General features: G+C 43.1%; 7 protein-coding genes and 1 long non-coding RNA gene across 14 annotated transcripts; all 8 read left to right on the top strand.

Annotated features, from left to right (window-relative positions):
- The first annotated feature begins 34,974 nt into the window (after window positions 1–34,974).
- frmpd3 (FERM and PDZ domain containing 3) lies at window positions 34,975–50,286 on the top strand. The gene is made up of 15 exons (XM_071525310.1): window positions 34,975–35,081; window positions 35,216–35,370; window positions 35,526–35,628; window positions 35,978–36,023; window positions 36,909–37,013; window positions 39,628–39,735; window positions 41,127–41,258; window positions 41,672–41,791; window positions 42,221–42,357; window positions 42,920–43,046; window positions 43,483–43,572; window positions 43,851–44,030; window positions 44,338–44,473; window positions 45,231–46,121; window positions 47,480–50,286. The coding sequence occupies exons 1-15, from the start codon at window positions 35,041–35,043 to the stop codon at window positions 50,284–50,286; spliced, it is 5,178 nt and encodes a 1,725-aa protein (XP_071381411.1). The 5' UTR covers window positions 34,975–35,040.
- Window positions 50,287–54,980: 4,694 nt separating this feature from the next.
- prps1b (phosphoribosyl pyrophosphate synthetase 1B) lies at window positions 54,981–59,522 on the top strand. 3 transcript variants are annotated; one of them, XM_071524834.1, is made up of 7 exons: window positions 54,981–55,271; window positions 55,710–55,899; window positions 56,625–56,741; window positions 57,090–57,214; window positions 57,449–57,622; window positions 57,854–58,013; window positions 58,157–59,522. In XM_071524834.1, exons 1-7 carry the CDS (start codon window positions 55,150–55,152, stop codon window positions 58,247–58,249), a joined length of 981 nt encoding a protein of 326 aa, XP_071380935.1. In that variant the 5' UTR covers window positions 54,981–55,149; the 3' UTR covers window positions 58,250–59,522. The 3 variants fall into 3 exon arrangements, with proteins under 3 accessions (XP_071380935.1, XP_071380927.1, XP_071380940.1); XM_071524826.1 differs by having other exon boundaries at window positions 56,643–56,741; XM_071524839.1 differs by having other exon boundaries at window positions 55,710–55,893; window positions 56,643–56,741.
- Window positions 59,523–60,460: 938 nt separating this feature from the next.
- Window positions 60,461–61,624, top strand: LOC139648788 (solute carrier family 25 member 53-like). Its single transcript, XM_071525029.1, has 2 exons — window positions 60,461–60,546; window positions 60,733–61,624. The coding sequence occupies exon 2, from the start codon at window positions 60,734–60,736 to the stop codon at window positions 61,622–61,624; it is 891 nt and encodes a 296-aa protein (XP_071381130.1). The 5' UTR covers window positions 60,461–60,546; window position 60,733.
- A 1,903-nt stretch (window positions 61,625–63,527) lies between these two features.
- tmsb1 (thymosin beta 1) lies at window positions 63,528–63,630 on the top strand. The gene has a single exon (XM_071525531.1). The coding sequence runs from the start codon at window positions 63,536–63,538 to the stop codon at window positions 63,614–63,616; it is 81 nt and encodes a 26-aa protein (XP_071381632.1). The 5' UTR covers window positions 63,528–63,535; the 3' UTR covers window positions 63,617–63,630.
- A 4,154-nt stretch (window positions 63,631–67,784) lies between these two features.
- On the top strand, window positions 67,785–72,611 carry LOC139649201 (uncharacterized). The gene is made up of 3 exons (XR_011695594.1): window positions 67,785–67,935; window positions 71,068–71,206; window positions 72,138–72,611. It is a non-coding gene; the product is annotated as an uncharacterized lncRNA (long non-coding RNA).
- Window positions 72,612–81,716: 9,105 nt separating this feature from the next.
- Window positions 81,717–95,207, top strand: LOC139649169 (SLAIN motif-containing protein-like). 3 transcript variants are annotated; one of them, XM_071525502.1, is made up of 9 exons: window positions 81,717–81,823; window positions 85,381–86,051; window positions 89,102–89,238; window positions 90,517–90,639; window positions 91,463–91,603; window positions 91,891–92,220; window positions 92,970–93,113; window positions 93,650–93,947; window positions 94,178–95,207. In XM_071525502.1, the coding sequence occupies exons 1-9, from the start codon at window positions 81,812–81,814 to the stop codon at window positions 94,230–94,232; spliced, it is 1,911 nt and encodes a 636-aa protein (XP_071381603.1). In that variant the 5' UTR covers window positions 81,717–81,811; the 3' UTR covers window positions 94,233–95,207. The 3 variants fall into 3 exon arrangements, with proteins under 3 accessions (XP_071381603.1, XP_071381613.1, XP_071381621.1); XM_071525512.1 differs by having other exon boundaries at window positions 91,891–92,214; XM_071525520.1 differs by lacking the exon at window positions 81,717–81,823 and adding an exon at window positions 84,597–84,822.
- A 480-nt stretch (window positions 95,208–95,687) lies between these two features.
- Window positions 95,688–102,700, top strand: znf711 (zinc finger protein 711). 3 transcript variants are annotated; one of them, XM_071524895.1, is made up of 9 exons: window positions 95,688–95,827; window positions 97,112–97,194; window positions 97,324–97,421; window positions 97,604–98,461; window positions 98,602–98,748; window positions 98,910–99,092; window positions 99,219–99,356; window positions 99,489–99,623; window positions 99,884–102,700. In XM_071524895.1, exons 3-9 carry the CDS (start codon window positions 97,343–97,345, stop codon window positions 101,062–101,064), a joined length of 2,721 nt encoding a protein of 906 aa, XP_071380996.1. In that variant the 5' UTR covers window positions 95,688–95,827; window positions 97,112–97,194; window positions 97,324–97,342; the 3' UTR covers window positions 101,065–102,700. The 3 variants fall into 3 exon arrangements, with proteins under 3 accessions (XP_071380996.1, XP_071381012.1, XP_071381004.1); XM_071524903.1 differs by having other exon boundaries at window positions 95,719–95,827; window positions 97,115–97,194; XM_071524911.1 differs by lacking the exon at window positions 99,219–99,356.
- Window positions 102,701–106,081: 3,381 nt separating this feature from the next.
- Window positions 106,082–109,765, top strand: kctd12b (potassium channel tetramerisation domain containing 12b). Its single transcript, XM_071524924.1, has one exon. The coding sequence runs from the start codon at window positions 106,736–106,738 to the stop codon at window positions 107,585–107,587; it is 852 nt and encodes a 283-aa protein (XP_071381025.1). The 5' UTR covers window positions 106,082–106,735; the 3' UTR covers window positions 107,588–109,765.
- The last annotated feature ends 23,233 nt before the right edge of the window (window positions 109,766–132,998 follow it).

Below are 132,998 nucleotides of genomic sequence, written 5' to 3' on the forward strand. Positions count from 1 at the left end.
TCCGTCTGACGACGATTAGACTCTGGGGGCGACGGCCAATATTTCTGGGTTTCCGGTGTAGCCAGTGTAACCGAAATGTTGTCTGGACCTAAAAAACTTGTGAAACAATCCGGTCGTAGACGTCGTGATGAGTAATTTTCAACCTGAGATGAGTTGAGTGTAGGTTTCTTTAGCAGCGGGGTAACCTGGGCTTGCTTAAAAGCAGTGGGGAACACACCCGTTGTAAGTGAGGAGTTGATGATGTGCATGACTGCAGGGATAAGTGTGGGTGGAAGAAGACCATTTACAGCGGAATGTGAGGGTGTTCCGGTAAGGAAACCGTGAATTGAATAAAGAAGTGGTCTGACAGATGTAAGGGGGTGACAGTCAGATTTGCCGTGGAGCAGTTTCGAGTCACAATCAGATCGAGTGTATTGCCCGCTTTGCGTGTGGGAGCGGTGGAGACCTGTGAAAGGATGTCAGTCGCTTGAGGTTTGTCAAGATGGATATTCATGTCCCCCTTGACAATCAGTGGGGTGCCATCTTCAGGAATGGCTGAGAGTAGCATGTCCAGTTCAACTACAAAGTGCCCCAGTAGCCCTGGTGGGCGATATATGACAACCACAAATAGTTTGACAGGAGCGGTAACCATGATTGCATGGTATTCAAAGGATGAGTTATTGCTTAGAGGAGAAAGCTTAGTGAATTTCCAGTCTTTGGAAATGAGGGCACCCGTGCCACCTTCACGCCCAATGGAACGAGGTGTGTGGGAGAAAGTAGAGTCAGCTGAAAGCGCAGCTGGTGTGGCTGTGTTTTCTGGACGGATCCAGGTTTCGGTCAGGGCTAGTACCTGAATGTCAGATAGGTTTGCAAGTGCTTGGATAAATTCTGTTTTATTTACAGCAGACTGACAATTCCATAAGCCAAAGGAAAAAGTGGAGGAAGTAGCTGAGGCTTTTCTGAGAGAGTAGTGGTTCTCAGGATTGCACTGTCTTTTATGACTGATGCATTTTTTTTCGGTTTGCCCTATGGATAACAGGGATATATTGGTAGCACATGGTGAGTGAGAAGGCAGGCCAAGAGAGTAAATAAGAGTAGCTTATCTGTGTCCTTGCTCAGTGGACTCGCACAGGTAGACCCGAAGGTCTTTACCCAATTAGGTCTTACGTGTTTAAATACCAGGAAATGCCACAGCTGTGCCCAGTCACAGCTCGTTACCAGGGCTGAACCCGCCCCTTTCAGATTTCCACAACAAAGCAACAGATAGAGGGTGTGACCCGCGTCAGCTGACCCACCTATCGAAACTCAGAGAGTGAAACCAGGAAATGCTCAGCCACAACAAAGCTTGACAACAGCCTAAGTCCAGCCTAAGATTCAAAACACTTAGTGACCGACTGCTATCTCCTATGTCCTAGATCCGAGCTTGTTATTTATGTCTTACAGCTGAAATCAATATGACAAATTCAGGATGTCATGGTATTGGCAATCTCTAATCAACCACACTGTATTTGGCCCCATGTAAAGAGCAATTATTTGTACTGTTGCATTAAAATATTAAATAAAAAAACTCATATCTCTGCAGAGATCTGCAGATCTCTGCTGTGATCGGAACCAAAAGATCACGCATTGAGCAAACATACAGTGTGTTCTATATGTTTTATTCATTGGGCAAAAATCTGTTCTATTTCATTACTTATCTACTATGTTACAGTATGTTTCATACTCCCTAGACTGTTTCCACTGGAAGGCTCCTTCATATCATGCAGCTCTACTGTATGTATCCACTGATGAAGTCCACTCTCTCCAGTCTTTTAATTTGCATGGCCTCTTACGCTGCAGGTAAACCTATCGACCCCTCGGCCCCACAGTGAGAGGAAACTGGCTGCAGAGCCTAACCCAGGTGACAGACTATTTTACATAGCCAGTATTCCTTTTCTTCAAAGCAAAGCAGGGCACAGCGGAGGACATGGTGAGAAAAGGCCAACCTGCTGCTTTCGATTAAAAGCTTAACCGTGTTAGGGCGAGCAGGAAGATCTGACTGCGGGGCGATCAAAGACAGAACACACAAATCAATGCATAAATGTGTGAGCGGACACACATGCACACTGGCAGGCACAGATACACATGTACGTACTGTAACTTGTGTGCAGAGACACATACGAACTCACAGTCCTGTATGAAATGGAAACCGATTAAGCTTGAAAAATAGCTGGACCATTGAGATGCCACGAAGGCAGGACAAGTTTAGTGTGGTTATCCGAATCCATACGGCTTTCACTCTATTCCCTGTTCACATGTACTCAACAGCTCCATCAGCCACAGCCGTGTGTTATCTACCAAATGGAATGCAGGCCAAATCACCTCCTCTTATAATCACAGAGCCTTCGAAGGCATTTGGATGCATATTCACAATACGGGACCCTGGGCAATTACAGGCCTTATCTTCCAGCCTGACAAACAGCCCGGTTCATTATGGGCTTTTAGCTGACACCTTACCTCAGCCTTCCCCATTGAATCATCACTGCTAATGCAGAAAATGAAATGGCTAAGAGGTTTGTTAAATATATGTATATGAATTGTTTAACTGTAATTTTCCTACTTAATAGTCCTTTTAAAGCTTCCATTAGTGAGTGGATGCAGTGAATGACAATTGAAGAAAGGATACTGGGGGAGGCGGGGGAGGGGGAAGAGGTAATGCACTAACTTCTGGAGGAAGGCAGAATTCAGAATAATGATTTAAAATTCTTTCATGCAAGTGACAAATGTAAAGTAAAGTGGCTTCTCTTTCCATCCTAATTGTGTGTAACTGTAAAATAAATCAATACAAAATAAAATGCAGGTTACAGTTTTGGACATTTTAGTCTGTTGTGTCAGGAAATATTGTTGTGCATATAACTGCACTATGGCAAATTCCCCAGGGGCTAGGTTTCAGAAGAAAGAAGTTTTGATCATAAAGGTCCCCTGGAGCATGACTCAGTAAGGAAAACACACACATAGAAGATATGCCAAGTAGATGAATATCTTTGCTAGATGTTTTTGTCACTGAACTGGAACATATTAAATGTATTTACTACTATTATTAAGTGTATTTGGTTAATTTTTAGCTAGAGTTGGTTAAGTTTAGTCGAATTAGTGAATAAGCTACTTATTTTTATCCTGAACTGTTCATAGCTGACCTGTGGAAGTCTTTTTATGTTGGTCACTGTTGTAGTCCTTTTGGAGAACATATCTCCCAGGGAACTATCTAACCCAAAAAGATGGACTCAGTGCTAAGATGTTGTTACAACATGGACACTGTCCATGGTTCTGAAATCTCTCAAGGTCCCAAGCTGCTGAAATGATAAATCTGGAACTGCTGAAGTAACAGCTCCAGTTTCTGAGTGTGGATGTGACATGATGGGTTTCTTTCCTATGTACTTCTAATGACACACAAGGACTGAACATTCTAGTCTGACTATTTTTGGCCTCGCCTCTGATAGGTGATCTCCCGTCAATCCGCCTCAGTCTCAAACTATTCAGCACACAGGGATTTTATTTTTTTTCCCCTGAAGCTTTTTTTAAATTACAAACTGAGGCTCATGACCATTGATGGCAAGGAAGTGGGCTAATGAGCTCTAATTACCGATGATGGCAAATTGTACCTGCTATGAGACATCTCATGATATTACCATAGTAACCCGACAGGTGCCAGCCAAGTGGGTGTAGTATTTTGATACATGGACGTTGTGTACAATATGCTATCTTTACCTTTAATTAAAGATGTCATACATCATTTTCAGAGATATGCTCCTGATGTTCATGCCGTAGTTGACCTAGTTTGAGGGGAGACTTCAGTATAAAGGTTAAAACGGGCAGCAGTATTTGGGTAGATAAGCATCAGGTGTGCATAATACAATCAAACCTTTAAGGAGCACCGAGTTGACAGAGTGCAGGCTGTGTTTGCGCCGGCCACAGAAATAACCTCAGTGGAGAGGCATGAAGGGGGAGGAGGCAAAGGCATAGAATGGTGCAGACACTGTTTGTATAGGACAAATAAGTAGCCTCACACTGTGTGTTCTGGGAGAAGGGGGAACTGGGTGTGTACGGGTATTAGAAGAGAATAGTTTGAAGGAGAGGGGATGGAGATGGATGATGGGCCAGGCGCTGTTTACTGAATGTGCTACTCAGATGATGGATGGAGAGCAGAAGGAGAAGGGGATCAAAGTAAAGGGAGATGAGTGAGTGGACTGAAGAGAGTAACAAACATGTTTTCCTTCCCCATAATGGCAAATCTGTTCACTCGATGGGAAGGAATGGGGTGAGAGAGGGATAGAGATGAATGGACAGAAATGAAGGGAGAGAGGTAGTCTTCCAAACACTCCAAAAGTGTGTTGTTAATTAATTCATGGCCCCGGGTGGTAAGGATTGATTTGTCTATTCTGCTGCAGGGTTGCATACTAAGGCTCTCAGGGCCCATTTAGCCTGACTGTCTGACTCCTTCAGCATTCAACAAAAGCACTATAGTGCAGAGAAATTCAGCGACCAGTTGGCTGAACCTGAAACAAATTACAACCCAGATGGAACACAACTCAGACCTTCTCAGACAAAACCATCACACTAACAATGAGATCTGTCAGGTTTTATGGAGAAAAGGCCCAAATAATAAAGCTGAAACATCTGTGGCTTTGGAGATTGTGTGAAGTATTCACAAATACGCACAAAGAGTTCATTCAAGTCTACATTCGGTTGGGGTAGCTCATACCAAATGCCATTTCTCAGACAATATTCATTTTTACAAGCCATATTCTTCAAATATGGTACAGCAGCCATTTCCCTCCACTCTTTCCATTCTATTTGTTCAAGCTCTGTGTTTTCTGAGTGCTCTTTTGACATGTTCTTCATATGAAAAAGCCCTAGTGTCTCAGGACAAACAGATCAGTGTAGGTGTTATCCCTATCAAATACGCGGTTAGTGAGTCTAACGCGGAGCTATGGCGGAAGAAGCAGGTCCCGGTTATGAGCAAGCTAATGAAACGTTTATCCCCACTACTACAGGGACCACTGGGCCTCCTTGGTTCTAATTAACATCCTCCTGCTTTTATGTCACGTCTGATTCCCATCCTGGATTCTGCATCCAGCATGTGAAAATCCTCCTGGGCCGGTTGTAAGAAGCAGCGGGAGACTGTTATGTATGCGTTCTCTGGGATCCTACGTATCTCCATCTCCCTCTGCCTCCTCCAATCAAAGCGGCAGGCAGGATGTCTTTGAAACATATCATTTGTGCAATTATGGAATGAATGCGGATGTTCTTGACCCCATTAAAATTGGAACGCTGTGCTTGTTCACAAGAGCAGAGTATTTCAAAGTCTGTCTGTGTTCTGAAAAGTAGGATGAAATTTTAAATCAGAGCATCTCAGTGATTGGAGTCTCATTATTTAGACAAATATTACTAAATTGTTGTGCTTCACATCACAAGACCCGTACTTAAAGTCAAGTTGATTTGCATAGCCCTTAATCATAGTTGCAATGTCAAAGGGCTTCACAACGCCCACATTATGAAACAACAAACGAAAACAACAAATGAAATCCACCACCCCAACCTTAGACCCTCACTGAGAACAAGAGAAAGCTCCCACGAAAACCTCATTAGGGACAAAAAAATGGAAGAAACCTTGGGAAGGGCGTCACAGAGAGGGACTTCCCTTCCAGGACAGCAGTGGGTGAAACATTTGGGTGAAACGGATCTGGTGCCGAACATCTACAGCACCAGAGGCAAGGAGGGAGGAGGAGTCATGACCACAAAGATGCCAATACTGCCCAGCCACAGCCGCAGCCTGAAATGAAAAGAGATAGCAGACGCACCCAAACACACAGCAGATTAACTCATTTGCTTACTCCCACTCACACAAACACACACGCAGCATCATGAATGAACAGGAGCACACAGACTGGGAAAACAGGACACACAAACTAAATTCTGTGTACTTGAACTAGTGGAAAAAAAAAAGTCAAACCTTATTCTAGGAAGCGACAAAAGTCACTTCCAGTAATTGTGTAAAGCTTATGTTGGCCAAATGATAGTGAAAATAAATAGGTTTTAAGCCTGGGTTTAAAGACATCAATAGAGTTGGTGCCTCTTTAATCACAGCAGGGAGACTGTTCCAAAGTGGAGTGGTATTTTGGGGGGAAAAAAGGGGAGGTTTGACATCAGTCTATACTTCTGAAGGATTTCTGGATCAAGGTTTCATTTTTTGAGTAGCAGCTTTATCATGGCTGTTTTAAAAGCAGAGGGCATAATGCCAATAGAAAGTGACACATTTATAATATTAAGCGTTGGGGGTCTTCGTTAAGAAATGTTGTAGGGAGAAGGTCAAGCAGGCAGGTTGTGGGTTTTGAGGTAAGTACTAATTTGGAAAGAGTGTTCAGAGAAACTAATTTGAGAGAGTATGCAAACAGCCTGAGGAACATCAAGTGAGCTATCCAAGGGGGGGACAGCACCCTGATTGGAAAGGATTTTGGTGATCTCATCTCTAATTACAGAAATCTTACAAGTGAAAAAATCCATAAAGTCATTGGCGGAGAACAGAGATCTGGTAGGGGAATGTTTTGTGTGAGTTTCACTACCGTGTCAAATAAAAACTTGTTGGTTTTATTGGCACTGATTAGCCAAGAGAAATATACAGTTTTGGCTGCTGAGAGCATATATTTCCAGTAGGCTATCATTCCATGCAACACAGAAAACCTAAAGTCTACTTGAATACCATTGACAGTCTAGTTTTCTGCAGGCCTGTGTAGTTTAAATGCATGATTGTCGTCAGTAAAGCACAGTGCTTATTTGTTAGAACTGTGTTTTCCTATAATTAGCGGTGCGACCGAATCAAATGTGCTATTGGTTAGTGGTTTTAATTAATTGGTAAAATTATCAAGGGTGCCAATATGAACAGAGGCAACACAAACGTCAAACTGTGAACAGTTGAGTTCTGTAGAGATGAGCTTAAACATTTGAATTTCAGATATTTCTTTTTCCATCCACAAACTGTTTCTATCTCACCAGTAGTCACTCTATGGTGTCGTTATACGACTGCAACAACTTAAATCATGTTCAGCCGCACTTGACTGAAACGAACAGTGACGTGACTGATGCGGCAGTGTACACTGATGTCATATTTGGTCTTGTCACCATTACCCAGCCTTTTTCATTTAAAATCTGCAGTATCAGAAAGCAGATCACCATAACTGTCATATCCTCGCTGCCTCATAACATAAACCATCATATTTAACACTAACACACCTTTCATCTACTCTGAAGTAGAACATCATGCAGATTTAGTTAACAGACTGCCAAAAACATTATTTGTCATGTTCATATAGCGACTGCATCAACATTTCATGCAGCGTTACTGCAGGGAGATGAATTTGAAACCTAATCTTGGATAACAGCACGGATAATGTCAGTGGCAGAAAACACCCATGCCCATCTCACTCACGCAAACACCACCATTTCTTTTCCATATAAATACATATCGCTGTTGTCAGGTGAAAACTCTGTATCTCTGACTTTTCAGGAACTTAGGAAAAAAAGCCTTGTTCTCAGCTTGACCAGCATGTATTTTAGAATTTATCCAGTGGGTTTTGAAAAGGTCTCATAAGCCCGAAGGTTGCTGAATTTTTGCAACACATAGAGGAGCACGTAGTCCTTCAGTTGAAGTAAAAACAACAATTTAAATCACCTTAAGTGGAGTTACACAGTTTTTATCCAACTGCAATGATAGAATTCTTTAGCAGATTTCCTTTTTGACTGCCAAGACTAAGGCTGGGTTGGTGGGCTATTCAGTGACTGCTGTGTGTGACCTACGTAACTCCCTTTGTGCTTTTGTGTCTCTCAACAGATACCCACCACACCACTGACCAGACGCTTTTGTGTGTGTGAGTGTGTGTGTGGGTGATCCCTGCTCTACAGAGAACCTCCTGTACGACAGTCAGCGCTGAGAGACCGTAAGTACTCATTCTGCCGTCCATTTTGTCCCTCGGTTTCTCTAGACCAAAGCTGTACGCGGCTATTTGAAGATCCTCTGTGTCCTTGAATTTGTGCTCAGTAATATCACACTGTCAGATCTCTTAAACGGTACGAAGCCAAACCCACTGCCAGATAAACCGACCGTCAGAAGGAATATGAACAAGCAAATAGTAAACATGTTGTCCCCCACCAATGATGTAGTTCCACCCTTGGGTCAGTCAGTGATTGCTGAGTGTACTTGAAATATGAGTGAAATTGTATAAGCATTTTCGTATGGGACAATGAAAGGACAGATTGACCATATATTTCTGTTGCCTACTCTCCTCAAAATTAGGCTTACAAGTTATATCTTGAAATGTAGTAACTGTAATTGTCCTGTTTTTACTCAATACAGTACAAACTACAATACGCAATAAATACAATCTGTACATTATACAATGTACACTACAATACAATTTATAATACAATATACAATGTAACATACAAGACCAGGAGAGTGAGTGTTGAATAATAATAATGAATAATATAAACACTAAATGATAAGTGATATGGTATTGCACAGTAGGTAAGTAGTAATATGGTCAACACTGACGGCACAGTGGTAGTGCAGTGATGAGTGCAATAACAGTGCAACAGTCCAACAACTGTACAATAACTACAGTGTCTTGTGGTTAGAGGTTTGCCCAAAAACCCAGTCTCAACCCAGTCTGACATCTCCAAGTGTGTAGCGTGTGTAGATTATTATGTTACCTATGATAACTTTAACTGTATTGCTTTACCACTGAGTCCCCATTCATTGTCCCCCACATTGTATGATAACTTTAACTGTACTAGTGCAGTGCCCATTCAAAACATGCCTGTTCGGAACGGGCCGATCGCTTGGCTGCTTGCAGCTTTCTTGAGAACCGCTCATCCAAACAACTTCACACTCGACACTGCGCTTCCAGTCGCCTGCTTTGAGCCCCGCTGCTGCACAGAGCGCTGTTCGCTTGTTTATTCAAAGTTTGTTAATATTGAACGTGTCGCGTGTCCAATCCAACACTGTACGTCCTTGGGTCCCCAGCAATACACCCGCCAAGTAGAAGTAGAACGGACGAACGGTTCTCGAAATATGCAAAGGACACACATACAGAGATCCTTGCTTTATAGTATGATGACCGTCTTTACCACTGAGTCCCCATTCATTGTCAATGCCGCCCCCTAGTGACACAAAGTCAATGCTACAGTGTGACTAACTAACGAACGAACGAACAAACTAACTAACAGAGGGAGACCGATCCATAGTCCCCCCTTTGGTGGGGGACAATTATGTCAGCAAAGATGCTGTGCTCCTATTGTTTTAGTTTAGTTTGAGGAAAGCATATGATACCTAATTTTAAAAGGATTAAATGTTAAATCCTTTACCACCATGAGTTATACAGTCAAATTTTGCTTAAATGCACAGTCTTTTTCATGCCTGACTGATTGTTCTGCTTTAATGAGGCATTTAAAATGAGTCATACACAATTATACATGGTGCCTTATCCTCTAACCTTCCACTCTCTCCATTCTCGCTCACCCTCTCTGTCTTTTTCTGTCCCTTTTATCGCCTAGAAATGTAAGTTATATTCTGTTAGGGTTATGAACCCTGTCTTGGTAGGATGCCGCTGTCAGTGAAGGTCCAGTGATCACAGGCAGTGATGTGTGTATGTGTGTCCTCTGCAGCTTTTGCTCACATCTGCAATTCTACATTGATTCCCTGCCAGGGAGCAGAAAGCTGATAGAATAGAGAGGCAGAGCGGTGGGCTCTCTGGAAGCCAGGTACATCAGCCTCTGCCTATTGCCTTAACAGTGCTGTGGGGATGTATGAGGGAGTTTAATAACACTGCATAAATGACTGCAGTCTATACTGTAATCAACGTTGCTGCATTCATATAGGCATTAAATTGTTCTATTATCCTCTTTCCCATCCCCTCTAATTGAAATTCCAATGCATACTCTTGCTACTTTTTATCCCTGTTTTTCAATTTCAGAATTTAATCATCTTAAATTCAGATACAAGTTAAAGTGAGTTGCAAGCAAGTATTCTTCACCTTATTAACACAGCATACTATAGCAAACAGCATCCATAGTATGCTGTGAAAAGGAAAGACAGGTTGCCAAATATTGGTCAAACAACTGGAAGCTGTTTAACAATTTGCATATGAGACTGGCACAAACATGTTGTTTATCCCTACAGCGCTAGAGGATTATAATAAACTCGTGGCAAAACCTCATGTCTCAGAGAGGTGGCCACTTACGCTTGTTAAGACCTCCTCTTTGCTGAATCATTGCCATATATTTAATTACCTTGCTTTTCAATGAAGCAGTACAGATCAATATCAGTGAAAATTGAAATAAAAATGCTATGGAATATGAACTGACTTATGGGGAACCTGGCTAGAACCTGGGTGAGTTTAGGCGTGAAAACTTCATTTAAATCATTTCATTTTAGTTCCCACGTAGACTTGAATTTTCAAGCAGACTCAATTTATCAGTTATGGCTTACCATGCAGCTGCTTGAGCGTGTTTACTGTAATTCCACCAACTGCCTGTGATCGTCACATGAAAGTTCTGTTTCATCTGGATGGCAGGCAAACACGGATAGACATTTTTCTCAGGGCACACAGCAGTATATTATTGCATCCCACAAAGACGGCGCCACTCCTAAACAACTTGGTGTCTCTGCTGGAGGAGAGGAGCCAGCCTCCTTCACCACTTCACAGAGATTTGAGCAAACGGCGCTGAGTGGAGAAGGCCACAAAGGACCTGATGTGCCAGGGATAGACAACATAGATGCAGGAAAATCTCTGTGATCTGGCAGGGGGAATATAAACAGCCACTCTTTAGCATATGGAAGGTGTTCACATCACAGGCAGGGAGAGGGGAGCTTGTTTTCTACCTGTGTGTGTGTGCTGCTGTGTGTGGTATAGGTGCATAATGATGGTTTTGCCGGAAAATTCCCCTGTGATCTGATGCCTGGCCTCTAATGACTTCAGATCTGCCTGTGAATGTGTAGCGGTGGAACAGAATAGTAGAGGCGTAGATTAGACTGTGATTACGTCCATGGCTAAGTCCCCTGTGGATTGAGGCATACAACCTGAGGTATAGATAAGCCACTGGTTCATCATCAGAGGATGCTGTATTACCTTCGCTGAGACTTAATAATATGCAAATGGAGCTAAGATAGAATTATTGGACTTTTACCTTGTGTTTGCTCCGTCTCGTTTCCTCCTGAATGACTAATCGCTCAGAGACAGATACTGATTCTGGGCTAAATGTAGGATCTTATTGTAAAAATCCTTCTCAGATTTAGCAACAAGAGAAGCTAATACTTACCAGTATGCCGTAGAGCATTTGCACACTCAGAGGCAGAGACATGCTCAAGCTGTGTCAGATCTCCTCCCAAGGTTTTCAATCAGAGATAGATGTAATATAGTTTAACAGCTATTTAACATCGTGTCTTGGCCTAACACAGCACCTCTCTCCTGTGAAAGCGTTTCTTTTCTTCTCCTGTTACTGATATGCAAGCTGATTCACTGGTTGTATTGATCAAATTGATTAAATAATTGGCCAACGTTGGGCTTTGGGCACAGGAGAGAGCTGTTCACCTGAGGAGCGGAGCTATGTGTATGCCCCAGAACCACGATGCAATTCCCCTGTTGCAGCGGCTCCAGACACCCTGTTCAAAGTTGTCAGAGCCAACATCAGTCAGACAAACCCATCAAAGGCCAGCCTCGACTTTACAGTCTGGAGCATTTAACCGATCAAAACCGGCAGACTGATCCTCGGCCTCTGGTAGATTCCTCTTATCTAGACACCATGACCCTTGTCTCGCTTCATCCCCACCTTCTGTGTGCATCTGCTGTACTCTACATTTACTCTTGCTCTTTTTCACCTTCTCCATCTCTACTTCTCCCTCTCTTAGCTTCCTGTATACAGTTTTATTCTCCATCCATCCCCTTGTAGTTCACTGCTCTGTGATGCTGAGCTTACGGCAGCCATCAAACACAATGGATTTTCTCTTCCCTGGCCCCTTGAGCTCAGAGGCTCGGAGGGACCCTTTGGGTCTCTTTCTTCTCCTGTTCAATCTCCGCTTAAAGAGCGTGAGAGATGGCATGCCAGCTCCAGCGCTCAGTGGATGCTCACTCTGGGGTACTAACACAGCTGAGCTTGTGCCAACATATTGCTAAAGAACTGCGCTAAATATTTAGGCAGAGAGATCACTGTTGCTAATCACTGCTGGCAAAACCATGAAATTGCAATCAGACGATCACAGGTAGGCCATCATTTAGGGAGAGCTGTTTGAATCTTGGCCAGGTCTTACTCTGAAATAAGTTCACAGATCTCAGCGGGATCTCCAGCGTTAGATGAGGCAGGATGAGTTTGTGTGAGTGTGTGAGTGTGTGTGTGTGTGTGTTTGCATGCACGTGTGTATACAGGTGTCGCAGCCGTGCATGCTGCGCACTCGTGTATCGTTACATGCATGTGTGTCTTGAAGGCGCACTTACAAGTGTTCATCAGTGTGTGATCATCTCCAGACTCATCAACACGCTGCTCGTCTCCTGTCACAACACTGTCTAGCAATGAGCGGGTCTGTCACGCTGTGACACAGCACTCCGATTAATCACAGAGAAGGACCACTAATGAAGCCATTATCTATTCTGAGGGTTTCATCTTGACATTCACTTTTCCCACTAAAGAAATGACTGATACAGAAATACATGTAAATGGCTTAAGGGAATAGAGTAATGGATTAGCAACAACAGAGTTTGAGGAATGAAAGACTGTGCGAGGTGGTTGAATGGTAAGATTTAGATACTGGTTGGGGGTGACAGTAATATAAAGTGTTACCCCGTCTCTGCAATTGTTCAATGCACTTTTCTTCCTTTTTGTTTACTGGCAGACATTTGACAACACCTGCCAGTATTCCTTCCTACTTGTTAATTTTCAAAGTTTTCTCTCCTCTCTCATATCACGGAAGGTTTTTTTTGTCCCTTTTTGATTTTTTTTCTTTAGTCCTCTGAAATCAGCACAGTATGACAGCCAGCAGATGCATCCGCACAAACATATACACACTCACACTGATATACATGCACACAGAGACAGAGAGAGACAGAGAGAGAGAGAGAGAAGTGAAGTACTGAGACTAACAATAAAGGAATCCCAGATAGAGAGTTTGAAGCAGAATACAAAGAAGCTAAAGATTAGACACAAACACATGTGCACACACAAACACAAAAACACACAGATGCCTTTCTTCTTCTTCTTGTGAATCAATCATTTTGTGATGTGAGTGATGCCATGTGAAAGGGATGTGAGAGGAGCAATAATAGACACAAACACACTTTACATCACACAACTTCTAAAATAATAATAACAAATATAGACGCAAGCGGCCATGAAAGGGGTTCAAGCCTTTTCGGAACGGTACTGACATGTAAACTGAAATTGATTACATTTATTTATTTGCATAACACATGCATGAATTGCTACATTGTTGGCAAGTAGAACTTGGCCACCTGGGGATTCAAATCCTGGACCTTTGTATCACCAGACAAGGTGACTTACTGCCTGCACCACTGGGGAAGACATGGTTTTCACACACTTTCTCACAAGTTGAGGCAATGACATCACATGTGCAAAACTGGGGTATTAACAAGGAAGCCACAACTACCCAGGTGTAGGTAGTTTCCTGACACCCTCTCCAACCCCGCCCACTGGCTCCTGAGCCAGGAAGCCAAACCAACCTCACAAGCAGAAGGTAGAGAGAGGGATGTCACAAAACTAAAAAAATTCACAACAATTTAACTGTTGGGGATCAAATTCTGAAAAAAAATCACACATCATTCTGCTGGTTCCGGGTGTATTGTCAAATATTTTGGTTAAGTTTGATCAAACATTTGGCAAAATAGAAAATGTTGTGCATACATTACAAATTACAGCAAGATATTGAATTGAAGATATTGACCGATCTGAACACCCATTGAAACACTTGATATCTACCATCTAGAGAATGTCTGACAATTTTGGTAGCATATGAATGTAATAAGCCACGCCCACTTTAATCAATCATTACCAAATTTTATGCATCGACTGAGTCATGACCCTAGATCATGCAAACCGAATTTCGTACGAATCCATGTAGCCAATTACGAGATATAAACTTTTCACATTTGTGGCGCCCCCTACTGTTCAAGATATCATCATTGATAATATCTGAACATGTTCACAAAGTTTTGTGATGATTGGACAATCGGTCATGAAGTTACAACAATTTAGCTGACAGGCCACGCTCTCTCTCAAATTTAAAAATTAATATCTTCAAAACAACAGTAGATATCAACAACCTTTTAACGACTTTTAATGAGATAGGTCTGTAGATGATACATACAAATTTTGGTGGTGATCGGTCAAACGGTGTAGGAGGAGATGTTAAAAATGTGTTTTTCAAAACTTTCAAAATATCTCAAAAACTTTCCAGGTGAACCTTGAGGGTCCAATGGCAAAGTTGTAGAGTATGGTCACCTGTATAATGTGGACCAAGTTTCGTGAAAATCAGACGTACGGTGTGGAAGTTATGGCCTTTAATGTAAAACCTTTAATTATAGCGCCACCTTCAGGCCGATTGGGTTCATTTTTCTGGACCTAGTAATAGTTACCAATATCTGTCATTGGGCCAAATTTGATGTCTCTGCGATGTACCAACTCACAGGAATTTGCGCCAACGTGGCAGGAAAATAATAATAACAAACCGGCACAAAAACAAGAGGGTTTCAGCCCCTTCGGGGCTTGAACCCTTAATATAAAACTGTCTCATCCTAATGCTACTTATTCCTATTGAAGGCTTAGCAGGCTTAGACTGTGATATATGGTCGGTTTGACTACTGATGACAAAATGTCGCTTTTGACAAAAGCGTCTGCTAAATGATGTAACGTAATGTAATGTTATACTGTATTTGTGTGCATGTGCATGTATGCATACATGTGCACATCAGTGTGTGCGTGCGTGCATCTGTATTGAGAGCAATAGAATAACTAAAATCCGCTTTATTTAAACCCAAATCACAATAACAAATGGTATTGGCATTATATAAAACCAAATCACTATAACAAATGGCATTGATATTTCAATGTACAACAATGTATTCGCTTATGTACTTTGAACTGATTCATACAAGCCTCAGGGAGTTGCAGTTAGACTCAGAATTATCTTGTACGTGCAGGTTTTGAAAAAGATAAAAGATGTGAGGAAGAAAAAAGGAGAGAGAGAGCGAGAGAGAGAGAGAGAGAAGCCTACAGCCTTTACACAAAGACCAGAGAGAGGAAGAGGAATGTGTAGAGCAGGATCTAGATGTGGTCTCGGGGGTCCACAGTTCATCCTCTCACTCATAACCTCTCTTCACTCCTCGGCCCTCAGGCTCACACATCCTGCATTCTAGAGACGATTCCCTGCTCTTTGCTCAACAAGTTGCTATGGTGATCACTGACCTGAGGAATATGTAAATCAACTCTACTTTATACGAGGTATTTTTATACACAGGTATTTTAAGAATACAAGGCTGACGATTATCTATTATTATTTCACGATGCACAGGACGACATGAAGATGGTAAAGGCAGAGCTTTTCAAAATGAGAATGGAGACTCTTATAGTGCTGTGAAACAGCAGGTTTATTAAAATAATGTGTAACTGTCTCTGGCTGAAGAGGTCATTTGGCCTCACACTATTGTAATTGATGCCATGACAAGTAATAACTGCAGTAAAAGGTTAGTTAAACTTTCACCTTCATGTTCAAAGGCCATGGCTCTTCTGGGCCTGCTTTCTGTCAGAATAAAATATGCTGCCAAAATATTAAGACAGCATCAAGCCATGATTTGGAAGTAACCAAATACAAGTGAATTTCATAGATTGTGTGTGTGTGTGTGTGTGTGTGTGTGTGTGTGTGTGTGTGTAGAAGTGCAATGGTGAGGGAACCATTGATAAAAGAGCTATAAAACATGCTAATTACATAAAAGGGACTTAATGTATCTGCACACAGTCAACATACAGTATAAACACACACAAAACACATATGCAAATTACATTTTGTGCTTGCATACATTTCTCTCTCTCTCTCTCTCTCTCTCTCAATTTCAATTCATTTATGTTCTCTCATTTTCTTTTTCTATTTCTCTCTTCTAACCCTTTCTCTGGCACACACACACACACACACACATGCATGTGCACATGTGTGTGATGTGCAGGCTTTCTGGAGCATGAAATAAGCTTTCTTGGGGAACAGTGAAGAAGGGGGTGGCTGATGTCTCCTGCTATTTCTTAATTAAGTACACGCAGCTCTCATCTTCAAATCGTAAATGTCACCTCGGAGCTCCTGGCCACCGCTCCGTTCCTCCCTCATGGTTATGGCTCTTAAATAAAATGCTGAGGCACAGGCTGAGTAATGCAGTACTTGGCCATAGTCTTAATAAGATACTGTGACTGAGAGGCTTTGTAACCACAGTGGCAGGGTCATTCATTATTCTGTAATCCTAAAGAGAAACCTATGAATAAAATCCATTTGTACATAATGTTGTTGGGGAAAAATGCCTATTCGGTTGTATCGACTGTCAAAACGCATTGGTTGGGACATGTTTGGTTTTATCCTTGGTTTTTCACAAGAGTTTCTCTTCCAAACGGGCAAATACATTCTCTCTTCTCCTCCTTCTCCCCTCCCTTTACTGCCTCTCCCTCTATATCAGACCAGGCATGTGTGATGTGGTTGTGTGTACTGCACTATTGTGTATGGTGTGTGTGTGTGTGCATGTGTGTGTGTGTGTGTGTGTGTGATGATGATGATGTGCTCTGGACTGTGATGAGCCTAGAGGAGGCAGCTCTATGATAAGAAACGTATCTGTGCCCAGCACCTGCCTGCCTGCCGCCAGACTGACTGACTACACAAGCCGATTGCATGTGGAGTTCCTCTCATTGTCACAGCAAAAATCCCAACATTATAATGAGGAAATAAAGTGGAGTGTGCAGACTTTAAGTCTTGATTTTGCCACTGAATGCATTTTCTCCCTGCATGCCGTGGCCTTCCTTCAGTGACAAAAATTAACCACATCAACCACATTTCCGTTGAAATTGAATTTTCATTATTTCTTGCTCTGCCTCCAACATGTGATAAAGCCAAACTTCCCATTGCATTGAATCTGATTTGAATCCGCAGGAAGGATGAGAGTAGGAAAGTTGAGGCTTTGAAGGTGATGCAGTTTCCACACAGCAGCCCACACAAACAAACAACTTTGTGTGAACCCTGTGAGCCTGAGAGGCTACAGCACCAGCACTGCACTCTACAGTACATTTGTCATTGGCTTACGAGAACCTGCAGTAAATTTGCTGCCAGCCTCTGTCAGTATAGTTATGGGCCTTTCAGCTTGTTTTACCTGTGCCGTACTGGTCCTGCCAACTCTGGTCATGTGTTGGAAACTCTGCAGTTCTCGAGTCTTTTCCTTAGCACCCGGCCTTATTACCTTGAATGGTTCACAATCACGAACTCTGTCTTGCACATTCCACTCTTTGTATTCTGCCTGGTGTATTCTCTGCAGCCCGGTGGAGCAGCTGAAAGAGGGCTATCTGCTAAATGTCACTTAGGGCACAGTCTCACAAAAAGCGGCTGTTAATTATCTTTACAGCACACTTTCAGACATTTGTCCGCCTTAGGTTGACAGGAAAAGACTGGAGCCTGCAGCCATCCGCGGCTCCGGACATTTTTAACAACGCTACCACTGACGCCAACCATGGTGTCTAATTTTATTTGGCCCTAACCTGACTTTAAAAGCTCAATCCATGCCTAACCCCTTCTGTTTTTTCCCCCAAAAACCCAAACCTCTACATCCATCTCATTTACCTCCCCCAGAACCCGTCCTCAACCCTGACATACCTCCTCTGTAATTCCTTCCTTTCTTCTCCGACCACTCCCCCTCATCCAAATACATGTAAACAAACACGGCATTGCGCTAACCTCTCAGCACCCCTGTCACAACACCACCATTTTGCAATCAACTGTGCTTCTTTAAACTTCACACACATGGCTGAGCACAGCCTATCACGCTGTGTTGAAGAGGAGAGGAGACGAGCTGTGACTATTAGCTGAGACAAGGCCAAGGCTCCAAGGAGAAAGGCAATGAGCACCTCGAAGCCGCACAACTCCTTACACACAATCGCACAACTTCAGCAAATTCACCTCGAACCCAGAGATGTGAAATCTCTGAGTCACTAAATTAACCACAGCAGCATCTTCCACCATTTTATGTCAGCCTGAGCGCATAATTATGAAAAGGCAGATAATTCCTAGTGTCTGTAATCACAGAGGTAGAATAGGAAAAGATAATATTCTTGAGTCAAAAAACATCTGAAATTACTAATTACCATCACAAAGTGACAAGCTTACACAAAAAAGAGCTATAATGTGCATTATCTATGACTGAGATAGACTCTCACCAGCATGATACAAAGTTTCCTCAGTCTAGGTGCAGTGTGCTGCTAACGCAACACAGACAGTTTCACTGATTAATCCTTTGAAATGGTCCTGCAAAGTGTTCGATATGACATACCGCCCAGAGCATTACCTGCCGTCTAGTTGATTATCTCACATTCACATCGATTATCATGGGGTTCTTCCCCCCATACGCAGTTATCACTATGTGGCTGCTGATACAGAGCTACATTATTGATCTCAGCCCATTAACACAGGGATAAAGCTGCACAGTTGCATCCTGATTCATCACAACTCATGAGGGAGCCGTCAGCGACCTGCACGTGCGACTGGAATAAACATCCCCCGCCTGATACACTTTGAACAGGGCGCCTTTCATAAAAAAGACTTCCACTGAGAATTTATTAGAGCATAGATGACTCTCAGGTATTGTTTGATATATTCATACGCAGAGCATCAAAAAGACTGGTTAAATCTTTTGAGGGTTTTTCAGACATTTTTCCCTGTTGTTGTCGATACATTTGATTATGAAGCATGACCGGATAAGCATATTTATCCAAAACAACCAACAACGAAAAAAAAAACCTCCTGCTTGATAGAAGATGCTGTCCTGTTGAAATTACCATCTTGACACTATGTCTTCACTAATAATTGTGCTGGTGATGTTTGTCGGTAAAATGGCCGCAGAGGGGCAGTGTGACGTCAAGTGAGACCAAAGATTAGCACTAAGAGGAATTCAATGGGCATCCTTATTTACTCTTTGTTCAAATGTCACAAAAATGTTTGTCAAATATTGAACACCCTGACTAATGCTACCAAGCGAATTACACACGATAATGACAACCGAAACAAGAATTGCATTGTAGTGAGTGGTTCTGCTTCAACGCGATACTCCAGCTCTTTTCAGATACGTACAACACAGCAGGCTACATATTCCTCTCTCCTCTCCTTTGCCCAGGGTGCATTAAATGGATTAAAGCACTAAGAGCAGCCAAGCGTACATTCATTTCCTCCACACTGAGGATGAGAGCACCAGACAGCAGACAGCATATTATAGAGTGTCAGAAAGTCCCTGGACCATCTCTCCAAATCAAAGGCAGAATATTAAAATCTGTAGAGTAGATACAACCTTCTTCATTAAGCAGAAAGGAGCCCACGGTGTTAAAGGAGCCCTGAAAACGTTAACGGTAAAAAGAATGTGATGTTGCTACACAAAAAGTTTTGGTTCCATGGAACGAATAAACGTTGAGCATAATGTGAACTACAGGGTTTATGTTATGTACCAAGGGTTAGAGTTTTTCTACACTGTTTATCAGATCAGATTTGCAATACGGGAAAAGTCTGTTACTGATATACCGATTTACTAAAAATGACACTTTTCATAACCTCTTCTCTGAAACAAACATTTGCTTGTTTTTTTGCTTTAAAAAAACGAAAACAAAAAAAAGCAAACAAAAGCTTTATGTCTGCACCTCGCTTGGTGTGCGATCTTCCTGTTGAAGTTTGTTTTTTAGTTGCCATAGCTTCTTGGTTGAGCTTTGACTGCAGGCACAAAACTTGAAGAGGATGCAAAGCACATGGAAAGCTGCATAAAACCAGTGGGTAGTGCATATAAAACAGCTTGGTAACACATTTTTTACGGCTATGCCACAAAAGCAGGTGTTTCGATTACAAATAGAGAATATGTTTATTCAGAAAGTTTTGTTTTTGGACATACTTCTACATCTGTCACAGATGATATAACTATTACATGAATACCTAATAAAAGCTGACATAAGCATTGAATATGTGCTATGCAGCTCTTATGAGGCTCTTCCTCAAGCATTTTGAATGTGTTATGAGCTGGAGCTACCACAAAAATTACGTGAAATCAACCCAGAATCCCAAGTATTAACAAGTATTTACAAGTATTATGCAATAAAGTGCATCTCACTTATTTATGGAATTTAGTAATGTCCCATGTTGTAATCCCATTATTGTACAATTTCACTTAATATATTTTGTTCAGTGTATAAATAGAAATAAGTAGATTCAACAAGGTAAATCAGTCAATATCAATAGCCATGATTAAATTAAAAAAATGACAGTGACTTAAAAGAAAGGACTTAATGTTTCTAGTAGATTTGATACATTACTGTTGTTACAGTGACTGTAGAAGATGATGGGTAATATTTTTTGCATTGCATTTACATGCATACAGGATGGATGGATGGATGGATGGATGGATGGATGGATGGATAGATAGATAGATAGATAGATAGATAGATAGATAGATAGATAGATAGATAGATAGATAGATAGATAGATAGATAGATAGATAGATAGATAGATAGATAGAATATAATAATAATAATAATCATATACTGTACATGATCATTGAATCATGATCATTGACATCACTGAAACTGATTGTGGCAACAAGTAGGAAAACAATGTATGTAAAAGAGAACAAATCAGTGTAATCTCTGGTGCAGCCTTGCACAGCAGTGGACCTGGGCCCAGGCAGAGGTAGGGGAAGAGCGGGGCTTGGCTGGGCCCAAGCAGGCAGGCAGCAGGAGCATGGCGGCTCAGCAGGCCAGATAATTACACACCCTGACGGAGCGGCCACTTGGTATTCTCTGCACACCCACTAAAACACACCGCCAGATAAGGCAGTGGTGACAGAGAGAGCGAGAGAGGAGGGGAGGGAGAGAGCAGGGAAAGGCCATCCATCTCCCTCACTGCTGCTACAGCAGCACGGCTCCACAAGCACCCAGGCCAGCCAGGCTTAGACAGCAGGGAGGCTGAAATCAACTCCTCGCCGTCGCCTGAACCGTCGGTGCGGAAGGTTCCGGCAGACAAAACCAACAGTATGCAACAGGGCTCAATCTTACATTTTCATAGGTAACGTATCCTCTTTAGAATGTGGAGTCATCCCATCCCATCCTGTCAGGAGAATTAAAGTATAAAACACTACCCAGGACCTCTACTGGAAACAACAGTGCTGACAGAAAGGGAAGATGCACTTCAATGAGTAATGCAATCTATAGGGGAGCAGGCCAGAGAGGTCAGCCTGAGATGTGCTTAATGAGGTGGTGTGCTAGTGTGTCCACACCAGGTAATTAATATATGAAAGACATGTGCGGGACTGCTGTACTTATTGTGGTTACAGGTCAAGTCTGTTTATATTCTCTCTTCAGCCTCTCCTGTTGTTATATGGAGTGGCTGATGTACAAAGGAGGAAAAACAGGGCTGCGAACATATTTTCATCGCAGGTGCAGTGAAGCGTTTACACACAAATTAGTATAAAAAACAGTTAGTGGTAATGTGTCTGAATCAGAAAATTTGTTTACACCATGTGAAATGCATAAATGAATATTAATATCGACCACATACCTAGAAAAGGGGAGGGGTGTTGGTGCGAATTGGGGCTGTGGGAAGTCAGCTGCGTGTTGTAGGGTGCGAGAGAAGAAGACCACCTTATTGGTAGTCAGAAAACAACAGGACTGTGGGTGGCATCTCATGGGTGGCAGCGGCGGGAGGAGGAGGGGAGGGGGGGTCCATGCTGCATATCGTACAGAATGAGTGTCACTCTGTTTCGTTCCGCTGTCAGGCGAGCGCTGAGAGCAGCGTGCTTCACTGAAGGGTGACAGCAAAGAGACAGGGCCGCTCTGCTGCTGTCACAGCCACTCTGTCCCTCAGTCTTCAGCAGTGGGCAACTGGCTGGAGTAAAAGGCTATAAAGGCTACTATACCTGAGAGGCTAATCATGTCACATTCGCTTTGTATGTGAAAGCCATGGTCAAGGCCAACTGTTAGCTAACGGCCTCATTTACAGCCCGTTCGCACACAAAAAACTCAGTGGAGCCTTGCGAAATTGATTTTAAAAGGTCAGGTGTATTAGCCTTTGGCGGTAGCTTAGCCAGATTGAAACTCCACCACATTGTCGACACTTACAACTTCTATCATATCTATTTATATGCCTTGAAAGGTTAGGTTAGGTAAATAGCAAGAGATAGATTAGGATGAGGGTTGAGGCAAGTGCGCAGTCTGTACAGTGTGTAGTTTGAGGCCTGTTGGAGCACAGGCTGGTGGCTATAGGCTGATGCTACACAGGTCTGAGTCGCCCCTTTCAGCTCCAGATTGATGAATCAAATGTAGTCAAGTGGAACCTCCTCAGCCTGAACCCAGATTCAAAATAACCAACCAGGGACACTGCATCTCCTACAGCAGCTATCTACACAGGTGCATTGGACTATGACGGGTGACGCATTTCTATTTCTTTATTTTGCCACACTGCTATTTCAATTTTTATTTTTTATTTTACTCATCCCTTATTTTCAAGCTCTATATTTCATTTCACATACCTCTGTTTTGTGTTCCCCTGTGCTGTGGCTCTATTTAGTCTCCTGAATGCTCTTTCTCTGAGTTTCTCTGAGCCACACATACACAACTGAATATGCGAGCACATACATACACATACACACACACACACACACACACACACACACACCTGTTGCCGTGTTGGTGTGATAAACATAAGTTCATTACTCAACAGTGGAGATCGGAGGGTAATACATGTCGGCATAGGATTTAATTCGCTTTTTTATTCATTCGACATGATTTGTCAGAGTGTTTTCATTAGCTGCTGAGCTTAGGAGTCTCTTATCAAAACACTAATAAGCAACATCTGACTCCACACATCCCCGTGGGTAATTGGGTAATGGCTCTCCACGTCTATCTCTCATATTTATGCAATTTACCTTCACCAAAGCACAGTTACACCAAAAAGCATGCCGTTTCATGGCTGGGTAAAATGGACCCTGATGAAAGGGAAAGAAGATTGCCTCCTTGGTGCCCACCAATCCCCACTACGATGGTGACGCAGCTTTATGCTGGATTGCTTCCAACTCCTCCAGTTTAGCGGCCCATCCTAGCCGATGGAATTCAGATCCAGTTCATATTGGCTAGGGATTAAGGCATTACATAATGTAACACAGATATGCAAAACATTCTGGATTTTTTATGTCAAATTGGCCAAGTGAATAAACTCAACATTCTGTCGAGCAGAGGAAAGGGCCTGAACTGGAGTAATAAAGTGCAATGGCTCTAGTTCACAGCATCAGTTCATTTCCATAGTGGGTTAAGTTTAAATGCTCCATTCAGGAGCTGGAGAGGTGATTCACAGTATTGTGTGTTTATGAGCGCAATGCAGAAGAATAATTACAAAAGGGAACACTAAGTCAAAAGAATACCAAGTCTGTTCTGGCTCTCAGCAGACAGCATAGTCATGTTTGTCTTAATATTTATGACTTCTACAAGGGCATTGCAGTCTCTGGACAGCATTAAAGTCTGCCCCTTGCCCTCCATAAATATTTTCTTTATGGCAGGGAAGTGAGGGAAAGTAGTAACAGGCTATTACATGGATGAGCTGCCTTTCTTAACCTCATCCGCTTTTTATCAGCGAGGATCCTGCTCAGTGACCTGCGGAGACCGGCGGAGCTGAACATCTGTTTGGCTAACCTCATCCACCCATCTCTCCTCCGTGACAGACAGGCTCTTAACCACCGTGCTTATCCATCACCGCCCACTGTCCCTCGTCTCCATATCTGCCTGTCTGTCTGTCTGTCTGTTCGCCAGGGAGAAGGCCGGGCTATTGATCCCAACTCAATGAAGCGGGCTCAAGGTCTGCACAATAGAGCCACGTTTTAACTGAGTTGAAGGAGAAGCCCACTGTCAGACACAGTTTTGTCACAGTGAGACAAGGTCTGTGCTGAACGGCGAGGGCCAGACTGACAATGTTAATAGTGCGGTTTTGTAGAACTTAATTACGTTATGAATCTAAAACCCAAGGCACCAGAAAGAGGCAACGCATAGGGCATGGTGCTAGACTCAGGCAAGACACTTTTATTTTCTGTGTACAAACAAATAAACACACACACATACACACATACACACACACACACACACACACACACTCTAAAGGTCATACACCAAAGTGTGGCAATGTTAGTTTATGAAACAGGAAACTGGGCACTGCAACAGCATGGTTCAGTAATAAAGTAGCAGGCTATCCGGCACAGCAGACACTCTTGAAGTTGATACAAAGTTTAAATCTGACCCAACACACTGAATATATTTAAAGGTGAACAATGCTTCCATCATAAAAACCTACGGGACATATGCTCATGTTATGCATTCACAAGTGCAGAACAAATCTAAAGCTATTGGGTGAATTTTTTCAAGAGTGGAAGGATGCTTGGTTGGATGAAGTCTTTCTGCACTTGTTGCTATTGTATCATACCAGGCAGCAAAACTAAAGCAGATATGTATAATTACATATCAAAGAAATACTCTGTTGTATCAGGCATACGAGTGACAAGGGAGTGACATACAGGACGGGCAGCGGTGCTCTAACCCGTGGCCCTTTCAGAATGGACCTCTTGACTGGCACCGGCTTATTGCTGCTTTTAAGCTGTGAGGCTGTGGGAATAAACCGCTCCACAGACCATGCTCTCTGGAAGGTGGGATATTAATTTCCATGTTGTGGTGAAGGTCATGCAGGAAGATGATCACATTAATAATGTAGGGATGAGTCAGAGGAGTCGTCTAAGCCCAAGACCAGCAGGTCAGCCAAGTCAAGTCAAGTGGAACCAAGGAACCATTGAAACATGCTGGCCCAGCAGATGTTGCTTTTCGTTCCATTTTTTTATTTATGCATCAAGATTGGTCTCAAGGATATGGGTTTTTTCCCCCAAGGAATCCCCTGTTATAAGGGCAGGGTGCTGAGTTTTGAATGCAATGCCTGGATGGTCTGTTCATATTTCTGTTTGGCTCATTTCCTGCCTGCAGATTTGACTGAACCGTATACACTAATTGTACATAATGGACTAAAGACATACTGTTAAAGCTGAGATTCACAGCATGCCAACAAGCCATTTACCCTTGTGATTAACAATGAAAACAAATGGTGTGGGAGTGAAGGAATGGGCAAGCTGTAGCTTTTGATACAACAGACAAAGCCCTAATAAAGCACACGCTCTTTTAAGGACATGTAGATTAACTGTGTGGGACACAACGTGTCAGAGAAAGAGATGTGACACACAGATATATGTGTTTATACAGTTCAGATAACCTTGCAGGACACAGCATGATAAAGGCTGTCCACTGTCATTCATCTTCATTTGTCTTGGTCGAGGTGCTAATGAAAAAAAATGTGTGAGAGAGAGAGACTGAGAGAGAATGCAGAGGGACTTCATTCCAGGTTAGAACAATCGGACGTCAACGAATTAACAAAGCTACATTTTCTCCTGAAAACCATTTCCACACTGATGGTTTGTTTTCGGGTGTTTGCATTTGTTGCTGGATTCAATTTGGAAAGGCAAGGAAAATTGTGTGCTGCATCCTTCTCAAGGTTGTGAACTCCATTGTGAAGAAGAGGTTACATCCACTCCAAATCCAATTCAGTTATTCTTGTCTTTCTTAACCTTTTACCATTTCCAATACCAAGACAACAGCAGCTTTTAGAAAAACACAGTAAACAAAACACTGCAGCAATGTTTCAATTTGAGCAAAGCACATAGCAGATTGCAGATTGCAGTCTTTTGGCCCTCAGTTTCCTCTCATTCAAACTTTTCTAAGGTGTTCATCATCTTTTGCTTGCTTGGTGTCAGAGGGCTCTTGATTGGGTTTTGTGCCCAGATGGGTCTGTAGTGTGTTGTGGTGATTTCAACACTTGGAGACCAATGATAGAGGGGAGCTCAGATAAACCCAACTAAGCAAGTTGTGCTGATGCAGCAGAGCCTCAATGCCAAGTTATATCAAACTCTGCCCTCTAGTCCTATACTCAGCCAGCATTCATATGCTCAGTGAAAACACTCAGAGATCCACAGTTGTGCAACCATGCACACACAAGCACACACTGTAAGCACACACATACACACACATTATTGTGCAATGCACTTGCAACAGGTACACATCTCTGTACATCACATAATAGCCTGGCTGTCTTGACTCTCTCCACTGAGCCATAAGCTAATTAACCATGGCAACATTTTATGTTTGCGGGCCCAAAATTGGACAGTGCAAATCAAGAAAGTAGCTAATTGGTTGGCAGGACAAGAAAAGGAAAGAGCTAAACAACTCAGTCACCTCTCTGTAAACATTCAGTGGAAATTTTCCACACAAATTACAGCCCAGAGAGCTATGCTCTCTCTCTTTGCTGCATCAATCACCACTCTGGAGCTGTCACTTTCACCCACAGGCGCAATCCATTTTCAAATAGGCAGTCAGCTCTGGCTGGTAGGAGAGAGAGAGAGAGTGGGGGGGGAGATAGAGAGAGAGAGAGAGATAGAGAAGGGGGGGGGGGGGGAGAAAAAAGCAGAGTCTAGGTGGGCAACAAGTTCAGAAAGTGAAAGTGAGAAACCACTTAGCAGCACTTCCTAAATGGATGCCATCTGGCCCTAGTAGGGAGGCCATTCGTGAAGAGAGAGCAATGCAGGCAGCCATGCTGGCAGGCAGGCCAGCAGGTGAACGCAGTCAGACAGAGACAGCCAGACAGATAGAGGGCTGGGTCCTGCAGCTGCACGGAGCTTTATTTCTGTATCCTTATTCCTTATGACAGACTATTCTCTGGACTCTGCCCGCACCCAGTGTGTCAAGTGTGGCTGACAGAGATGGAGTTGGAGCTCGATTGTTTGTCATCTGACATCAGGGATAAGAGGGGGTAGGCAGCAAAATCTACCTGCAAGAGTGAGAAAGTTTGGGGAAAACAGATGAGATTGACAGAGAGACAGTGAGTAAAGCCAAGTAAATAAAAACTGTATTTGCGTGTGTGTACTGTACTGTGTGTGTTTATATGTGTGTGTCTGCCCACACACAGATATGCATGGCGTGTGTGTAGTGCATGTGGGTGTCTGTGGACATATTTGACTGGCAGATTGAATGAGCAAAGCAGGGAGGAAGGAAGGGAGAGAAGGGTTACACAAAAGAAAAGATGGAAAAGCAACAGCGTGAACTAATTCTATTTTTAGTCAAAAGGTCTGGCTGAGGTTTAAATTGATTCGACCCTGTAGATAAAATACACAAAGAAAAGTTTATCAGCCTTTACTTTCCCAGCAGAATGAATGGTTGTGCTGTCCTGCAGGATTTCTACAGACCCGGACCAGGCAGCCTGGCAATGGCAGAAAAGGATTAGTCTCAGTGCCGATGGCTGCATTTGATTGGCTCTCTCAGTGGAAAGTCCTTTCTATCACCGCAACTCACAAATCTCTGATCCTTTCAACACAGCAGTGTAAATATTTAGTAGAGAGTTTATCACTAGTACCAACAATTGAAACTAGACTGAAGACAGGAGGTGGCTGCAATGCTCCCAAAATGGCTTTGATGTTTGGTGCTTCCTAGAGGCCAGACATGTGACAGGCAGGGTATCTGTTTGTCCAGGAAGGCTCATTTCACAGTACACTGGGGAGATTATTGTGTCGCCTCTTTCATAATCCTAACAGGATTTTTGCAGATTCAAGGATTTGCTAAATTTGATGCGAAATGCTGGCAGCTATGCTCTAGGCTGACAGAGGATTTCTCTCTATTTGAATAGGAGCTATCAGTATGCAACATGATTTTCAATAAATATGTACAGTATGTAAAATCAGCCATAGCAGTAATTGAAATAAAGATATAAATAAAGATATGTCTGTCTTTATATTGCATATATCACATTTTACTTCCAGTGGCTATTTGTTAGTGTTTGTGGTCATTAGTTAGTCTATCAGCCATAAGTTGTGTCTCACCATTAGGGACAGTAACGCATTGGTACATTGAAAATGAGTTTAAATTCCTAAAGGGCCTTTTCTCTCCCAGGGCCACTTCAGAGTTTACTGGGCCATTCAAACTGCGATCAGCTTGGTCATCTTCTCACCTGCAGTTTTTTTGAATTGGTCTGAATCAGAAGCAACATATGTGCAATTAGTGTTTCTCATAGATAATTCCATTTTTGCCTGAATACTGTGATATATAGATTAAAATATTCATCTAAATATTAACACTGCAGAGATTGAAGTTTTAAGAAGCTTTTAAAACCCCATCTCTATCGTAAGCACTTTACTTTGTAATGTTCTATTTGTCTTTTGTGCCTTTTGCTTTGTTTGTTTTTCTGTATTTTATTTTTATCGGTTTTCTTTTACATTATTATTATATATATTTTTATTATATATATTTGGTTTTGAAAGGCACTAACCAATAGTGATTATACCCAGCTCATGAAAGCTTTTACATTTGCTTTTCTAAACATGGTTCCACGGTGTCAGGTAGGTCTTTCCTGGGATAAATCCTCTGTGTTTTATGTTTCTGGCAGCAACAACAGTGGTTTGTTGTTATATTGTGGAATATCACTTTAATTGCTTTGTCTTTAGATAAATCAAAGTTGGCTGACTTCCACTTTTCACTCTTCCAACAACATCAACCATGTTTTGATAAAAGGAACATCTGCTTTTCATTCTCAAATGCCTTTTGGACAACAGAAGCCTCCTGCTGGGAGAGGTTATGCTCACCTCAGGAATACTCTGTGTGCACATAATCTTCTAGAGAACAAATTCAGTCCCTATCAGTTGGATACTCACTGAAAATAACAGACATCTTTTCATGTCCGACAGGAGGAATATTATAGAGGAATATTATAACTACTAGTAGCAAGATATGCATGCACAGTGTAAGATTACAATGTCAGCTTGTGAGGGATTTATGCAATCGCGCTCCTATTTTCACTACATCCACTGATCCTGGCTCCCACCATTGATACTGTCCTCTAGTGCTATTCTGTGTTGTCAGTTATCTGGAGGTGGGAGGTTACTGTGTATATTTCAATCCAAATTATTTATCCCGAAACCCTTGATCCTGCTCAGGCACCCAAGACACTACTGCTCTGATTGGTTATAGTTCCAACAATGTTACCTTGGTAAATTCTGGCAATAGAAGTATAGACAGCAATCATTAGCACAAACAAGCATCTTGATTTTTGTTTATTGATGTTTTACATAAATAGTCACGAACACAATTCACGTTTGGCATCGGTCACATTTATGAAGTCTGCATTGAATCCACCTATCGGTTGTGTTGTTGTGGGCGGGTCTCGAACATTTTTGAAGCAGTCTGTACAAATTTCATTGGCTGATGATGGTTAACTTTCAAAAGTTCAACTCATTTCAACTTTTTTGACGGACTGAGTTGTGATATATTCATACACTGTGCACTGCTGATCCATATCATCCATCAACGCATAGGTCTTTGAAGTGCATGGGATAGCATGTTCAGTATGCTCAATGATGTGGTCTAGATTTACTACATGTGACCATAGAGGCGACCAGATATTAAGTTATTTGTTTGTTTCTCCAAGTGTAAGAGTTTCTCCAAGTGTAAGAGAGTGAGTCAGTCTGAAATTGAAACCTCTGTAAATTAAATTGGCTCTCCTTAAAAGACATGTATCAAAGTTCCTATGGCCATCACCTCGCCTATAAAGATTACCGCCATGTGAAAACCGATATTAGATGGAATTCATAAAATGGCATTCCTGAAGCCCAGCATTCTTAAGGTCATGAATTATTTTGTCATCTAGCCAGAAGACATAAGCCAGACCTGTTCATCACTAAATGCGCCAGTCATAAATAATCACTGAAATGGTACTCACCCACTGTCTGGCTTCTCACAGCAATCATCCAATAACACGCGGCTACAGGTGACTCCCCTCACTTTTCCATTAGTGGTGCTCCTCCCAGAGTTGATTCAGGAGTCGCTGGAATTTACTCCTCGATTCCTATAGATGAAACCATAGGAAGCTACATTTGACAATAACAAATTAATAAATTATTATAATTTTAACATTTTATTAATTACATACAAGGCTTTACATGGTCTGGCGCCTGATTACATCAGTGAACTGTTAACTCCCTGCAGTCTCCAGAGGCCTCTCAGGTCCACCAGTCTTGGTCTTTTGGCTGTCCCAGAGTCTAGGCTAAAATCAAGAGGGGATTGATCTTTTGCTGTGATGGCCCCTAGGCTCTGGAATAGCCTTCCACATAGTATCAGGTCTGCTGATTCAGTCCCTGTTTTTAAATCTCGCCTCAAAACCCATTTTTATAAAATTGCTTTCCCTAATGATTGATAGTGTTGCTCTTAACATGTTAGTGCTGTGTCCAGTTTTCTTTTATCATTGTGTTTTGCATTTTATGTCTGTTTTTACCTTTGTGTTTCTGTAGTTTATTCCCTGAATTTTTTTTTACTGTAGTTTTATTATTATGTTTCTGCCTTTATCCTTGTTCTTGCATTTTATATTTCTGTTTTTATATTCGTATTTTATATCTTTCTCTTCTGGAAAGCACTTTGTGCTCTATGCTTGAGAAGTGCTATACAAATAAACTTATTATCATTATTATTATTATAATTGTATTAATTAATTCATGCAAAATTAGAAATCCAAATAATGTTGCAAGAGCAATAATAATTTTGCATCAATTTACCCTAAATTAATTGATCTTTTCAAGCTCCATCTCCTGCTTACCATTCTAACCCATGATCAGCTCAGTGTGCCCCTTGACCAATTAGCTATTTAATGTATATAGACAAAAAAAAAATTGTTGGTCAAAAAAGCCAAGAGTTGACTCTGTTGAGTTGCGACTTCCAGACTCATTGTTGAGAGCCAACCTCGACTCAAGCTTGTTGGAGTTGAGGAATTGACTCTTGGGCTCAAACCTCCCCCACTTTTTCCCATAGAACTCAAAATTCTTTAGCGTAGCTCATTATGGGTTACTTGATTTTGCTAACATTTTTATGGGAAATAAAATCTCCTTTACGTTTTCCTTTACTACAAACACTAGCTTGCAGTTATCTCATCCCCAGTTCAGTCTTAGCTTGCAGACAAGTTAACTGCACCAGCGTGGTGCGTGGTAGCATTAGCTAGCAAATTCTGCTTACATTTACCTCTGAGAATCCATTTGTAGTTCAATATTCCCCATTAAGAGGCAGAATCGAATTAATAAATGCCTAATTCACAAAGCAAGGCACTTAGGCATTTTTCTACGTTTTCATTGGCAAACTCATCATTAAGCTGATACGCTTTCTGATGCGTTTGTGTGTTAAGAAACTGTGAAAGCAAAAACATCCATTAAAGGCTAACCATGTTCTTCACTTCAATTCAAGCCTATTTAAGGAGTTTAAATCTAATTCAAAGGCATAAACCGAGATTGATATCATTATGATTGGCTTCTATAATAGAGGAATTATATAATTGTGAGTAGATTATCTCTTCTGTGGTTGACAGAGTCAGACAGACGCACAATGAATTTTAAAGTTCTTTAGCGTCAGCATCATCCTCTATGAGGCAAGGATCACACAAATAATTTCAACAAAGATTAGAGTCAACCTCTACTGAATAACAACTAATGTCTAATTCACCTTGTGCCAAGTTGTTAAAGGAAAAAAAAAATTCCAGCTGAGCAAATGGGCCGGCTGGCAGCGGGGGTTATATATGTGTGCTGCTTGCCGCACAAAACATAGGATGAGGTGGAGATAATATTAGAAAAAAGGCAACTTGTTTAGCATCTCCACAAGGTTCTCAGTGGTATGTCTAATTTTCCTGAACAGTACTGCTCCTTTCAGCTCCCACCATTTATATCCACAATAGCAGAGATGACCTTCATCTTTGCTCTCAGACTGAACTAATTTCCTGCATATTTGCTGCATATGAGCCCATCCAGTTCCCACAATTAACTATAGGCTTAATAGGCCATTGCTCTCTCCTCAGTAATGCAATTAAAGAAGAGTTCAGTTCCACAAAAACGTTCAGAACTATTTGTTTAATTTGGAGCATTGATGTAATTATGTAACAAAGACCATTCGATCACCAGTTTCTTAACACCCCTACTTCATATACCTCTGGCTTCCAAAATCGGTTCTTTAGACCTGATAATACTGGAAGACCTATTCTACACTGCTGCCTTGTGACATGCAACGTCCCTCCAAACTAATGATAAATCAGTTAGAATGCAAGTCTGGGAGGGTGATACCTAAAGGTCAGAGCTGGTGAAATTCTCCCCAGGAACAGACCCTGAGGCCTGGGGAGGCGGAGCAGAGCGGGGCTTATGGGGGGCAGAGCAGATATCTGTTGCCCTGGCCTCTGGGTGCCTGAGGACATGCTGGCGTCTGGCCACCGTGGCTGCGGGGGGGACCTGAGGACCGCCAGCCAGCCCATTCTCTTTTCTCCCGTAGCGGCTGCATCACCATTCTCATCCACCCACCATCCCTCCGTCCACCCCAGCCCCAGCACGCTAGCCAGAGCCGTAGCCATAGCAACGGCCAGACCTGCTGATGCCCTTGGGGACCGTTTCTTGACAGAATTCCTCGGTGTCCTCTCTCAGTAAAGGTCGGCCCCACTGCTGAATGGCTGTTTATCTTTGCAGGAGCGGAAGCTTCTGTGTCCCCCGGCTACCTTTATCGCTCTCGCTCCTGTTCTATTCTCCCTCGCCACTTATTTGTAAATGCTATATCATCTCTAAAATGAGTGTCAAATTTAAAGCTGTAAATTCTGATGTTCTGCGATTCGGAGACGGCGTTGTGTCCGTGAAGCCACAGGACAAAAACCAGACGCTGTTACTCAACATATTCAGACAGATGAAAACCTGTGACTATGTGACTATTCAGGTAGTCAATTTCAGTTAAATTGGTCATATAATGATAATTTTGGTTGGTCTGTTGCTGGATTTCAGCTGTATTTGACCACACAAAAGACTGAGGAGACTGTAGACTGAGACACTGCTGGCCTTTTAGACAACACTGCAGGCTCTGTGAGTGATGGTGAGGGGGTAAGTGCAGGCGCTCCTCAGCAGGGATATTTATATTGTCTCCTTGCTGAGGTCACAAATCTTGGCTTCTCTGCGCTGGACGAGAGGTGCTGAGGAGTCATTGACATTCATAATGGCACGCAGCAATCACACACACCTGATGAACGGCCGGTCATTGGCGCTCCTTGATGATGCAACAGAACGGGTGTCCTACCAGCAGCTGGAGAGGGAGAGAGATGGTGGCAAAAGGAAGATATTAGACGGATAGGAAAAGGAGTATGAAGGGAGAGAGAAATGTACTGTCAGAATCCACTGGGAGAATGAAAGGAGAGAATAATCATTCTCAATCAAAAAACATGTAATCCTTTTTAGAGGGAGAACCAGCTGCAGCAGCTTCATTTGTCACCGCCGTGCACCTTTGATACAGACAGATGATCCTTTGCAAGTCAGCTGAATACTGAATACTGAAATTTTTATTTAAATGCAATCTTTTTAAATGATTAGTATAATTGAAATTCAAAGCACATGTTACGTAATGGATTTTTAGTCATGGAGTGAGCTCAAAATGAAGCCTATCTACAATACATCAACCCTCATCTGATACCATGACACAAGGTAGTGATCAGTAATGCACCACTGGAATTGTAAATGTGCCATGCTCCTCCGTAAGCCACTCTTATCAGAAAGAACAAGTGACAAGAATATGAATCTGAACTATTGACTAGTGTGACTCACCCTGATGTTATTGACAGTTGGTTCTCTGCCTGGTGCACTCAGCAAGGTCTTTGTTCTCACAGAATATCCCTGCATAATGTGTTTGAACAGTATTGCCATTCTGCTTATCTGTCTCTCTCAGTTTGAGTCTATCTGCGCCATTAACATCACAATCAATGTCTCATCTTTAGTCAGCAATCATCATCAGAGTCCTAGATCACAGATAGCTTAAATCTCTCTCTCTCTCTCTCTCTCTCTCACACACATACACACACACACACACACACACACACATACACTCCCTTCTTCCCTTCACTTTGCCACACACACACAAACACATAAAGCCATGTGCCACACACACATGCACACACACACACACACACACACACACACACACACACAGTCTCTCAGTCATTTTGCTTTCACTACCTCCCACTCAGGCATCTGTAAAAAAACATGTGTGGTTCTGCAGTAGCTTTGTCTATACTGGCAGGATTCAGAAGCTTGTGTTCATGTGTGCATTGTTTTACAGGCCCTTCATAATTAGGGTATTTGTAGAGGCTGGCTTTCAGATGTTAGATGCGTTCAACAAATATATTTCAATGAGCTCAGAATGCCTACATTTGCGAATCTCATCTACATTTTTCAATATAACGCTGAAGTTTAGAAGGAAATGCACTGGAAGACGATGTCTGGGATTGCAATCCACAAAGTTACATTTTTCAACCTCACATTTATCATTTTATTTTTCTGTGTAGCAGCATTCCGAGATGTGCTTAGAGAAGCTGTACTATCAAAAACAGAAAATGAATGGACCTCCAAAACCACTGCCTTGAGTATTTTCACTCAAGAAATACAGTGGGGTATCTAATTTCTATGATCAATATTGCTTCAGCTTATCTTCTAACACAATCTTTTATGTCCTGACCTCCCTCTGTTGCCCCCCTCCCCCCTTCCTCTCCTCCCTTCCATCTTGCAGGTGAATGATTGCGAAACAGAGAGCAGCCTCTGCAGTGAGACCCTGCCCCATGCTCCTCCCTCCTCTCAGGGGATGGCCAAGGTCCAGGATGGACACACAAACGCATGTGACAGGTACGCAGCTCCCGACACAAATGTAATTAACACGTTCCCTTTTCTGCACGTGCAAACAGTACGTTCCTCACTCTCCGGTTAAAAAATTGCACATTGTGTCTGCTTGTGTGTGCGTGTGTGTGTGTGTCCTGCAGCTCTGCGATGTTAGAGGAGAGCCAGGATGGTATGGACAGTGGTACCCTAACTCCTGGCTCAGCTCGACAGGTCACCATCCAGCGCCACCCGAGTCAAGGCTTCGGCTTCATCGCAGGCAGCCAGAGGCCTGTCATTGTACGCTCCGTCTCCGCTGGTTAGTGTGTGCATGTGTGTATGAGAGAGAGAGAGAGAGACAGACAGAGAGAGAGAGAATTCAGGGAGATGTGATTGCTCTATACACAAGTAATTGCTTTCCTGTGATGGCTCAAACTAAACTTTCGTCTACATGTTCAATTTCCCGCGCCGCAGACGGCCCCTCCTTTGGCAAGCTTCTCCCTGGAGACCAGATCTTGGCCATTAACGAGGAGCCGGTGAGCGACGCACCCCGGGAGAGAGTCATAGACCTTGTAAGGTAACATCCTTTACTGTCCCAGGAGGGAGGGTAGGGGGGAGGTGGGGTGGGGCGGGCTGGGGAGGCAGGGGATTGGGGCATGGGGACCAGGGGACCAGGGGAGGGAAAGCAGCACAGGAAATGTGGATGTAAAGAGGACAGAGGTAACGAGGGTGGTTCAAAATGGAACAAACTGTTTCTTATTGCCGGTGATTTGTTACATCAACACACAACTGTGGATGAGTCAGTCCTGTAGCAGCTGAAGGACGGTGAGGAAATGGCAAAGATATAAACTGGAGAACCTCTCCAAATACCATGAATGTCCATGGTGTTATCTAACAGCACTCCACTCTCTGCTGTCTCTCCATAGACGCTGCAAAGACTCTATAGTTCTCACTGTGCTGCAGCCTCATCAGGTAGTACAATGGGCATCTCTCTCTCTCTCTCTCTCTCTCTCTCTCTCTCTCTCTCTCTCTCTCTCTCTCTCTCTCTCTCTCTCTCTCTCTCTCTCTCTCTCTCTCTCTCTCTCTCCATCAGTATTAACGCTTCACCTTCCACTCTCTGTCTCATACAGAAATACAGCATATACAATATTCTGTTCTAACACTGTAAACACTCATGCAGTGTTCTAGTGCAGGCTTGCATTAGTATGCATGGACATGCACACATATTAGAGTAATTTCTCTTTCTGGTAAACCCTTTCTGAAAAGCTCCATGTCGGTACACAAACACCTATGATATCTTATTACCTCATTACAGATTGTTGTGCATCCATCCATAGAGTGAAATGTACCATTTATTTAACCGTCTAAGCAAACTGGAAAAAAATATATGAAAGCATAAATGGAGTGAAAACTGTTTTTACTTGTTTAAGTTGATCATTTGAAGCCTGGAGCTTCCCAGCAATCAACTCTCATAAATATCACATTCTTATGAGCTATGCAGCAATGCAGCAGGAATTAGCCTATGTGTCCACTGGGAAGCTCTTTTTACAACATTGCCCTCCTTTTCTTATTATTTTCAATGGAAAGGTCTATTCTGTGTTTTTGACAGCTTTAAGTAGCTAGAATCCTTTTACTGTTCAGAGCACCGAGCAGTAACATTAAAAAATATTTAAACTTTTATCTGGTGAGTGCCATGCTTCAAACAGGGTTGCAATCGCTGCATTGCAGGAGCATTAGCCATAACCAGCCCTCCAACATGCATCTTTTTAGCACTGGTAGGCACAGAAGCTTTTCTCCCACTTTCTTCTCTTTTTTTCAAGCTGATTCAACAGTTCCTCTCTCTCCTCTCATCCTCAGTCACCTAAGTCTGCCTTCATAAGTGCAGCCAAAAAGGCCCGCCTGCGAACTAACCCGCCTAAAGTGCGCTTTTCAGAGCAAGTGTCCATCAGCGACCCAGACTCAGTAAGTGCAGCATGTCACGTCTCTTTGTGACACATGTGCATGCAAATACATGCTCTCCTCTCATCCTCTTCCTTCTTCTCCCATTGCATATTTATTTTGTTTGATTAGCGATTGCAAAAGCCTCAAGTATCCTCTCTCCAACACCTTATTTCATTCTAGATGCCTGTAGTGAGTGTACCAGCCTTTGGTCCAACAGTTTGGCTTCAATGCAATAAATTGCTCCCTGGACTGATTTGAATTTTCACAGCAACCTGCAACTCTAAACCCAATCAAAGACATTCACACATTTTGAAAACAGCTACATTACCACTTAGGAACATTGAAATGTTTGTGTTTTTGGCTGCTAGGCTCCAATACTGCCTGGTTACACATGGCAGAGCTTGCACTTTCCCCAGGTGGTTGAGCTCATTGGCAAGCCACTGAGCCTACCATACTAACTGACATCTGTGCAATTTATGAATAACACATATGTGGCTTGAGCCACATTGTTTCACATTGTGCAATTAAGACCTGCTGTGTAGCAGACGTATGAGGTAGGATTGTCAGGAGTTGAATTTATAGCAGAAAAAGGACACTAAATATTAAATGGAATCCACGTATGTTGACATTTGAATTTTTATGTTGAGCAAGGATCCATGAGTGAGGAGGTTATGCTAGGGAATACAATGATGATGAACAAGGAACTACCAGTGAAACAGATCAAAGTTGGGAAAATTGGGTCTTTCATCATTCCATTTTCTATTTCCCATCACTTTCATACAGTGTAGCACTTTAATGGAATGAGGTAGAGAACAGAATTGCTCATCACATGGACCACCAAGTCTAAGCCAATGGGGAGCGGCAGGCAGGCAGCTGGCCTTCCATTACTGCTGATTTTACCATACACTCTGGTGGCAGTCAACACAGAACCAGAAATCAATATCAAACATGTTGATGCCACAGATTTCCCTTTGAAGCGGATCAGACCTAGAGTTAAAAGGAGAGATGTTCCTGTAAACCAACATAGACCAGCAGCACAATAAATAGCTAGAGTAATCGGCCGAGTGGATCTCCTCTCTCACTCAACACCTCCTCCTGTCTGTTTCTGTCTTGTAATCATTGATCAGAGCTTGGGTTAAAAAACACGTAGCATTGGAGGGGCAGAGATGGGATTGGGGGCGGGGGCGGGGGGTGCTACAATCGGTATGGATCAGATACCCTAGCCACCAGACACGAACCCATAGCAAGACGTTTAATCATGCCTATCCGTCTCCTGTGATCAGAAGCTGCAGGTTGGGATTGATTGGTTGAAGACCAATGCTTATCAGTGCAGACCACCTAGCCTGCACCCTGACGTTTATCGACATGGAGGGTGAAAGAGATGAGGCCATAAGGTTTAGCCGCTATTCGCCTCTCATAACACTCCATTTCTCTATATGTCACAAATCGGCTCCACCTCACCTTTCGGCTCACACACTCACAAGGCCAAAGGCATTGGGTGGTAATGGGAAATAGATAGACCTGTTAGTGATGTCTCTAAACTGGTGTGGCCTCCCTATAATGCTGCAGCATGGTGAAAGATCTGTTCGCTCATAACTCAGCCTTTACTCCCCTCCAATTTGCACAGAAGAGCAAAACAGCTCGTTGAGCCTGCTGAATGCTTAAGTCCCCCAAAAACAGACTGCCAGGCATCTGGTGTGGACACAACTCTCCATATCAACTGAATACATTTGCTGAGATATATTGTTGCAATAAATCCCCATCCCTTTACTGTCATGAGTGATGTCTGTTTCCTGTTTTTTACAAATCCAATCAGATAAAAAACATTTGAAATACAAGGAAAAGATAAGGATTGATTCTGTTTTGGCACAGCATTATGAAGGATTTCAGTTGGGCTGCAGGGCTATTACTCCTACATCTGCGCCGCATGTCACATCAAAACCCTCAGGTCTGCACACATTCATGAAGATACCCTCTTTTTCTCAGTTCACAACTGTTTTTCAGACATCAGTTCTTTGAAACTACATAATGAGTACTGAGTCATTTTCTTAAAAAGCCCTCAGCTAGATGGGGAAAGGGAGAAAGAAAGAGAGAGACAGGGAGGGAGAGTGCCCGTCACATCACATCCCACCGAGAATGAACTGAACTGCATATCAAAAGTTTTCTTCTAACGAGTGCTTTGAGTAAAAGCAGTAACCTTGAGTCAGGCCTCTCCTCTTGTGCCTCCATTCACACAACTCTAATACTGTGAACACATTCAATTCCACCATCCAATTTTCTTTGCATGGCATGCATACTGAATGGATGGACTGGAGAAATTGAATAAGCCCTTCTTTGATCCTGATACAATGCATGGGGAAGGCATCCTAAGGCAGAGTTTGCTCCTTTTCGGACTGTCCCAAGTTCAATTAAAGTATTGCTCCATGGGTCATACAAGGCATCTTAGTTTCTTAACTGTCCTCCAAAAGGATTTTTCTTGCCCCTTCCATTGCTCCTCATTCAGTGACAAAGCACAATCCCGTCATTGCAACTGATTGCATTTACTGTATTGTACAAATAATTCCTGATGATCTTTACTAGACCTAAACTGTCTGAGTTGTTTTCTCACACTTTTCTCTCCCTCAAACTCTTTCAGACAATGCTCAAGGACGACTCCTTGCTACTCATACCAAATGTGTTGAAGGTGTTCTTGGAGAATGGACAGATTAAGTCATTTACGTTTGATAGCCGTACCACTGTTAGGGTATGTACTCACTACAATTGTGTATATGTGAAAGGCTATTGTAGTTAGAGCACCAGGTATGTATGTGTCCACACCCACAAGTTTGTGAGTAGCCTATTGCTAATAATATCATCCAATAATTGTTTTGAGAGAATAGAAAAAACAACCCTAAATTTATTAAACTTCATGCCATCACTTTCTGGAATTTAAAATTGGAATAATATGATTAATGGCATAAAGCAACTAAGGAATGAAGAAGAATGAAGCCAGAGAGAAGCCATTTCTGTGTCTATGTCAGCCTGTAAGACAGCTCGGACATCTCCTAGCAGACTCATTCAAAGCACTCTATTAGATTTCACAAATCTCTCCTCTGCTCATTGGGGGAGAGAGTTAGGGAGAAAAGGAGAAACAGAGCGGCACTTTAAAGGGGAGAGAGAGGAAGCTCTCCTCTGTCAGCCTAATTAAATGGAATTTCAGCATAATAACAAGCACAAATCAATAAAACAATGCCATAGATTAAATCAATGGTACAATAGCATGCCCAGATGTGTGCCCATTAGACTGTCTGTCAACCGAAGAGATTTTCCTGCAGTGTTTTAGGCCAAAATCTATAACAGTCTGTGGCTCCTTCAATTGATTATTTGGTTTCCCCAGTTTTGGTCAATACTGTTAAAACAGGGTATCCTTGTTTTTCACAGACAGCTGTTGCTAGGGTTTCATCAATCAGTATCTACTATACTTGAGTGACAATATTGTTTATAGAGAGCAAAACATCAGGTTACTGTACATATTTGAAGATTATGCTCTTAATGAGCTGCCATACTGAGACGTACACACAGTTAGGGTAACATATCACTACAATAGAATCCCTGCCTCTAATATATTTGGGGTTCAAAGAAATTACAAAACCTTATCCTCAGGCATAGCCTGAGGTAAGATATGGCAAACCAAGAATTTTCACACACACAGTGTTCTCTGTGCATTTAAAGAGGATATGAGAAAAGCTCTGCATCATTCAGAAATATTGATCTGCAAAGTGCAAATGTCAAAGTTCTCCATAGTCTTTACACTGTGTCTCCTGGACACACAGACTCATTTTATTTTCTTCCATAGAATGCATTCACTGTGCAGAATACAGAAGGCCTATGGGAGCCCTCCATGGCACAAAATGACAGTGTTGTGGATAGTCACTCAAAGTGAAGTGCCTCAATAGAAAACCCATTAGTATACACAGGGAGGTTTTCCAATATCCAAACCTCTCTATACAAACATAGGATGTATTCAGCATGGCGCTCCATACTTAAATCTCCATACTTAAATCAAAACTAAATTTTTTGCTGCATTAAAGCTATTTCTTGCCACAGAAATATTATTCAATCTTTAATCCATATCTCCCTTCTCTCTCCTTCCAGGATGTGATCTCCTCCCTGCAGGACCGCCTCTCACTACGCTACATTGAGCACTTTGCCCTGGTGCTGGAGGCAGGTGGTCTGGACCAGAATCAGAGGTTGCATCTGCTGCAGGAGAACCAGCCTCTGGCACATGTAAGAAACCTGTGGTTAAAGCACACATCTTCCAACACTGTCTGCGAAAAGGGCATATAAAATGAGTAGAAAAAGTGTCTAAAAATTACTATTTTTACTGATGGATATGTTTAAGGGATTAGCAGTTGACACACTGTCCTCCTATTCTGCTCTGGTATTCCATCCTATTGCCAGCCACTGGAGTGCATTTTGAATACATGCAATGTAGTCATCATGCATTTATAAAGGCAGGCCTTGACAGTCTTCTGGGACTCCACATAACTCACTGTGGCTTTGGAGAGTGACAGAGGGTGCTACAGATTCATCCAGAATACAGTCTACCCTGTTCATCTATGGAAAATGACACTGTGATATGTGTGACTAATGCCAAAGATGTAGTTAGTTATGTAGCTGATACTGTCATGTTCCCTCAGGTGGTGCACAGAACCTATTTCCAAGGGATGAAGTGTCTGTTCCGCATCTGCTTCTTCCCCAAGGACCCTGCAGACCTGCTGAGGAGGGACCCCGCTGCATTCGAGTACCTCTATATACAAGTAAAGCACTGGATTAAAGGGGGATTTGAAATGATGTAATTCAATCTCATGATACCGTTGTAGAGCTCTCTGTTCAGGGAGCAGAGGGTGCCAACTGGGAGCCAATCAGAGAGATTAGAAGCTGTCATGGGTAGTTTCAGTTTACTATTTCCATTACATCATGATTGCCCTTGCCTTCTTATCTGATTTTAGAGGTGAGTTAGGAAGATGCATACACCAGAGCCAAGTTTAGACTCAATGGCCCTAAGACTATTGTAGGCTCTCCAAAAAGCGCCTCCACATTAAGCACAGCCATCCCACACTCAGATCAATTTGGAGGCAGTCCCTGGTAATTAGGCTAATGATTTTACGTTGCCTTGCAATCTTCATCAATGTTGTTTCCCATCAGCTGGGCACAGAATGAAATAACATCCCATCATGTCCCCACAGAGCCGCAATGACGTCATCAAGGAGCGCTTTGGCATGGACTGGAAATCTGACATCACATTACGATTGGCTGCACTCCACATCTATATCACTGTGTCCTCGGCCAGGCCCAATCAGAAGATTTCTCTCAAGCATGTGGAGTAAGTCGACAAACTAAATGGGCCTTCAAATGAACTTATGAGAAATTACAGACACAAAGTGATGTATTACATTTTTACTTCATTAGCAATTTCTCACCTCTCATATCAGTGAGTCCCATAACCAAGTTTGTTCATTAAATACTATCTAAATGATTAATAATTAATCCCAATAGTATTAAAAACTGAAATTACTCAAGGATCATTTTCCCTAGGTCATTACGAGACAAAGAAATCCATTGCTTTGTGAAATTACATCTCTCCCTCAATTTGCTCATTTAGTTCTTCAAAACCTCAACCTAGTAACTAATTAGCTGTTGCCGTCACATCCACAGAGGCAGAACAGATCCATTGTGGTTGTAATAGTCTTAGGGTGGCCTTGTCAAGCCAGTAGGGGAGAGGATGTAAGCGAGGCTTGCTGAGTCTTGCTGCAGGGACACTCCCGTGGGATGGGAAGACTCCCTTGTCCTGTCAGTTCTGACATCTTCCATGGACTTTGATTAAACCATTCCAGTCTTTTTGTGACTTATTCTTCTGCCATCTTTCCTTTTGCTCTCCATCACAGAAAAGAGTGGGGCCTGGAGCCTTTCCTTCCCCTCACTCTGCTTCCAACAGTCAAGGAGAAGAATGTGTGTAAGACACTGTCTCAGTTGCTGAAGACTTATCAGCATCCACCACCATCAGGCAACAAGGTGCCGACTGTAACTACATCTTGACACTAATTGTTTGTTGTAACCGTTTTCCAGTTTGATATATTTATTCCATTGTGGGTGGTTTTATTGCTCTCAGCTGTAAGCCTATATTGTAACATATTTATTAGCATTGTAGAACTGTACAAACCCTATGCTGAATTCCCATATACTTGAGTTAAATTAATATTTAAAATGCTAATACACTGCTGCTACTTCGGAGGAGATTTCAGTTCATTGTATTCTACAATTATGTGTGCATGATAACCAATCCTTTATCTTAGAGTGAGCCCTGAATCTCTATAGATGTGACTGTTGCATAAGACTATATTAGGGACATCAGTGGCTCAACAGTGCCCCCAGGAGGACATACAGAGTATTGAAGTAGAGGATCCCTTTTTCAAGGATGAGTGTTTCTCCTTTATCATTCTGTTGACAGGTCCCTCCTCTCCAAGGGAAGCTGCAGTACATGCGTGTACTCAATGACCTCCCACCTTTTGGTGGATTGCTGTTCCACACTGTTGGACTGGTAATTACTTTTTGCATCTAGAGTAACTCATATACCTATACTTCCTTTCTTATCCCTATGCATTCTCCTCATACAATCTTGGATTAGTGTAGCCGTAGCAGGACAAAAAAGATGGCCTCTATTTATATGTATTGATTTTGCATTTATACATAATTTACTTTTTTAAACAGAGTGGATTTCTAAAACACAAACAAAGGCATTGATTATGGGCTCAATAAATGCATCCTGTTTGGTGTTTGTGAATATCTAGTTGGAAACCTTGTGTTTTTCTCATACAGGATGAGAAACAATCAGCCACAACTCTGCTGGTGGGTCCACGACACGGTATTAGTCATGTGATTGATCTGAAAAACAACCTCACCACAGTTCTGGCCGAGTTCAGCCGGGTCGCCAAGATCCAACTCTACCGGGAGAACCAGGGAGTGGCTCGGGTGGAGGTGAACATCCATGAGGCCAAGGTATCACAACAAAGTCTAGAAAAATACATAATACCATAACATTTAGTAATGACAAGACACATCGTCTTGCAGCAATTAAGTTTTATTAATGACAAACATGCATTTTGCATGCCCTTACAAACTCTCTAGTTTAGAGAGATGTGAGTTACATTACAATTATAAGAATTATTAATTGATTCTGTGCACCATCATCCAACAATATAACATATTTCATTTCAACAGGTATGTCATTACAATAAGAGCAGGCAATGCTTATTGCCTGTCCCCTAAATAGTCTCCTAATTCCCCTCCCTGCCACCCCCCGCAGCCCCTGGTCCTGCTGATGGAGTGGCCTGATGCCAGTAACTTTGCCTGCCTCATCTCTGGCTACTACAAACTGTTTGTAGATCCTAAACGGACCATCTACTTCCGGACACCTGGTCAGTCTCAACTGACCAAGGCGGGTATGTTAGAAGTCACCTTCTTGACTTCTACTGGTTAGTTTTGCACACATGCTCTGATTACAAAATACACACCAGCTGATAAAAAAAATACAGAAAGATAAGTGATAGGCCCTTGTTTACTTTGAATTTCAAGATGAAACATTCTTAGCACATATTTAGTGGCATAAAAGTCTAAGTATCTTTCTTCCAGTGTCTAATTAGTATTATGTTAGACACTGCATGTCAGACAGTATTTGGCAACCTTCATTATATGTTCAGTCTATGTGGACATTGACCTGCTTCTCCATCTGTGTCTGGACTGAAACCATTACCAGCAGTAACCAGATATCATGGAACTATCATCCCATAGCGCCCTCTGCTGTCTCTCCTCTCATCTCCATCCTGACTCATGGGAATGGGACTATCCACTTCCTTTTCCCAAGACAGGGTAACATTATGGAATTCTACAATGCATTTGTCTTTTTGGCTGTAATCACAAACATGTAGTGTTCAAGCATGCACAGATCTTCTTACATCTTCTGTCTCCACCTATAGTCCACCTAAAAGAAGTGACTATCATACTATTCCATCACATTCCACCAGAATCTAACCCTTCAACCTCAAACAAACTTCAACCTTCAACATCCATCTCTGAAATAACAAACAATCCCCCATGTGACCACCAGCCGTCGCCTCTGCTTTCCCATCTGGATCTACTCTATCCCCAGTAGTTCTTAACTCCTCAAACTCTCCACTGCTCTGACAATTCTATCCTCAGATTACAGAGGCTCCCACCATGCCCATCCACGTTCCGGGGCTGCAGGCTCGTCAAGTGGAGGGCGGCGAGGAGACGAGAGGGAAGGCTCACACAGGGAGCCAGGGTCCTCGAGAGCCCTTGTTCCCGCAGAGCCTCAGCACCTAGGCCTGTGTCATGTTCACCTTCGAGAACAGCAGCAACTTCAAGAGCTCCAAATACAGGCCGAAACTGAGCTTGACATCAATGAGAACTTAATTTCCCAGGAGCCCCCTGGGCGGCCCCGCACCAAGTCTGACCCCACTCTGCAGAGTACAGAGGAAATAGCTGGAGTTTCAGAGACCCCAACAGTGGAGAATGCAAGTTTTCGGAGTCGCGCCCAAACACTGGGTCAGTCCCAGAAAACCTCACGATACTTCTGTGACTCGTGCAAAGCCAGGCTTAGGGCAGAGGGTCTATCAGCGGCAATTAGCGGTACTGGCAGTTCGGGGAAACACTGCTCCAGTGCTTGCGCCTCCCGCGATGTAGGGGCCGTCGACCTCATGGCCCTACCTCCCCCAGGGAATGAAGAGGAGGATGAGGAGGAGGCAGATAATGGAGGAGGGAAGCTGCAACCACCACCACCTGCTATTGCTGCCCCACCACCTGGGTTCAGGGACAACAGCTCAGATGAGGATGACTCTAAGAGAGGGAGGAAAGCTCGAATCAGTGCCAGTCCAGGAGCCGCCTCTGGAAAGGTGGCCCAGGCCAAGGAAGATGTGCCTGTGACACTGATTGATAGCGTGGCCACAAGAACAGTGCGGGATCATGCCCAGGAGCTTGATGATGCTCTGGTGTCCACCTTACAGGCACTAGAGGCTTTGGCAGCTTCTGAAGACTACCCCCATCACCCTCAACAGCCAGCACAGACTGCAGGTCAACAGTCTGAGTCACGCCAAGGCCCTCATCTTACTCACAGACTTAACAGTAGTACTAATCCAATAAAATGTTATTTAAATTTTCTATCACTGAGCATTATACATTGCTTGTTTTTACTATAATAATACAGTACAACAGCTTTTTATTATTACTCAGTTGAAACTGTCTACTTGTATAATAGCAAGTAAATCCTCAGTAATTAATATTGTAACTGTATGGCAACAACACCTGCATAGTGAATGCAAAAAACATTGCACTAGATCTGAGTTGGGCTTCTGTATGAATGCTCACCCTGTATAATGGCACAAGGGATTGGTACATCACATCCTGTGTATTGGTAAATGAAAAAAACTCACTAAGTCCCCTCTTGAGACATTAAAAAACCTCTTGAGACATTAAAAAACGTAGAAAACTTTAGGACAATTCAATCGCCATATTACATAGGGAGAGTAAGGAATTTGCTAATCTTTGCATATCCCCCAAGCACACACATACATGTAACTCTCACATGCATGTGTGTCATCAGAGGGTTCATTCAGAACACAGGATCAGGCAGGAACGGTGCTCTTGTAGCAAGTAGCGGTTCAGTGTTTTGTTCAAGGTTGACACATTTGAGAGCACTGGGGACACAACCCTGTTGCCTCCAGAAGGCAACTGGCAGTTGTAGGTCAATTAAACAAAAAGGTGATCTTTGCACTACTGTATGCGCCAGGTGCGTCAGAGGAGCAGGACAAAGTAAAATCAGTAGACTCCCGCACACTGTCTTCACAACAAAGGTCGCTTTAGCTGACGAAGCGACCTTCATCAGGTATCTCTAGATACCTGATGAAGGTCGCTTGACCCAAACGTTGTGTCATTTATTAAATTCTTGTCAAGTGAAGACAATGTGCGGGAGTCTACTGATTTTAAATTGTAGGTCAATGACATATTTTCAACAGGGCATACAACCATTCAATTTAGTTTCACAGTTGTTGTAATAGTAAGAATAAATGATAGAATTTTGAGAGAAATGAATTCCCCATTGATGTACACTAGCATTGTAAGCAAAGGCTGAGCAGAAGTTGGTGGCAATTTGTAAGAAAGAAAATCTCTGGTTTGAAAATGTTTTTACTTTTTTTATAGGCTGTGAAAAATCCTGAACTTTCCCTTTACTGGGTTATCATTACAGCAATGTAGCCTATTAGAGTTACAACTGCAATTGTTTTGTGGGAGGAGAAGGAGGAGAAGGTGTTTATTCAAACTAACTGCAAATGTTAGACTAAAAGAACACAAGTATAACTTAATTATTTCTTTATTATTAATATTTATTGATTCTTGATAACCCTGACAATGTGCTGTGCTCCCTTCCTCCTCAGGGCTGATTGTGTTAGCTGCCATTACACCTGAGTCATCATTGGACTCGGGCCATGAGACCAACTCCTCTGAGTTGACAGACGTCTCTGAGATGGTGACAGCCATGAAGCAGCACCAGAACCAGGCCTACCTGCTGGCTCACCACATCAACAAGGAGCGTATCCTCTGCCGCCGTGACTTCCCCCTGGCTATCCCTGGCTGCACTGCACAGACCATAGGTACCGGGGCCTTCTCCGTGGGTCAGATTCGCGCTGGCTGTCCACCCAAGCAAGTAATCCTCAGCAAGACTGTTCCCTTTAAAGTTAACCCCAGTCAAGAGACTGCAACACTCAGTGTTGTGGGGGAGCAGGGGGGCAATCAAGACACTACTCAGACTGAACAGAAGACAGATCTAAAAGGAAAACCAGAGCCCACCAAAGCAAACACCCCTGACCCCCCCTCTAAGTCACCAGAAGAACTTAAAGTGTCACAGACAGCCCAAGGCAGCAAAGATCAGAAGTCATCAAATTCCTCTGGGGATAAACTGAGCCAAAATCTTTCTGAGGGTGTAAAGGGGAAAACAACTGCACCTCCTAATACAGACCCTACCAACAAAGCCTTACCTATCCTCTTGCCTGTGGACAGAACTGCCTCTGCCAAGATTTCCCCCACTAACATGTGCCAAGATGCCGAGACTGCCTCTAGCGAGACCATGAAGCCTTCAAGCTCTAAAGAACTTCTGCCAATCGATGACCTTTTCTGTACATGCCCAGTGCGGGAGCCTGGGCCTCAGTTAAGATTAAAAGATCCACAGGTTCAGAAGGTAGTGGTGTTTCAATCCTCCTCCCCCACAGACGATGAGCGTCTTCGGGCCAAAGGCCTCCAGTTGGCTAACAGCAAAGATAACGCAGTGAGAGGGGGAGGAGCAGAACCCACTTTGGCTAAACCCAGCCATCAAATCCAAACCAAGTACTCCCCTCGTATGCCTGTGAAAATAGAGAGAAAAGAAGCAGCTGAGGGTAAGACTGAGGGTTCTCAGGGCAAAGCACACCCTGAGCCACAGAAATGCCCCTCAAAATCATTACCTATTTTGGAAGATCCCACACACCCCAGCACCTCTGTAGATAAGGTCTCCACTCTCCCAACCAGCGAATCAAAGAAGCAGGGCAGTGGTAAAGGGAAGTCTCAGCGTGCTCCATTTCTGAGTTTTAGAAACCTCCTTTCAGCTACGTTCCCAGCCAGAATGCGAAGAGAGACAGATGAGCGACGGGCTCAGTTGCAGAAGGTCCGCCAGTATGAGCTGGAGTTCTTGGAGGAGCTGCTGAAGCCCAAGTCATCCCAGGGAGAGTATCTGCCCCAGGGATCCTCACCAGTGCCCTCAGGCACTCCTTGTGCCTGCCAGCTCCGCACTAGCCCTGTCCTGAAGGCCCCAGGTATCTCCAGGGAGCAGCGACGTAGCTGTGACTGTAAGAGAATGTGCAGAGGTATGCGTCTACCTGACACACCAGTTGGCTCAACTACAGAAACACAGCACAGAGGCAGAGAGAGGAATATTTCAAAGACCCCCCCAGCAATTTCCAAAGCCCCTCATACCCAAGGTGGTACAAGAAGACCTCAGACACTAGAGATCAAGACTACACGAATACGCTCTACAAGCCTTGAGTCCAGAGAGCCAAGAGGAGAGCATGGCTCCTGCTTGCCCACCTGCACTTCCCAAACAGACTGCATGGGAGCTCCACAGTATAAGAAGCTCCAGAGGCGATACAGCATTGGAGAGGTGGATAACAGCACTAGCACACCTGTATATGCTGAGGTGAAGCCCAAAGCCAAGAGTCTAGAGAAGGAGATGGAGAGAGTGAGAGCCACAGGACTGAGGCTCCCCACCCCTGTGGAGCCAGTCCACACGCAGTCTCACCAGGCAGAGGGGAAGGGGAAAAAGGGAGTGTTCTTCATTCAGGGAGAGGAGCTACTACGTGAAAGTAGAGAGGGGACTGGGGAGGTGCTGCTGACCCTGCCCAGCGAAGACAGTGATGACAGGGAGAAATGCTGTTCATTCTGTTTCTGCTACAGGAAGTGCGAGGCAGTGGATGAAAGCAGTGAGAAGGATGAGCTCTCATACTCCATACCCCTTCAGGTCCTCCCAGGCATGCAGTTGGACTCACGTACCCTGCCTGTAGTAAGCAAAACTCTCCAGGTTCTCAATGCAGAGGACTGCAGTGGGGAGGAAGAGGAGGAGGAGGAGGAGGAGGAGGAGCCACAGACACAGGAGATTGACCTAAGAGCCTGTGGTACACTGGAGGGGAGCCTGGCACGAGTACAGGCTCTACAGGGGAAGACTTTCAGCCTGCCTGATGGCTTCCTAAATGCCCAGCTGGATGCTAATGAGTTGCTAGCTATCCTGCGTCAGTGTGCTAACAGCCCACAAGCTGAGGGTGAGGCTCGTCTTCAGCCCTCACGGATTGCAGAGTATAAACAGGAGCTGGCAGTGCGCTTCAAAGAATTCCGGGCGTCATGTCGGCGAGTGGCAAGCGTTGAAAAGAGCCCAACTCGTATGCTTGCCGTTGTCACAGCCAGTTTTCAAGTATTGTGTGATCTAACTCAGACCTTCATTAAACTGGTCAGAGGTGTGCGTTCAGAAACCCAAAGGCTGCAGCTGCTGAGAAAAGTTGAGGAAGTAGCTATCAACTACACTTTGCTTCTGCGTGCAGCTGAGGAGTCAATGGGACACTCAAGCAGCCTGCCGACGAAGACGGTGAGCCCTCAAGTTCCCACCAACACCAATAACATGAGCTCCCTCACCCGACCCATCAAAACTCTTCCTGCCCAGTAAAGATAAACCTACCAGGGATGTAATCAAAACAGTCGAGAATGTGGGTGGCTGCTCTCTCCAAAATTCATTATTTATTTATTGTTTACATTTTTTACAAGACGTGCAATGATTCATCCTCAGTAAAAATTGCAATGCAGCTGTTCCATCCCATGTTTACAGGCCCTGTTGTAGCCTAGTGGATCTACAAACTAATGCACAAAGGATTAAGAACCCCTACAACAGACTGGGTGATACAGGGCTAACCACCTCGCATCAATATTCACACTTCAAAAGTCATTATGATATAATATTTTCTATGTAATGTATATTTAAGTTGTGTCTTCTTAGCAAATAATATACAATTTTGTGGAGAAAACAGATGAGAATAATATTTCAAATATATTGATTTAAGAGAAATATAAAAATCATAATAAATCGTCAGAAATAAATGTGTGCTCTGGGCAAAAATACTGCAGAGAGCTCGTCAAGTAGCGACTTCTGTGAATTATAGGTAGTCCAAAGCGTTGGTTGGTTAGATGGTGATGTGTTTGTTTGTTGAATTTTCTAACTATTGTAACACGAAATGGAGATCTCTGTTGGCTGTGTTGACAATGTCTGACGTACTGAAATAAGACTCAGAATATCATTGACAGTGTTGAGAAGTGAAAACCTCTGAAAGACTAGTGTGATATATTAAACTATATTGACTGACAGAAGCCCATTCTCTCACTAATAGATAACAGTGCAGGTATGGAACACACCTGCTCAGGGCCGACAATGTAGCAGACCCAAGTCACAGTCGAGTCAGCTGTACAGTATTGAGCACAGTTTATTAACGTCGCTCAGCTGTCACATAAAGGAGGGATACCAACACTGTACTTAACACGCACAGAGTATTTTACACTATCAATGATCCACACTTCACTTGCATCTCACTTGTTGTGAATCATTACAATTTTAAATAGCGATCCACTTGCAAGTGAGTAAGCTTATCTCTAGAATTTTGCACAACCTCCAAATTTAGCTCTGAAGTTGAAATGTATCTTTTAATGTTCGATTCAGTGTTTTCTATTCACTCTGCTGCTGAAAAACTCACTTGATTCAACACCACCGGTTTTACACAGTTCATCCTCTCAAAGCTGAAGCTTACCTGTTTCATAGGATCCTTTGTTATTATTCAGGTTTTCAGATACAGTATATACAATTTTGCTTTCTATGTGCTGTTATACATTGTGCAATCCAGCAAATATATAAGAAACACACAAAGTAGTTTTCTATGTATTTTAATAAAACTAACACTTCTGTTTCCTGTCTGAAATCTTCTTTGTGTCTCATCCTCTTGTCATACCGAGAAACAAATCATAGAGGCTTTACAGTTATGCTGGCCTAACACAAACATATACTAGACACACTGTTAAAAGAAGGTGTCCTGAAACCCAATTAGTAGTGCCACAAAACTAAAGGAATGTCATATTGCTGGTGCTTGCAAACCTCTCAGAGCATCCTGAAATGTCCTTTGGGGTATATTAGTGTTACACTGAGAACTTTAATATAAAAAGGTTATAAAATATGATGCATTATTTATGAAACACCAAACTGAGTTCTTTAAAGCCTGACATATGTCAGCGATTCAAACCAAAACTGGAGAGACTTTTGCTTCTCCATGCGGTTACTCTCTATTAATAATGACAGTAAATGTATATGCCCTAGATATGGTATTGGTCTGTTGGGTGGCAAGAAGGGAATTACTAAATTAGCAATGCTATGGAAATAATCAAAATTGAACTTACAAATGCTTAACCTCGTGTCGGCTATTTAACCACAAAATCACTGAGGTGGTTAAATATACATACAAATTATTTACAAAAGTATACATTTGTAAATGGATTAATACAGAGACAAAGATGGCATTAAGTGGTACTTTTTAGAACAAAGAGTTAATTTATTTATTTGTACAGGAGAGATAGCCTCGAACCCTTTTAGTTTACTTAGTTTGGCTTTCCAGGTGTGTTCTACTAAACTCAACCATAAAGGCACCTAAATGGATTCCTTTCTAGCCAAATTACGTCTGAGTACTGGTGTGAAGTTAAACCACTTAAATCTTTTTAGATCTAATGAATTTTTTTTTAATAAATTCAGTTTTAATTAAGACTTATAAATATGATTTTATAGAGGATTTTGAACAAAATTAACTTTGCCATTTTAATGATGTCTTGTACGTGTACTAAAAAATGCTATCTGGATCACATGGAACTGTGAGTCATTTAATCAAATGTCAGATTTAACAATTTATTTGTATTTCAGAGATTTTGATTGGTGTTGTACGTCACATTTAGTATTCCAGCACACCTGTAATGGGCTTTACCTTCAATATAAAAGACAAAAAAAATCTCAGCTTTGTTGCACTGCTTTTCTTTGTTTCAGAACACAATCATGGTGTTGAGAGGCACTCTCTTTTAACAGTGTTGTGTCCTTTGCTGTTAACCTGGCATTTTCCATAACCATGCAGTGTTTTCTCTTTCATTGTACTGCATGTTTCCCCTTACTTGTTGGACTTTCAGGGGCAGGAACTTTGAACATTGAAGGTGATGATACTGTTTGTACAGATTATTTTCCAGTTCTAAAGTGTAAAGAACACACAAAACTGAAAGGCCATGGTGGCAATATGACAATGTTTTGCAATGGATATTCTATATGGAAATGTATAATTCTACACTGGAAATGTAAATACCCTAAGATAAAATATTTGTGAGACAAAGAAACACTTTTAAAACATCAAATACTTGTAACGCGAAGATTTATCCAAACTCTTCACTATTTTGTAAAAAAAAAAAAAAAACGAAACATATCTGTAAGGTAATTATTTATAGTAGTAATGTAACATAGAGACTAATAGCAAAACATATATTTTAAAGAGTATATTATGAGTATAAAGCATGGGATGTGTTTATTTTTATAAACAAAAATATCAGGCAATGTTCTCTCATCAGCACATGAACATTTTAACATTATGATAAACATTTTCTGTGGTTGTCATTGTTCAGTTGCTTTGCCAAATTGTGTGGATATGTCTGTGTTTCATTCACACGATGAGCCCGCCATGGCTTAATCCATTGTTTCTTTATGTGCACCTACTCATTTCTGTCTTTATTTACTGTCAATGATCTTGTCGTCACTGTGGTCTTCTGTCTGTGTACAAAGTAACTCATGTTTTAAGAGCAATAAAGTATATTGAAGATAAACCCTTTCAGAGAATTTGGCAGTGACATTGCATGCAGTAAGCTAGAGATAGTGACAGGGTGTTCATTACAACCACTTCAGACAAAGATAACTTCATGATTACTTGGAAGTATGTCTTTTGCTGCTGCCAACAGGTTCTGTTACTGCTGCTGTTGGTTCATCCAATTGATGTTGACTCCACACAGTTTTGACACAACACATCTAACTTTAAGCATCCTTGTAAAATACACTGAGAGTAAAATGGCTTTGTGTTGCAGACATTTAAAAGAACTTCATGTATTAATTATGTATTATTTACATATATACCCATTGTATTTGAATTATTGTCAAGCATTTCAAATGTAGATTAATGCTGAGCCTAAGAGCAACCAGAGAGATCTCAGAAAGCTGATGAAAGCTAAAAGTCCTCTGCCTTTTGGCTCTTTTCCAAAAACATTGCCATTGCAGAGAGATTATATCCAGTTACAATAATGACAACAATAGAGACAATCCAGTAAAAATAAGGACAAGATGCTATCACTATACTTGCAGTTCATTAAAAACATCATACATTCACAATTTTACACAGCAATCACACCTCATACCCTATATTGTAAATTGTTAGACAGTTAACAACAACACTAAAATTGGCATTAGTTGCAAAAAAACAAAACATGTTTGTCATCCTTACCTCCTTTAGAGATCGGACTTGGCTGAAGCAGAATTTGTTGTGCTGGAAATGTTGGATGAGAAGAAGGATGCAAGAATTTAATCCCAAAGCTTGCCAGGTTGTCTCTGCAGTGATTCCTAAAGGAGGGCCTGGGGATCACCAGAGGTCCTAAAGGGAGTTCCAGTGGGTCCAAAATCAATAGGTAAATTTGATTATTATGTCACTCCCTAGAAGAGAAGATTTTAGCACAATGAGAATGTACAATGATGACTATTTTGTTACCTCCCCACCTGCAGTATTATGTAAAGCTGTCTAAACTCTAACAACAACAATCTTCATAGATGGCGCTCCTTAGGACAAAGTCTTACCAAATAGGGCTCCGTAGTAGTGTAATGAGGAACAGTTTGGGGGTCCGTGACGTGAGTAAATTGGGAATCTCTGTAGTAGTACATTGCAGTGGCCTGCACTAGATGCATGAGCAAGACTGGATTTACCCCTGTCAAACTTTATTCACCCATAAACCAGTTTTGAACCATTACATTATTTAATTAAGACAAGGAAATGCAATGTCCCAAATTATATAAAGTCTCTATAAAGTATTTCTATATATCCATACATCAACTCTCTAATTTACACTTTTACTGGCTCTAAATTTTAATGAGTGTAGGTTGGATCTCGGCACTAGCCTTTCCCTCGCTGTGACCTCTGTGGCCTCACCGGCCTCACAGCCACGCCCCCTTGTTGGCTCCCATATCCGGGTGACGCAATCACGGCAGGACGTAAGTGAAAGCGTGCGCGCCACCCTGAGGAAGCGCCTCACGCGTGATGTGGGACATAATGGTGGATAGGTAGGGAACACACTTTGCTCGGTAAGAGTAGCCATCAACTAGTGATCAATTTCCAGCTGTTCTGTTGAACCCTTCGATCCCTCGGTATCATCAGCTGCTCGGTGCTGCTGCCAGCTCGTGCTGAACGACGCCCTGGAACGCGCTAAAATGCCTAATATCAAAATATTCAGCGGTAGCTCGCATCCGGACCTGTCTCAAAAAATAGCAGACCGCCTGGGACTCGAGCTGGGAAAGGTTGTTACGAAGAAATTTAGCAACCAAGAAACATGGTGAGTTGTTTCCCGTTGTGGGTATTTGTGAAAAAGCGAATAGTCCGAGTTGCGTCTAGTGCGCAAATATTTTACATGAATTTAATTAGAAACGTGGTGTCACGGTGAATCCGCCTCGCAGTGTTGTTTGGAACTTGTAGTCCACGCATGGCAGAGAACACATGCTACCCCCTGTCCTGCCGTTATCTTGAGCAGCCTGCTAACAAATTTACCTTAATTTACCACAATGAACTAAGACTGAAGTTACTTCATTTTATACCATAGTAAATCTGTTGTAATTCCCTGACTCAGGATCTCTCTGTTTTTCCCTTTTAACCCCTATTTCAGGCCACATTACACCTGCACTAGCCTTTGTTTACTCTGCCTCATCCATCTCCTGACTGTCATGGTGTGTTAGCGCTAAGTGTTGTTTGTCCTGTCTCCTTTCCCTCCTGGCAGTGTGGAGATAGGGGAGAGCGTACGTGGGGAAGATGTCTACATAGTGCAGAGTGGCTGCGGGGAGATCAATGATAATTTGATGGAGCTGCTGATCATGATCAACGCCTGTAAGATTGCCTCAGCCTCCAGGGTCACGGCTGTCATCCCCTGCTTCCCGTACGCCCGGCAAGACAAGAAGGACAAGGTGGGGGTGAGGGATATCTGTCTAGTTACTTCTCTCATGCCATTTGCCATCCTACATCACTGACCAGAAGCCTGCAGCCAAGTCCACCCACAGCCGCTTGACAAGGCATTTGCTTTCTTATTTTTTGTTTCTCTTTTCTTTGTCTTGTTTGCTTGGCTGATTAGAGTTTCCACTGCATTGCATGTTGTGTAGCTCCTTTGCCTGTATCATCATTGCTCTCATTTATTTTAATCCGTTCATATGACTGAAATGGGGCTGAAACTAATGATTTTTATTATCGCTTCAATTATTTTTTCAATGAATCATTTGTCGAAAATGATGACAAATGCCTATCAGAAGTTACCAGAGACCAAAGTGATGTTTTAAAGTTTCTTACTTAGTCTGACCAGCTGCCAAAAAACCCAAAGTATTCATTTTATCATATTAAATGGAGAAAAGCAAGCAAATCATAGCATTTGAAAAACCGTAACCAGCAAATGTGGTATTTTTATCTGATAAATGACTAAAACATTTAGTCGTCTATCAAAATTATAATCAATTAATTTTCTGTCAATCGATTAATCTAATTGTTTCAGCACTAGACTGAAATGTGCTGCAGCTGTATCTACCAAAAATATACTTAACCTACGGTATAATTTTACTGGACCTGAAAGAAGCTGCTGTGGAGTTTGATGTTATTTTTAGGAACAAGCCATGCTTGTGAGCTGACAACTTGTTCCATGTGACTGAAGAGATCTGTTTCATTGCAGAGCCGTGCCCCCATCTCTGCCAAGCTGGTGGCCAACATGCTGTCAGTGTCTGGTGCCGACCATATCATCACGATGGACCTGCATGCCTCACAGATACAGGTGAGCAGCACTTGGATACAAAAACCAGACCAAAGTAACAATGCATCTGATGCACTTTTTGTCTCTATTGATCAGTCCTCTTAATTAATTCTGGCACCGACCCAAAATGGCTCACAAAAGCAATATCTTTTCTTAAGCTTGGTTTCCAGGAAGAGATACAAAATTCATCATTTGGATTCCAGACTACAAATCTTTTAGAAAAATACAGCCTTGCAGTCCATACATTACATAGCTTTACATTCAAATAGATGTTTACAAAGGGTGATATGAGCCATCTATGGTCCTTCCAGTAGTACTATATGCCTCTGTGACTCCTATCCACATAGCTCTGTTATTTTTTTCCCCCAGGGATTCTTTGACATCCCCGTTGATAACCTGTATGCAGAGCCTGCTGTGCTCAAATGGATCAAGGAGAACATCCCTGAGTGGAAGAACTGCACCATCGTCTCACCCGACGCAGGAGGAGCCAAGAGGTATGCCAAGGCCACACGCACTTTTCAACAAGACACTTTGCTATAGGTCTTTTACCCTTGAGCATAGCTTACTTTCACCGTATCTCCATTGGAATTTACTTTGGATTCAAACTTGTGTGTGCGCCTGGCTTATCTCTACTGGGGATAGAAATCAAGGTGTACAATTACAGTTTGATTCTGCTGTTTCACCTGCACACCAGAAATGACACAGGCACATTGTTGTTTCCCTTGCAGGGTCACCTCTATAGCAGACAGGCTGAACGTGGACTTTGCTCTCATCCACAAGGAGAGGAAAAAGGCCAACGAGGTGGACCGCATGGTTCTGGTCGGAGATGTGACTGATCGGGTCGCCATTCTCGTGGATGACATGGCGGACACCTGCGGCACAATCTGCCATGCTGCTGACAAGTAAGCCTCACACTTGTATGTTAGGCACATTGGGAACTTGGCGGTGTAAGAAAAGTATTTGACGATAGGCTACCATGGTCTTGGTGTAGAACTCGTTTTACTAAAACTATAAAGACATTATTACTGAATTCCAAGTAGAAACCTCCCTGCAAGATTTCTTCTTGGATTATACAGTCATTAATAAACCGGATTATCACTGTTAAATGCACTGTTCTGTTTCTTCTCCCTTAGACTCATTTCTGCTGGTGCCACCAAGGTGTATGCCATTCTGACCCATGGCATCTTCTCTGGCCCAGCCATCTCGCGTATCAACAACGCCTGCTTTGAAGCCGTGGTGGTCACCAACACCATCCCTCAGGAGGAGAAGATGAAGCATTGCCCCAAGATACAGGTCAGGACTCACGATTCACCTCAGGTTCACTCACTTCCACACTTCACTGTGGAGTCAAACTGACCTGAGCTGTTTAGGAATTTGCAATTTTTGTAGTGTAATTGTTCTTGATCTTCACGAAATTCCCTCTGCTCCTCCTCCAGGTTATTGACATCTCCATGATCCTGGCCGAGGCCATCCGTAGAACTCACAACGGCGAGTCTGTGTCGTACCTGTTCAGCCACGTCCCCTTGTAACAAATAGTGTCCCCCATCAGCTGTGTGCTGTTACACCAAATAAGAGAAGAGGGAATTCCCCTGCCCAAACACAACCATTAGCAAAGCTCTTCTGCTAACTAACCATGAAATAACTATTGAACAGTCATGTCTGTTACTAATACTGACCCCATTCACTTGAGTCCTTTTCCCCTGAGCAGTGGCCCTTCAAGTCGAGGGCACCAAAGCAATCAACTTCAAGTTACCGATTTAGGCCAGCTTATTTATTGTATATTAATGAATAAGTCGTTATCCACTGTGAAGTTTCTCCCCCTTTCATAACATTTAGATACAGAGTTTGTCCTGACCATTTCACATCTCCAGGAGTAATTTGGAGCTCTTGTTACACTTGAAAGAGCTGATAAATATCCCTGGCAGGTTCCTGTGGTCAGGAAAAGCATCTGGCTAAGGTAAAGCTGTTACAATGTTTTAACAATGTTACAATGAACGAGCGTGCAAACAGTTTGATGTCCAGAGTTTAGGGTTTTTTTTTTCATATTGCTGTTGAATTCTCTGCATTTGTTTTGAGAGATATGATTCGATGAAGTGAATGTGTTAAGAGCGCTAGTTTACAATGCCACTGAAGCTCCACGCAACCAAGAGTGCCTCAGCAGTCTGAACTGAAATGACTTCCCCTTCCTGTCTCAATTTTTTTCCCCCTGTTTTGGGTGTCATCCTGGTAGCTCAGCGAGCTAAAGTGCATGACCTCATAATGGCCTAGGTTCAGTACGACTCACAACCTCTCCACTCCTATACAGTCTAATAAAGCAGAAATGCAATTAAAGTCTCATAACTATCTCTTTTTAGATAATTAGATTTACACAGCTGAAAACGGCTTGGTGGGTTTTTACTGGATGAAGAGCTTTCACTTGTCTTGATTTATTGAGCTGTAGAAGAAGTTTGGGATGTTTCTTTCAGCTCTTGAGGTGCGCTGGTTGAGTGGAGTTGCCCAGTGTCCAGGGTTTGCCTTCGAGGTTCCAGATTGAAGCTATTTCTCTAGAGAAGCTGTTGGGTTTTTAGCTTGGGGTCTCTGCAGGCTGGAGCTTCCTTCAGAAATGTTCACCTGCTATTTTTTCTTTCATTTTATTTTATTTTTTTATTTCTTTGGTTTTGTATGTCTGGAAGAAGGATTTGTCATATTATGTGCATATTCCTATCCTTTGTGTTTACTTTTTTTTTCAGTAGGGTGAATGCGCCAAATATCTGATTGCAGAATGTGTTCTTAATAAAGATTGTGAAAAATAAATATGCTTGAAATATTAAAAGGGTCATTGGTCGTGTGTGTGTGTGTGTGAGGTTTTCTCCGTTTACGAAAGGGACTGATTTTTGATGAGCTATCACAGCCCCGCCCTGTGCTGTAATAGCGTTACCACAGCGAGAAATATTAAGCTTATCCAGTTTGTCATGCAATCAACCCTAATGTATGCTGAGGTCCTCCATGATGCAGACATACAGGGTGTTCCAAAAGTAGGTCTACACTTTATATAGTGGGCCTATATTAAATCACTGCATGTAGGACAAGACGGTATGACCATTACACTGCACGAATATGTTATGGATAGGAAACAATTTGAAAACAATGCGGACAGAAGTCTTATTAACGTGTCATTTCCTGGTATTAACGTTCTAGAAGTATTTGTATTAATTAATGCTTAAATTGAATGTTGAATTATGCTTTAAATAGCAAAGATAAAAATGACTAAACTTATAACGCTTGTTTTTCGTTATCAAAAATTGTATATCTACTTTTGAAGCACCCATGGTATATCCTATAGAACAATAACATTTACATATTAATTAAAAAAGACGAAAACCTACTCCCGAAGCTACAATATTATCGCTGGCTGAGACGTTGATTGATGGGTGTAACCACCAATCGTCGAGCACGTGATACAGTCTGTCCGACCAATGGTTATTCCAGAAGGGGCGGGACAATCACCGGCATATCGTTGCACTGTGCCTCCCGTTAAACTGGCAGAGTGTAGGCTAATCTATGGAGTCTATAGGCCTAAATCTTAATATCGGTACGCATTCCCGGCTCTAAATTTAATTATGGCGTTGCTATTCGGTGCAGACAAGGTATTCAAGATGAAAGTGTAAGTGAAATGACAACCGGACATAGGTTACCCCCTATTGCAGTTTGTGGTAAACAAATCGACACAAGGGCTACCGTAGTGTCTTATCAAAGGAAGACTCACATTAACCGATGGAAAGTGAAATTGAAGTACAGACAGTTTCACCTTTCCGTTGTTGCCGGCTACTGACAGCTGACTGTTAAAGTAAGTAGATTATTTACTTTAACGTTTATTATTGCTATCTTTATCTTCATTATTAGCTATTATTATCTTCATATGTAACTATACCAGTCCGATTATACCACCTGATTAGCATAGGCTGTTGTCTCACTGAGCTTTGAGTTTCATTTTCATCCTAAAATCACCAGTTGATATTTTTCTGTTCTCCAGCATGGGGCGGTGTCCGGACCACATACAAGACGAACAGGTCCTCAACAGAGACCCAATGGCTCGTTTCCACAGCTACTTGCACGGAGGAACCTCCAGCCTGCTCTCCACCCTCCCCACCATCGTCGTCTTCCCCGTCTACAAGACTGTTTTCCGGCAGCAGCTTCACAACACCCTGGTCCGCCAGGCGGTGGGACAGCTCTACAAGGAGGGACCCCTGAAGCTCTACAGGGGGGTGGCCCCGCCCTTGCTGATGAGGACGCTGAACGGCACCCTGCTGTTCGGCCTGCAGGACACCCTCCTCCACCAGCTCTCCTCCTGCTCCTCATCCCCCAGTGTCATCCCCACCTCTGCCCTCCCAGCAGTGGCGGGGTTGGGTGCGGGTGTGGTAGAGGCTGTGGTCTTCACCCCATTTGAGCGTGTCCAAAATGTGTTGCAGAATGGCCAGAACGACCGTCGCCTCCCCACCCTGAGGAGCGTCCTTGTCAGGCTGAACTCGGAGCGGCTGGCCTTCGGCTACTACCGAGCCTTCCTGCCCGTCACTGCCCGCAACGCCCTGGGCAGCTGCCTCTACTTCGGCCTGAAGGGGCCCGTGTGCGCTGCCGTGGAGGGACAGGGGCTCTCTCCCACGGCCTCCTCCTTCGTGTCCGGGACGCTGACCTCGATGGCGATCAGCTTGCCTCTGTACCCGCTGTCTGTGCTGGTGGCAAACATGCAAGCGCGGGTGGGCGGGGAGGCGGAGGGGCTCCGGGGCTGCTGGAGGGTGCTGTGGGATTCTCGGGAGCGGAGCGTGGGCCTGCTGTACCGAGGGGGCTCCCTGGTTATTCTGAGATCCTGCATCACCTGGGGAATCACCACTGCTATCTATGACAAGCAGGAGAGACGTGCAGGCTGAAGAGGCTGAGGGTGAAAGTGATAGTGATATAGCCTTCAGTATCTTATATCGTGTATCCATTTCCCAGAAACTTGAAATAGCCTAATCAGTTTTATTGTCAAAGATACCTCCAGCAGACTAGTGCAGCTATTTTGGCCTGAATGGTTCCCTCGGATTTAAAAGCCTTCTGAAACAGAAATCAGGTTTCAATGAGCCAAAGTTTATTGTAGCCTACAGGTATAAAGGTACAAATAGTGTGCTGTTGAATTACAGGTGCCTTGCATTTCGATCTCCAAGTAGCCTATATAAAGGAGATGAATATGTATTCAAGGTAATTTGTCAATGTGTCATTTGATAGGGTACTGTATTTTACAAATATATAACTTATACAAATTAAATAAACAGATGAGTGGAATGAAGACGGTTTTTAGGCTGTAGCCTATTAAATAAAATAACACATAATCGGTATTTTACTCTGTGTGAAAGCCAAAAAAAGACATTTTGTAAATTGTTTGTTACCTCATCATATAGCCTACATGTGTAACACCGTAACCTACCTGACTTAACACAGTTGTGACACTTTTTTCTGTGCATTAAGTGCATTAATAAACACGTGTAACTCGCCCTTATACTGCAAGTGGCTTTTGTGTACATTCATTTTCATGTCATTGTGAGAAATTCACTCACTTTGCATTCTTCTGGATCTCGGTCATGTCATGTTTTGTCCACTGGATGTCACAACACTCAATGATTTGGTATCGATTTTTTTTTTACCTGTAAAGACATTCTCACTGCGCAGCCCTGCATCAGGTAAAATGACTCAGAACTACTCTTATTACCTCTGTTCATCAATTCATCCATTCAATAGGACAATGAATCAATGTAATGCAGTGTAATACATAAATTATATGGTAAATTAAGTAATTCTTATTTTGTAGAGAGGTTATAAGGCTTATGCAATAGTTTTGGTAGGCCACGTTCAGATATGCTAATTAATTCGGTTACATTGTTGCCTGTTTTAGCTGTCATTCCTTCTGTGTTGATTGTTCTGCTATCTGTCCTGTCAACTTTGCATTCCGCTACACGCGAGGCTATTCCACTGCTCTCTTGTATGTGGGCCTAATTATAATGTAATCACTGCGAGAAAGCCATGAACACGCTTATTTCCACCTGTCACATCCTTACCTGTGCTGCTGCTGCTGCTGAATAGATAAGTGCCATCCTGCCTAGGCGTTTGTAGTGCAGCCTATGCAATCTATAATAGGGCGGCACATTACGATAAACGAAACTGTAACACCAGGAATACTTGATCCTGCATGACATGTTCTGTGTAAACGGTGTGAGCACAAGCACACAGAATGCATTGTGCACAATACTTGGTCACCCCAAATTGTTGATTGTCGTGTGTCTCCTAGAAAAAGGTTGCAGCCTCTTCAAACTTTTACCCGCATGTTGTGATTTACTTTTTCAATTAGGTTCTGCTTCCTTCCTTGCTATCTGCTTATTCACCCAGGTGTGTGTTTTACGTTTCCCCCAGCCTTCAAAGAAACTGTTTCACAGGCATGCATAAATGCAAAACATTGGCACAGTTACAATATGTTTCCTTCTAATCCTGGTCTGCACTCTGCGGAGCTGAATACTTGTAACTTACAATACAGTGTAACATGACACCTCGGCTCTTAGAGCTTTTAGAGCTGTTTGTTCTCCATTAGAGGAGGCAGGTTATAAAGTGTTGTGGGTGTGTGTAGTTTCTAGTGACTGAATTTCATAACTCCGGGACTTCAGTTGGACTGCAGTGTCTCTTTTTAGCTGAGGCTGGGCTTGATTTTACCTGCATGGGCATGCACTGTAGATAACATCTTGAGTGCATCAAATAATCAAATTGATATTATCACTCTCTCTGACACTTTTCCCCATTAGTAATCTTCCAAAATGGAAGACAACCCAGTCAAGCAAGAAGTGCAGAACTTTGACAAGAAATGTCTAAAGAGGACTACCACGAAAAAAAAATAAAACTCTCCCCACCCAGCAAGGTACGTGTTATATGCCCAGGGGGAAAGGAATATGCTCCTGGGAAAAATCTGTCTTATCCGCCCTTGCTCAAGTCTCGCCCTGCCCTTCACCTCCTTGTTCAGTGCAGCATGACTCCTCCCCCTCCATCATGCTAAAACAAGTCTGCAAACATGGCAAAGCAAAGATGAATTACTGATTAACTGGATGGCTGTTCCTGATACACACCCAGCTGCCTGATAGAGAACTTGCCCTTGTTCCACTCAGTGCCAGCCTGTCCAGAAGAAGGAAATACAAAACACAAACACCCTCGCCTTACCAGCTTTCTGTCAGTAGTTTCCACTCAATTTGCAACATTCAAAGTAGCGGTTGCAATTATTACAGTGTGATCGTGAAGCCGCTATGTACTAATAGTACTGCTGCTATTTACAGTTGTACCCTGCTGTCATATTCTATGTAGAATACACAACTAGATTTCTAATAACTAGCATGTTAAAAAACAAATTGACTGTAGTCACTTGGAGCTGTGAATTAGAGGCCTAGATGAGAAAGGAGAAGGTACAGCCTCAGTTGGGATACAGTTTGACATGAAGCAGCAGGAAGGGGAGAGTTTAACATAAATCCTGATCCTTTCCCTCCAGAGACTGAGTCTCCCTGCTGACTAATTCCTGCTCTTTCTCAATCTGACAGCAACCCTGACTTGTAGTACATTGTCAGTGGGAAAGCACCCCAGGTATTAGCGCAGAAGTAGTGAGCGCTGCTGGTGCATGCCAGCTTATTGATGAGACTTCAGCCGCAATCTGTGCCACGAAAGCTGTGTTCATGCTGCAGTGGAGGGAAGAGCACATGTTAAAGAAATGAAGATCCTGGGAGCAGACTGTTAGTCTTTTGCTGTGCAGTTTGTACCTGACTTTCAGGCATTAATGAATGTGATGTAATGACCAAATTGTAATTGTTTTACTGCAACCACATGACACTTAAATACATATCTATTTCCAAACTGATCTTCACTCCCAAGCCAAACACTAGATTCAAACACTGCTGCCGAAATCATACTGTAAAGTCAGACATTGTATATTAATCGTTGGCATTCCAGCCATTACACAGCTGATTCTCTAGACAGACTTCTAAAACTGTGTGAAGAGCTTTGTTTAGAGCAGAGAGACATTTGACCGTTGACTGGAAGTTCTGGCAGATTAATAGTGACAGAGCCAAACTCAGGAGTGGAACCATCTGTCGCACCAGCTGCTTCGGCCCTGCTTCGCCAGATCATACTCACCATCTATATTTGATGCTGATCCCTCAGAGAATTATATACCGCAAATAGATCAAATCAGCAACCTTTTAAATGTCAATAAAATAAATTATTGGTTGTCTCCATAAACCTGTTAAGTGTGATACTGAATGTGATACTGATCCGGCAACTTATAAGTATCAGAAATTCAGTTTGTTAGTATCTTATCCCTTGAATAAGTAGACTAATCACAATATTCAGATGTGTCGCTCTAGCAGAAATTCCCCAGATCCACATTTTGACAAGAACTTTGGGCGTGTTTCTGTGTTGTAAACCACACTATATATTGATCATCTCATCTCTGTCTCTGTCTGTCCCTCTCTCCTCCTCTCTTTTGCTCACACAGAAATTGATGAGGAGAAGAAAGCATGCGCCACCTGAAACACAACCGCCATGATTCCTCTCTTCCAGTCCCGCTCTGTTACCTGCTCCTCTTCCACTTGGGGAAATCTGTCCATCATCTCTACTTCTGCCTCTGCTTTCCATACCACCATGTTTAACTGAAATGGAATTTAATGGATGCTTTATGGGCAAAGATCTGGGGGTCATACCATGCAAAAGTATCGCAATGGATGTATTTTATTGTGCTTTTCCATGCAGTCTAGAAAGGGGTGAACAGAGAAACATAAAGATGTAAGTGTAGGTTAAAAAAAAGAAGAAAAGAAAAAAAAAAGAAAGTAAATATTTGTGTCAATTGAATTCTGTCAAAAAGTATGCTACTGTTGACAACATGCCTGTAATTGGTGCCATTCAGGAAATGTTCTTCAAAATACCACAAAAGAAGATATTTTTGTTTTAATAAAAATCAATGTGTCAGAATGCTCTGCCTGGGTTGCTCTTATTTAGTTTTTATCAAACTTCCTTGTTAAATGGTCTTGTTTGGTTTAGGTTTATTCAAAGCATATTTGAACAGGTCAAGTCAGGACAAGACTGTGTAATGTGAGAAGAATACGACCTAAACACGTGACAATCATGAGTGACAAGTGAAAATGAAAATATTAACATTGTGCGCTCAGTTACAACACATTTTATTCCCAGAGTTCAGGCCAGGTGTAACATTTCTTATTTGCGTAATGGAGAGGTTGCATTTCCATGAAACTGGAATTTATTTCATAAGAAAAGAATTATAACAGGTAGTAAGCACCACTATCCTGTTTGCATGCAAGTTGTACTTGAGTTGTGTATGGTTCAGTGAGACCCAGTCAGCATGCAGGACGACTTCTGGTCTTACAGCAGGTCTGGGCCTGCAGGTATTAATCATACATACCTGGTTGGAGCAAGGAGTTTTAATATCTGAATTTAGCCTTCATGGACGGGGGCCTTGCATTTACTTTTATTAATGAGGAACATGCGTGTAAAATGCATGGTGATATGTTCACATGAATCTCAAGCCTTTGCAGTGTGCACATGTTTTTTGAAAGCCCATTTTGAGAAAGGAAAATGGAGTATAATGCATCTGTGCTTGAGCATGTCTGTTCTTTGTCTGTGAATTTATTAAGACGGGACGGCTGTGTTTTTCCACTCCAGGCCTGCTTGAACATGCTCGCACTGCAGCGTGTGACTACTTGAGAGCAAAGACATACTGTTTACTATCTTAAGAGGGATTTATATTCCCAATACCTATGTAAAGAAGTAGGTAGATTTCCACTTTTCCTTCAGTTGAAATGATGCCTGTCAGAAGATCTTGTCATGAAAAATATACTTTTATATCAAAGGGATAATGATTTCAGTAATAATTTCCTGAAGCCTCCAAAACAGAAGGAATGTAGGATATGTTGTTTTCTTCTTCTGTGGTCTCTGAGGATCAGGCTTATCTGTGCAAAGTCACTACATGCTAGACATTGCAGTAAAAGACAGGGGGAACAGATGAGAACACAAGTAAATGATAGGAGGAAGAAATAGCCATACTATCAGATGTAATTCATCCAAAACAAGACAATAAAGCCAGTCATGGAGCCTAAAACTAAACTGTCACACTGTCTACTGGTCTAATGCCTGTCCTATTTGTTCTTCTAATTGTATCCACGTGTTGTGCTTCTGTCAATAGTCTGATAAAGCGCTATAGTCTCACCCAAAACAAGTTATACAGGAACTTTTGTTGTTGTCACTGCTTCCTTGCAAGTTCAGATTGTGTAACAAAAACAGAAAGAAATTTTGCCAAAATCTGTCCACATGTTGCCCATGATAGAGACAATGAAGACATAGACTATTATGTGCAGTTGATAATACGATAAACTTTATAAACTAATTTCCATAACTTGATATCCATTTCTCCTGGCTATACACCATGAGTTGTTTTGGTTGTATTAATTCAGACCACACTTTAGTATTCTCTCCTGGGCTGTTCTGCCTGTATTGAGCAGTTCAGCGGCGGAGAGGGCTGAGATGGCGTATGCCCCACAACTGACTACCCGCCCCCTGACAGAATTTATCAGGAGTGGCAGAACCATTGTGTGTTGACAGCATGGATGAACAGGACGCTACGACTGGGTTATTCACTCCAGTTTCAGTGCATACCACCTCTGTTCACAGGTGTGAGAGAGTCTGTCATGACTTCTGAGTAAGACATGGATGCCCTTTCCAGGGAGATTGAGGAATTGCTCTAGTAGGAGGCTATTTCTGTGGTTCCCCAGGGAGACAGGGAGAGAGGTCTCTATTGTGGTTATTTTCTTGTTTGGTTTAGGTTTATTCAAAGCATTTATTCAAAGCAAATCGAGATTACAGCCTGTCAAGGTAAAGTTGAGACTTGGTTGGGTGAAAAGGGCTTATGGTAAAACCTGTTTTCTGTCGGTAGGCTACACCAATTCCACACCCAAAGCTGTCCTATACTATTGTCCAGCATTAGGCTTATCCAATGATATTCTCCCTCTGAGCTCTGGAGCCAATGAGAGCCGTCAGACTGATGTTCATGTTAGCGTGTAGAAGGGCGTGTACTCTCTATTTAAACCGTTTGCTTTGCACAGATTATACAGACACATTTCCTTACCTGTAGCCTAAACGACATTCTCACTGCGCAGCCCTGCATCAGGTAAAATGACTCAGAACTACTCTTATTACCTCTGTTCATCAATTCATCCATTCAATAAGACAATGAATCAATGTAATGCAGTGTAATACATAAATTATATGGTAAATTAAGTAATTATTATTTTGTAGACAGGTTATAAGGCTTATGCAATAGTTTTGGTAGACCATGTTCAGATATGTGAATTAATTTGGTTACATCGTTGCCTGTTTAACTGTCATTCCTTCTGTGTTGATTGTTCTGCTATCTGTCCTGTCAACACTGCATTCCGCTACACGCGAGGCTATTCCACTGCTCTCTTGTATGTGGGCCTAATTATAATGTAATCGCTGATCATCGTTGCCTTCTGAGCAAGCTTGTCATGAACGGGCCTGCTCAGGCATTTGAAGTGTAGCCTAATGTAATGGGTGGGGCACTATGATAAACGAAAGCCTCTTCAAACTTTTACCTGCACGGTGTGACATGCTCCTAAAAAACTGAAACATTTACTTTTTCAATGAGGTTCTTACTTACTTGCTATTTGCTTCTTTCACCCAGGTGTGTATTTTTCACGGGTGTGCTTAAATGCAAAACATTGGCACAGTTACAATATGTTTCCTTCTAATCCTGGTCTGCACTCTGCGGAACTGAATACTTGTAATTTACAATACAGTGTAACATGACACCTCGGCTCTTAGAGCTTTTAGAGCTGTTTGTTCTCCATTGAGAGGAGGCGGGTTATAAAGTGTTGTGGGTGTGTGTGGTTTCTAGTGACTGAATTGCATAACTCCAGGACTTCATCTGGACTGCAGTGTCTCTTTTTAACTGAGACTGGGCTTGAGTTTACCTGCATGGGCATGCACTGTAGATAACATCTTGAGTTGGAGGGATCTTGTGTCTGCTTTTATTTTTCTCATGTCCTTTTTGCCGGGCCCATGGGACCGGCCGAGAAGAGCAAAAGTAGTTAACTGACTGACTGATTACCCATTGTTGAAAGTTGTGCGAGAAGTGGTGTCAAGACCTACAGTCATGGTGGTATACCTGATATCGCGTTGTTTGCACTGCCATCTATAAAGATTACTACAAACTATAATGATACACTGTTGCTCAAGCATTCGCACTACAACCACATCGTCAGCGCCGAAAATTCATGATTACTTTACCAACGTGCTTTTATTTTACTCGCTCTCGAATGTAAATAACAACATAACTGAAGGATTTGGGTTCATGGATTGCAGCAAAAGAGAGGAGCTGCAGAATCAATAATGCTCTTTTACGGCACTTTCATGACATTAGTTATTAGCTTATTAGCTTGGTGACATTAGGTAGTCACCAAGTGAAGCTGTTTATGTCTTTACCAGTAGGTGACTCTGAACACCACATCTACTGTGGGTCAAAGAGGCTAGTCTCCATAATGTTGAGAGAAACACCTGGAACTTCACCGTGGCTAAACAGGTTTTCAATAAGATACTCGTTACCTTCCGGTCATAGCCATTAAAAAGATAGGATAATAACACATTTGCCCTCGGCAGATCATGTTGGCCAAGGCATGATGCTATTTTGTTAACAACAAGATAACTAGCAAATACTCTAGTTAATGAGTATATCCAAGTCAGTAAACACGCCTTACCGCTAATCCCAAGAGCTCTTCCGATCCTGCATGTCACGTTTCTTTTCAACATGCCGAATTCTGCATGCCTGCCGGGAAAAGCATGCACCTCGCGGAAGCGTGGAAGCCGCTGTCCCAGTCTTATTACAAGCCAATGAAAGAGGAAACTATTTCATATTTTAACGATTTGTTGTCTTATCTCAGGCCAGGTGAGGGTCACCTGATGAAATTCACTCTGTCAACCAAAAATAGCCCAACATGTGTGCTGTAAAAAGGATTTGATTCTAGGGTCACCAGAATCAAAGTTATAGGGGGGGATACATTATTCGGCAGGTAGAAATGCAGACCTGCCGAGGTAGCCTAATTAACATTATAAAAGAGCAATTCTCCTCACAAATCATTAAAATGTGAGATAGTTTACCCTTTCGTTGGTGTGTGGGACAGCAGCTTCCGCAAGGTGCATGCCTTTCCCGGCAGGCATGCAGAATTTGGCATAACAGTCATTTTGGATGTTTTTATAGTTAGGTATTCCCAACATAGCTGGAGCCAGTTACTGAATTTTTGTAATTGGCTCTAGCTCAGCTTCTGATTGGTCAAATTTTTCAAATTTGGCACACACATAGCACACACCGTTAAGCAGGTCTCCAAGCGGTTTTGTGGCATTTCGGCCAAAGTTGACCTAGACAGTTGAAACTTGGTATATAGCTGTCATTTGGCATGCTGAACAAATTTCCCACAAGGACCCATAATGTCAGTCTGGGTAGATTGGCCACCATCTTGGAAATTTTGTGAAACCTTTAACAATCTTATTCTCTGGAACCGTAAGTCCAAATGACACCAAATTTGGTATGCATGGTCCATGGACATGCCCAAACAAAAACACAATTCGTAATGATCGGGTAGAGTTATTAGCCAATCAGATCCTGACATTTTACAAGTTATCACCTATGACCTTGAATCTTGGTGGGCACATTAGTGACAACCTTAGGGACTGTACCAAGTTTGGTGTTGATAGCCCAAACGACAACACAGTACCAATTTCAGATGGTGCTATGCTAACCGCTAATGCTAGAAATCACACATTTACAGCATCTACTCATAAACCGTGACTCACATTCACTTCTGATTGCTAGTGGACACTTCTCCCACCAGTGATTTTCAGAAGCGGTCACTGTACTAGGCGGTCGCACTGGCGCTGTGAATACCTTTTTGAGTCTTGCAGCTTTAATTGTAGTTGTAGTGTGAACACAGACATTCTATTTACTTAGAACAATTTAAATCTTGTTGTAGTTATAGTTATCTTTCTATCTAGCTATCGTTCTACATGTGGGCCTTTAGAGTTGTACAAAGTGCCACTTATAAAGTATATCACTCACTACAATGCAGAGGGCAGTACAGAGCACGAATTATACTAGGGTGCGAAAGCCAAGAGGAGGCGAGACATCAATGGCCCGGCTTGCACTAGGTCAACCTAGTCTTGTTAATAGTCAAAATCCCAGTTTTTATTCAAATTGACATTGTTCTCATTGTTCACTTTTCTCCAATAGTAATCTTCCAAAATGGACGGCGACACAGTCAAGAAAGAAGGGCAAGGACACCCAGCCAGTCAAGAAGTGCAGAACTTTAACCCAAAAGGTCTAAGGAAGACCACCACGAAAGAACGTAAAACTCTCCCCACCCAGGCAGGTACGTGTTGTATGCCCAGGGGGAAAGGAATATGCTCCTGGGAAAAATCTGTCTCATCTGCCCTTGCTCCAAGTCTCGCCCTGCCCTTCACCTCCTTGTTCAGTGCAGCATGACTCCTCCCCCTCCATCATGCTAAAACAAGTCTGCAAACATGGCAAAGCAAAGATGAATTACTGATTAACTGGATGGCTGTTCCTGATACACACCCAGCTGCCTGAGAACTTGCCCTTGTTCCACTCAGTGCCAGCCTGTCCAGAAGAAGGAAATACAAAACACACACACCCTCGCGTTACCAGCCTTCTGTTAGTAGTTTTCATTCAATTTGCACCATGCATCAAAAGTAGCGGTTGCAATTTTTACAGTGTGATTGTGAAGCCACTATGTACTAGGCAAGGGAATCAGTAACTCTAACTATGGCAAGTAACAGGTCATAGAAAGGCAAGGACGCCAAGTCAAGTCAGACGATCAGACAAATACTACAGGGAAACAGACAAAAATATACACCGAGAGAATGGGAACAGCTGGATGGGCCGGAAGGCGTCTAGGAGCTGATAGGCTGACAGCAGGCAGGTGAAGGCGGGACAAAGTCACAGGACTAATTGGCTGATGGCAGACAGGTGTGTTGTGCAGGAGGGAAACCAGTGGGCAAGGCAGGAACTACAGAGAAACAAAGAGAACAGACAGAAGACAGAGACAAGGCTAGGGAGAGATGGAGGTAGAGGGAGATGGAGAGGCAGATACAGGCATAGCCATGACATAGACTAATCACAATATTCAGATATGTCGCTCTAGCAGAAATTCCCCAGATCCACATTTTGACAAGAACTTTGGGTTTCTTTTTGTGTTTCTGTGTTGTAAACCACACTATATATTGATCATCTCATCTCTGTCTCTGTCTGTCCCTCTCTCCTCCTCTCTTTTGCTCACACAGAAATTGATGAGGAGAAGAAAGCATGCGCCACCTGAAACACAACCGCCATGATTCCTCTCTTCCAGTCCCGCTCTGTTACCTGCTCCTCTTCCACTTGGGGAAATCTGTCCATCATCTCTACTTCTGCCTCTGCTTTCCATACCACCATGTTTAACTGAAATGGAATTTAATGGATGCTTTATGGGCAAAGATCTGGGGGTCATACCATGCAAAAGTATCGCAATGGATGTATTTTATTGTGCTTTTCCATGCAGTCTAGAAAGGGGTGAACAGAGAAACATAAAGATGTAAGTGTAGGTTAAAAAAAAAGAAGAAAAGAAAAAAAAAAGAAAGTAAATATTTGTGTCAATTGAATTCTGTCAAAAAGTATGCTACTGTTGACAACATGCCTGTAATTGGTGCCATTCAGGAAATATTCTTTAAAATACCACAAAAGAAGATATTTTTGTTTTAATAAAAATCAATGTGTCAGAATGCTCTGCCTGGGTTGCTCTTATTTAGTTTTTATCAAACTTCCTTGTTAAATGGTCTTGTTTGGTTTAGGTTTATTCAAAGCATATTTGAACAGGTCAAGTCAGGACAAGACTGTGTAATGTGAGAAGAATACGACCTAAACACGTGACAATCATGAGTGACAAGTGAAAATGAAAATATTTACATTGTGCGCTCAGTTACAACACATTTTATTCCCAGAGTTCAGGCCAGGTGTAACATTTCTTATTTGCGTAATGGAGAGGTTGCATTTCCATGAAACTGGAATTTATTTCATAAGAAAAGAATTATAACAGGTAGTAAGCACCACTATCCTGTTTGCATGCAAGTTGTACTTGAGTTGTGTATGGTTCAGTGAGACCCAGTCAGCATGCAGGACGACTTCTGGTCTTACAGCAGGTCTGGGCCTGCAGGTATTAATCATACATACCTGGTTGGAGCAAGGAGTTTTAATATCTGAATTTAGCCTTCATGGACGGGGGCCTTGCATTTACTTTTATTAATGAGGAACATGCGTGTAAAATGCATGGTGATATGTTCACATGAATCTCAAGCCTTTGCAGTGTGCACATGTTTTCGAAAGCCCATTTTGAGAAAGGAAAATGGAGTATAATGCATCTGTGCTTGAGCATGTCTGTTCTTTGTCTGTGAATTTATTAAGACGGGACGGCTGTGTTTTTCCACTCCAGGCCTGCTTGAACATGCTCGCACTGCAGCGTGCGACTACTTGAGAGCAAAGACATACTGTTTACTATCTTAAGAGGGATTTATATTCCCAATACCTATGTAAAGAAGTAGGTAGATTTCCACTTTTCCTTCAGTTGAAATGATGCCTGTCAGAAGATCTTGTCATGGAAAATATACTTTTATATCAAAGGGATAATGATTTCAGTAATAATTTCCTGAAGCCTCCAAAACAGAAGGAATGTAGGATATGTTTGTAGCTGCCCTTGGAATCAATCAATACGCAGAGAGTCTCTGACGGGTGCCTTAATTTTATTGTCTCTTCGAACACCTTGATGAGCACCGTGAAAACTATAAATGAAAGTACAAAACAAAAGACAAATGCTTATTTTTAGTTTCACAAGTGTAATAAATTGTTGCTTTAAAGGCACTTTACTGAGCACAGTGAAATACAATAAGCTCTAAGTAAATTGTATGACTTAATATCCAGTTTTAGTGTTTTAACTATATAAGTACAATTAATGCACTTTAATCCATAACATATACATTTTGTTAGACAAAAGAGTATGTATTAAACTTAAATTCACAGACACTGATATAGTAAATTAGTGCTGTTGGACTGTCATGTGTAGAATAGCTGACATTAGTTAATTAGAAGCAGCATTACTTTCAATGACGCTACAAAATAAACAAAGACATACACTTCAAGGTTTTGTAATACTTGCACATAAATTGAAGGCTACATACCTCGCTCCGCTTACCAAGGGTGCTATATTTTAAGAAAACCTCGTAGGTATCGCCACACTGTGGGTCTTGCCTGAGTTTAAACCAACAATAGAACATGTCTGTAACAACGTGAAATATCAGCGGCACAACTGGCCAGAATGTAAACAGTACATGGCTAAGAATACAGTGTCAAGACAGGGAAACTCACTCGGTAAACTCTAATAACACTTTATAAAACCATCAAAAAGAAACGGGAATGGAAGCAAAGGTGAGTAACGCAGCCATAATTAGCAGCCTTATTTCCCGCTATCTCTGCAACTCGCATTCTTCCGCTGACGTCACAACGTAAACAACTGGTTGCTAGGGCAGTCTTAAAGCGATCTACCGTCATTTACACTCCCACCAATCATGTTATGATGAATGAACATAGTTAAGTTAACAAAGACTACATGAATCATACATGATTTCTAGATTATAATGAATGGCCTCTTCTTAAAGCTGCACAATTAGAAAGTTTAGGTTTATAATGCCTACGTCACTGCTTACTGATCTTGCAAATGTTTAGAGGTTTGCATAAGGGAATCACGCATATAGTGAGTCATGCACTCTCGAGAAGGAGCACTAACTTCTGGATGGGCCGTTCAAAGATGGAAGGTTTGAAGGGACTATCTGATTTCCTTGGTGGTTTCCGCTCTCCAACTTGTACCTTGACTCTACGAACTAAGCCATCACCCTGTTCCATTGTTTCAACCACTCTTCCTAGCTGCCACTGGTTTCTTGGAAGAGTGTCGTCCTTGATAATGACAATGTCATTTACTTTGAGGTTGCGCCGGGGTACATGCCACTTCTGCCGTGTAGAAATGTTCAGGAGGTATTCTCTCTTCCAGCGACTCCAGAACTGTTCAATCAAATATTGCACTCGGCGCCACCGTTTTGTTGCATACATATCTTCCTTTACGAATTTCCCAGGAGGTGGGAGAGCAACCTTAGACTTCATCAGGATGAGATGGTTGGGCGTCAAGGGCTCCAATGATTTAGGATCGTTGATTCCATCTACATTTAACGGACGGCTGTTAACAATGGCCATAGCTTCGTAGAATAGTGTTCTAAGTGAAGCGTCATCAAGTCTGCCTGGACACTGACAGAAAGTGGCATTCAACACGTTTCGCACAGTCCGGATTTGGCGTTCCCAGACACCACCGGCATGACTTGCTGAGGGAGCATTGAAGATGAATTCACATTGTTTATCAGCCAAGAAAACTTCAAGTTCCTTGGTGTTACATTGCTTGAGTGCTTCTCTGAACTCGTTTCTGGCTCCCACAAAGTTTGTGCCATGATCGCAGTGGAGTTGGCGAACGGCTCCTCTGAGGCTAATGAAGCACCTCAAGGCATTGATAAATGTATCTGTCGACAGATCTTCAAGCATTTCGATGTGAACAGCTCGGGAAGAGAGGCAAGTTAAGATCAATCCATACCTCTTGCATTCTTTACGGGCTCTCTTGATGACAAATGGGCCAAACACATCCATACCACAGTATGTGAAAGGAGCTGAGGCTTCAACACGTTCTTTAGGGAGCTCAGCCATTTGTTGTTCCTCTGCTGGTCGTCGGAGTTTCCTGCATCTCACGCAGTTGTGTATCAGCCTGGCAACAGATTTGCTCCCACCAATGACCCAAAAACCATTTACTCTGAGCTCCATTTGAGTTTGACTTCGGCCTTGATGACAAATTCTGTCGTGGTAGTGGGACAGAATGAGCTTGGTGATGTGACAGTTTTTTGGAAGAATGACTGGATGTTTTAGTTCTTGACTGAGAGATGACTTCTTTAGCCTCCCACCAACACGAAGGAGTCCCTTATCCACAATAGGGTCGAGGTGAAAAAGAGGACTTGAACTTGGAAGACTGACTCCTCTTTTAAGTGTCTTCATCTCTTGAGGAAAGGCTTGCTGTTGGACAAGCTTGATTACCACCTCAGCCGCTCTCTCACGTTCTTCGATGGTCACAAGGTCACTGTGGTGTTCTTGCTTAGATGCCAGCCTCTTAATTCTCGCAACGACCTTTAGGAGCCTTGTCCAAGAAGAAAATCTACTTAGACAACTGAGAATGTTGAAGCAATCATTGGTCGTGGTTGCAGTTACCTGAACTGCTCTAACTTCAGGATCGCCAACCAGCAGTTCAGTAGAGAAGGTAGGTCTTGGTTTCACTTCTCGCTCCCACAGAAACTTGGGTCCTGACATCCAGATTGTTGAGGAGATATCGGAGGCATGAAGACCTCTAGAGGCATGATCAGCTGGGTTTTCTGTCGTGTCAACATAATGCCACTGACTGGGATTTGTTTTTTCCTTTATCAGTTGAAGGCGATTTGCGACAAATACATGGAACCTTCGTGCATCATTATTGATGTATGCCAGCACGACTTGAGAGTCTGTCCAGAAGAACTCCTTGTCAATTTTCATTTCAAGTTCAGTTTTTAACATAACACTTGTTCTGGCGGAGACTACAGCTGCTGAAAGTTCCAACCTTGGAATGCTTGTGATTTTTGTGGGTGCAACTCTTGCCTTGGCCATCACAAGGCTGCAGTGGACTTCATTATTGTCATTTATGTACCTAATATAGGAACAAGCACCATACCCGACATTACTGGCATCCGAGAAGTGGTGCAGTTCTGTCCTCACGATGTTGCCAAAGTTTTGTGGATGATAGCATCTTGGTATCGTGACTTCCTGCAGCTTCCGGAGACCATTTTTCCACTCCTCCCACCGTGGGTATAAATCCTCAGGAAGTGGATCATCCCATCCAATGCCCATACGGCACAGTTCCTGTAGGATACACTTTCCACGCAGGGTGAATGGGGAGACAAACCCCAGTGGATCATACAGAGAGGCAATGACTGACAGAATGCCACGGCGAGTTGAAGGCTGGTCCTTTAAGTTGACGTTGAAGCTGAAGGTATCATTTTCAATCGACCACTGAATACCAAGTGCACGTCCTACAGGTGCTGCATCCAGACTGAGGTCAAGAGGTTTAGCAGTTATTACCCTTTCCGAGGGATCCACACAGTTGAGGACTTCTTTCTTATTTGAGTTGAACTTATGCAGACGTAGACCTCCTCTTTTGCACAGTTTTTGTGCTTCGATGATCAATTTCTTGGCTTCTTTGATTGATGGAACGCTGGTTAGCCCGTCGTCTACGTAGAAGTTCTTCTCGACAAAGGCTGATGCCGAAGGATGATCAGATTTGTGTTGCTGTGCCAAATACTTCAGGCCAAAGTTCGCGCATCCAGGAGATGAGGCAGCGCCGAAAAGGTGAACTGCCATCCGATATTCTTGTGGTTCTGTTTCCAAATCTGCGCCATCCCACCAGAGAAACCTCAGGTAGTTCCGTGCTTCAGGAGAAACAAAGAATTGATGAAACATTTTTTCGATATCACAGATCACGGCCACAACTTCCTTCCGGAAACGACAAAGAACTCCCACTAGGGAGTTAATTAGGTCGGGGCCAGTCAGTAGAGTGTCGTTTAGAGAAACACCACAGAACTTTGCTGAGCAATCGAACACAACCCTTAGCTTGTCTGGTTTTTGTGGGTGGTATACACCGTGGTGGGGAATATACCACACAGTCTCTCCCTCGGGTGTTGTGGTGACTGGCTCTGCATCACCTCTTTTGATCATTTCCTCCACGAAGGCCTTATAGTGGTCGTAATACTGTTTGTTGGCCTTCAATTTCTTCTTTAAATGCTGCAGGCGAATAGTAGCCAGTTTCTTGTTGTTTGGTAGTGAAGGTAGGGTGCTACCCTTGAAGGGGAGGGGCATCTCATAATGCCCATCCTCCTTCTGCTTAATGTTGCCACTAAGGAGCTGTATGAAGCGAACATCGTCTTGTGACACATACTTGTCTTCATAGTTCCTCTCATTGAAGTCTGACTCTAGGGTTTTAAGAACGTCAGTGGCTGATGGAGCTGGTATTTCCTTCACTGCAACTCGATGTACAAAACTCTGGCTTCCCTGTCTATCGAGATGGGGATTAGATGAGCCTGTTATACTCCAGCCGAGCTCAGTTCTTTGTGCGAATGGTTCATTTTCACCGCCTGTGATGACCTCCAAGGGTGCTAGTGCTGATGGACAGTCATATCCGATCAACAGTCCCACGTCGCAGTCTTGGAGTGGTGATAACTTGTCAGCTAAGTGTTTCAGGTGTGGCCACAGCAGCGCTGTCTTCTCAGTTGGGATGTGAGATTTGTCAACTGGAATGAAGTCCCTAGTGTAGGCTTGACGTAGCTGAATGTGGTTTTCAGAGTGGATTCCTCTAACTTGTAGGCCACGGGCAATCTTACTTGCTATGATAGTGTCGATAGCTGTCATTGTACTAAGCTTCAATTGCACAGGTGGAGCATTCACATTTAGCTCATTGAGTAGATTTTCCAAAATAAATGTGGAATCACTCTGTGTGTCGAGTAGAGCATAGGTAAGAATTTCTCTCTGTGGCTCTTCCACTGATGACAGAAAGACTGGGACAATACCGGAAGTGGAGGATGTACATTGAATCAATGTGTGGGACATCACCTTGTGGACTTCCTGCCTTGCACAGTCTTCTGTGGAAGTGGGACTTTTCTTAGATGCTTCCATAGACGCCTTGCCTTTCTCGTCGTGCAGGCAGGTAGGATGACGCCGGCCACATGTGCCACACGTGTGTCGCCTTTTGCAATCTTTGGTTATGTGTCCCTTCCACAAGCACCCAAAGCAGAGACGATTTTCATGAATGAATGCCTTTTTGTCTTCAATGGGTTTTGCTGCAAAGGTGGGGCATTTAGCCACGCCATGCGTTTCATCCTGACAAACTGGGCAAGGTGGTTTTGGCTTAAAGTTGGTTGCTCTTTGTGTCTCTGAAGTGGAATTCTTCATTTGAGTACTTGTGTTTAGAGCCTTGGCTCTTTTGGGTAACCTATCATCTGTGGTCTTGAGGTTCAACAGGAGTGGAGAGGCGATGGGATTGCAAGCTATCCGGGCTTCCTTTTGCATAAACTCTGTAAACCGTACAAAACTTGGGTAGTCTCCAGATGCGTCCAGCTCTTCCACGACAATTCGGCTCCATCTGTGCACAATCCAGTCAGGTACTTTTTTAAGCAACTTGTGATTTTCCTCACAGTCGTTTAAGATGGCTAATCCTTTGACATGAGGCATAGCCTCAACACAGCCTTTTAGGAAGTCTGCAAATTCTCGAAGTGCAAGAGGATCATTTCCACCGATCTTGGGCCATCTCACAAGTTTGTCTCGAAAAGCCTTCTGTACGATAAACTGGTTTCCATATCTCTCCTGTAGCACAGTCCAGGCGCCCTGGTATGCATCTTCTGAGTTTCTGTAAAAGAATCCCTCCACAGCTTTGCGTGCTTCTCCAGCAAGATAATTTTTAAGGTAGAGCATCTTTTCACAAGCTGGGATGGGCTTCCGGTCAATAAGGGCCATAAAGGACATCTTCCAGTCTATAAATTTTAAGGGGTCACCAGTAAATGTTGTTGGTTCTGGGGGGGACAGCCGGCTTACACTTAAAGAGCTTGCAATAGCCTGAGCTAGACTGACCGTATCCTGAGTTGTCGATATTTCAGGGAATGCTTGTTGAGGCTGGAATGACACAGCTTTTGGGTCTAGTGAAGTTCTGGATTCAATCTTTTGGTGAGCAGAGTAGGTCTCATGATCAGTTTCTTCCCCATAATTCTTAACATCACCTTCAAGATTATTATAAGCCCTCACCCGGGCTGCTGCTACTTCAACCTCCTTTTCTACTTGTAGCTGTTGTAACCTTGTCTTCTCCTCTTCCAGCCTTAGTTGCATCTCTGCCTCCTTCTGCCTTATTTCCGCCAACATTTTTGTTTCACTGAGTTTCCATTCATTCTCTAGTTTACACAGTTTTGCTTGTTGAGCATGGATTTTCTGCATAGCTTTTGCTTGTTCTAGTTTTACTGCAAGTTCTGCTTCTGCATCTGCTCGTTTGCTAGAGACTGCAGAGGAGGCCCTTGAGTGGGTTTCTGATTTCTTTGATAACCCTGAGATTATTGTCTCAGTATTTGTGCATCCAAAGATGGACCCGTACTCATCCTTATTTAGTGTCATCCTCACCCTTTCTTTCTCGAGTTGATCATTATAGGCCTCTTTAATTGTCTCTAGTCGTTTACTCACAAGATCACGGATCTCGGCTGTCAGGGTGACACAAGCATCCATTCTCTTAACAATGTCTGGAGTAGTAGTACGGTCGCGTCTAATGGGCTCGTAATGTTGACGCACTGTGTCATGTTTGTCTTTAATGTTTTGTTGGATGTTATCGAGGTCATCTTGTGAACAAAATGTTTTTAGTATTGTCCTGGACTCCCTTGCTATTTGTTTCCAGGAATCGTAACTCTTATTGAAGGCTTTCTCATGTTTTTTAGCTTCCTGGTCATGCATCTCCTGACCTTTCTCTGTTAAAGTTCTTTCACGGGAGCTTGATCTGACCTGTTGTGTGTTTGCAGGGTTGCTCATTTCCCGATCAGGCGATGACATTTTAACTGGGTTGTGTAACTGCTTAATTAACTGTGTTCTTGAATGCTTTATCGGTTTTCAAACTTCAGTAAGCAGTGATCTACCCTTAGCACTGAGCAATACAATTTCAGTCAGAGATTTGCAATTTTGGATATTCAAAAGATTTTAGCAGAGATAAGTTAAAATTGTGATGAGAAAAGATGTAATTTATCAACAATCACACAATTTCCCTTTTTAAACGTTTTCAATATCACAAGGTTCAGGAGTTATGCTTTTATGAGATAATACCCCTTTTCTGGTTTAAATGCTTAAAGTGTTCTCACTGTACAATCTTTATTTTCTTTTGTTAGCCAAAGTCTCTCGCTGCATCTGTAACATCTGTACTTTTGGTGTGCAGTCCGTTTCAAATCTTGCCTGGGTGCAGAAACGTAGGCTGGGTCGACTGCTTGACATCAGGCGTTCTTGCATCTGCTCACCATAGGCGACGACAGCACAGACGTGTTGGATAGCTCAGATGTTGCGTCGAGTTTTCACTGTAGCTGCCCTTGGAATCAATCAATACGCAGAGAGTCTCTGACGGGTGCCTTAATTTTATTGTCTCTTCGAACACCTTGATGAGCACCGTGAAAACTATAAATGAAAGTACAAAACAAAAGACAAATGCTTATTTTTAGTTTCACAAGTGTAATAAATTGTTGCTTTAAAGGCACTTTACTGAGCACAGTGAAATACAATAAGCTCTAAGTAAATTGTATGACTTAATATCCAGTTTTAGTGTTTTAACTATATAAGTACAATTAATGCACTTTAATCCATAACATATACATTTTGTTAGACAAAAGAGTATGTATTAAACTTAAATTCACAGACACTGATATAGTAAATTAGTGCTGTTGGACTGTCATGTGTAGAATAGCTGACATTAGTTAATTAGAAGCAGCATTACTTTCAATGACGCTACAAAATAAACAAAGACATACACTTCAAGGTTTTGTAATACTTGCACATAAATTGAAGGCTACATACCTCGCTCCGCTTACCAAGGGTGCTATATTTTAAGAAAACCTCGTAGGTATCGCCACACTGTGGGTCTTGCCTGAGTTTAAACCAACAATAGAACATGTCTGTAACAACGTGAAATATCAGCGGCACAACTGGCCAGAATGTAAACAGTACATGGCTAAGAATACAGTGTCAAGACAGGGAAACTCACTCGGTAAACTCTAATAACACTTTATAAAACCATCAAAAAGAAACGGGAATGGAAGCAAAGGTGAGTAACGCAGCCATAATTAGCAGCCTTATTTCCCGCTATCTCTGCAACTCGCATTCTTCCGCTGACGTCACAACGTAAACAACTGGTTGCTAGGGCAGTCTTAAAGCGATCTACCGTCATTTACAATGTTGTTTTCCTCTTCTGTGGTCTCTGAGGATCAGGCTTATCTGTGCAAAGTCACTACATGCTAGACATTGCAGTAAAAGACAGGGGGAACAGATGAGAACACAAGTAAATGATAGGAGGAAGAAATAGCCATACTATCAGATGTAATTCATCCAAAACTAGACAATAAAGCCAGTCATGGAGCCTAAAACTAAACTTTCACACTGTCTACTGGTCTAATGCCTGTCCTATTTGTTCTTCTAATTGTATCCACATGTTGTGCTTCTGTCAATAGTCTGATAAAGCGCTATAGTCTTGCGTAATGGAGAGGTTGCATTTCCATGAAACTGGTATTTATTTCATAAGAAAAGAATTATAACAGGTAGTAAGCACCACTATCCTGTTTGCATGCAAGTTGTACTTGAGTTGTGTATGGTTCAGTGAGACCCAGTCAGCATGCAGGACGACTTCTGGTCTTACAGCAGGTCTGGGCCTGCAGGTATTAATCATACATACCTGGTTGGAGCAAGGAGTTTTAATATCTGAATTTAGCCTTCATGGACGGGGGCCTTGCATTTACTTTTATCAGTTAAAAGTTGGACACACCATATTTTCTTTATTTTTACTATTTGCCACTTTTTAGAATAATAGTAAAGACCTCAAAACTATGAAATAACACAAATGGAATTATGCAGTGACCAAAAAAGTGTTAAACAAAAACAAATCAAAACAATCTTATATTTTAGATTCTTTAAAGGAGCCATCCTTTGCCTTTAAATTCATATATAGGCATCAACTTCACCATTTATATTTGTCTAGGAAACAAATTTCAAGCATTTAAGCATAAGCCTTTAGATCAAAATGGCTTTAAGAAACTTCATGTTCATGAAAAACATAGTGCATTCAATCAGGTGTGTCCAGACTTTTGACTGGTAGTGTATGTTCACATGAATCTCAAGCCTTTGCAGTGTGCAAAAGTCCAATCTGACAAAGGAAGAAGGCATCTAATGCATCTGTGCCTGAGCATGTCTGTTTTTTTTTTTCTTTTCTCAGAGTATGTCTGTGGATTTTTCCACTACAGGCCTGCTTGAACATGCTCGCACTGCAGCGTGCGACTACTTGAGAGCAAAGACATACTGTCTACTATCTAATGAGGCTTTAAGAGGGATTTAGATTTATAATATATGTAAAGAATTAGGGAAATTTTCCTTCAGTTGAAATGATGCCTGTCAGAGGATCTTGTCATGAAAAATATACTTTTATATCAAAGGGATAATGATTTCAGTAATAATTTCATGAAGGCTCCAAAAACAGAAGGAATGTAGGATATGTTGTTTTCTTCTTCTGTGGTCTCTGAGGATCAGGCCTGTCTGTGCAAAGTCACTACATGTTAGAGATTGCAGTAAAAGACAGGGGGAACAGATGAGGACACAAGTGATAAGAGGAAGAAACAGACCTACTATCAGATGTATCCAAAACAAGACAATCAGTCATGAGCCATGTTTCTTAAGAACCTAAACATTCACAAGTGCATTGCGTTGTGTTCAGGTCTACTGGCCTAATGCCTGTCCCTTTAGTTCTCCTAATTGTAGCTTGTTGATCCACGTGTTGTGCTTCTGTCAATAGTGTGATAAAGCGCAGGATTAATCTCACCCACAAACAAGTTATACAGGAACGTTTGGTGTCACAACTACTTCCTTGTATGTTCAGATTGTGTAACAAAAACAGAAAGAAGTAGACTTCAAGCAAAGCAGGGGTCTTTTGACAAAATCTGTCCACAACATGCTTCCCAGGATAAAGACGATAATAAACATATACTTATTATGTGCAGTTGATACAACAAAATAAACTTTATAAACTAATTTCCACAACTACACAGGCTACACAGCACAAGTTGTTTTGGTTGTAGTATTTACTCAGACCACCTTAGTATTCTCTCCTGACTATCCTGGCTACAGCTACATAGAGGAATAATATACAGCCACAGTGTAAATGCCTCAAGACAAGGAAGGCCCAGCACATCTGCTTACTTGTTAACACGTGCTCTTGAAAAAATACAGATTTACCATCACTGATTTTTTCACAGGTTCCAGGTCCACAGGTTTCTCATTACATAATTTTAAGGAATCAGAAGTATCTAGACTTCCTCCTAATTTCCAGACTTATAGCCTACTTGCCTGAGCACATAGGCTAGTATTTTTCTGTGGTTGATAGACTCTGAGAACAGAACAGATCCAACAGTATCCAAAACTGACCACTCACACTTAGGCTATTTATATACACTTAGTCTATTTATATATTATTACTTACTTGTGTGTTACTTAACAACCACCTACTTTACTCGATGGTTTACCTTCTGTCCAAGTAATGTTTTTATTGACCGAAGAATGGCAATTATTATTACTTCTTAATTATTACCGATGATTTATTGAACTTGTGTGTTCCTCACAGTTAGTACAATGGTATGTTACCGCCGTTTAACAAACAGCGACACCTGGTGCCTACAATAGGGACTACACCATCTGAGATAGTGGTACTAGATGCGTCCCATAGGGGACGCCAAATAACAGGGAAAACACGTAGGGGGAGGGTCTAGTACTGCTGTAGGTCTGATCATTGGGCTAACTAAAGTCTACCAACAAGCTAGTTAGCGAAATAGAGATGGTGAACGCTATCGGTGAAGCTGTTGAAACAAGAGGACATGGACTAACTAAGGCTTATTCCGGCGTGTAGACAATCATACAGCTTTGGGCCATTTCAGTAACCAGTTACATAGACAGCGGTTGTAATTAGCTGCTTGATTCATGCAATCACTAGTGCATAGAAGATTTTAAGCTCTGACCAGCGGGCGAGATCAATCACCTCGCAGGGACAACACGGCTCACTCACCGGTAGGATTGTTGTGCTACTGTGCTAGCAGGCTAGCTGAGCTAAGCTACGTTAGCGTTAACCAAACTGCTCAAACATATGCATATGAATTAATATATTTCATTACAACTAATGCAGTCTCCCAGCTCGGGATTGTATTTGATTCAGTGCATCAGTAGCTAGCTAGGATTAGTTGCAGTTGCAGAGTTACTACGGCAAAATGATTGGCGTGAGGTAATTATTGATTGCTAGCTGAAATTAGCTAGTTAGCGTTATCAGTGGCGCGTTGAACTATGGACAAGGTGGGGAAGCGGTGAGATCCCGTCCAAACGGTTTGCATGTCTCTGAAGTAGATATTTTACTGAAAACCTATCTCTAGTTTGCAGTTGTCTTGTGTTGTGTAGCTGCTCTACTGTTTACAATCTTTACAGGGGCCGATACTGTAATAGTGCATTTACTAACAAGTAATGTGAATGCATGTAGCCCTATCTAGCGTGGTCCCCCATGGTGTTTCTTGTGTTGTAAATGATCAAGCTAGCAGTTGGCTGTGTTATCATTGTGTGACTCCTTCCTCCCAGCAGAGCAGGAGCATGGTGGTCCCGGACAGCGCCACTGTGGTCCAACAGCCTGATAATGGCAGCTCCAGTGGCCTCATGGAGACCTCCCAGCCCGGGTACGAGGAGGAGGAGGAGGAGGAGCAGGACTTAGCAGGGGTGGAGCTGGAGGAGGTGCGCAAGCTGCAGGAGCTCGTTCGTAGACTGGAGGTCCAGAACCAGACGCTCCGCAACAGGGGAAGCAAGAACATTCTCCACGGAGGAGCCAGCAGCAACAGCAACTTCACAGCTGGCACCAATATCAATGAGAGGCTGTCCTGTGAAGGGGTGACCAACTCCCACCTCATGTTGGAGCACAGCAGTGAGCTGGGCAACAGAGACTTTGAGCTGTCGCCGCCGCCGGACAGCAGCAGCAGCGAAGAGATGTCTCCTCTCCCTGTGGCCATCAGGCTGGAGGAAGAGGAGGAGGAGGAAGAGGGGGGCAGCGGGCCATGCGGGGGCTTTCTGACCTTGCCCTGCAGTAACGGACCGGGACAGAGCCAGGTGCAAATCCAGACGCCGGAGAGCCCCTCTCAGGATAGTTATGATTCAGAGACACTTGCAGAGAGCGACTCAGGGGTGGACCAAACTGCCCTGGACGAAGTGGACGTCCTAGATTTGGAAGATGAGTGCGCAGAGGTAGACGACGAGGACAGTTGGTAGGTTTCATCATCTGCACTCTCTGATCTCCAGTTATGCTCTGACAGCCTCTCCTTGTCCCACCTGTTTGTTTTATCCTTCATCTAGCTCTGTCAGAGATGAACCGTTTTTGTAATCACTGCAGATGAAAGAGATGAGGAACATACAAAATATGTAGAGCATATGATTTTAGCTTCAGTGGAGAGACATGGTGAATGCTGTCTACACAGTTCACTGATGCCATACCCAGGATTGTCTGTTATGTGTGCGTGTGTATACGAAGAACAGCCCTTGCAGCCAAATGAGTCACTTGTGGCTGTTCAGTTTAACCCCGCTCTTTAAAGCGGGTTACTCTCCCAATGACTGTAGCATTAGGTTATTTAGAATTGAAATTTGACTTAATGCTTGGCAGAGAGAGAATTTTTTTTCTCCCATCCACAGAAGCGAGGAGAGTCTTATCTGAGCTATTCTTGTACACGCAAAGCTCTGCTTGTCAGTGGCAAACTCTTTGATCAGCAACTCTGAATGTGTGGCGAAGAGGGAACGAAAAGGGGCCAGTGATGGAGAAGTGAGAGAGAAGATGGACACTGGAGTGAGGCAGAGGCAGCAAAGGAAATGAAAACATCCTGGGATGCCAAGGCTGTGTGATTTAGTCCGGGAGCTGTTGACATGTGAATACAGGAGTGGGAGGAGGCTGGTGCTCCCTTTCAGCTGAGCTCGGCTCTTACAGACTACAGTAGCTCTGATAGGCTGGGTAATCAACAAGCATGACCTAACTGCCACTTGCTTGGCAGATTTCAGTTGGACACAAAGCAACAGTTCTTTATTGTTGCTTGGCAAGACCTTTACAGAGTGAGAAATGCATTAGGCTCACTTCTTTAGAGCCACGGAAAACAACCATTTTTTTGGTTTGTTTTGTTTTAGGAATTCACTTCAGATGTGTGTGATTTGAGTTGACCAGGCCTAGATCTGTAATCCCCAAGCCTTGTTATACAATGTCCTAAATATCCACAAAGCTATATCGGCATTAGTTCATTCCTGAGTGCTGGTCCAGTTGATGCTTACCAAATTCCAGGCAGTCTTGTTTTGGGACAAGAAGAGCTTGGCTGATTTGCTGGAATTGAATAAGCAGGATTTAATTACCCAAAAGGAACAGTAATAGAAGGCTAATTACAAATAAGCCATCTTAATTTTATTTTGCCTCATGCTGCCAGAGATCAGTCAAGACATGTTTGTGTTGGAGTATTGTTTACGCTGTCCATTTTGTATTGTCTAAAACAGGTAGCATATTGTTTTCCTGGTAGCTACTTTAGCAGCTCAGCCATGGGGCTTAACGGCCAAACCATTCATGACTTATTTTCAGTTTCGGCATCATTAGCCATACCATATGTGCTTCACGAGGTTATCATAGCCACAACATCCAGTAATCCACACAGGGACATAATCTGATCTGCTCTGGGCTGGACGCTGCTGCCTGGCTAAACTGCTTTGGGTGGGATTGCTCAGCATGTGATCCGGGGGGCCCACTATGACCGAGACTGGAGCAGAGACAGAAATTTTGGCGCTAAGAGGAACGTAAGGAACTGTTGTCATTGTGGGCTTTAGATAAGTAGGACCCCATCTGTGCAAGAGAAGAGTGAGCCTCCCAAATGACACACAATCCAAAAGCTCTATATGAGTGTCCATAAATGTATGATTTAACTCCTTTTCAGACTAAATTGTTTGAGTTGAGTGAGGCATTTTTCCCTACTTTGTATGTTTACTTATGGAAAATCATAACTTTATAGTCTTGTAAACTTAGCAAAAACTACATGTCAGGATGCCTCCAACCTATTAGATTCCACATGCAGGCCTAAAAGACACAGAGAGCGTCCTAAACTCCAACACTCCTGACTTTTAGAAGTAGCTCTCACCCCCCCCCCCCCCGCACAGAAGCTATGCTCTCCAGCAGGACGTGTGACCTGGATATTGCTGTCTGCATTGTTGCTCATCCCAGTGGGAGATGGGCCCTTTTGTGTTTGCCCAATGGGAAGATGATTAGTAGTTGATTGGTCCAGAACCAGTCAGTGTGGGCCTTTGTGTGTCCGACTCAAAGGCCCAGCCCATGTGACCGCCGGTTCAAACGTTCTGATGGACCAATGGTTGTTTGCTGTCATTGGGGCCAGACGCTAGCATGGGGCAACACTGGACAAATCTCAGAGAACGCATCGGAGACACCAGCAGGCTTGGCTGGCATGTTGGTCCTTAATGGATGTGCTGCTCCTGTTTTTGAGTCTTTTTGCAGTGGAATTTAATGCAGAGTGACCGCAGAGCCCAAGCAGAAGACGCCTCATTTAGAGATAGGATAATGCAAAAGACAGAGCATAGCACCACTGCTGCTACGGCTGAGTGTGGTTAGCCACTACCTTGGCTAAGATGTAATTCAAGCTTGATATGTTGGGCAGGAGTAGACAGGACAGATTTGGACCGACCTCAGCAGAACAGGGTAGAAAGAGCAAGATTGTTTTAGGCTGTGATGGGGTGCAGGCTGCACCACTTGCTTGAGGTATTTACTCACTTGCTGTTTGCTCTGATTGTATCAGTCGGTTCAGACAAAACACTTGTGAGCCTGGGTGTTTGTTTGATGTGAAAACTTTACTACTTCACAGAGTCCTTTTGTGAGATAACCCTTCAGTGGTGATCCGTAGGTGATTAAGTGTTCTGAATGGATAATGTGTTTCTGCCTCTGCTCAGTCATGCCTAAGTCATGCGTCCTGTAGAATGTGTTACAGACACTGTAACACATTCTGTGTTATTAGGTGCATACTTTACAGGCCAGTGAAAAACGTTAAGCTCCTGGCTTGTTCTTATCCAAACATTCTGCTCTACGTTTAGTGGCAGGCATTCTTGACAAGCAAGTTCAATAAAATGTAAATTAGGCTTACTTCTGTACTTATACTTCTGCCTCGTACTTCTTTTTCTCTGCCTCTGTTTTCCATCTTCTCATTGCTTTGCTCATTCTCCTTCTCTCTCTTTCCCTCTTCCTTTCAATATCCATTTAATTTGTTAAATTTCTTCCTTCTCTGTTCAGGTTGTATGTGTCTCCAAAAAAGCAAGTGGCAGAACCAGGCCCAGAGTCTCCATTGAAGTGGTGTCGGAAGGTTCTTGACCACCCGAGCCCAGAGACAGAAGTGGCTTGTCGGACCCTGATCAACCGTTTGGACCAGTGTATGCATTCAGTATCATATAAGCTATACCAGTGTCATAGACCTTTGCTATAACACATTAAACCGTAACTAAAATATCCATGCATTTTTTGCATTAAACACTTTTTTTATGATGCTTTATAAGGCAAGGCAAACATTATTTTTATAGCGCATTTCATACACAAAGTAAATTCAATGTGCTGCACATAAAACACAAAAAATGCATAATTTGTCAGGTAAAATAACAAATACAAAATACCCAAACCAAAGTATTTCTTCTCTATGCAAGCCTGAAGCTAATTCATACCTTCAGTCTATAGCAACCTTTAAGCAACAACAGCAGCCTGAATTGTAAACAATCCCATTCCTGTCTAGAGGTCTTCTGTCACCTGTGTCACTGCCTCAGAGACACCTGGCCTAAATCAAGTTCTAAGGCGCCTACTTCAACACATTCACTGCAGGGCGACCGTCTGCCCCCTTCTGTGAATGCACTGCAGGCTTATTTACAGCTCACCTCAGCGGTGCATGTGTGCGCGCGTATGATCATGCTCAAGAACTTACAGCGAGTGTGTATGTCTGCGTGTGGACAGAAATTGTGTTTGATCCAACACACCCTATTCATTATTTATCCTGCTCGCAGCTCGTACTTCCTGCATGCTGCGGAACTTGAACAACAAAGCTATTCACACCAGGGCTGAATGACCGCATGAAGTCATGGGCTGGGTTGGATTACCTTCCCCCTGGGTCAGCTCTCCTTTTTAAATGGCACCATTACCCAGCTGTAAGGCCATGAAACTGCCTGGTGGCACAGAGCAAGTTTTGGACAAACTGAACAAACAATACGTCTGGCCTGATGACAGAGCCAACAGTAACGGTGTATGAAATAACTGAAAGTAAAGAAGATATTATGCCCTGATTTTTTGTTTTTTGTTACTTATGTAAGCAAGATATCTGCCGGGTTGTCCCCAAAACTCTTGTGTGAAATGACCTACCTATCTATGCTTTTGGGATTTTTCATTTTTATGTGCAGCCAACTTAAGTGTTGTCCAAACCTTTTGCCAATATAAAATAAAGTATAGAAGAGCACACCTGCTATTACACTGTATATCACATTAGCTAAATACTGTATCAAGTTATTGCATTGAACTTCGCTCTTTAATGAAACTTGATGTCACTTTCACTTCATTTGTTGTTCTTTATGTTGTTTCTTTCTTTACTCTGGGATATGACTCATCCTCATATTGAGGCATATATGATGTGCTCATCAGATATCTAATGTTTCCCCTCCGGTTCTCTGCAGCTTCTCGATGGAGGAACATGTACAGCAGCCCATCGGCGGAGGCTGGCTCGGCAGGCTCGGGCCTGATCTCTCCTGGGTACCACAAATCAACTAACAAATCCCTACTAACCTGTGGCAGCTCAGGTATGGCATGACATTAACACACTGTGCTCCTCTATTTCTGCTCAACATGGCAAAAACACTGGGATTGACGTCAGGTGTTGTAAGGATGCAGGTCAACTGATGTTTGAAATGTGCACTAATGCATTGAAATGTCTTCTCAAAGGATCTGAGTAGTAATATTGAAGAGTTGACATTGAAGATACCACATTATCTTGTGTTGTGCATTACTAAGCTCCCTGAAATGTGTGATATGAGCTTGGCTTTATGGTGGTGATGGTTATAAATACTTTGCACCCTTGTTATTCCACACAATGCCGCACAACATGTGGCACCAAGCTGTGCAAAGGCCAACAATGCTCATGTTGTTGTGCAAACATTATAAATAACAAATCTTTGCATGAACTTGTAAATGCTTGGCTTGTGGGCAATGACCCTGTCTAATCCCAGACTTTTTACATAACCAAATGCCCCTGGATGTTGTTGTCGTTACCGGTTTGTCTGTCTGAGTGTTGGGCCTGTGTGTCAGACAGACATGCCTGGCAGGAGAACTTTGCATACAGCTTTTCCTGTGCATCATCAGCAGACAGTCCTTTCGGGACTAATGCCGCTGGACAAGGCTGGGGTGAAGTTAGGGTGTCTGGGCTGGAGGAACATGTTCATCCAAACACGGGCCACATCTGATTGTCACACAGAGCCATAGCTGAATCTCAGAATCTGTTCACATTCAAAATTGTGTTTCTCCCTGAGTGAAGTGGAAATAACTTGAAAAAATTGTAATCTATATTTTATTGCCTTTGAGGTGAGAGATGCAGTTTGTAACAGAGTTATCCCTTTGTGTTTGTAGGCCTCATGAGCATGCACTCAGCCCTGAGCTCCCAGTCCTCCATAGACAGTGAGCTCAGCACATCAGATGATTCCATCTCCATGGGCTATAAGCTGCAGGACCTCACTGACGTCCAGATCATGGCTCGCCTACAGGAGGAGAGTAAGTACAGGTGTTATGTACATTGTGTTTTGGATGGCAGCCATGAAGTCTAAAGAGTGCCGTACTGTATATGACAGGTAGCTGATGAAGAAAGAGACAAACCAAAGTCAGGCTTTGTGCCAACATTTGCTTGTGCCAACATTTGCTTGTGCCTCAGATAGAATCTTGATCCTGTTTGTACCCAAATTTGTGTGGTGTTTCGATTCCCTTTTTGTGTGTATATGTATTTGCATGGCTCTGCGTGTGCACAGGCGTCTTTTTAACTCTGTGTGTGTTTTTGGTGTCAGGTCTGAGGCAGGACTATGCTTCTAGCTCGGCCTCTGCGTCGCGGCGCAGCTCCACAGCCTCCCTGCAGTCCCTGCGCCGGGGCGGCACATACAGCGACCAGGAGTTTGACAGCTATAGTCTGGAAGATGAAGAAGATGAATTCTGCTCCTTGCCCCAACGTCGGCATCGCTTCACTCCCTCGCCCCTGGGCTCACCCCGCTGCCTGTCTCCCTCCACCTCCAACCACGGCCAGGAATACAGCAGTCGACTAGGTGCCCCACGCACAAGAACACCCAGACGCTCCCTCCAGGGCCCTAGCCCAGAGCTGCTCAAATTTGCCAAGAGTGAGGGTAAGCATTTATCAGTAATCATACAGTATTCATACAGTAGGTGCAAGCCAGCCAGATCAGTGTCACCAACTCAAAGATTGCTGTTGTACCAAAACCATGATAATATATATACGATTTAGAGCTGAACGATATATTGAATTCATATTGATATTGCGATATCAGAGAATGCAATATGTAAATATTGCAATGGGGTATCTTTCCATTTGTTCTAAATGCAAGCAAAAGGGTCATGCGTAAAGCTTGCGTGTGCAGTGAATGCTGACCAATCAAGTTGCCCCATTCCATGTTATTTAAGATTTACCTGCTGTGTGACACTAGCGCTACTACTGAAAAGTCCCGTGCCGTGCTGAATATCAGCAAAGATAAATGTTTGTTTAGTTACAAAGTTTGCAAATGAAGGGACTCCTTTTTGCTATTTGTTTTAGTTATCACATGCTCACACATCACATGCTCAGACACTACAATGAGTTTGTGTTATTTAAGATTTCATTCAGTGTGCAGTGCACTTGGTTAGGTTGATTCTGAGGATTACCATGGCCAAATTTAAAGTTAAACTAATGTTGGAATGTATTTCTACAATAAACTGTTGTGGCAGAACTTAAACCACTTCATTAGTAAATGTAGCCCTGAAGCAAAAATAAGGTATATCGCAAGACATATCACAATTGTAATATCACAATATATTTTTTTCCATATTGTGCAGCTCTAACACTATTGTTGTTGAATGTGGTGTGTATGTGTGGTTCCAGAGGAGTTGAGGCACAGCATGCCTAATCTGGCCCCCCGCACCAGCCTGCGTTCCCTGGAGGCGGTCAGAAACAGCCGCAGCATGGAGGCTAACCTCCAGAGCTCTGGCAACCGCATGTCCCGCCTGACTCACTCCCCCTCCACAGGTAACCCTACCCTCCTCACCTGGCCCTCACCAGTCGGTACCCTCATTTGCCCTACAGATGGCCCTCTACATCATCACACCTACCCCACAACCTCACCCACCCCAAACTGCTACAAAACCACAGGTGTCCTCATCTATTAACCAACCCATACATGGGTCACAGCTACTTGTATGTGTTCTCCAAAACTACCCAACCATTGCCCCACTTCTTCCCTCACTACTCATCCTCCCTCACACACCCCAGGTTATGTACAGGTAACCTTTCTCACCCTGTTACCACCCAGAGAACCCTTTCACCCACCTGCCACACAGGTATTCCACCACTTTGCTCCACACTTACCTTTGGTACCCCAGTACTGTCCCTGCCAAGGTACAGGCTTGCCTACAACTCCTTGCTGCCACGAAGGGGTTCGGAACTCGACTATATTGACAATTCATGTTGTTTTTCTGATGTATTTCTAAGCTACTTTTTCATGCCATTTTCCGACCTGTCTGAAAGAAATTCCATTATACCACCATGCCTTTCTTCCACTCAAGGTATGACTTGTAGTCGGCTACGTAGCAGCGGCCAGTCTCCTCTGTCCCTCCGGGCTCCAGTGAAAGCCATGGGTCCTGTGAGCTCCATGACGGCGGCTCGTCAGCAGTCCAGAGGTCTGCCGGTCGTCCAGGCGCCGCCCACAGGAGGGGTCCGCAGGGTCCAGTCACCAGGCTCTGCCAACGGGGGGGCCTATCTACCAGGGAGAGCCTCGACCGGGGCAGGGAGGCCGGCAGTGGGCCGAGGACAGGCTGCGCCCACGACATCCACCAGGAGCAGACTTTCACAGCCCCCCAGGAGGTGAGCGCTTCGACTGAATGAGAGAGATGTAGAGAAATTGTTTAGTGTGGTTTGCATCCTTTAACCAGTGCAAATTTGTTTCATGCTCTATGAATATCACAATTTTTATAATTTTTTTTAATTGCTGTTGAGGAAATGTTGGATTAGTGTAACTCACAGACTTGATGAATTACCTTCATGTGTATAGCCTTTACTGTGAATTGAAGACTAACTTCATATTTTATTGACAGGTCTTTGGGCATGACTAAAATCTCAGATGAATCGTGGAAAGATGGGTGTTACTGAGTCTCAACAGTGATGAAGGATGATCACTGCTGAAACCTCCACCTCACCTTTCTCCTTTACCTCATGTAGTGCAAAGAACACAACCACTGTACGCAAGTGTACTGTACTGCCTCTCAGTCGTCCCCCAATTCAGACTGGAGCACTGGGCTGCACTGGATCTGTAGATAAGAGTCACCTCTTTCCCTAGCATGAAACATTGTCACCCCACAGACACAGAGAGAGGGGGGGAGGTGCAGCGAGACGAGAAGGCACACATACACACTCCACTTGTTGTATGGACCAATTCAGAGCTTCCAGAAGATTTTTTGGTGTCAATTATTTTTTTATGGTGATTGTGAGAAACTGCTGGAACAATAAGGGTTGTAATAACTTTGTCCTGTTGTTGTAAATGAAATGAAGACATGGCTGGTTTGTCCATTTTTCTGTGTGAATTCCTACTAGATGAAGGTGACATGAGTGTTGCATGCTCATTTTTGTTGTTTTTCTTCTTCTCTACAATATATGGAGCAGCCTTTTCATCATTATGTAATTGCAATATGTCCAATCTTCCAAATCTCCCACAATGATCTGTGTGTGGATTTATGAATGTTTGAGTGGTTCATTGTGAAATTCTCTTTAGATTTGTGTTGTATTTGTGTTTTGCTGACACAACAATGTAACTTCTGTAGACCACACTGCCCTTGTAACTACTACTATAAAAAGAGGAAAATTATTGTTTGTGCCAAGGTGCATTTCAGCTGCAGCACTCTTTCTAATTCCAGAGGTAATCTTAGTCAAAGAAGGTACTCTTATGGTATTGCATTTTCCAGGCATTTTTACTGCATATCTAGAGGTGGATTTGAGTGTTTGCTTTTGGATACCACTGTAATAAAGAAAATGTTTATGCACGAAGGCCTTGTGCCTTATAGACAGCTATGCACCCTCATGCAGAGTGCCTCTGAAAATAAGGAGCTGTTATGAAAATTAATAAACTCTACCCTGAAATTATAGTTGCATGTCTAATTATTTTTAATTCAGAATACATGCAGCCAATGTGTATTTGCATCACAGGCATATTAGTCACATCATTCACTACAGCAGTAAACTGGAGGTAAAAGCAACAGCCCTACTGACACCATCTCCTGGTTAATTGCTGGGTGCAGCTATCAACCAGTTGTCAAATGAATGCTCACTGCTGCCCACCACTTGTGACAAAATGGCCTACAGGCCTCATCTGTGCACACCGACTCAGAGCGCACAGTCAGTAGCCACATGGAAAGTTTTATTAAGTAACCTAATAATGTATCAATTTTGTAACTGACAGCGTCCAATAAATAAGTTCTCATCAACAGAATGACTGTTAATGTAACTCTGCTCTCTTATGCATGACGCAAATAGTAAGGGATCAGCGGTAAACGAGGCCACGCATTGTCTGCCCCCCGCCCTCCCTCTGCTTGTCAGGAAGCAACCTGATTGGCCGAGGCCTAGCAAAGAGTGCCCGGGGATCCAAAACTGCAGGCCGCACTTAGCTTACCGTCAAAAATAAACCAAAACAATAACAGACAAAACCGAGAAGGGGGAGAATCGCCGATAGACTCGGAAGACGTCGTTATCAGGTAAAATTATTTAGAATCGATTAGAAACGTATATTGAATACGGCGCAAGGGCCCAGTCGGCCGTAGCGGGCCTCTTTCAGCCTTCTCTGAAAACAACATGGTAGATAATGCGGCACAAGCAGCTGTGGCTAGGTTAGCAAGCTAGCTAGCCAACCAGACGGTTAATGTCGCGCAAATGAGCGCGAAATGCAATGAAAACAGACTAGGGACATTTATTGAATTGTTCCTGGTGTTGTTTATTTCACGAATACTGTATCATACGGTGGGGATAGTGCTTAAATGCCCATACAGGATCGGTTAATGAATTTCTTATATTAGCCATTGTGCTAAACAAAATGGCGATGGGAGGAACAGCCCTAGCCTACTTGCTAGTTAGCCCCAGTGGGTGGAGGGCGGTAGCCGCCCTAGTATGCATTGCATAACGTTTGCAGTGCTTTCATTGGCGGCCATAAACTCGGAGCATGTGTAGTCTGTTGCAAAGAGTCCTGGGTGCAAGACTTGTTCACTGTTTAAGTGTAACGGAAAGGTAATAACAAAAGTGTGGCTGCACAAATTGTAAGCGCTTCATTCCATAATGAGGTATCCACCTAGAGACACATACTCCAAATCATTGCAGACATGAGACTTGGGGCATTTTGGACCGTCATGTGACGACGATGCATTTCCTCCGACAAAGCAATAGTACCATTCCTCTCCCAGAAGCCACGAACTCCAGTGTCCGTGAGGTCGTTCCCCTGCACACTGAGCTTGGCAGCCCTTTGTCTCAACTGCGCTCCGGCTATCAAGCTCAACTAGCTCCAGGTGTATCTGTCTTCAGGTTGGAGCTGCCTGTAGTGCTCCCGGCAGGCAGCGGGTGGAGCCAGTGGGCAGAAAACATAACCGCCATCCACTACAATGGCATCAGACAGGGGTTTTCCGCCGTTTCCACTAAGGTCGCACCAAGGCAGTTAATATTGTGATCGCACCAGTAATTTCCAGAACATATGATAAAATCCAAGTCATGCAAATGAAGTGAGTGCACTTTTAGAGCCACGCTTTGATAAGTGGTGTGAAAAAAGCTAATATGAGGCTTACATCTAAATAACATGCCACAACAAGTGTAGGCTATTTCAGGTTGTTGCAGTATTGAATGTATACAATGTTTGACAATAAATATGGTTGCATTTATGAGACTGTTAGACTATTACAAACCCCAATTACCCACAACATGCTCATTATAATTCTATGATCAGCATGCTGCATACATGCTTATTTGTACCAATTGTTTGTGTATTCCCTTGTCAGAAGGATTGTTTCCCCTGATGGAAGGAAGCACGATAAATAACCAATTGGTTTTATTCTAGAGAGTCTCGGCATCAAATGTGAAGGTATGTATTATGCTATTGATCAGATTGGCCTAGTTGACTTTGTCAGTTGCTGCATTCACTTTCATTTTCAGTATTGCACACAGGCAGACTGAAATAATTGCCTAACATAATGTGTACTGTATTTTCCAGTCTTTTACCGAGTAAAGACATGGACCAAGGCGGCGGGGTGTTGGAGCTACACACACAGGAGCTGAAGATGCCCCATACTATGATCATGCAAGACTTTGGTAGGTGGACATGTAGGTTAGATGACTGCCATTATAGTGTAAACAGCACTTCATTTCACAGGTGCAATCATAGTTTATATTTTGCTGTAGAAATAATGCCAGATGCTATTGTCATTCCATCATTTATAGCTCTTTGTCATGCATCTCTATCTCCCTGCTCCCTTCATGTATTTTTGTTGCAGTTGCGGGAATGGGAGGCCTGGCTCACATCGATGGGGAGCACATTGTGGTGTCTGTGCCCGAAGGTATGCTTCTGTCTGACGTGATGACAGACGAGGGCATCCTGCTGGAGCATGGCCTCGAGGTGGAGGGCCTGGAGACCCAGGTGGTGGAAGGCCTGGAGACAGAGGTGGTGGAAGGTCTGGAGACCGAGGTGGTGGAGAGCTTAGAGACGGATGTGGAGGGCCTGGAGGCAGAAGTGGTTGATGGTCTACAGACCCAAGTGGTAGAGTTGGAGGCTCAGGTTGTTGAGGGCCTAGAGGGGGAGGTGGAAGTGGAGGGTCTAGAGGCACATGTGGTAGAGGGCCTGGAAAATGAGGTAGACGTTGAGGGCCTGGAAGCTCATGTTGTTGAGGGCCTTGAGGAGGAAGTGGAGGTGGAAGGCTTGGAAGCAGAGGTTGTTGAAGGTCTAGAGGTGGATGTAGAAGGCCTACAATCTGAAGGGGTAGAGAGCCATGAAATGAATGAAGACATGGTGACCTCAGAACATAGTGTGATCATGCCTGATAATATTCTGGGGACAGAGGTCGCTATAGAGGAAGCTCTGGACGCCCATCACCACCATGTCTTGACCTCAGACCTCATCCAGGACTCAGACCACCACCATGATGATATGCCAGACCAGGTGTTTGTTGCAGAACTACTGTCTGAGCACCAGGACAACACCCTGGACCAGCAGCTTGTGTCTGAGGGGGTGATGGTTGCAGAGGCCAACTCTGAGACCATTATCCATGAGCAGCTGCCAGCTGAGGCTGTCGCCCTGCAGACAGATGAGGATGATGATGCAAGAAGCAGCTCTGAGGATTACCTCATGATCTCCTGTGAGTGACACAGCTTGCTGTATGGCAGCACACCTTTGATTTATAAACACTGCTCTTGTGAAATGTAATATTTGTCATTGCTAACATACAATTTTGAATAACCAAGGCTATAAAAGGAACTTGTTTTTGTGTCACTGTAGTGGATGAGGTTGGGGAGAAGCTGGACATAGGAGACACTCCCCTGGAGATCAGCACTGAGGTAATGGAGGACAAGGAAGCCAAAGAGGAGGATGGATCTGAGGTCATCAAAGTCTACATTTTCAAAGCTGAAGCAGATGACGATTTGGGCAAGTGGCTTTTAGAGTAACCAATTTCACAATCTGCTGACAATATATCATAGTACTTTTATTTCTGCAATGAAGGTAAATATTTAGAGATTTCTTCCCTGAACAAGTGTCTGTCATGGCTTTGACTAATGTTTTCTATTTTTATTTCATTCTTGTTCCAGGGGGAACAGAGGTAATAACAGAGGATGATTACCAGAATGGCCATCCTGACCTGGAGGCTGCATCTTCAGGCAGACTGGGAGTTGGCCGTGACAAGATGGTGTACATGGCAGTCAAGAACCATCCAAAAGAAGAGGAGGAGGATGATGATGACGACAGTGATGATGATGATGACGATGACATCAGTACGTACTCTTGTGAAACAATTCCCTGATCAAACACTTTCAATTGACACTTCGTCAGCCAGGTCCCACTGAGTGGTCGTAAATCAGTAGGAGGGCGTTAAACAGATTGTCTCTGTGGCTTTATAGATGAAAGAGACATGGCTGAGCAGGTGTATATGGAGGTGGTAGTAGATCAGGAAGAGGAGGCTACAGCACAGGAAGTCCAGCTAGATGACTCCCTAAACAACAAGATGTTTGTGCCCGTGTCCTGGGCAAATTCTTATGGTAAACGTCATGGCTTGGATGTACACCACTTTTATAGCATGAAGTATCATAGAACAAGCAGGTTCTCTGAGCAGGTTTCACGATGAGAGAGGTTTTCCATTCTGTTGATTGTGAACTGATATGTCTGTACAGGCAACAGCATTGATTCAGTGAAGAATGGGACGGCCACGCCTTTTCTGCAGATCCGAGAGGGACTGGGCGCCAACCGTGCTCTCAAACCCAAGCCCAAGAAAAAGAAGAAGGGAGAAACACGGCAGTGTCAGACTGGTATGAACAGCCGTTAACACTGGGGTTGATTTAGAAGGTTGTTTGATGATGGGAATGGCTTTAAAAGTTGTCAGTTTTTGTACTTTTTGTACTGCAGGACAGAGCAACATTGCACATACTGGTTGACCCCACAATTTCCAATTTTTCTATTATGATTTGATAATTTTGTGAAAATCATGGGAGAATTTTACACAGTTTATAAAATGTTGTTCACAGTATTATAAACTAATATATGCTATCCATTCAAACCTCTGTCCCAGCTGTCATCATTGGCCCAGATGGCATGCCTCTGACCGTCTACCCCTGCCACATCTGTGGAAAGAAGTTCCGCTCACGAGGCTTCCTCAAATGCCACATGAAGAATCACCCAGATCATCTGCTAAAGAAGAAGTACCAGTGTACAGACTGCGACTTCACCACCAACAAGAAGGTCAATTTCCACAACCACTTGGAGAGCCACAAGTTGCTGAGCCACCACAGTGAGCGGTCTCCCGAATACACAGAGTACACACGCCGCTACCATGAGTCCAGCCCCCTGGGCTCAGACAAGCTCATTGTCAAGGACCGGGAGCCCAAACTGCATCACTGCAAGTACTGTGATTATGAGACGGCCGAGCAGGGCCTGCTCAACCGTCACCTGCTCGCAGTGCACAGTAAGAACTTTGCTCACGTGTGTGTGGAATGCGCCAAAGGCTTCCGTCACCCGTCTGAGCTGAAGAAGCACATGCGGACCCACACGGGCGAGAAGCCCTACCACTGCCCGCACTGTGAGTTCCGCTGTGCAGATCAGTCCAACCTAAAGACTCACATCAAGAGTAAGCATGGCGCAGACCTGCCCTTCAAGTGCAGCCATTGCCCCCAGGCTTACGCTGATGCACGGGAGCTCCAGCGTCATATAGAGATGGTGCAAGGCCACAAGACCCACCAGTGCCCGCACTGTGAGCACAAGAGCACCAACTCCAGTGACCTGAAACGCCACATCATCTCTGTGCACACCAAGGACTTCCCCCACCAGTGTGACGTGTGTGAGAAGGGCTTTCACAGGCCCTCGGAGTTGAAGAAACACGCGGAGACACACAAGGGCAACAAGGTGCACCAGTGCAGGCATTGCAACTTCAACGCTCCCGACACCTTCACCCTGAGTCGTCACATCCTATCCTTGCATACGAAGGACCTCCCCTTTAAGTGCAAGCGATGCCGACGAGGCTTCCGGCAGCCCGCGGAGCTGAAGAAGCATATGAAGACACACAGTGGTAGAAAGGTTTACCAGTGCCAGTATTGCGAGTATAACAGTACGGACGCTTCTGGCTTCAAACGCCATGTCATCTCTATCCACACCAAGGACTACCCCCACCGCTGCGACTACTGCACCAAGGGCTTTAGGAGGCCTTCAGAGAAGAGCCAACACATAGCCAGGCATCACAAAGACATGTTGATGTAATGTCATCGCACACACACAAACACACACTCCTCTCTCCCAAGTAAATCTGTGTCACACATCCAGAGTAATTTTAGTCTATTAACAAAGGAATGACGGATATAGACTGTTGATGACGACGACATTCTAATTGACCATTCTGTGTTCTGTGATGAAATGGGTCTAATCCCCCCCAAGGGTAATGCAAGAACGCATTTTTAGGTGGGAGTGAATTTAAAAAAGCAAGTGTATACACTTAGTGGGACAGCTGTAAATTTTGTCTTGTTTTGTTGCAGAAAAATCACATATGAACATATATTCAGGGTTTCAAATTTCTATATTTTTATACCCACTCAGCTGAAATGCTGCAAGATGATGACTGTGTCCTGTAATATAGAAAGTGGTGCTTTGTGAACGTCATGCCAGTTCTTCAGACGATGTGGAATGAGTACAGGAGAAATTTGCCTCCAGAGTATCAACTAGTATCTCTTTCCCCTTACTAACTAACCAGCTTTTACCCTGACATTTGTTTTGAATGCCATCATGTCATTAATTCAAGGGGCAGGGCCATTTGGGCGATCAAAAATGGTTTGGAACAATGTTTACATACATAACGCACCTTAAAACGATATTCATAAATCTAACAGTTGTACTTCTGTACACTATGATTTTCCTCCCAAGCCTGAACACTCATTGAGTGCCATTAAAATAATCATGTATAATGTATATTCTGTTAAAAATGTCTAAAAATTGAATCTGGGTTTTATATATGGTCAGATCAGCAGTGTCTAGAAAAGAAAAAAGGTGCAGTTGATATATTAGTGGAATATCCCTTTAGTGTAAACAACACGTTTCTGACAGCAATCTGCTTTCTCCCCTCTGATGGTGCACATTATTAATCAATGTATTAATGTTATGTGAGTTTGACGGAGGGTTGACTTCAGAATGTTTGGTAACCTCTGAAGTGGTTGTATCTGACTGCCACTGGAAGATGCATTATGTGTGATGTCACCTATGACACGTATGTGCTCTCTCAGCTAACCGTTTGATTGCAATCATGCCTTACATCTGTTGGTCTTTATTCCTCAAGCACTGAACTCAGCTAATCAGAAAACAAGTGATTTTTAAGTCTCAAACATGCTGTATCAATACCATTCTCTCAGAGATTATGTATGTTTGAGTCGGTAGAAAGCACTTTAATTACCTTTTTTTTTTAATTACATGTATGGGGAGTATATATATAATATATATAGTCCCTGGATAATAAACAATTACTGAACTTTGTGAGTGGATAAAGAGTGTTTTGAGTATTGTCTCCTAGCAGGTGGGAACGTATCATTATTCCATCAAAATTAAATTTGTCATTGAAAGTGGTGAGTGAAACCATCCGTTGTTCTGTTTTATGGATAAGTGATTGGGTTTTGTGTTTGTTTGTGCTCACTAACATCAGTTTCCCAGACCCTAGTCCTACGTAACCGAATCCCAAGCATGGGATTACCCTTGAACTCCATGGTCGACATATTGGCATTAGTCTTAAAAGTATGCACATATGCTGTCTCCATAAAATTAATTGTGGTATATATTAAAGATCCATGCATTTCGTGTACCTTAGTCTATTTTTCTTTCAGTCTGATTGTGGATAAACTACTGGTGGGGAGGAACCAAAATAAACAATTATCTTTTTACACTTGTTTGTCCTTTTTGTCCTGCAAATAATAATTGCCTCTAGGTGGCAGCCTGTCTGTTCTCTGGTTCTCTGATTTAGTCTTATCAAAATGAAGGCACAGAACAGTTACATTGTTCCATATGTTCTCATCTTAATCCATTAGATTTGTTGGCCTACCTGAGGGAGCATAGTAGTAGTTTTGATATAGGCTAATCCAACAGAAGCTGTTGTTCAGGCTGGAGTCTAGGTTCGCTCTGCTCTACATCAGTATTGATTCTCCAGGCTAGAGAGGTTGATATCTTTCTGTCTTGGGTAGAGATTCCCTTGACTAACAGCATTTTGTCAACAACTAAGGAGATATTTCCTGTACAGCATTGCAGTAGGTTGTTTCAGCAGAGGTCTGTCCATTTCAATAAGATTTAATTGAATGAGCATCTATCAGTATCTATCAATTCACAGATTCTGAGTAAAGCTGACACAATGACTGCACAATGCTGTGCTATTTGTAGCCCATAAACCACTTCTTGTCTAACCTTTTGTGGCAGAGAGAGCGGGCATTTTATTTGTATCAAGAAAAAACAATGTGCTTTTAAACAGCTTTAATTCAGCAACATTTGTTGATAAGAAATGTAATGGAGGGATATACAGTTGGCCGATGTATGTGTTCTGAAGTTCCCATGGACAAACCGTCTTGAAGGCCTAAAGTGTGTGGCGCCTCCTGCTGGTGCTGAAAAACAAACCTCTTCACTTATCAAAAGGAGAATCGACTTCAATTAATTTCTTTACAGAGTATGAATGAGCTGATGACGTCGAAATATCACACTGCTTTCATTCCGGGTTCCTGGATTCCTCCTTGGATTACCTTCAATCACTCAATCAGTTGTGCAGCTGCAGATCTGTCAATGTCACTGCTGTGAACTCTGACTCAGTTTCATATTCATCGAAAAAAGGAAATTCACAACTGCATCTTCTGCCTCGACCGAGACCCACAAAGGATGTGGCACACTAGTAGAGATATCTAACCATATGTGTTAAAGAGATGTATTGAACACATGCCTTGCTTTACATTCTCTGTCTCCTGTCACAGAAGATGCATGATGCCTCATGCTGGGGGAAATGAAGCTGTGCAGATGGGATCACATGGGCACCTCAAACACCTGAGAAAATAGATGCAACAGCCTGTCCATTTTTGTTGCCTCCACAGAATATCTCCCATAAATCACTTACTGGTGCAGCTGTCAGCAAAACCGCTGAGGACAAGGAGATCAATATGCAGACGCATCCATGAAATCCTCCCTAAGTAACCCTTCTTTCTCACTGTATTATCCAGCAGGAGTTCAGTATGAGTAGCATGTCAGGTTGTTTTTTTCTGCATACAGGCAGAATTATTAACAGTGACTGCACAACGGCAGCAGCCTAAATACATTTTCTCATTTCCTGTCTGTGTATGCCGATCCTCTATCTATATCTCCCATGGGTTACAAGCTTGTTCCGCCCTTTTTGCATCAGTGGAGCTTCAAACACACAGAGAGACACAGAGAGACACTCACTCACACACAGACAGACTGACAGACATACACACGCAGAAACATGCATACACACGCACACAGGCACAGGCACACACACCACACACTTAATAGCCTCTGAGGAGCCATCACTGTGATGAGAATTGACAGACATACACAGATAATCCAGCCGCTGCAGAAGGTCAAACTAATTTACTTGATGTAGTCATTTTTGTCCATATTTCTGAGGATCAATGGGCTCTGGCCTGGATGTGATTAGAATAATGAAACTGCCATCGAAAATCCAGGGTCAGATGCTAATGTTGTGCAAGGATTTTGAGCCTGTCTACAGTCAGTGAATGAAAAGGTGATGATCCAAACACAAATACCACAGTAAATATGAGGGGGGGGGGGGGGGGGGGTGTTGCATGATTCTTTAGTCATTGGCAAGTTGATAAGCATCCCAAACATTTAGCCTGCCAGATATGGTGCTGCTTCAGAGCATATTTTTGGGAAATTTTGTTTTGGACTACTTGGGATTCTGTGTGTACAAGAACATATTGCTCTTGCATATTTCAGTTAAGGGAATAACAAATGGAGCTGGGACTGTGTCATCAACTCTTTTCACTGGCAGACAGTTACACTCCTATGTTACCTCCAGATCCTGTGGTGGCCCACATAGCCAATGTAGGCAGATCCAGATTGTCGGCGACAGGGCTAGTACTGGTGCCAACTGGAGACCATGGGCCCCTCAGGGAAATCAGGGCCAGATTGCTTGGAGCCAGGCAGAATGGGGCTGCTGATTAGTCAGAGAAAGGAATGTGTTGACCACACATGATGGAGAGAAAGAGAGAGAGTGAGAGAGAGTGAGAGTGAGAGAGATACCAAGCAGCCTGTTGATTATGACAGGTCTCTCTGACTCACCCATGCTGCCTACCAGTGCGCTGCTGAGGCTGTTGGCACAGTTCTGTTTACACTCTGTGTGTTTCTGCATTGTGTCATATGATGTACCTCAATCCCAACAATGGGTTCTCAAAGCACTGCATTAAAAGTGGATTATTTTAACTCAGGATTTACTGAAGAATTACACACTAGGACTGTACCATATTGAAATGCCAATGAGAAATACCAGTTTAGAATACTTAATAATGACATATCCATGTGTACCCATATGACATGAACTAACTCTCTCCATCTTTATCATTAAGATTTGATTTTTCAAAGAGAAAGCATTTCCTTTTGAGCATTCACTAGATGTCACTGTTATCCCATCATAGATAGACACATTATAGTAAGCGCCCATAAATAAACACATATTCTACATACCACCAGGAGTGCTTGAGGGGGTTTCAATGGGTCTCTGGCAAAATGAGAAGCAGTATAATTTTATTTTTATTTCACTCCATGGAAGTTATAAGGAAATGTGCAAGAATGGCTGTTTGGATTATAGGTTTTCAGTGTAACCTTCCCACACAAAGTAGGTTATTGACCGTTATAAAATGAAAAAAAATATAGTCTACAGCGAAAAACTTCTCAGGTGTGGTAGGCTACTTTAGGACAATCTTATCAAATGGGGTCCGATGTCTAATAGGTGCTTGGCCAATATATGGGGGTCCGTGGCGTTAAAAGAAAAGTTTAGGAAACCTTGTCACATATTATTATCCTCGGTCAATTAAGCAGATAAATTACCTGCCTATTAATCCGCAGTCAAATGATAGCCGAGGCCGAGATATGTTGACCTGCATCACAGCCCAGACACGTCATCTGCAGGTAGGTGTGGTTAACGGGGATGAATAATACTGTAGTCGCCGTTACGTTGCAGCAGAGTTACAGTCTGACACGAGAGAGGAGCAGGAGGGTTGGACGGCTGACCACCTCGTGTAATTTTGAGGCCAGTGATGGAAAAGCTGACCATCTTTCTGATCAGTATTCTTACCACTCATTACATCTGGGAAATCTGCTTCAGCTTGTGGCTTTTTACTAAGGAGACACCTATTGGAACTAACGTTACCTACTATGGATTGCCTGATTGAAGTTGGGCCACCTGATCCTGTTTGCGCCAAGACAACCGACCACAGTTAGAGAAATAAGTCGTTATGGACAGTTGTGTAGTCCCTGCATTTCCAGCTAGGAGAACTGCAATTTTGGTGTCAATAGCAGATTTTCATTTTCAGGATCTGTTTACGCGTAAAGGACATGGACATAACGGCTCCGTCCTCTGCTGTCTGAGGTTCAGCGCTATGTTTTAGTCACTATGGTAAAAACCTGTAGTTAGAGTAGATGCTATTTGTGCGACTGTTTCGTATCCGCTGGCTTTGATGTGAACGTAGTGGCGAGCTTTTTATCGCGCGCGTAAGGAATTGTGCGCTGCAGTTTAGACGCTCCGTTATCCGCTCATCGCTGCATCAGGACCTGCAAGCTTTATAACTGACAACAGGCCTCACTGACCGCTGCGAAACGGTTTCATATTGTTTCAAGTCGTGCAATTTGAACTGAAACTTCCTTAAACTACAACCCAGCTGACATGGCTTTACCGGATAGTGGCATAGCCGGGGAGGAGGTAACCTTCCCAGAGATTATAGAGCTCAACGTTGGCGGCCAGGTGTACATCACCCGTTATTCTACCCTCACAAGCGTGCCAGACTCCCTGCTGTGGGAGATGTTCAGTCGAAAGTCCACCAAAGGACTGGCCCGGGACACCAAGGGACGGTTCTTTGTGGACCGTGACGGCTTCCTGTTCCGTTACATCCTGGACTACATGCGCGACCAGCAGCTGGTTCTGCCAGACCATTTCCCCGAGCGCGGGCGCCTGCAGCGGGAGGCCGAGTTCTTCAACCTGCCCGAGCTCGTGAAGCTGCTCACGCCCAAAATCAGCAAGCAGAACTCCCTGGGCGACGAGGGATGTCAGAGCGACCCGGAGGACTCGTCACCTGGGATTGACACCGCCCGCAACCTCGGCTCCCTGGGCGCCGCCGCCGCCGCCTGTGCCAGTCTGGTGCCCGGCGCTGTGGACAGCAAGCGGTCCGGGTTTATCACAATTGGCTACCGAGGCTCGTACACCCTGGGCCGTGACAGCCAGACCGACGCCAAATTCCGGCGGGTGGCACGGATCATGGTGTGCGGGAAGACCTCCCTGGCTAAAGAGGTGTTTGGGGAGACGCTGAACGAGAGCCGCGACCCGGACCGCCCACCGGAGCGCTACACGTCCCGCTACTATCTCAAGTTCACCTTCCTGGAGCAGGCGTTTGACAAGCTGGCCGATGCGGGCTTTCACATGGTGGCCTGTAACTCCACGGGAACCTGCGCCTTTGCCCACGAGCAGACGGACGACAAGATCTGGACCAGCTACACTGAATATGTGTTCTACCGTGAGTGAGACTATACCGGCTTTGTCCCCCTCTGGCCCCCCTCCAACCCGACTCCAAGTGCCCCCCCACCCCCAGCCTCCAGCCGTCCCGTCTCTTTTCTCTCTGATGACTCCTGCACCACTAGATGTAGATCTTCTACCCCTCCATCTCTCTCTCCAGCCTCCAGCTTTTATCCTATGAACAAATACCCACCAGCTGCTCTGACTCTTCATACCTCATCTGCAGGTTGAATCTACAGCCCGTGACCCCCCCTCACCCCCCACCCTCCATCCTCAGGTCCAGCTTCTGCCCCAGCCTAAAAGCCCCAGCTCCACCTACTTGTAGCCCCAGACCCGATCCAGCTCTCTTGACCACAGCAACCCCACAGCCTTTCCTACGGAGACTGATACCTTCTATGTACTTTTTCCCCCTTTGTATATTGCATCTGCCTTGGTGAAGCACAATACTCTATCTAAGAGCTAATTTTGTTAAATTGAACCCCAGTGTGTCTATATGACTATATAGTCATAAGGGCCTAATAGAAAAGGGCTTCAAAGAGTGCCCGTGATGTACAGTGCTGTACTTTGCCTCTGCTTACTCAAGCAGATCAGACTCTCTCCTGCTCCTCTGAACTAAATTACCAAATAATTGGACATCTTATCAGCCTTGAGGGATGTGAGCAGCCCAGCACAAGAAAGAATTGTTACACGAAAATCTAATTTCCTTCAGTTTTTATTAAACGTGTCCTGCACCATGAGGTTGGGAACATGCCATAGTTTTCCTGTTCAATTGTTGTCTTGAATGATGGTTTAGTTGAGCCTCTGCTCGTAAAGATAATATAGCCACACGGACAAGAAAAGCACATCGAACATTTTATTATGAAAGGAAAAGACTGGCGTGGACTGCTTGTAGGACAATCCAGTTCTAGGTGTATGGAATTTCCTGTTCAGAAAATGCTGGCTCTGTGTCAAGCTAGCAAGCAACAGGCTTTGATGAGAGCGGAGGATGCTCAAATATTAAGTGGTCTTGTTGACTGGAAGAAAAAAAAAAAAGTAGAGATGCCAGATGAAGTGTGTGTATTGATTGTGCAGTGGAGTTTTCAGTATTTCAATCACCCACGCTGGAAGGGCAGAGGAGATGGAAGGTGTTACATCACTCACAGCCCACTGCTCTCTCTCCTTTGCTCATTGTGCTTCTTTAGCATTTCTTTGCTCAATTACACATATAAGAGCATTTCTACAGTGAAGCGCTTCTTTGGAAAGGCCCGCACCATGCCTACGCGGCTCATGCCCTTTCTAAAAACTGTGATTGCCGTTGTAGGGGATGATTTTTTGAGTGTTTTGTAAACAATAATGTTATTCTTAATACTCAGTTCAGTATTACAGTTCAAGCTGTTGCATATTTGATGATCGCTCTCACTTACTGTAAGTGAATACCCATGAGAAAGGGTAGGATTACGCTTTAGCCAGCCAAAGCCCAATGTTTTCTCACCACTGTAGCAAGGGCATTGTGAGGGCAGTTTGTAGTGACCGGGTATAACATCAGTTATAAAGGAGTGAGTAAAGATAGAGGGTCATTTTCAGATATAGCCTCAGGACAGGTCTGCACATCATATACCTCAGATTAAAACACACAAACTGAAGGCACTCAAATCCAACCGACAATTTTAAATCCAACTGATGAAATTGAAATGCAGACGCAGTTAGGGAAAAATATAAAATTTGTAGATGCTGTCATAATGTTAGGGAGAAGAATATAGATTCAATATAAAGTGAACTTTGAGAAACAGCCGGTGAGGTCGCATCGCGTAGGATTTCACTTGAGCTAAGTTGTCAGGTCATAGTTTTTGGCACAACTTTTGACAGTGACAATAAATGTGTTGTGTAATATCTAGAATGGGGCAGTGTACTGTTTCAGTGTGATGGAGTGCTGCTGACACCTGCGCCAATATGTTAGGCCTGCTGCAGACATAGACGACACTGAAATTAAAAAGTGTTCAGCAAAAAGCAAACTGATGTGTCAAATAAAAGATGTTTTCTTTCTATTTTGTTTGTATTCTCCATTCATAACAATTGCTTGTCAATATACAATGGCATTCAGCACCTTCTAAATAAAGAACACGGTGTCCACCCACATGATATTATAACATTTTAATGAACAGTGACTGTAAAACTCTTTCACAAGTAAACCATTTAAAATTTCCATCATCCCATTTTCCATGGAGATAGATCCATAAAGGGAAATGTCCTTGAACATAAACTGTACTTCATACTAAATGATCAGGACTCTACCCTCGGGCAGCCTCTCTCTCTCCCTCATCCTCCCATCTGCTTTTCCGGCTCTTTCATATTTCTCCTTCTCTCTCTTTTTTTTTTCTCAGCTGGATCTTGTATTGAACAGTTGACCAGAGAACAGGGCCAGAATAGAAATGAGGACACGTATAGATAACAGGCTCTGTCAAAGTAGATTACAAAACCCTTATGTTGTTGCCAATAATCTTCCTAATTGGTCCTAACAGTAAAAATCTAGAGGCAGATTGGGCATAATATCCAGGACTGTGAAGTAGTTGTTAAGGCTTCAAGCAGAGCACCGATTTCTGAGAGATAAGAAATGGCTGTCTGTAGTCAAGAGGAAGGATATTTCTCACTGAACACACACACACAGACAGCAAAGTGGGCATTATTTATACTAGAACAGCAATCAAACTGATGCTTATGTAGGTGAATCAGATCGGTGCCATATATCTTTTTTTGTATCTTGAGAGATCATGAGATATTAATTAGCATAGACTATGAGCTCTAAGCTGATCTCAACCTGGCCTAGATAAAAAAAAAGGATAGTTTTTCAGCTTGTTAAAATCTCTTTAAATATTTACGTGCCTCCATTCTGTTTAAAATAGAATATTATTTTGTTGCTGTCTGGAATGTATGACAAATCCTCAGAGAACAGGACAATAGAGTGCCTGCAGTGTCTCTCCAACCAATCCCAACCCAAACAAACACAGCGAGGGGAGCATGGGAGGATCGCAGGCAGCGTTCCTCCCATGTCAGTGTCCACCGACGCAGCCATTAGCACAGACATGGAGAGACGCGCCTCAAGTGGGGAATTTCAGACGCCAGTGTCTATACCGCTCTCCATCCATACCTCCATGGGCTGCCTCGAGACTCAACATTCAACAGTAGATGTGTGAGAAGCATTGACACCCATAAATAAAACAGTAGCGGCAAAGGCCAGGTTGTGAAAAGATGCTACTTGGAAATTCCTAATGCTCTGTTGTGAAACTTGAGGCTGAAAAAAGTGTAGCATGCCTGCTTATGTGCCATATAGGAAGCAGGTTCCTATTGTGTCACCATAGTGGTATGCCTGTTCCAACCAGAGTGTCACAATAAAGATATTTTACCATGAAGTTTGCCTCTCTGTCTCTTGGAGAAAAAAAAGCCAGGATCAAATTTAATTTGTGTGTATAGCAGACGATACACACACACTCACACACACAGAGGGGGCAAAAATCAATCAGCATAATTGAAAAACAGACTGACTTAATTGATTCTTTTATTTCATTTTTTATGTTGTTTTCCCTTATCATTTCACATTTTATCTCCGCTTCGAACAAAAGGTATAAAGTTAACATATTTTCCCCTTGAGCTTTTGCAATTCATAATTGAACTGCTGCCGTAAAAGAGCGAGGCGGTGGAGGAATGTGTGTCCTGAGAGTACAAGACTGTTTTTTCCATAACTGCTAGAGCGCTTTACCTTGAGGCAGTGATTTGACCCATGTTTACTGCCTGTGGAGCCGGTGTCACAGCAGGCTGCTCTATATGGCGACATGCCTCGGCCAGTCAGCTTGCCTTTCTTAGAATGATCCCCTTGTCTCCCAGCCAGCTAGGTCAGTGATTCCCCTGTGAGGAGGAGAAGGGAAGAGACAGGAGAGCAGGAACGGATCTACGTCATAGGAAAAGGGATTGGAAATGGAGAGAGAAAGGGATGGGGCAAAGAGGCAGAGAGCGATGATGGACAGATGGCTGGTGGAAGTGAGATGAGACTGGGAGAGTATTTAACCAACAACATTTAGGTGTTTAATCTCTTCCTGAGCGACTCGAGCATGAAGTGTCCTGTGCTGTTTGGTGAACTGCTGCGTCGTCCTGATAAAAAAAAAAAAAACCTTCCCTAAGCTGTGCTATGTTGTATTCCTATGTGTGAGATTCTGTTAAACGGGACAAATATTGATCCACAAGATTACTCACCATGATTATGATTAATATTGATCCATATGGGTACATCAACAGAGAGGGGGGAAAGTGACATTTTCCATTCAAAAAAGATTGTATTTTCTTGAGTGCATGTGTGTGTATGTGTTTATGTGTGTATGTGTGTGTGTGTGTGTGTGTGTGGGTGTGTGTGTGGGTGTGTGTGTGTGTGAGAGTATACACGTGTGTTTATTGCATAGCTATGGGGCATGAACTTTATTGCTATGTTGTACATCCATCGGTAATAACCTTATCCTTATAAGAGCATGTACCTTTAAATGGACTACAACCAATCCAGGTTTCCTGATGGATATATATATATATATATATATATATATATATATATATATATATACATATATTTAAAAAACACTCTTTTATGAATAGACATCTGTGTTGGAGTGACAACACAGAGCTCCACAATGAGTCACTTTCTCACCATTTTTTCAAGTGGGCTATCGGACATTGTATGGCAGTGTCTCTGTTTCTGTTCATTCTCAGCTGCAATCATCTGTGGCTCTGTGCTTGTTTACATGACCAGTCCTTTCAGTGCTGTGTCTACTTTTGAATCAGTGTGCTGCATTACAGTGTGTTTACCACTGTGTTTTGGTTCTGTTTTTGCACTTGTGCGTGTTTGGAGGACAGGTGTGAGGGGTGTAAGGTTTGGGTGTGTGTGTGTGTGTGTGTGTGTGTGTGTTTGTGTGTGATTGGGGCCTCTGCCTTGGGTCAGCACTGGCTGGTATGGGACCACGCAGGGGTAATGAACCAGGTGCACTCCTGGGCTCGCTAATGTGCTGAGCTGGCAGTTGTCATCTCTAAAGGCACGCCCACACACCCATACACACACACAGAGGGAGTGAAGTTGCTAGGAGGAAATCTGCAACAACCGCCTGGAATTCCCTAAGTGGAAAAGCCTGAGTGGATGGGGACAACATGTGAGGCTGATGATGATACTTGGGGCAGTGAGGTTTCAGATCTAATTGGCTGGCTCCTGTTCTCTGTTCTTCACGATCAGTTAAAAATGCATTAGCAAGCAAACAAGCCATTTGCCTCCCCCAACCTCTCCTGGCAGCAATAACCAGGAGAAGTCCATGCTAATAAAGAGAAGCATCATGGCTCCTAATTACCTGGGAGCAGTGTCAGCCAACAGAGGGTGTATGAACTGGAGAGAAGGAGAGCAGGGAGCAGCCTGAGGCCCTGAGGCCCGCTGAAAGGACTGTTGCCGCTGCTGCTTCCTCCATCAATGTGTGTTACATGTATGTAAGGGGCGGGGGTGTATGCATGTGCATGTTAACCGAGAGCCTGCATGCTTTTGTGCTTTTGTTTACATGTAAGTGAGTGTGTATTTGTCTATCTGTCTGTGACATCACCGTTCGCCCACGCTGGCATGTCAGCCCACATGCACAGAGTACAGTAGCGCTGGCTCGGGGCGTCTTTGTCGCATTGTGCGTTGGGTTATTTATAGTGAGCCAGGCATTGAGCCAGATGTGTACCTTTACCGCGCTGCTCTGTCCTCCAGCGTGGGCACGCACGCTCTGCTGCTCCTCCTCCTCACACACGTCTCCGACGAGAGCAGCTGTCACTAAACATATTGGCCCCCGAACACCAGGGGACTCTGTCATGCAAGGTCAGGGGGGGCATTCATACCCAGCGGGACAAGAGGAGAAGTTAATGTGAGACAAGATCGAGTGGCCGAAAGAGAGTGGATGAGGTCACAGTGATGTACAGTATCTCTTGCCTTTCTTATCTCTCTCTACTTGCTCTTTCTCTCTCTTTGTCTTTCGCTCTCTCTTTCTCTCTGTCTTTACAATCGTTTTGTGTCTTTTCCCTTAAGCTTTCAGGCAGAGGGAGAAGAATTGACAGCCAAAGTGGTAAGGGATGTATGAAAACACAAAGCTGAAGTAGGATGGGAATGAGGAAGCAGAAAGCATGAAATTAGTTGAAGGGAGTGTGTCGAAGTGTCAGAAGCGAGTTGTAGGATAGAGGGCAAAAGTCACTGAAAGGATAACTGGAGTGGCTAAGTTCCTTGCTAAATATGGATAACAGGAGGGAGGCAGGAGTAGGTTACAAGGAAAGGAGGGGAACAGGAAAAAGATAGGAAAACAGATTGGGCAAAATGAGGGAGGGGAGAGAATGAGTGGTTGAGGAAAGGACAGCCATGTGTCTGTTGTTCTGTTCTGGTTGACCTTCTTCTGTTAGACTTAGCTGAAGGCGACATCATCATTTAATCAGATTATATATCCTTAAGTAAGTAAGTAAAGTCTCAAGATAGTAAATAACATACATCTAATGGTGAGAGTTACTTTCATGCCAGCAACCACTTTGTCAGAGCAGACATCTATTTCAAATGGAAGATATCTCATTTTGGAAATGCTTTGAAATGCTTCATATCTACTAGTTATGACAAAACAACATTGCAGTCCATGAAATGTTATAGTAATTACACTACCAGTCAAAAGTTTGGACACACCTGATTGAATGTACTATGTTTTTTCATTATCTTAAAGCCATTTTAATCTAAAGGCTTATGCTTAAATGCTTGAAAATTGTTTTTTCAACAAATATAAATAGTGAACTTGATGCCTATGTATGAATTTCTATCTTTGCTTTTCCATCAAGGCAAAGGGTAGCAGATAGTTTTGATTTGTTTAACACTTTTTTGGTCACTGCATAATTCCATTTGTGTTATTTCATAGTTTTAATGTCTTTACTATTATTCTAAACTGTGAAAAATTGTAAAAATAAAGAAAAATGCATGTGTCCAAACCTTTGACTGGTAGTGTATTTGTTATAATGGTGTTGAACATTTGGAACTGTTATGCAACATGCTCACAATAATCAACTTTGTTACAGCAGTGTGTGCTGACCTGGGCATGTGAATGAACTCTGAGCAATTATTATGTCTCTGCTGCCGCCAGGTTTGTGAGTGTGAGCAGTGAGTTGTAATAATGTCTATGAGTGCTGTTGTTGTCAGGACTGGGATTCACCTCGGCCATCTGGAGACCAGGGCTTTAATCTCCCCCTCTAATTATCAGTAATCTGAACAGCCAAGCCTGACCTCAGTGTCCCAACCATGGGCACTGAGACCCTGGCTGGGACAGGGGAGAGGAGGAGGATTTGGGCAGGGGGCGGCAGGGGACTGTGCACCCTGGAGGGGCCGAGGGATGCTAGGATGGATGCTTTAGGGTGCTTTGGTAGGCTGGTAAGGGATGTGGGTGCCAAGCAAGACGTTAAGGTGTTTAAAGCGAGGGAACTTGGCAGGAGGAAGCAGGTGGAGCATGAGAAGCATTGGAGCATTTATATCAGGTGCAGGTCTTAATAAGCAATGCAAGTCTGCAGAAATCAAATTCATAGAACAGCTTTCTCTAAATGGATGAGGAAAAATGTATCTTATCTTTGGGTTAATCATTGATTAGTGGCTTTCAGGTTCATTTAAAATGTGTTGTTTTTTTTCAATGATACTGTACCTCCCTCTCTCCCTCTTTCTCTCTCTCCCCCCTCTCTCTCTGTCCATATTACTTGACAGCAACTTTCAATTCTTTTTCCTGTCTATCTCACCCATTTCCTCTACGTTATGAAGATTGACACATTTATAATTGCTCAGAGACTTGTCAGTGCACTCCCGTGAGTTCGATACGGGAGACAGTGCTCATGCCTGGTATGGAAAGTGACTCAGAAGGCCAATATTGTCATACCACGTTTGATTACGCCCCCATATGTATTTGCTCTCAGCAATCAGAGAGAAAAGATAATGAATGGTGGATGGGCGGTGAGGCCCACTCTGTCATTAGGTGGCATACAGATCATTTCACAAAGCAGATGTTGGATATCTGAGCTGAATGGTGGGTAATTAGATATAAAACATGCCGTTATTGCCAAAACTATGTAGCGTGATCTCCTTTTAGAACAGCAGGGTAGAGCCAGATGTACAACTTCACGCTCTGGATAAAAAGCTCCTCCATCTGAGAGACGTTACTATGCATTTGTGTTGCTGTGTCTTCCCGCACATTGCTGTGGAGTTACCATGGAGATGATGCTGGCCTCTTGTTTGCCAGCCTCCTTATCCTCAGGTCACAACACCTGTCAGTGGCCACGGTGAATTTTTAAACAGTGCCTACTGGCTGAATGACCTGGTCATATTCAAGGTATTCCAGTTATACCTGATACATTCATTTTTAAACCTCTTATTGCTACATACACACAGTATTAGGCATTAATATAAAAGGAACTCCTGTATGTATGAGTTAGGATGATGGGACTTGGCAAGGCTAACAGAATCTTTCATAAATAATAACAATAACAATATGTGTGGAATAGAAAAACATGTATTCAGGTGGGAGGAAAATGACATGCACACAGTGGAGGAGACATTTTGTCACTGAGAGGTGCTAAACCCTGGCAACACTGACACATTAGAGTTACTAATGGCAGTAATGATGGCAATGGAGGGATGTGTCACACTGAACAGATGGGAGACTTTCAGAGAGAGAGGGAGAGAGAGAGAGTGGGAGAGAGAGAGAGAGAGAGAGAGAGAGAGAGAGAGAGAGAGAGAGAGAGAGGATGTGTGAGAAAGCGCTTTGGCTTTTGCGTATATCTCTCTGGAGATACAGCCGGGGGAAAAGGGGTGAGTGCTTCTTTCCCTGTTCTCCTCCATAAGGCTTAGAGAGAAGGATGGAGCCCATCCCCCAGTGGATTATTCCTCTAACACTACTAAGCCCACGTACTCCCACGTCCAGGCAGCCCTCATACACATGTATTCATTATGAGACACATTGTATGTACTGTACACACACTCACGCACAGGCATGTGCACGTGTGTACGTGCGCACACGAGCGCACACTGGAGAACATGCTTCTGTTACACTCTGCCACCCCTCTTTTCATACGCACGGTCTCCACCCCCTTCCTCCCCCTACGTCTTTCTTTCTTTCTGTCTTTATCTCTCCCTCTTCATGCCCAGAATATACACACACACACACACACACACACACACGTGCACAAGTTCTCACACACGCTTGTGTCCACACATGCGCATGCACACCCCCACAAATACTCATGCACGTGCTTACGCATCCATGCACAAACACACAAGCAACACAAACACACACTCTCTCTCTCACACACAAACTTGGGCACTCTCTCACATTCTCTCTCACACACACACACACACACACACACACACACACACACAAACAGACACACATTCAGTTATTCAGAACGCCAAAGCAGTGGGAGAATATTCTGTGCCGCCTCCATTTGACACAAGCAGCTTTTCCTGTTATATAAGCTGGGTTACCGTGACGATGAGCCCTGCTGGAAGAAAGAGTGCAGAGGCCTTGTGTGTTAGTATGTCTGTGCACATGTGTGTTTCTGTGTGTGTTTAGGGTGTGTGGTCGTACGCAGATGAGTGTCTGCTGTGTGTGTTTTAATATACTTGCATATCTTTCCATGAGGGGCTGTGAGAGAAACTGACTGTGTATATATGTGCACGCTTAAGTGGAGTCATGCAATTTAGCTTTAATACAGCAGCATGTATGTGGCTGTTTAATTGTGAGTGTGAACATGTGTGTGATTTAATCTTGTGTGACTGTACACTCGGGTGGTGGGAGTGCATGTGTGCATGCAGTGCTGCCATTGTGTCCTAACACTTAAATTTGCTTTGAATTTGCCGTGACTCGCTGAGCCAAAGCTGCGGTTACAGTATGTTCCATCATGTAATCAATGCAAATCAGAGGGAAGAGAGATGCTGATAGCCTGCACAGTGGTTTCCACAAAATAAGCTGTTTTGTAAACAGAGAGGATCCAATTTAAATTGGTAAATGGGTTTTCAAATACCCCGAAGTACAGCGTGTGCCTGCGCCATTCCAACCATTCCAAGAAGTTGCACCACAGCAACATCCTCTGTCCTCACATAGATGAGAGGAGATGAGATGAAGGATCGACATAAAGTGAGAAATAGCTCATCTAGTTTTAGCCACAATGTTCAGTCTATCAGTCAGGCAATCTATATGCCCCTGTAAGATAATGTGGATGCTGGTAAAGAGAAATAAATTTATACAGGGAAAGAGGACATTCTGAAATTAAATGAAACTCTCTGCTCTCTTTTCCTTTCCTCTCCTGCTGAGCTCTCTTTCCCCTGCTAATTTCTTTACCCATAATGCTCCTACGCACTCTTGTGCCAGGATGTGTTTACTTTTGTACCCTTGGAAACAAAAGCTCTGAGGCTGAAAGCTGAGGTGGTTGTTTCTCTGCCAGCCACATACTACTGACACACTTTGATAAGGCAAACAATAAAGGCAGAATGTAATAAAATTTTCCCTGTGAAGTTCCCCTGATAGCTAGAACCTTTCTTCAAAGAGACCAGACACCTGATTCTGAATATGATTTCTTTTCTCACCCCTTCTCTTATCCCTTTTTTATTGTCTTTATTGATTCCTCAGCACTTTTTCACTCTTCCTCCTAAATGCTGAATGAATTGGATTTTAATTCAACTTGAAAATGGTCTGGGCTGAACCAGACTGTGTAATTTTTGCAATACTTTCTTTCTGCCTCAGGTGGTTCATCAGTGTTTTCCGCAGCACTGACTTCTGACCCTCCAGTCTCCAGTGAAGCGGTGATGTCTAAGCCCGCTGCTGCTCGTGCTGCTGGACCCGCAGCAGACCCCCCCAGTGGCAGAACCCAAAGCCTTCAGGAAACCAGCAGCAACACGACGCTAGATGTACGAAACCCCCTGCCCATGGACTCTCCTCCTCTTCCAACCCCTCCTCTTCCTCCCCCTCCTCCTCCTCCACCAGCTCTGGACAGTCCTGATCTCCCACCTCTTCCGCCTCCTGTCCCGGCCCCGGTCCTGCCTCCTGTCCCGGCCCCGGTCCTGCCTCCTGTCCCGGAACCGGTCCTGCCTCCTGTCCCGCAACCGGTCCTGCCTCCTGTCCTGCCTCCTGTCCCGCCTCCTATCCCGCCTCCAGTCCTGCCGCTGGTCCTGCCACCATCCAAGCCTGTGTCTGCCTCCACTCCTCCTCCCACAACACCACCTCCGCTCCAGAGCCCCCAGCGACCAACCACCCTGAACCTAAAGACGCTGCCACGCCCCACCGCCAGGGAGAATGGCGGCCCCCCGGCTGGAGTGGAGGAAGACGAGGAGGAGAGGAAGATGCTGGAGGATGATCTGAAGAAATGCATTGAGGACTTCAAGAAGATCCGCGTTCCCAAAGTGTTCCCGGATCGCAAGAGGCACTGGCAAAGTGATCTGCTCAAAAAATACAATGCATAGAAGAGCTTTGGCTTTGGACTCCGGCATAGTGGCGAAAAGCCGCAACGGTACAACAAATCATCAACTTGACTTTATATTCACGGTGCTAGCACTCCCATCAGGACTATGTGAGGACATCAGCATGCAGCAACAAAGTTTACTCCAGAGACTTTAGCAAATGTGGTAGCTTTTGCATGTCACAGATCTGAAATTGACTCATTAAATATAGTGCTTCAGCTGAGCTGGTCTTGTGATCACACCTACAGCTACACCAATGAGAATAGCCTTTCCCATTATAGAAAACAACATCCTGATAGAGAATGTTAGTGACAAAGCTATTTGGAAATAATAAACGTCATTTTCACTCACTCGGTGATAAAGGATGATATCACATGTCATGCCATTAATTAGACATTTCTGACCTGCTCTCTGTGTATCGTGTTCAGTGATCAAGCAGCTGGCTAATGTAAGATAAGTGTGAATTTTTAGGTAGTTGACCTTGCTGATGCAAAATAAAAGAAATAAGAGAAATCTCTGGTGCTAGTCATCTAAAATGTCTCACCTCATCAATATTAACAGTATGACTTCAAAGCCTTTTTCTACTCCACTCTCTGCCAGTAATTCAAAAGCTCTGCAGTTTGGTTCATTTTACGATTGTGTTATCTTCAAGCTAGCAATAAAAAGAATTTGAAAAGAGAATGCGGTGTACCAGGAAGCGAGGTGGGTAATTACCAAGGGCCAGAATGTGGGAATAATAAAAATAATAATGATAATGATGATGACTCCATGATCCAATGCAGAATGCCATTTATTCTTCTATCTGTTCTGTAGAAAATGATCACCCAGCTTTGCTAATTAATTATCAGGTGTGTGTGTGTGCGTGTGTGTGTGTGTGTGTGTGTGTGTGTGTCTGTATATGCACAGACATTATTGTGCAGTTCCAATTTTAGCAGAGGCAGTGCCTTGAATATTTCAAAAGTCACAAAGAAATGAAAAATTACCTTTTCACCTTGTTAGCTATAATTCGCCATATCATAACGTACGCCTATTTAACAATGACAAAAAAAATCCAAAATTTGTATTTTCTTGTATTTTAATATTTTTTCATAGAGATATTTGCACATCCAACTATCTCTTGAAAAAAGAAGATCCCGCACAATGCTCTTGCTCAGCATCACAATTTATTGATTGATTGTATTTTAATATTGAAATCATTACATTTACATTCTGGAAAACAAAGTAGTGTTATTGGATACTTCTTCATGTACCAGGAGGCATACAAAAATTCAAACCAATAATACCATCACAGATTTTTGAACAGTCCCCTCCACCCCTCCCATCATACAAAACCTGCAACTTCACAACTTTCAAAGTGACACACTCACCCCCACCCTGTTTCCTTTTTCTAAGACTCCATGGTTGCATCGCAGTGACTGGATTTTATTCATTTTGAAGAATCCAAAATTATGCACAAAGCATCTTTCAACTTTTAGACACTTTTGAACTGTCTCTCCCCACATTTTGTCTTGCCCCAACATCCTGTTTCTAGCAGAAATACGCTGAACTACGGAAGCAAGACACCATCGAATTGCCGCTTCCTTGTGGTTTTAAACGTTGGCTGATTTATTGACTGCAGCCTCGATGTCTATTTGTCTGTTTTGATCTCTTCATGTCTCATTAGGTTTGTCTTTCACTTGCTCTCTGACCTGAACTGACTTCAATCAAGGTCCAACCTGCTGCTCCACCTTTGATTATGCTAAGGCCTGTGGCTGTCCTCACACTTCACTGGCAAAAACATCTTTGAATGGAAGTCCTGATGGGTTTGTCTTGTCCCAGAGCTTCCCATCAACACTGTGTCTCTGGTAGGAGCCGATGCAGTCCTGCTCTCTGCATCGCCTAGGGTTAATATCGAGGTTAAGGCGCTAATCCTCAAGTGGTGGCCAAGAGGGAAGTTTTATCTTATTAAACATCAGACAAATAGAATAGTTTTATCAGGGACACTGGTAACCGCCAAGGAGCAACAGCGATTTCCTCGTTGCTCTGAGTGGAGGATTAACTAGAGATTAAGGGTTTGTCACAATCCTAAAGAAAACACTGAGTCTCTGCACAGCGGGCTACCGTCTCACAAGCTACACTATAGCCCCCGTTTCTGCTGTCCTGGCAGTCTTAGTGAAACATTCCCCAAACACCAATGCTCAAGCCATCTCCAACTCGCTGGTCATAGTTGAGAAATCCATAGAAAAGATTGTACTTTGCAACTCATTAGAGCGTCTTGCCTCATCAGCTCCTTTCCTCATATTTGGCATCCAGCGTTGGCTTGTAGAGAGACAGTATGCTGGCCAGGCTCCCAGGCCCAAAGCCGTGTCATCGGAGCGTGCCTGAGTCAGGATGCATGCAGAGGATAGCAACAACAAGTCTTCCTGATTTAAAATTCCTGTTTACTGTAGCAGAAGACGCGCAGTCTGTTCTGCTGGATTCCTGTTAGACAAAACAGACACCCCTAAAACCAAAGCCCTTGATTTGCATTTCTACATAGGAATCCGTTCATTTCTGAATTCTCTTTCACCCTTTGTCTTTATCTTTATCTTCCTCTGAAGCTGGCCTTTTGACTTATTATGAATGCACTGTGAGGGTTTGATCTCTGAAGAAGAGCGACTCACCATTCAACAAAGGGAATACTTATCCTTTGAGATGGAAAGGTAAGGCAATCTAGAGGGAACAGGACTCCACAGAAAAAGCATGCTTTCACAGAATATCCGAGATCAAACATACGAGTTCTCGCTGTGGTGATAATCACTGGACAGATGTCTGGCTAACCTTAGGGTCTGTCGGTCATTAATGCCACTTCCTAAGGCTTTCACTGAATTGGCACCAAATGTACAGAGGATGAGGACCAAATGAAGCCCTGTGATTTCATAACGATAGTAACACCGTTGGATTCAATCATGACACTTTGACCGAATGTTCCTCTGTGTCCAAATTAATAAGTCTTACCTATGAAAATTGCAGATAAAGCAAAAGCATAGTCATCTTTCATTAACTGACATAACTTGAAGAGAAATCATGATCAGACAGAGAGACAGAAATGTCCTATTGAACCCAGTGGCCTTCAGCAAGTACAGAATGTCAGAGGAATCCTGAGCATAAATATCCTGGACGTGTTCTACAGTCTTCTTTCCTCAAATGTGTCTTTTTTTCGCTGACACACAGGATGCCTTGCATTTGCATGAAAGAGCATCTTGCAGATTTACTTGGAATGGTCAGCAATACATTAGCATCTCATTTCTTTAGGACATCAGTTATCTTCTTTCCCTTTCTGCCCCCCCATGACAACTGAAGCTCAGCTGAAAGGGATCCTGTGCTTAAAAGGAGTTATTGTAAAGCGCAGTACTGCAGTGAGTGCCTTGCAATATGTCATGCAATCGGGAGTTTCACACATAAAGACAAACCTTGTGTGCAGGCAGTAAGTATGTGCTAATGAGATGTGGCTCCAGGAGGATATAAGAGCAGCGAGGCAGCAGGAGGTGATGTCAGTGACTTACTGTTATATTCATTCTGATTGTTCCACCTAAAAGGAGCTGGGAGTGTTACAGTTGGCAGTCAAGCTGTCTTACAACTTTACTGTTTCATACCAGCGTGAGCAATCAGCAACCTGCACAGTTTCCTCCTCGTTACCAGTGGTTCCAATTAAACAACACGCTCTGACCTAGACCCACTGCTTTAATACATACATTATTATTACCTGTGATGATTTTACTACTACCTATTAACTATTCATGGGACACATTAGAGGAACTGATCCGCAATTTGTCAATGTATGTGTGTGTGTGAGATGTGTGTGTGCACCCAAATGTGGGCATGCGCAAGTGCAATAGCCATGAGAGACTGTAACACGCAAATGCGCAAATTTTTTGCTCACACAGAATGTGAAATACAGAGGATCCAGTCCACATATTATTCGTTAACCAGGGCAGTTGGGGCTTTAGCAAACATGTGTTCGCACACAAATGTTCTTAAACAAATGTATGTTATTTAATGGAGAACACAGTCATTTGGCAGAGCTGGCTCTCGCCGGAGGCCATCCATGCAATCAGCAGGAGACACATGCTCAGGAGAGAGGCAGTGAAGAGGAGAGGAGGGCCAGAGAGAATGTGTCAGACTCTTTTCTCTGCTTTCCCATTTCTATCATTAAAACTTGAAGCCTAATCCTGCAACTACTTTAATCTCCTAATTCTGCACCTATTTCTCTTTCCATACACTCGTATCTCAATTGCGCACTCTCTCCCTCGCTCTCTCGCTTTCACTCACTCTCTCTCTCTCTTGCTCGCTTTCACTCTATCTCTCACACTTTCACTTTCCCTGCTGCTGTACTGATGTACGTCTAAAATCATGTATTTCCATCACAGCCACTACATAAAATCGCATTATGAAGGGGCCTGCTTCCAGAGCCCCAACACACATACACATACGTCTCTCTTTCTATGTCTCTCACACACACATGCACACACACACACACACACACACATACTTATGATACTTATGAATTTCAATAGGGTCATTTTACTTGCTTTTAAAGTATTTACATGACTGGGCTGCCACGTGATAAGTGTGTATGGAGAGGTTTTGATGCCCATTTCTACCATCTATGTGATCCTTGTAAACCTCTGACAATGATTAATGGTATATAAGAGGATATACAGCTATATGATGGCCATAATGGCAGGAAAGCATGCATGTGGAGATGAGCAATACCAATGAAGTAAATGGAAACATTAGATGACTTGATTACCAAGCATCGCATGAAAGAGCGCATAAGTGGAATGGCATGGCAGATGGCCTGATAGCCAGAACTGAGAGCCAAGTGCCTGGCCTGCTACTTTTCTCTATGGAAAATATTACATGCTCCGTCTGAATGTGAGGCAGGCTGCCTTGTTGCTGTTTTGCAGAGGATGTGCTAGAGAGTGAGGCGTGATTGGAACAGCCTTCCTTGCTCTGCGTGGAACTTATCATTTTAACACACCAAATATAGAAACAAATAGGAAACATCATGAGTAATATAGTTATAATAAGTTGTAATAATGGTATAGCTATGCAGAAGAGATGCAATACCTCTTACAGCACGACATCTGAAGGTGAATTGATTGACTGATTAATTTCATGCTTTCCTTGGTGCAAATCATTGCACTTTGCTTTACACTATTCTCTGCCTTTTGCAGATAGTTGCGGTTTTATGCATATCAATAAGTGCCCTGCTGACATGTTACTCTGCAAGCCATCTGCTGTCAAAGGAGAGAGGGGTGGGGAGAAGAGCGGAGCTTGTCATGGGTTTAATCTACAGCATCAGAGGCAGCCATGTGGTGTGCATTATCCCCTGTCTGGTCGTGTGTCTCTGTCTGCACCGGCTGTGTTGCATGAACTACAGGCTGGTAATGCAGTGGAGTCATGGTGGAGTATATGATCAGTAATAATGTCAGTGTCCTATGTGTGCATAATGAGGCAAAGCATACTGCTGCTGGAGCGCTTTTTGATGTTGTTTGAAGTAGTATTAAAAATATATATCTCAGACTCAAAGTACCAGAGAGGAGAATTCCTCACTGCATGGCAGCGATGTTGTTGTAAGGAGTAGGCATTACGATGATGATAATAAGGTTGATGAGAATGTGGATAACGACAGTTGTAAAAAATGCCTGTAAAAGCAAGACGTGCAATATTTACTTCCTAGGGTGTCATCCCACACTTGGGTTTGTGCACTTAAAAGTTGCTAATTGTGCTTAAAACACCTCTGCTACAGGCTAGCAAGGGAAAAGACTCTCAAGGTCCAGAGACAAAGCTGCTTTTTAAACAGCAATTAGCCCTTAATCCTGTTTGACATGGCTTCACCTTTAATGGCATTGTAAAGGCAGTTAAACCTCACCTGCAAGTCCCTTGTTACCGGCAGTCTTATCTATAATAAACAACCCTGTTTTACAAGTGTGCAATATCTGCATTTTCCCCCTTTGCAATTTAATTTGCCAACATGTGATTAAGTGAGTTTACATTTAAAAAGCCACATGCAAAACCCTAATAACAATTATTATATGCACTATAACTGGGCCTTACATAATAGAATGTATATATATTGATGCAAATTTGAGATTAATGGTTAAACAGAGGACTGCACAGTGATTAGTGATGTAATTACAGCTGAATATAACAACAGTGCTTTTATGCTCTCTAAGACATTATCATTAAGTGGAGCTTGAAATGCCACCTTGAGGAAATCTCCATTATTCAAAAGGAGATCTTGAAATTCTCATGAGAAGATGTACTTTGCAGCATCAAAGTGACTTAAGATCACAACATTGTTTCCTTTTTATATTAATCACTGAATCTGTATAAAGCATGAAAGACTGCTTCACATACCTGTAACCCTGCTGCAGCTGATAACATCCCACAGCTGAATCCATAATTATCCTATTAATTCTTAGGTATGCATGAATTGCATATTAAAATGCAGTGCGATTGTTATTGTTTGAAAAGGAAAGTATTCATGCAAAACTTTGTAGAGCCTTGGATAGTTCAGTCTAATATGTGTAAACAAGTCTGAAAGCAAGAGATGAGTGAAAACCAGACATTGATGTTGTCAAGAGATATAGTGGATATTGAAATTATTGTCTCACTGTGGAACACATACATTGTTAAGAATAAATTAAAAACCTATTCCCATCAAAATGTCAGAGAGAGCAGAGAGGCTACGTGACATTAACAATAGCGATGGTTCCTGCTGGGAACAGATGCAGTAATTCTCTCTCATCGGTATTTTCCTCCTCCCACAACCTGAGAAGATTATTCTTCTCCTCAGTTTATTCCACATTTGTGTGTCTCTTCTCCTCCATGCGCACGGAGCCTTTGGAAAGCGGGCATTGAAAGCTGTAAAGCTGCGGCGCTTCTGGCAGTGGAGAAGATAGGTAGGTAGGTAGGTGGAAGCAGTGTGGTGCATAGGGACAGGGAGCAGTTTCCTCGGCCCTGCGCTCCCACTGTGTCAGCTGAAGACACTATGCTCTCCTGGCATCGCATACTGCTGAGGAGGCTCCTCAGCGCAGCGTGGCTGTACATCATCATCAGTTCCGATGTATGTGTGTGTGTGTGTGTGTGTGTGTGTGTATTGCCTGCTCGTCTCCCGTGAGGCCCCACAGGCTCCTGAGCAGCAAGCAAACACATTGCGGCAACAACAGCGGCTGCTGTAGTCCCCTGCTGCTCCCAAATAAACCCAGGAACAATGCTGCCTTCCTGTTCCTTTGCATCCACATCGGCCGTATGCATTAGTGATGCTGCTCTCTCGCTGGCAAACTGCCAGCCGCTGCACAGACCAGAAGTTCACACCTCAAGAGATGTCCTGGAAAAAGTACAACTCCTACTCGCGGAAATAGATACTTCATTCAACTCCACAGCTTGGTGGAAATTTCAAGTAAGCAGTAGTATTGTTTCCTCTGGGAAGTCACAAATATGTTTGTGGGTGTCTCAAGTACATGCAGATTCAATTCAATGACAACTCATAAGAAACCTGACTGCCATGTGATCACCATTTTGCATGTGAATGTAAACCGCATTACTCGTAATTCCTGGAAGCAGCCTCTCCAAGGTGGTCTCAGGTATTATTAAGGTGCCTGAGGAATAATTACCTCTAAATTAATTGGAAAGGAAGAACAATGCACTTCAGAGGGGACTGCTCTAGTGTCATCTATTATGTATAGGCCCTCTGACAGCTTTGAAGTGAAGCATCACACTACTGTATTCTTCTCCCAGAGTCTTGCCAAGTCTCTATTATGGCCCATGGCTGTGTTTCTTTCTCCGACAGACATCAAGGTGAGCTGTGAGAAAAGGCTGCTCTCTCCTGCAGCCAAGGCTAATACAGTACAAACTCAGAATTCAATTAAAAACGGAAGATGTTGGGAGTTTGGTTTGGTTTGATTTAATCTGACCTTGTCACACTGAAACACTGTAGACACATGTAACCGGTCAATGTAAGACAAGACTGAAAGAGCAAAATGCTAAATCTTGCCTGTATCCCCCATGTATTGTTGGAACTCTGAACTGTATTTAGAACTGCAGAAACTCTATCTCAGTACAACTGTTATATAAGTACTAATGCATTTGGGCAGCATGTTGCTTTTTGGCTCATGAGCATGCACCCCAGCATAAGCATCCATTCAAGCAAGCACTCATTGGACTCACACACACACACACATACACACACACACATTGTCCAGGACAGAGTCCCTTCAGAGCCAACAGAGGACACCACATACAAGCCTGCTACAACCTTGTTACTATCTCAACGAATGTGACCTTGATCTCATTGATCTCGGTCTCAAGCCATTTAAAATTTGAAAAGGCCCATTGAATCATGTCATTCATTTCAATATCATGGTTCTCCTGTGGTTTTAGTTAGTTTTGAGGCAAGCACAGATAATTGGATTTCCTAACCTCAGACTGTCAGCACTGCTAGAGAGGTTTGGGGAAATTAAAATCTTCCCTGTGCACTGAATCAATAATAAAAACAATCCTCTCACTCTTAAAATGTGCTAGACATGCAAGGGAAAGTAATTAACCCACTGCAGGAATTGATTTGGTCCACTTTGGCTTATCTCTTTTGGCATGGCTAGGCTTTTACATACCCGCTGGGAAGATCAAAAGTTTTTCTTGTTTCAAAACCTGACAACATCCCGGGATTAGCACTGATTTTATCTTCACCAAGCAATTACCTGCTATGGTAATCAATGCAGGCCTGCTGTCTTTAATAGTCTTGGTATCGCCTCCTCTGCAGCCTGGGCAAATTACAGTGATTCATCACAGCACCACACTGCACTGTGACTGTAGAGTATGCCAGGAACGCAGAATCAATTCGCACACACACCTTCACTTTGTTTGTTGCTACTAGAGTGCCTGCTAACTAGCTCTCTGCATCCTGGTGGAGAAGTTGCTAAGAGATTAGGCCTTAATGCTTAGTCTTTAAAAAGGAAACATTTCATCAAGAGGATTTTAGCGAGGAATAAATAAATTAGCAGCAAGAATGGAAGCTTTCACAGGCATTCTATCTCAGACCAGCAGATACACAGACACACATACAGCCTGCCAACAGGAGGAAAACATCTTTGTAAAGTTGGCTTTCCAAGTTTTGTATCAGCTCTGTAATCCTACACAGTGTGTCGACACCAACATATTTGAGCAGCCCATATTCACTCATAAGCTGAAAGCAATTTGACAATGTGTCACAACACAAGTAGGAAATCAACACCGGTTGGGTGGACAAAACTGGCAAAGCACTTTGAGAGCTGCATGTGTTTGGAGGTTGAAAGTTGCACCGATGGAAATAGTAAACAGATGCAGGGAGTGAAAATGGAGTGAAATACAGAAAGGCGAAACTCTGAAACAGAAAGACAATTGATGGGAAGATGGACTGCGCCTGGTTGGATGTGGGTTGGAGTGGATGGGGCTGGAGGACGGAGCAGAAGCCCTGGAGAAATAGTGTATGAACTCTGAGAGGAGGTCTTCTGCTCCAGTGAACTGCACTGGTACACATCTGTCCATTCTCCATTTTTTGCTTCCTCCCCACCTCTTTTATACACAAGCACCGGCTTGTGGTGGAAATCAATAGCAATCCCACCTGTTCCTATCTCTGGGCGACACCTGCCAACTCCCGCAAATGCAAAAGATTTCGCATCCAGACAGTTTTCGACAAACACACAGCAGCGGAGCAGTGCTGAACAGGAAAGAGGTGAGACGGGAGAAGTCAAAACAGGAAAAGGTCTGTATGCTTGCACAATTGACGAGCTGGACACACGCTGGGGAGGTGGGGGAGTGAGTGTGTGTGTGTGTGTGTGTGTGTGTGTGTGTGTGTGTGTGTGTGTGTGTGTGTGTGTGTGTGTGTGTGGGAGGAGGGGGGGCAGGATTGTGCAATGAGCTTTGGGAACAGAACAGAAGGGCGGGAACAGGAGTTAGCTAAACTTCCTCTTTTGCTGTCATAACATTATTATTATCTGAGCTGGGCTGTTCATGAACCAGGGAATCCTACAGTACTTCACTTCTCAATAACCAGCAATGAGACTGACATGTAACCTGCAAACTCAAATCAGGGATCACCACTACAGCCACTGATATAAACCAAAAATAAAATCATATTTTCAGATTAGTATGAATTATTGCTTTATCTTCTTCTATGAAGCACATTTTCATGTAACTATTTTAATTTAACTTAACATCTGACATTACTCACTTATAAATTTATATCTTAAAGCTTTATATACAGTTACACACGTAAAAATGCAGCTAAGGTGGTCAATATTTATTTATTCCCATAAGAATAAAGTGAGAGAAAGGGCAATGGATCACGCTTAGAGATAGCATAAATGCCTCAGTGGAGAAAAAGACTATCATTACAGTGCCACTTATCCTCATCAACCTTCAGTTAATCTCTAAGAAGTGCATCAACTCATCAATACAACACACTACTCTCCGTCTCCCCCCAGACTCCCATCTCTTCTCTTCCTTCACCCCTCTGAGGTGAGACCTGTGCCACCACAATTTGAATTTGAATCACGTGTTGAATTTGTATGTGATCAGTAAAAAGTGGAATGTTGGCATTTGAAGATGCATTTTTAAACTTGTATTTACTTGATTGAAATTCAGTTTCAATTTAACTGAAAAACAGTTTCAAAATATATTTATAGAAAATGATTATATTAGAGGAAACTCATGCAGATTATCATCATAAGTACCTGGATGTTGCCACAATCTGAAAGCTTTTCAAGAGGTGAATTTGACATTGTGGTTTTGAAATGTTGAGTAGAGTTTGCAAATTGATACTATATATACATATATATATATATATATATATATAACAGTAATTTTGACACTGTCTTTCAATTAAATTGAAACTGAATGCTGTAAAACTGCATTATAAGTGATTTAAAAAAGAAAAAAAATCCTGATTCAGATGCCAACATTCAATTTCACTTATCGCATACAAATTCAGAACACATCATTTAAATTCAGTTGTCTGGTGGCCCAAATCTCACCCCATTCTCTTCTCTCTCTTTAATACTTTTCCACGTTAAGTAACTTGCACGGCCTCTGACAATTCCCAAGGAGAGTCGATGTGTCCGTGGCGACACTGGCGCCTCGCAGAAACTGCTCCTTGTGTGAGTGGATTACATCTGGATTCTTGTCTTCCTATGTATGGCAGGCATGCTCCATCAATGGGCTTAGCATACAGATAGAAAATTGACATAGCTTATTCAGTGCTCTGTTCGACACAATGGGGAATCGTGTCTGAACAATATCCTGTATGCTATTTGGTAATCTAAGCAGATTGGTGGATAAACACTACCCTGACTAAATCCATGGCTTGCAATTGCAACATTTTCTCTGCTCCAGGGCCCAAGGGTGAGGGATCAGCTGTGCGTGCATCAGCAGCCCAATTTGATTCTTCATGAGGTAGAAAGCTGTTGCATAAGCAGCACTTGAGATGTCCACAGGTTGTATGCCTCATAGTCAGAGACTAAAATGCAGAAAATGAATAGAAAATGCCGGTTTGTCATAATTGATCTAGTGTCAAAACACCTTTAACTCTTACATTTAGTCAGAAAATGGGTCCCATGGGTGCCATTAAAATGTAAATGATGTTGCCATGACATTGAAGCGCGCTCTTAAGTGCATCTACATGAGCAGAATACACTTTGAGCTCCTGAAACAGAACAGAATTACAGTGCAGTGACACCAACCCATCGATGTATTTAATGGCAGTATAGATCCAGCGTGGAGTGTAGAATGGAGAGAAGATTGCAGCACACACAGACACACACACACACAAATATATGCTAACATGCATGCATACCCATGTACACGCTTATATGGGGGTATAGATGAGAGACCGTGCTCAAGCCTTCTCCATATCCCAGAAGGAGGATTAGAGAGTAGTAGTAGTCAGTAGCAGTCTCCAGGCAGAGCTGAGTGGAAACCCAGACTGACTCTTGTTTTACTTATGGGATGGCTAGCTCTGGACGTGTTTATACTGCCTGTCGACCAAGAGACAAACAGAAGGTGAAAGCACCTCGCCGATGTTACCAGAGGGTGAAGCACCGTTCCACTGTTTACAGTGAATGAGAGGGCCTATTCAGTGTTTAACTGTGGATTTCCGCTTGGCAGCTCTTCCCTACACGAACATGCCAGCCCATTTTCTGCAATGATAACAGTTTACTTTGCTGCAGGTGGGGTGTTAGGAAAACGTTGTGTGAGCACGCTGCAGTAAATTCCCTATACAGATGGATGGATTCCATTTCTCCCTGTACAGCTTGACTTGAGGAGAAAAATCTCACTGCTTCTCACACAGAGGAGATGAGAGCTAATGAAACAATTTGTAATCACTTCACATCGTTCAGCCCGTGACTGGCAGCAATGTGGGACTTTTGTTTCGAGCAGTCAATCCTATCTTTGCTTAAGAACACCAGCGTGATTGGGGGCTTTGCGTGTCAGCGGGGATGTGTTGAGCGCTCAGATAGGAACTGAGAATGTGTGTCAGATCCTGTGCTGGATCAGAGCAGCCATCACTCCCAGGCTGTCAGGGAAGACTAAAAGCAGACAGTGACATCTGGCTAGCTGGCTGCTGTTCCTGCAGTGGCTCAACTCAGCTCAGACGTCTTTCTCATGTCCGTCATCTCCCTTTTTTTCCTTTACGTCTTTTCCAGTACATGATTTTCATCTCTCCCTCTCTCTCTCTCTCTCTCTCTCTCTCTCTTGATCTACAGCACGAACAGTGAGTCAGGGATCACAGAACATCATTGTTTGTTGTGGGTGCTTGACAGAAGACCTCACAGGGAGAGAGAAGGTGAGAGGGTGAAAGCAGGGTGGCTGAATAAAAGCAATGATGAATTCAGAGCCTTGGGTTTTATGTGTGTTTACATATTCAGCGATGTGAACATACTCTGAAATGGCCTTCTCTTTGCCAAACAAAACAAGACCAAAGGTTGCCTGAGATAGAAAAGACTTGTTTTGGTCGGGGCAAAAGCTCTTAAATCTAATCACAACCGTTGTGTTTATTGTGGTAAAGAGTAGCCAGTGATCCGGTGGCACTGTGAATGAGTTGTGAGTTTGTGCGAGGACTTAGTGGTCAGTAATGCTAATGGCATCCCACTGCTCCTGATCTCACTGAGGTGCCAGAGCTACTCCTTCAACAAGTTGGGGCCAAGTTTACTTTTCTAAACACCACTTAGCCAGCAGCCATCCACTGCATGTGGATGAATGGTTATTAATTGGCTCATCTGTCTCCCACCTCCTTCCCTCTCTCCTCCCTGGCTCCTCCACACTTTATTATTACAAGTAGGCCTATATGCAGCTTTTTCATGACAAAAGTAGCCACCAAGACCATAGAAACATGTGACAGCACTTAGGAAGCACCATGTTCCTCTCTCCTCCTCTCTCTCTATATGAAATGTTTATGTGTAGCCTACATAATAAGCAAGCCAGGTAAATAAGCCAGCACATCCTATATTAAGTAATAGCAAGGTGGCATGAGGACCGACTACATCTGTCTCCTGTCTGGGGTGGAGAATATAAACTGTACACAAGTGATTAAAAATACATTAGCAGAAGCAGCCGTCGACTGACTTCATTCTCTGCCGGTCCCTTGGGTTCCACCGGCTGATGCGTGAAACAAGCTAGCATTTGTTTTGTTCAACGCAGGTAGCTTCGGCTCCCATGGGATTTTTGGCGTTAATGACTTAGCAGAGAAAGAGCGGGGGTGTAGGGGTGGGATGGGATTAAAAGAGAAGGGAATAAAAGCGAGAGCAGCAGCTAATCACCAAAGGCTAATTAGTCTTTAAAATTTATGCAAAACTGTTCAGGTTTCAAGTCTGGCGAGATTTCATGCAATCTGTTCGATTTCAAGGTAACTCAGGCAATGACAGC

This window comes from Centroberyx affinis, unplaced genomic scaffold (genome assembly GCF_046629955.1).
Source record: "Centroberyx affinis isolate AG114_WGS23_722 - 3 ecotype Tasmania unplaced genomic scaffold, CSIRO-AGI_Caff_v1 ptg000108l_1, whole genome shotgun sequence".
NCBI lineage: Eukaryota > Metazoa > Chordata > Actinopteri > Beryciformes > Berycidae > Centroberyx > Centroberyx affinis.

What these genes read in the sequence shown, in the direction of transcription:
- LOC139648788 (XM_071525029.1), top strand. Translation starts at nt 60,734, where the DNA reads ATGGGGCGGTGTCCGGACCACATACAAGACGAACAGGTCCTCAACAGA.
- prps1b (XM_071524834.1), top strand. Translation starts at nt 55,150, where the DNA reads ATGCCTAATATCAAAATATTCAGCGGTAGCTCGCATCCGGACCTGTCT. An exon ending in TTTAGCAACCAAGAAACATG is followed by an intron (nt 55,272 to 55,709) that starts GTGAGTTGTTTC and finishes CCCTCCTGGCAG; the next exon opens with TGTGGAGATAGGGGAGAGCG. An exon ending in ATCTGCCATGCTGCTGACAA is followed by an intron (nt 57,623 to 57,853) that starts GTAAGCCTCACA and finishes CTTCTCCCTTAG; the next exon opens with ACTCATTTCTGCTGGTGCCA.
- LOC139649169 (XM_071525502.1), top strand. An exon ending in GACTCACTCCCCCTCCACAG is followed by an intron (nt 93,114 to 93,649) that starts GTAACCCTACCC and finishes CTTCCACTCAAG; the next exon opens with GTATGACTTGTAGTCGGCTA. An exon ending in CTTTCACAGCCCCCCAGGAG is followed by an intron (nt 93,948 to 94,177) that starts GTGAGCGCTTCG and finishes TTTTATTGACAG; the next exon opens with GTCTTTGGGCATGACTAAAA.
- tmsb1 (XM_071525531.1), top strand. Translation starts at nt 63,536, where the DNA reads ATGGAAGACAACCCAGTCAAGCAAGAAGTGCAGAACTTTGACAAGAAA.
- frmpd3 (XM_071525310.1), top strand. Translation starts at nt 35,041, where the DNA reads ATGGCCAAGGTCCAGGATGGACACACAAACGCATGTGACAG. An exon ending in TGAACATCCATGAGGCCAAG is followed by an intron (nt 44,031 to 44,337) that starts GTATCACAACAA and finishes CACCCCCCGCAG; the next exon opens with CCCCTGGTCCTGCTGATGGA. An exon ending in ACAGCCAGCACAGACTGCAG is followed by an intron (nt 46,122 to 47,479) that starts GTCAACAGTCTG and finishes CTTCCTCCTCAG; the next exon opens with GGCTGATTGTGTTAGCTGCC.
- kctd12b (XM_071524924.1), top strand. Translation starts at nt 106,736, where the DNA reads ATGGCTTTACCGGATAGTGGCATAGCCGGGGAGGAGGTAACCTTCCCA.
- znf711 (XM_071524895.1), top strand. Translation starts at nt 97,343, where the DNA reads ATGGACCAAGGCGGCGGGGTGTTGGAGCTACACACACAGGAGCTGAAG. An exon ending in GGATTACCTCATGATCTCCT is followed by an intron (nt 98,462 to 98,601) that starts GTGAGTGACACA and finishes GTGTCACTGTAG; the next exon opens with TGGATGAGGTTGGGGAGAAG. An exon ending in GTCCTGGGCAAATTCTTATG is followed by an intron (nt 99,357 to 99,488) that starts GTAAACGTCATG and finishes ATGTCTGTACAG; the next exon opens with GCAACAGCATTGATTCAGTG.